Source organism: Zingiber officinale, chromosome 5B (genome assembly GCF_018446385.1).
Source record: "Zingiber officinale cultivar Zhangliang chromosome 5B, Zo_v1.1, whole genome shotgun sequence".
In the NCBI taxonomy this organism is placed as follows: domain Eukaryota; kingdom Viridiplantae; phylum Streptophyta; class Magnoliopsida; order Zingiberales; family Zingiberaceae; genus Zingiber; species Zingiber officinale.
Window position 1 is genome coordinate 4249280 of NC_055995.1, and position 121896 is coordinate 4371175.

Sequence of the window (121896 nt, forward strand, 5' to 3'; positions counted from 1 at the left end):
CCTCTATACTTGAATTCCTAGATCCACCACTGGATACAGATGAAAATGATAAATTGGGAAAATCCGATCCAAATAAAGACTCATTGTCATCTCTAAGTAGACCAAGAAATCACACAGAGTTTACTATTGGATTTGAATTTTGAAGGACAAGGTTGGCCCATGAACGAGCTTGGAGATTGGGTCACGTTATGAAAAGCTTCTTTCCTGAAACTGAAAACTTGGAGAAGGCTTTTTGATAAAGGCAGACATCGTGTTCGTGGTGCTGCTATTGAAGCTCAGGGACCTGTTAATGAAAAGGATCGTAGAAATGGCAATAATAGAGTTGCATGGCTGGAAGAAAGCAATGCAGGTGGCAAATCAGTTGACATCGATGACGATTGTTCAAGTTGAGTCGGTATCGATATATTTTTTTCTTTTTTGAAGAGATTATATAGCATGCATCTCAAGGAGAAATTTAGAAGAAACGTAGAGATCGAAAAGTATGAGATAGATATCAATTAGATTATATGAGAATTAGATATCATTTATTCACATTGAAATTTATTGTAGTTGAGAATGAAAACAGAAAGTCGAGTTAAAATGGGATATTACTTTAAGAAACTTGATTCATTTAGTTCTGTGTGTTCCTTTTATTTTATTTTGAATAATATAATTTTCGATGAATGATAACATGGGGTGGTGGCGCAGTTGGCTAGCGCGTAGGTCTCATAGCTCTGAGTAATCCTGAGGTCGAGAGTTCGAGCCTCTCTCACCCCAATAAATTTTTTTGTTTGTCAACCCTATTTTGCCTAAAAGACCATTTTCACATAATTAAAATAAGTTTCCTTAATTCCCATCAAAAACTCCATCCCCTCAACTCTTTTAGCTAGCGTAAACACAACCTAAATCTCAATCCTTTCCTAGAAAGAACCTCGTGAAGTTTGATGGCGATGAAAAAAAGAATAATTAATTAGATTGGGTAACGTCGAGTCTGGAGTGACCGGTTCGAGTTCACGAAAATTTTTCATCAGTCAGAAGAGTAAATCAGAAAGCGTTCACAGCGGGCAGCCCAAGAGCCCATCATCCTTTAGTTGCGTACCCCATTTAGAGAAAAAATTTCTACAAATTCATCATAGCTGAGACTCGAATTACAGGTACATAGATGATAACTTGAATACTCTATCATTACATCATAGCTCCCGGGGCTCTGATGGCGATGAAGAAACAAAGGAAGAGGCATCTGATCAGCCAATTATCAGTCACACACTCCCACAATATGTCAACCCTATTGTCTGTCCGTCTGTCTGCTCAAATCTGTTCCTGCTCTCATCCCTCTTCATCTCATTTCCACATAGTGGAGCTGCATCGTACGTGCGTGCGTGCATGCATGCATGGTGGCAGTCGTGTGGTCACGTCGCTTTCCCTTTAGTGGAGCTCCTCGATCGTCAACCTTCGTTACGGCAGGAAGCCAGGAAGACGATCGAGCAAAGTAGTGCTACTGCTGTCCCTCGCACCCACTGATTTCAGATCAGATCCTTGGAGCCATCCTGAGTAAAACAAAGTGTGTCATCTTAAATTATTTGAGTATCTTTCATCCAAAGTTTGTTGTCGGTGGTAAGCTTGTCGTCTCATGGTGGTGGCTCAGAATAACCCAGTCCGGACGGGTTTCATGCATTGTTCTCGCTCAGCCAGTCATTAAGTTTATACTACTTTATTCTGAGCTAGCATCAATCACACACGTATCTCATCTTCCTCCCCAAGTGCATGCGAAACTCCTTATAATTAAATACCTCACTAAGATCATTCCTTTCAGACTAATTAATTTGTAACCAGAGTGCAGTATACTGCCAGAGAAGAAGACATTTAGATGTGCAAGAAACTCACTCTCTGCTCTCACATCCATCCATTCATGATTCATCCATTAATTTGTTGACACTTTTGTCATCTTCACCTCTGAATCTAAAGGCAGAAATTAGAGTTTAGACTATAGCTAGGCACTGTTAGAAATTTGGTGCCATATATGACCAGACAAATTATATGCACAGAACCATATAGACTTTTTTCTGAAATACAGCTGCATATGCCAAAGGTGTTCAATGGTCTTGATTCACATGGATAATCATTCATTCTTACTTCTAGCAATTCTCATCCTATTTAATTTCTCTGCATTTCAACTCCAATTTTGACATAATTATGTGCCTAAATAGTTGCATAGGATATTATTTCACTATGTACAAAAATCATCAATTATTGGATCAATCAAAATAGTTGTATTATATTTCTCATTGCTTCCCAAACTATTCTATGCTAGCTATAAATATTGTTGGGTCAATCTTGATATATAGGTGTATGCTCTCAGTGAAAAAAATATAATCATTTTTTGCTATAATATTATTTATAGCAATATTAAGTTCTCTAATTAACAATATTGTTATTTAAATTTAAACCCCTATATATATTGACAAAAAAAAAAACTTTTGAATTTAGCTCATTTATTAATAGATCAAGCCATCCTCAATACCTAATAGCTGTGACACTGATATATATTTGTTAAGTTCAAGTGATTGTACCTTCTAAAAATGGATATTATACAAGCTTGCAAGTTGAGGGAACAAATTATATACATTTTTTAAAAGAATGACAGAAATACTAAAATAGCATAATAATTGTTTCCTCGATCATTAGATAGATATAACTTTGTATTGGATTACTAGAAAAGAAAATTAAAAGTTAACGATCAGGAGAATTAGAATGAGTTGCATAAACAATTTAGGCAAACATTAAAAGGACAATCCAAATTTATCAAATAGTGTTCCTTTTTTCCAAAAAAAAAAAAAAACTAAAAGGGTGCCTTATCATATATTTTATCTCAAAAATACTCCTAATTCAAGCGTTGTTATAGTGATTACCGAATAGCTGGTACAACAATGTGTCTAGGGTTTAGAGTTTAATTTGATTAAAATGAAATAGATATATAATTTTTCACATTGTAGCAACTATTTATAGTTGTTGGATTTGGTAGTGGTGGTGCAATCTGAACACGAGGAGAATGACGGTATAACACCGCTTAGGTGAAGTCGAGGCTAGAATTAGACTATATTTTTAAGATGAATTTGCCCCTTATATGGTGCTCATGGAACACGATAATTGTCTCTCAAAATATAACGACTTTATCTTGCGATAGCAACACTGCAAATCACAAAACTTTCGAACAAAAAATTCTTCACAAACTCTCCAAATATAAGTATGGAATGCAATGCTTTCTTTGTTTTGAATTGGAATGAATGAAATGACAAAGCGAGGGGCTTATTTATACTTTCTGAAGGGTTAGATGAACCCCTTGGTTCAATCAAATCTCATCCATCACGTTGAATTGGATGATCCAGATCATATCTCTTCCTATAGAATATAATGTCTCTTCATTTGGATGTCTTCTATTTTGAATTCAATGGCTGAAGTTACGTCATGCAAATGACACTTATGCATTCTCATTTGGATGAACCCGATTTGTCCATCTTAATATGACGATCTAGGTTAAGTCATGTCACATATTAAGTGATGAACTTTAACTTCTTATTTATACCCTTATTAGTTCAAAGTCAATTTTTCAATAATCTCTCACATGAATGAAAATTAATACATGTATGTATTTTGACATCAAGGGAGAGTTCAATTAAAAGATCATTATTTCAGGAGAGGTAGCTTATGACTTTAAACCTTCCTTAGTAGAATACCATCAAATTTACTAAGATGCTTAGCGAACACGATGTCTTAAACTACTCAATCGTTTGTGTAAATCAAGACAATGGTACCTACACAATAACATTTCTCACTTCTTTATAGTTCTTACTATTTTTTCATTTTGGTCATAGATAACATCTTAGATTCATAAGTGATTCATTGAAGTGACTAATCTTCACACTTTTATAGATGACCTCCTATAAAAAGTATTTTAACATACTCTACTGTTTAAGTATAGAAGGCATTAGAAGTTTATAACTTAGCCTCACCACATATGGTAGGCAACACTTTTTCTATCCTAGGAATGAGAGAGGAAAGTCCAAGTGCTCATACTAACTTTCATAATTTCATTGTTCCATTGAATCAAGATCTTAGGATTACCACTATATATGAATGTTCTTGTTTATAGATTTTCAATCTCATTCCTCTTAATGTGTAATATATTTGATCTCTATTCAAACTTTTTGTAAATGGATTCACCAAGTTATCTTTTGATTTGACAAAATAGACAGAGATAACTCCATTGAAGATCAATTGCCTAATAGTATAGTGTTGTCAATGAATATGTTGTGTCTTACCATTATACATGCTATTTTATGCACTTGTAATTGCTTATTGATTATCACAATATATCATCATGACAGACACTACTTGGCCCAACATAAGCTATCCTCTAAGAGGTTACAAAGTCATTCAACTTCTTCTGTGGCTTTATTTAAGACTATAAACTCAGATTCCATAGTTGATCAAGCTATGCACGCTTATTTCATGAATTTCCATGACACTGTTTCACCACCAATGGTAAATACATATCCACTAGTGGATTTGGAATTTTTTATATCAGATATCCAATTTACATCGCAATAGTTTTCTAGTACTGCTGGATATATCGTATAAGGTAATTTATATTCTAATGTGTATCTTGAATATTTAAGAACCTTTATTAATGTCTTCCAATGGTCATCATTTGGATTACTTATAAATGCACTTAATTTATTGACCATATAGATAATATCTAGATGTGTACAATTAGTGACATACATTAGACTGTCAATTATCCTTAAAATTTTAAATTAGGATACAAGTTCACCATGATTTTTAGTCAAATGCAAGCTTAAGTCCACCTATATTTGTAAGGGAAAAGATCATATGAATTAAATATTTTTAGCAATGTCTTAATATAATGAGATTGCGAAAGGACAATTCTTTCATATCAAAGTTTTTGATTAACATCTTATTAGTAGTCATAATTATATCATAATTACTCCCCATGATAAAAATATCATCTACATATAGACATATGATAACAAATGAGTTAGGTATGCCTTTGATATATATGCTTTTGTCGCATTCATTTATTTTAAATCCATTTGACATTATAGTTTTTTCAAATTTTGTGTGCCACTATTTTGGTGCTTCTTTTACCCCATATAGTGACTTCATGAGTCTGCACACCTTATTTTTTTATTTAGAGCCACAAACCCTTTAATTTTCTTTATATATATTTCTTCATTTAATTCACCATTTAAAAATGCTATTTTCACATCCATTTTCTCAATGTTATGTATTGCAGTCAGAGCCGGTCCTGGTTGTTTAAAGGCCCTGGGCAAAACTATTAGTTATGCCCCAATTTTATCTTTCCACCAAAACTTAAACAATGTATTCAGCAGAGTGGTTAAGAATTAAAATCTTTCTAAATACTAGTCCCTATAAAGTAGTACTAAGGAGTTCAGAATAGCAAAACACAAGAAAAAGATATCTGAACAGTAGAATTATTTGCTTCTGATAGATTCTACAAGGAGGTCCAAGTTCAGTCCAGATATTCTACAAAAAATCATAAGAATTTGTAAGGCGTGGAAACACATTTGGGTGAAACTACGAAAAAACTTTATAATTTATTGAGGAAAATAGAGATATGTAGGGGGGCATGTTAGAAAGAAGTGACTGCTAGATATATAGCAGCAATATTTCCAATAGAGATGATGGGAGATAATTTAAGGAAGCATACCATAACTAGAGAAAGGAAAAATAAACTTACCTGTGGTGATGCACCAAAAGGAATATGCTGACCTCCAACAGTGAAGCATAATTCCTCTCCAAACTACATACAAGGAATAAAAAAGGAAGTTCATTTATGGAGAATTTATAAAAATAGATCAATATTTAGAATTTCTGTATCTTTTCAATCCACATATTCAACGAAGAAATGAATGCCACGGGTGGTGGTGGAATGTTTTAGAATCACACAAATAAAGCTAAAACAAGAAACTTAAGTAACATGTTATTGATGTTCTGGAAGTCATTTAGAAGCAATATCAAATAGGAGAGGGTCCAACTAAGACCGCATACTAACCTTAACGTGCACTTCTTCCATGTATAGACTGTCAACAGGCAATGGAGGGAACGGTCATCAGCGATAGCAGTTGTGAAAACCTAAACATAGGAGAAGCATTAATATCATCTATACAAAAGTTTACAAATTCTAACCCAACATAATCACCATGAAAGCAAACATAATTTAAGGTACTGCTTGAGAATGTGGGAAAAATTATAGAAAAACAATAAGATAATTCAAGCATACCATGAAAACACTTTTCCACCCAAACTTCACATGATTAACACAACTCAAAACCATCTGAGAAACACATCAAACAATAAGCTCACAAATTTCAGAAGAATTACTTTTCTGCATGATGACCACAAAAGGTTTCAAGAATTCATTCTGGAAGTTATAATTAGCAAGTTCTTCTCGCTCCAAAAATTTCATAGCTAATTGCCTTAGTGAATCCATTACAAAGATTGCGACTGAAAGATTTTCTGACAACCCAACTGAAACAAAAAATTCAAAAAGAACATTCCAGATGCAGGACCAAACCAATCGTATACGATTCATATTGTAATGCCTGCATGGACAAAAGGTGAGGTCAAATTAACTAGTTTCACTTGTTAAGCAAACAACTTAATAACAGAAAAGTAGCAAGTGTAGAAGGATCACAAAAAGAAAAAAAAAAGTAAAAAAAACACAGAGGCAACTCATTTAAAGTGTCTTCGTGATGCACTTTTAAAGGCAAAATCATCAATAATATCATCATATTCAATATTTTCCAAAATATTTTTTTCAATACATAAAATTGCTAATCCATTTAGCCAATCTTGAGTCATTGTGGTCCGTAAATAAGATTTTATTAATTTTAATTTTAAAAAACTTCTTTCGGCAGATGCCACTGTCACGGGTATTGTTAATAATATCCTATAAGCAATTATCACATTTGGAAACATATCCATTGTTTTTAAAAACTCTAATATTTGAATGGAAGACCATTTTTTATTTGTTTCATAAGATTCACTTGGTAACATTACTTGCAAAACTTGTAATTCTGAAAACATATATTTTGCATCAATATCAGAAGCGTCACCAATTTTTCAAAGTATTTTCAAGATTCACACAAGAACTCATTAATTCATCATCATCCATTGAAACTAATTTTGCAACATCATACAAGACCCAAATATAGATTCAAAATATTGTAACTGTTCAAATCTACTTTTCAATTGTCCAAGAGCAATATCGATTACTAAGATAAAATAATCTATTCGAAAAGACTCTTCCGGTGATTGATTTTCCCTTTCAGTATTAGCAATCTCATCAAAATGTCTCTTTCTACTAATTTTACGTTTTGTAGGAAATACAGGCTCAATTTCCATATCAAATGCTATCTTTTTTGCATCAACCATAGCTAAAGCAAAACCATTTTCTCTATATTTTTCAAAAAAAAGAAACAAGACCAGCCAATTGTTTTACAGCAACATCAAGACGCATATCCTCTGACTGTAATTTTTTACTAACTAAGTTAATTTTATGCAAAATATCATGCCAAATAACAAGGCTTAATATAAATTCAAAACTTGAAAGTTCACCAGATGCTAGCGTTTCAACATCTCTACTTAATTTGCTATCTTCACTTATTTCTGCTAATTTGAACAAAGCTTCTCTAATTTGGGAAGCTTGAGATAGTATTGCTTTGACTGTTTCAATATGGCTTTCCCATCTTGTAGTTGACAATGATTTTAAAGTTAATCCATCAATATATTCAAGCAAAACATTCCATCTTTTTGTTGAATTAGATAACACGGTGTACATACATTGACATGCTCCAAAAAATGATTTTGCTTTAGCACAAGAATTTGCCATGTCACAAACAACTAAATTAAGAGAATGAGAACCACATGGCATGTAAAATGCTCTAGGATTAATGTCAAGCAATCTTCTTTGCACGCCTTGATTTTTCCCTTTCATATTAGATCCATTATCATAACCTTTCCCTCTCACATTATCAATATCAAGTTCTAAAGATTGTAAAACAAATTTCAATTCATTAAAAAGGCCTAAACCAGTTGTATCTTCTACATTTATAAATTCTAAGAAATACTCTTCTATTTTAATTGGAGTCTCTGAAACATCTACACATCTTAATATGAGTGTCATTTGTTCTTTGTGACTTGCATCCGGTGTACAATCAAGAATTACTGAAAAATATTTTGCCTCTTTTACTTTTTTAATTATTGCATTCCTGACTTTGGAGGCTAAAATAGATATTAACTCGTTTTGAATTTTATGACTAAGATAATGATAATGAATCTTTTTATCTTGAATGAGTCGAAAATGTTCTTGCATTATTGGATCAAAATATGCAATCATTTCAAGTAGACCCAAAAAATTACCATTACTATCTTCATAAATTTTGTCATGTGTACCACGAAATGCCAAATTATGTATAACAAGACATTTGACAACAGCAACTATTCTTAGCATAATGTGTTTCCAATGTTTTGTGTCCTTTTTAATTTGTTCTTGTATTTCCTTATCAATTGTCAATGCTTTCTTTAATCTCATTTGTAGTTCAACAAAAGCTCTTAGATTAGTGAGGTGTTCAACACTATTTTCATGTTGTTTAAGTTTGTCACATAAATGTTTCCAGTCATTAACTCCTTCTCTTGCTAAATTACTTTTGGTGTGTATTACTTTAAACAACTTACAACAAATACAAAATACTCTGTCTAACTCCTTCGAGTACACTAACCATTTTTTATCACGAGTCTCACCATTTGGTAACATTTGAACATAATAAGTATGAGAAAAGTGTCGAGATTCTTTATCTAAAGGAAACTTAAGAATATCTTCTCTTTTAGGACCTCTTTCCACAAGTAAATCCCTCATTTTTGTATCAAGAGTATCCCAAACTCGTGGATCAAATATGTTCAAATCATATTTAGGTGTCGAACATTGATATTTGTTTGTATGCTCATCATCACAAAACTTATCAATATCTTTAGTTTTGTCAATTTCAATTTCATCCAAATTATTAACATCTACATTATCTTCGTTCTCATTTTCCACAAATTTCTCATTCTCATCACTTTCATTTCTCACAAATTCTTTATTTTCATCATTCTTGTTTTCAACAAAATCTTCATTAACATTTGATTCATTAGTTAAAATATGAACTAAATTTTCTGTTGTGTTATGTGATTCTTTACCAAAATATTTATTTAATGAACCTCTTAAGCTTTTGGTTATCTGATAACCATGATTTTGGCTATATTATTTTGAATCATAATGCATGTTTTTATTGGTTTATTCATAGTTTAATCTCACATTAGCATCATATCTCAATATTGCATTTGATTTTGGACCTAATTGTAAATTAGCTAATTTTCATGATATTTGGTGCTAATATTTGATTCTTATTTTGTAGGCATCAAAAGGGTCATGGATCAGATCAGATCAGGCTGCATTTGGGCTCAAATCAAGGGCTAATCAAGTCGATCAAGCCTCGGAGCATTATAGGCCGTTCATCCAAGATTGAGCAGATCTGAGCCATCCGTTGAAGAACCGGCTCATCCAACCTAATCAGGGATAGATCTGAGCCATAGATGAGGATCCAGAGGTTTTGATCCAGATCTGAAGACATCACAGCCGTTGATCAAGCCAGAAACGACTTGGACCGTCCGATCAGATCTGAGGAGTTTAAAAGTCTTCGCGTGAGAAGCTACAGTCGAGCTCGGCGATCTCGCGATTCTGGCCACTGTTCATCTTTCTTCTCCGCGACGCCGCAGCCTCCCATTCCATACTTCCAGATCCAGGATTCAATCTCTTCGTCGCCGGCGAGCTTTCTATGATCCGGCAACCAGCAAACGAAGCGCAGAGCAGCGATTTAGGGGCGTTCTCCGATCGTTGACTTGTGTCCGTGAGCTTCATCCAGGCGAAGATTTAGGGGCGTTCTCCGATCTGAGCTTCTGCCATTATCTCTGTGGGATTTAGGGGCATTCTCCGGTTCTCCAGAGATCAATCCATCTTCACTTCCACCTCGTGCTCCGGTTGCGGCAAGAGTGCTCTGTTTTCTTCGTCGGCTGGTGATTTCAGGTGAATCCGAGCTAACTAGGGCATTCTCTATAGTTCTGGACTTCTCCTGAATGTGCTGGTTATTTAGTGGATTGCTGGTGATTGCCACAAGGGCGTTCCCTGAGGCAGATCTGTGCCATGGCAGAGATGAAGGATGTGGAGCTTGGGTTTGGTTGTGGAATGTTTAGGATTTTGTTTTCATTGATTTTGTCTTTGAATTATGCTTGATCTTGCTTAGATCTGATGATCTGATTACTTAGTTTTGCAATTCAGATTTTGTTTCAGTTTTGATACTTGTTTTCTTTGATTGTTTGCAATTCAAACCATGTTTAGCTACTAACCTAGTTCACAATTACAGTTATGTTTTCTGCAATTTCTTTAGATTTAAGTCTTTAATTCATATCTTTGTTCTATGCATCAGATTTGTTGTGACTGTGATGAAGTTTAAATGAGAATGTTTCATTAGAGATTTTCCTTGTATACTTCTATTAAACATTGTTGAATGAGGTTGAGACTAAAGATTTGTTGGTTTAGATTGATTGTCCAAGTTGATTACAATTATAAGTTGGATGCTTCATCTGTTCAATATTATTGTGTTTAAGCTTTTGAGATTGATTGTTGATTGTAATTAAGAATGGAGGATGTGGTGATTGAGTTAGGTTGGAACTTGATTGTGATGGTGATAAAATGTTAGACTCGGTTATTGAAATTGTGATGAGATTTTGAATGTAATGGTTACTGTATTGTGAATTGTAGAAATAGAAAATGAGTCATTTGGATCAATGATGTATTAGAGGTATAATTCAATGTAAGAATTTAATTTGCATCGAATCTAGAGTATTCACACACTCGCTAGTTATCCTTGGAGAAAAATACGACTTGGGACTCCTTACTACGACACGTGTCTTAATTTTAGTGAGTTTCCAATCTTTATTAATTTGATGCGTCTCGTGACATGCAAAATGGCAGACACCATTATCTCTTCTTTTTTTTTTTTTTTTTTTTTTTGTCTTTTTTGATATCCAGAGAGTTGTTTCATGATAATAGATAATTATGAACAAAAAGCAATAAACAAAGAACAATAAAACCTGATATGGAGAATTTTCTTTTGATTCGAAATCCACTTATATAAGACCTTATATAGATATCTTGCAAGTTTATAAAAAAAACACAATTCAATTGTTTAGGAGTTAAGACCTTATTCGTATAATTAAAACAGTAGTAAAATAAGGTTTCAAAAAAAGATAACACTAAAGTCAACTAAATTTCCATGGTTAGGTTGCTATATTATATTGTTTGCTATTTGATTTTAATCAATAATCAATTAATTATGAAAGAAGTATTCTAACTACTCAGTGAAGTTAACTAGGCTATTTATTAAAACAATATCTATCATTTCAGAAATTATAAATACAATAAGATTTTCAAGCAATGCTAATTTCTTTATATTAAGCTTGAATAGTTAAATACAATAAAAAAAATTAGAGAGCTATTGTGTGAAATTATGAAACATGCATCTACTTTAATATTAAATTGTCTTTATGTTCAAATGCCTAAACAAGGATTATAACTCCTAATGATTGAGAGTATATACTCTCACCAAAAATTATCAATTTGTACCTAAGGATTATAACTCCTAATGAAACATTCCACCAAAAATCATCTTGTAATTGAGAGTATATACTTGATTCATTTAATACATATTATAACTGAGAGTTATAAGACTCTGATTGCAACATATGTTTCAATTCGTTCCTATCAGCTTGCTAGGAAATAGGAATAACTCCTTATTTAAGCCATTTGCCCTAACATTCTATATCATTGTTCTCATTGTTATGTTTAATTGTTAAAATTGGCCCTATGGGAGTATAACTGCACAAGCTCTATCTTTAATTCAAAGTTGTACAGTTTGATTGAAACAGGATATCAAAATAGGATTTTTTTTTTTGATAGATTAGGTGAAATGGCTCGCACAAATTTGGAATTGACATGGTGCTTTGATATCCCACATTTATCCGCATAAAATGTTTTACATATAAAGTATAAACATGATAAAAGTGGATCGCAGACTGTGAAGGGGAAAAGATCACCAGAAGAAAGGGAAGTGAGACATGGCAGGAAGAATACCAAATAGATGGGTTTCGCAACAACTGCAGTCCACAGCAGTAACTTAGGGCTTTAAGTCCTTCTGTCCTTGGCACTATTTGCCTGATTTGTGTGTTGGACGTGAGCTCACAGCCACCCCCAATTCACGGTCGTACCATGCGCTCTCCCGCAGTCATCGCAGCGAGAGAGGGAAGGTGCGGCGAGGAGGGCTTCAGTGGGGATTGGGGAGAGGGAGAATTGCAAGGCGCGGTGAGGAGAATCGCTGAATCGGCGCTTCGGCGAGGACAATCGTTGGTGACTGGTGCTCGGCGAAAGCGGCGAGGGTTTTGACGAAGGATGAAGAAATTAGAAAAACGTTTATAAAAAATAAGAGAAAAAAAATGTTAATAGATATATATATCTATAACATTTATAAAAAATAAATTAAGAGAAAAAACGTATATATGTATAACGTTTATATATATATATTATATATATATATAAAATGGGCCCCTAAGAGTGTTTGGGCCTTGGGCAGGTGCCCTGGTAGCCCTGGCCCAGGGCCGGCTCTGATTGCAGTAATAGTAATGAGTATTTGAATGAATGTGATCCTTATTACTGGTGAATAGATATCAAAGAAGTCAAAACTGTTGGTGAAATCAACCTTTAGGGTTTAGATGTTTGACAATATACCTAAATTTGGTTAGTTTGACCAAGAGTTGATCCAAATAGGACATAATATTTGGAAGAGAGAAGTATCGTCAAGACTATATGACTAGTAAGGGTAAGTCCTAACCGAAGGTTAGGAAAGTAAAAAGTCTACTAAGTGACTAGTCCTAATTGGAGGTTAGGAAAGGAGAAGTCCTAGTGAGTGAAGTCAAACCATAGTGAGTGAAGCTTGGTAGTTGTGTAGGATCAAAAAGAACGCTAGAGGAGGGGGAAGGGGTGAATAGCGATCGTCGAAAATTCAATTTAAAACAGATACACAGCGGAAGAATAAGAAGCAATGCTAACATGACCAAGTTTTTACTTGGTTCGGAACCTTCGACGACTCCTACTCCAAGGCTCGCACTCGTCGAGTGCATTCATTGGGCAATCCACTAATAGTTTGAAATGGTTACAAATTGCAAGTACAAGAACTATATATAAAAATTACCGATAATAAAAAACTAATTAAATCCGAAGTCCGATTGTCAGTGGAGTGTAACAACGTCATGGGAGCCTTTTTCAGAGCACCGAGTAGAAGAGAAAGTCATTATAGTTGTTGTCCTGAAGCTCCGGGTCAAAGGCCTTTAAATAGGTCCATTCCAGGAGCTTGGAACCCCTCTAGGCGCCTAGACCGAGTTCGGGCACCCGGACCGCCTAGGCACTCACAACCCTGCCCAGCTGAGCCTGATCCGGGCACCCGGACCAACTCCGGGATCCCGAACTCCTTTTCTTCAACCTTTCCACCTGCAAGAAAAGGTTAGTCCAAGCAATCAAAAAAATATATTTTACTCTACAAAACAGAGTTAGCACAACATAATAGATTATGAGTAGTAATTAGATCATGTCTCCCCGAGACCAAGATCTAGTCAAGGTCTCAGCTTAGGTTTCCCAAATGGACCTAAGCTGGATCGACGCCTACAGTTCCTTCAACGGGGAATGCGTCCTCATTGGATCTCTTGCTTACCTTTACTTACCACTTGCAGTCACTCGACTTGCCTCTGACCCACCGGGTCTTCCCTCCAGTTGTCAGATCCGTAAACCCAACTGGACTTCGGTTGGTTGTCAGGTCCTGTGGACCTAACCGAACTTCCCACCAAATATCGGGCCCCACAGACCTATCTGGACTTCGCACCAGCTATCAAGCCCAGCAGACCTAGCTGGATTTCCCACCAGCTATCGGACCCCAGACCTAGCTGGGTTTCAGTCTGGTGTCAGGTCCTTCAAACCAAACAACTCCTGCACACTTGGTAGAAGCGTTAGACAAACAACTCATCTAACTTTAACCTATTTGACATACATCAAAACCAAACTGTTAGTGCAACCTGCACCAACAGGTTGAAGTCTTGGTGAGTGAAATTAGGTCATAGTGAGTGAAGCTAGGTGGTTGAAGTGCTGGTGAGTGAAGTCAGACCCTAGTGAAGGAAACTAGGTGGCGAAAGTCTTAGTGAGTGAAACTAGACCCTAATAGTGAAGTTAGGTGGTGGAAGTCTTAGTGAGTGAAGTTAGACAATGGAAGTCCTAATGAGTGAATCTAGGCAACCCCAGGGGGAGGTAATCATAGGTAATGAAAAGTCTTGGAAGAGTAAACTCCAAGCATATATGATCGACTGATTTTTGGTCGACCACTGCATCTTGTGTTAGTACCCTAAGGTAGTTTTGATGTGATCAACCAAGTCAGGTTATGTTCTATTAGTATTTAACCCTTGTGTCTAAGTGTGCAGGAACTTAGGAGCACAGGAAGTTGAACAAAAGACGCAGTTAGCGAGAAGGACGGTATGGAAGAGAACCGACAGGCTCGGTGCGTCTAAGGGACGAGGTGTTGTGGAAGAGTACACAGGCAGACGAGAAAGAGGCGTGCGCGGTGTTTCTGAGGGACCAGAAGCCGAAGCGAAAGATTACTCGAAGGCCAGAAGTTGAGTTCGGGTGAACCCTATTCTAGATGGCCGAGATCACCCAAGAGAGTGAAGTCGGAGCGAAATACTCAGACCAAGGCAAGCGAAACCGAAGCGGAAGTCCTGGACCGAAAGTCAACAGGATGTCTTTCACGTGCTCTTCTTCATTACAGTGGTATCATCTTACCTTTCTTTTTCTTCTTTTACCCTGCACTTGATTAAACTTATTAGTTAAAAAAAAAAACTTTTGAACTTCCTTACCATGAATGTCATTTCATCATCATCATCGAGAGAGGTTTCAGATTCTAGTTCATCCACTTTTTCCTTTAGGGCAAAGTTCTTCTTCATCCTCATTTTTAGATCTACATTTCTAGATTTGTGAATTTCAAATGTTGAAAATAACTCCTCTAAATCACTTACCACTAAGTCCCTAGAGATGAAATATGCATCCCCGGGACTATGGTGTCACAGTAGGACATCCAGATTGTCACCCAGACACCCGTGGTTCGAACCTCAGCTATGGCGTATTTGCAAAAAAATTTCCTCCAAATGGGGGCGCAACCAAAGGATGTTGGGCTTCTAGGCTAGCCACTACGTGCGCTTCCCAATTTACCCTGGTTACAGGTGAAAAACTTCTGTGGGGTCGGGTCGGTCACTCCCAGGGATAGTCAATGAGGCTAATTGGGATTATCATTTTTTAGAGATGAAATATGCATCTACTATGGTTGACCATTCAGGGGTCCTGGGAAATGCATTAAGCGTGTACCTTAGTGAATCTCGGTTGATTACCTTTTTTCGAAAATTCGTAAGTTCGGTGATGAGCTCCTTAATCCTCAAGTGGAGGTGTGCGACAATTTTGCCTTCTTCCAATCGGAGGTTACAGATATGGTTTCGGAGCAGATCCAGTCTCGCGAGTTTGGCTTCGAATGTACCTTCGTGTAGCTCTAGGAACTTCTCCCAAAGTTTCTTTGTTGATTCGTAGGCACCGATTCTGTTGACTTCTTGTGGAGGTAGCACGTGTTGGATTGAGACGCACGTGAGAGAGGGGGGGGGTGAATCACGTGATTTTAAAAAATCATTTTGTTTTTTTTTTTTAAAATCAAAGTATACGAACGCAGCAGAAAAAGAGAATGAAAATAAAGAACGCAAGAAAAACACGGGCAGTTTAACTTGGTTCGGAGCTTTCGACGACTCTTACTCCAAGACCCAAGTCCCGCAGACCTATCGATGGGTAAATCACTATAAACCTCTTCCGGTACCTCCGGAAGAGAGAATCGAGTATAGAGAAAGAAGGAACAAGTGCAACACCCGGCACTTGTCCTATTGCAAATAATTAAAACTTAATTATAGCTCATTACCCAACACCTTCGGTAGTAGTCGGGCGCAATAACATCGTAGCAGGGTCACAGCAGTAGACCGGAGCAGTCAGTGTTGGGGCAATTTCCCTAGGTCAAGTTTGACCAGTTTGACTAAGCTTGAGTTGAGTCAAGCTTGAGTCGGGATTTGAGTTTTGATGTTTGCCAATATAAGGAGATTGCTGGAGCAATCGTCCGGTTATGGAGATGGTCAAAGGGTTGACCAGGTTGATGAGAATACAAGTCAAGTAGGTCAAGGTTGACAGGAGACTTGACTGGAAAAGTTCTAACTGGATGTTAGACATTTGGAAAGTCCTAGTGAGGAGCTAGGCAGGAGAGAGTCCTGGTGAGGAGCCAGGTAATTGGAAAGTCCTGGTGATGAGCCAGGCAAGTGGAAAGTCCTGGTGAGGAGCTAGGCAGTTGGAAAGTCCAAGTGTGATCTTGGCAAAGGAGAAAGTTCTGGTGAGGAGCCAGACAATTGGAAAGTCCAAGTGTGATCTTGGCAAAGGGTGTAAGTCCAAGCATGTGGTCTTGGCAAGATAAGTCTTGGTATGACTTGGCAAGGAAGACCCGACAACTAGGATGAGGCCGAAGGAAGCTCCTGAAGGCAAGGCGTGAAGGATGGGAGATATCCGAGGGATGCAAGGCAGATGGAGGTGTTAGAGTGTATACTGAAAGCCTAAGTTTTTGTAAATATTTATTTTGAATAAAGAATCACATTTGGTCAAATCATCTACATTTGTTGTAGTTGTTCAATTAATTTATATTGTAGATAACATAGTATGTGGTGTCACATACAGAAGATGATGTTATCAGTACCTTATAAATTATAAACAGTAGCTCACGACCAAAATGGAAAGGAACAAGCCATTGGAAGGTCATAGTGTAATTAGGAATTAGTTTATCTTAACTATATAATTACACTAGTACACTTAGAGTGTATTGAGTAGGACCATCAGAGGTCGTTTTCTTTTATACTGACTTTATAAAAGAACAAAGACCTCAGTTATTATGGAAGTGTGTGCTCTTAATCCTAATATAATAACAAGCACATATATTTGATATTTATTTCTTTAATTTATCAAAGGGTGAGATTTAGTTCGATGAATCAATAAGCCCGATAAGTTGGGAAATGATATCACTTATAGTGTGTGTTGTTGATTATAAAAGGAAACCGTGTCCTAGTAATTTAGGTTGATAATGTCCCCAAGATGAGCTCATAAAGATTGTCATGTTAAACCCTGCAGGTGGACTTAGTCCGACATGACGATAAGGTTGAGTGGTACTATTCTTGGATTAAGATATTAATTAAATGAGTTGTCAGTAACTCACTTAATTAGTGGACATTCGACATCTTAAACATAGGGAGACTAACACACTCATAATAAGACGGAGCCCAAAAATGTAATTTGGGATTGGTGCGGTAGTTCAATAATAGTTCTCTAGTGGAATGAATTATTATTGATAAAATTAAGTTGTGTGTTCGGGGCGAACACGGGATGCTTAATTTTATCGGGAGACCAAAACCAATTCCTCCTCTCTGTCCCTATCGTAGCCTCTTATTTATAGAGTACTATACCCATCTATACCCACTTTCTATACCCACCTAAAGGGGGTCGGCCAAGCTAGCTTGAGAATCAAGCTAGGGTTGGCCTAAGCTTGGTTTATGGGTGGCCGGCCCTAGCTTGAACCCAAGCTAGAGGGGTCGGCCATAATAAATTAAAAAGAATTTTAATTTTAATTTTTTATTATGTGGAAGATATAATTTATTAAAGAGAATTAAAATAAAAATATCTCTCTTAAAAGGATCTACAAAAGATTAAAGAAAGAGATTAGATATCTTTCCTTATTTGTAGATTGGAAAGATATTTTATTTTCTCTTTAAAAATTATTCACATGTTGAAAATTAAAATTATAGAAATTTCTTTTTATAAACCATGAAGGGATTTTTGAAGAGAAATTTTATTTTTAAAATTTCCGGAAACAAATTAGGAAGTTTTAATTTGTTGATTGAAACTTGTCTAATTTTTTCTCTCTATGATGTGGCCGGCCATTATAAGTTTAATTGGGAAATTTTATTTTATTTTTCTCAATTAATTCATGTCAAGGAAAATTAAGGAAATTTTATTGTAATTAAATTTCCTAATTTGCCAAAGACAAGGAATATAAAAGAAGGGGTGGGGTGCCTTCAAAGGGTACAACCTCTATTATTTTTCTTCCTCTCTTATTCATTGGTGTGGCCGGCCAACCTCTCTTCCCCTCTTCTTCTTTGTGGTGGTCGAACCTTTCTCTTGGCTTGGAGCTCTTGTGGTGGCCGGATACTACTTGGAGAAGAAGAAGAAGAAGGAGAGAAAGTTTGCATCCCTTGGAGCTTGGTTGGTATTTTTTTTCTTCTTCCTTGGTGAAGCTTTCTTGTTTTGGCCGAACCTAGCTAGGAGGAGAAGAAGGTGTTTGGTGGTTTCTCATCTTGGAAGATCGTTGCCCACACAACGTCCGAGGTTAGAAGAGGAATACGGTAGAAGATCAAGAGGTCTTTCTAAAAGGTATAACTAGTAATTTTTCTTTCCACATCATACTAGTTATTTTTGGAAATAATACCAAATACAAGAGACTTACGATTCTAGTATTTCGAATATGTTTTTCGATGTTGTGTTCTTTTATTTTTTTTCTTTTCCTTGTGATTTGATTGTTCCTTTCGGTTAACCTAAAGTTATTTTAGGAAATTAAATATTAGCTTTCCATAAAAGGTTTTGTCTAGTCGGTGGTGGTTGCTCCCATATCCAAGAAGGCCATGTGCCTCGCCACGTCAGTACTGGGAACCAATTATGGAAATTAATATTTAATGAAATTAATAACTTAAGGTGATTTGGATCGAACGTGTTAAGTTCCGCAGGAGATCCAAGTCTAAACCTAAAAGAACAAATAGATTAAGTTTTGGATCAAACGTGTTAAGTTCCGCAGGCGATCCAAAATTTAATTTAAAAGAACACATGATAGCTAGGAAAAGGTTCAGACCTTTGTACAAAATTTTTGTACAGTGGAACCTCTAGGTTTTCCGAGTAGCAACCAACAGGAGGAGGCTAGAAGGCTAGTTCGAGGTTGGTCGGGTGTGGCCAAATGCTAGGCATGGAGACCCAACAGGTCACGGTTGACCAGGAGTTGGGTTGGAGACTTTGGACTTGATTTTGAGTCAAGTCCAGGCTAGTCAATCGATCGGGCGATCGATTGAACCAGGGTCCAATCTATCCACTGATCGATTGGAGTGTGCTGCGATTGTGGGAAGGCCCAATAGATCGGTCGATAGATTGGGATGTGGAATCGCGAGCACAGATGCTTTCCCAATCGATCGGGCGATCGATTGAGAGCTGTTAATCGATCGATCGATCGATCGGGAAGCAGAAGCTCTCACGCGGATGCGAGAGCACAAAAAGGTTCTGAATCGATCGGACGATCGATTCAGGAAGTCCCAATCGATCGGTCGATCGATTGGGAAGTGACTGTTGCGCAGGATGCAGGTGATGGACGACTGCGATGGAGCGGTGCTAACGTGGCAATCGATTGGAGATGAATTCGATCGATTGTGAGCACTGTTTAAATCCTGGGCGGAGCATTTTCTTCGCCAGATCTTTGCGATCTTTTCTAGCGAGCTTACAACGATTTCTCTCCGACTTTCACAGCGATTTCTCTAGATCTTCTCAGCCAATTCTTGAAGGCTCTTGGGTTGCATCTCCAAGGTTCAAGAGGCTACTACAAGCAACAAGTAAGCTAGATGAAGAGTGTATTCATTAGTATTTGTCTTTCTTCTTCTTGTGGAAGTGTTGTGTTGTAGTATGAGTTTGTACGAGGCTTCTCCACCTCCGGCTGAGACCGTGAAGGAGTTGTTCTTAGTGGAGATAGCGTGTCGTGTGTGGATCCTTGGATTAGTCACCTTTTCTTGAGGTGGATACCAAGTAAACCCTAGTTGTTAGCATTGTGAGTGTTTGTCTTCGAGTTTTCTGCTGCACAACAACAAGACTAAGCAAACCGACGCAAGCGCGACGAAACGCTATTCACCCAACCTTTAGCGGGCACATCGGTCCCAACAGTCAGAACCTCAATCAGATGCATAGAAGCTTGTATTTCAGTTGTTGAAGAAGCTTTGGGCGAGCAGCCTTAAATAGAGCATGGAAGGCACCTCCAATGAGACAAATTTGATCCCGAATAGCCCGACACTTATCCGCTGCGACGCCAAAATTTTATCCTGTGGAAGGCACCTTCCGTAGCCATGGAAAGCGCCTTTTATGAATAATATGAAGGAGCCTTCACTGCTTCAAGGTGCCTTCAGACATTGTTCATCCGAAGAAAATTTTCTTCTTTTTACCTTGCAAAACAAGTATTAGGATAATGTAATAATAATACAGAGTAGTAATCGTTGGTTAGTCCTAGGAAAACGTACCGGTTCCACTGTACCAAAATTTTTTGTACAAGTGTCGAACCTTTCCTTAAATAACCTATTGTGTTCTTTAGAAGTTAAATTAGGAATCACAGACGAAACTTAACATCATTGATTCCAAATTTAACTTATCTGTTCTTAAGGGTTTAGATTTGAATCGCAAGCGGAACTTAACACTATTGATTCAAATCCACCTATGTTATTAATTCCATTAAATATTAATTTCCAAAATTGACTTCCAGGACTGCATGACAAGGCACATGGCCTTCTTGGATATGGGAGCAACCACCACCGCCTAGACAAAGCCTTTTAAGGAAAGCTAATATTTAATTTCCTTAAATAACTCTAGGTTAACCAAAAAGAACAATCGAATCACAAATTCGAAAAAAAAAAAACACAAACTCGAAAAATGAATTCGATAAACTAGATTTAATTGTCTCTTGTATTTAGAATTCTTACAAAGAAAATTACTAGTATGATGCGGAAAAAAATTACTAGTTATACCTTCTCTTTGTAAGCTAATGACCTCAAGATCTTCTGTCGTATTCCTCGCCTCGCCTTGAACGTCGTGTGGGCGACGACCCTCCAAGATGAACACCACCCAAAAGCTTCTTCCTCTTCTTCTAAAATCTGGCCACCACCACCACCAAGGAGAAGAGAGCAAAAGGGAAAAGAGAAGGGAGAGAGAGGCCGACCACTTGAGATCTCCAAGCAAAAGAATAAGACTTGTGTCTCATGAAGCCCCCTCACCCCTTCTTTTATATTTGTTGCCCAAGACAAATAAGGGAAGATTTTTTACAAAAATTAAAATCTTCCTCTAGCTTTTCCTTTTCCCTTTTAATTTTCCTTTTCTTTCCTCTTGATTGAATCAATCACCAAAAATAAATTTGATGATTGTATTATTTTTAATATGGCCGGCCCTTGCATGGGCACCAAGTAGGGTGGCCGACCATTTCATCAAGAGAAAAGGAAATATATTTTTTTTAAAATTTTACAAGGAGAAATCCTCTTATAAAATTTACAAGCTCTCTTTCCTAAAGTAGGAGTTAAAAAGGAAAGTTCTAAAAATTAAAACTATGTTTTAAAGTTTAAAACTTCTCTTATAAAATTTCCTTTTTTAACATGATGAGAGAAAATTTTAATTTTAAAACTTATCTTCCTTTTTTTTCTTAAACCATGAGGATGGTTAAAAAAAGAAAGTTTCAAAACTTTTAAAACTCTTTATTAAAACATGTGGCCAAATTCAAATAAGGAAAATTTTTAAAATTAAAATCTCTCTTTTAAAACTTATAGTTTTATACAAAGAGAAGATTTTAAAAATTCAAAACGCCCCTCCTATTTGAATTAATCTTGGCCGACCCCTACAAGCTTGGTCACCAAGCAATCGGGCCGGCCCCTATAAAGAGGATGTCGTCGGCCCTTGCTTGGTCACTAAGCATTGGACCGAACCACTTATTGGACACCAAGAAGAGCCTTACATTTGGATGGACTTGAGGCTATAATGAGGCTACGACAGGGACCTAGAGGAGAAATTGGTTTTGGCCTTCCGATGAGCTTGGGTATCCCGTGTTCGCCCCGAACACACAACTCAAGTTCATCGATAATAACTCATTCCACTAGAGAGTTATTATTGCACTACCGCACCAATCCCAAATTACATTATGGGCTCCTTCTTATCATGAGTGTGTTAGTCTTCCTGTGTTTAAAATAACAAATGTCCACTAATTAAGTAAGTTACTGACAACTCACTTAATTAATATCTAGCTCCAAAAGTAGTACCACTCAACTTCATTGTCATGTCGGCATAAGTCCACCTGCAGGGTTTAACATGACAATCCTTATGAGCTCCTCTTGGGAACATTCTCAACCTAGATAACTAGGACACAAATTCCTTCTACAATCAACAATACACACTATAAGTAATATCATTTCCCAACTTATCGGGCATATTGATTTATCGAGCTAAACCTCACCCTTTGATAAGTCAAAGAAATAAACATTAAATATGTGTTCTTATTATTATATTAGGATTAAGAGCACACACTTCCATAATAACTAAGGTCTAGTTCTTTTATTAAGTTACTACAAAAAGAACTTTCCTAAAATGGTCCTACTCAATACACTTAGAGTGTACCAGTATAATTTATTAATTAAGATAAATTAATACTTAATTACACTATGACTATTCTGATGGTTTGTTCCTTTCCATCTTAGTCGTGAGCAACTGTTTATAATTTATAAAGAACCGACAACATGATCTTCTGAGTGTGGCACCACACTCCATGTTATCTACTATATAAATTAATTGAACAATTACATTTAACAAATAAATGCAGATATTGACCAATGTGATTCTTTTATTTCAAAAATAAATGTTTACAAAAGCTAGGCTTTTAGTATACACTCCAACAATCTCCCACTTATACTAAAAGACTAAGCTGCCATATCTGTTGTCATACATCTGATTCCCATCCCCTCCACATGCCGATCAAAAGCTTTCGCCGGAAGGGCCTTAGTGAAAGGATCTGCCAGGTTATCTGCTGATGCAATCTTGGTGACGACAACTTCTCCTCGCTTGACGATGTCTCGTATCAGGTGGTAGTTGCGCTCTATATGTTTACTTGCTTTATGGGCTCGTGGTTCCTTCGAGTTTGCAACTGCACCGCTATTATCACAATAAATTGTGATGATTTTGGGCAAACTAGGAATCACATATAAGTCCATTAGAAAGTTCCTGAGTCATACAGCTTCTTTGGCTGCCTCAGAGGCTGCCACATACTCAGCTTCCATGGTTGAGTCCGATATGTATTTTTGCTTAACACTCCTCCATGCAATGGCTCCACCTCCTAGAGTAAACACATAGCCTGATGTAGACTTACTGTTGTCCCTATCTGATTGGAAGTCCGAATCTGTGTAACCCACAGGGAGCAAATCATCTGCCTGGTAAATTAGCATATAGTCTCTAGTCCTTCTTAGGTACTTTAATATATGCTTTACCGCAGTCCAATGTCCTTGTCCAGGGTTACTCTGATATCTGCTAACCATGCCCACGGCAAAACAGATATCAGGTCTCGTACACAACATCGCATATATAAGGCTTCCTACTGCCGAGACATAAGGAACTGCCTTTATGTCCTCTATCTCCTTTGATGTCTTCGGAGACATCTCTTTAGATAAAGCTACTCCATGCCTAAAAGGTAAGAAATCTTTCTTGGAGTTTTACATGCTAAAACGAGCAAGGATTGTATCTATATATAAAGCTTGGGATGGACACAACATTCTTTTCTTGCAATCCCTTATAACTTTGATCCTAAGAATGTGTGCACATTTTCCTAAGTCCTTCATATCAAATTATTTGGACAACCATACCCTTACGTCCGATAATACCTTGACATTGTTGCCAATTAACAAAATATCATCTACGTATAGTACAAGAAATACCACCACGTTTCCGTTACACTTCTTGTATAAACAAGACTCATCCGGACACTGAATAAATCCATATGACTGGATTACTTCATTAAACCGGATGTTCCAAGATCTTGAAGCTTGTTTCAGTCCATAAATGGACCGATTGAGCTTACACACTAGATGCTCTTTGCCCTTTTCAATGAACCCTTCTGGTTGCTTCATATGGATGTTTTCTTCAAGACTTCCGTTAAGGAAAGCTATCTTGACATCCATATGCCAAATCTCATAATCCATATGAGCGACAATGGATAAGAGTATCCGGATAGACTTAAGCATAGCTACCCGTGAAAAAGTCTCCTCATAATTGATTCCCTCTTTCTGAGTGTACCCTTTTGCAACAAGCCTTGCTTTGAAGGTTTCTACCTTCCCATGTGTCCCTTTTTTCCTTTTATAGATCCACTTGCATCCAATAGCTTTTACACCATCAAGTGGTTCTACAAGCTCCCAGACCTTATTAGAATACATTGATTCTATTTCGGAATTCATTGCCTTTTGCCAAGATACTGCACCTATATCTTGGAGTGCTTCATCATATGTCTGGGGATCAGGTTCATATTTACCCAGGATCAAGTCCAAAGACTCTCCCAAAAACATGAATCTCTCAGGCTGCCTTACAACCCTCCCACTACGACGAGGCACCGTCTGTGGTTGTGTATCATGTGTGACACGTATTGCAGTCTCTTGTGGTACTTCATCTTGTACTGTTGGTACTGAAGTAGACGTGTCCTCTCTAAGTTCTTCTAGAATAATTTTGATACTGGACTTGTGATCCATTATATAGTCTTCTTCTAAAAATTGGGCATTGGTGCTACCAATGACCTTCTGGTCTTTAGGATTATAAAATAAACCACCTTTCGTTCCTCTGGGATAACCCACAAACACACGAACTTCTGTACGTGATTCTAACTTATCAGCATCTGGTTTTAGCACATGTGCTGGACTACCCCAAATCCGAATATGTCTTAGACTGGGCTTCCGCCCATTCCACAATTCTATGGGAGTAGATGATACTGATTTAGAAGGTACTAAGTTCAGAATGTGTGCTGTCGTTTCCAGAGCGTATCCCCAAAACAAATTTGGTAATTCTGAATAACTCATCATCGATCTAACCATCTCTATAAGAGTCATATTCCTTCGTTTTGCCACACCATTCTGTTGGGGTGTACCAGGTGCGGACAATTGGGATTGAATTTCGACCTCTGATAAGTAATTCCTAAACTCTCCTAAGAGGTATTCGCCACCACGATCAGACCGTAGTGTCTTGATACTTTTACCTAGACGTTTCTCCACATTAGCCTTGTACTCTTTGAACTTATCAAAGCACTCAGACTTGCGGTGTATTAGGTAAATGTATCCATATCTTGAATAATCGTCTATAAAATAGACAAAATATTCAAAACCACCTCTAGCCTAGATAGACATAGGACCACGCAAATCAGAATGAACTAATTCTAACGTTTCTTTGGCTCTATACCCCTTGGCCTCAAAAGGTCTCTTGATCATTTTACCTTCCAAGTAGGATTCACATGTTGGAAAGTTTTCCAACTCTAATAGACCCAAGAGTCCATCGGTTACAAGCCTTTGAATCCTACTTAAGTTAATATGACCAAGCCTTAGATGCCAAAGATGCGTTTGGTTTATTTCCGAAGGTTCTTTTCTCTTATTAGAGTTAGAAGATGTGTTATTAATTTCCATATTTTACTTTGTGGGAAAAATTGGATTTAAAGTATATAAATTGCCAACCAATGCACCAGAACAGATAATCACTTTATTTCTCTTTATAACCACATTGTTATTAAAGGAAACTGAATATCCATTCAAATACAGTTTAGAAACTGAAATTAAATTCTTTCTAAAACTGGGTACATAAAGATAATTTCTTAAAACCAATTTCCTATTCCTATCAAATGATAAGTAGACGTTTCCCACTGCAACAACCGCCACCTTAGTAGCATTGCCCATGTAGACAGTTATCTCTCCATCAAATAGTCGTCGGGTTTCCTGGAACCCCTGCAAAGAATTACAGACATGATCAGTGTCTCCCGTATCTACACACCAGGTGCTGGTAGATAACACCGCTAAACATGTTTCAACTACTAGAGCATGAGATATACCTTTATTGTTCTGATTCCTACGAAGACAGTCTGCTTTCCAATGCCCTGTTTGCTTGCATATGAAGCACTTGCCCTTTGGCTTCTTCATTCCAGCTTTTTGTCCCTGAGGTTTATTCACTCTCTTTGCTGAAAAGACATGTTTCTTCTTCTTCTTGCCTTTCGGCTTAGAAGTAGAACCACTTTTAGCATAGTGAATCTGAGAACTTTGACGAAATATACCTTCTGCTGCTTGCAGTTCTGTCAGAAGTTCCACAAACGTATACTCTCTTTTGTTCATGTTATAGTTCAGGCGGAACTACTCAAAACTTCCGGGTAGCGTTTGGAGAATTATATCGACCTGGGTTTCCCCATTGATTTCTCCTCCAAGGATTTGTATTTCGTTCAGATAGGTCATCATTTTGAGGATATGATCCCTTACGGGTGTTCCCTCAGACATGGTAGCTGTCATTAATTTTCTCATTGCCTCTTGCCTAGCAGTCTGACTCTGGCGCCCAAAGAGTTCTTTGAGATTGTTAATTATATCATAAGCTGTTGGTAAATCTTGATGCTGATGTTGTAATACATTTGACATTGATGACAAAATGTAACACCGCGCTATCTCATCGGCTTTTACCCATTTCTTATGATACTCAATCTCCTCTGGGGTAGAGTTACCGTCAGGTGTATCAGGGCAAGCCTCAGTCAGTACAAACTTATAGCTTTCAGCAGTAAGGACAATGTCCATGTTCCTTTTCCAATCTATGTAGTTGGGTCCAGTAAGTTTGTTCTCTTTCAGTATAATGGTTAGTGGGTTGAAAGTCATCCTAAGAATCACAAAAAATAACTTTGGTCAAGACTCTAAATTTAGAATAATATTGATTCCTCAAACAATACTATTTTAAATTAACCAACACCTCAAAACACCGTGAATTTTGTATGCCACGATAGTGTGGACGTATACAAATTCAACATTTGTAAAAGGAGGGTATAACCCATTAATTTTATTATCTTGTCAACCTAACTTTTTGACAAATAAAATTAATAGTTGGTTTCCTTCTGTCACACAAATAATAGCAGTGACTCCGATAGGGAGGATACTATTAGACGTGCCTAAGTGTATACCATTACTTGACACTAAGTCCATTAATAAGATTGTGCCCCTTCCGATGGGGAAGATCACATGCTCTTAATTAATTTCCTATAGTCATCCAAAATGAAAGTTTGATTTAGTCATCCACAAACAAACTCATCCGATATGGAGGAAGGCACTCAGAGCCAACGCGCAAGTTTGTTTGCATCACTTACAAACCAGTAATGGAGACCGTGAAATTTATTAAAATAAATCTCTCTCCCACTTAGTTATTTAAAGTGAGGAATTTTAAACTATCCTAGCATACATCACATGCATACACACACATCACAGTAAATAAAAATAATAAATATGGAAATTATTTTCCAACTATTATGACCTTTTTCTATTACTGTCCTCCATGTGCACCAACCCTAGCTGCTGCCATTTTTAGCCACCGCCATCGGGTCGAGTCGTTGCATCCATCTTGCTTCTTATTCCGCTGCGCCTCTGGTGCTCCAAAAGTACCACGCCTCGCAAGAATCTGATCCGCGACAAAAATAGAATTTTGCATATATCGATCCTATATTCCACGAGGGAATGTACATGTAATCTAGATCGAAAATAAAATTCTAAAATCATAGGGCTAATACAGCTCCTTCTGTATTAGTTACATACAATCATGCGCACGCACAAAATATTGCCATTGACATGTCCAAGGGTCCAATCACACATAACATCAATAAGCCATAATAGTTGGAGCATGCAACCAAAGAGTTAGCACATCGTACTATTATCCTGCCTAAATTATGTATGATATGTGCATAACCTATTTGAATTCTAAACACACAGAGGCAAACCCTAGCTCTAATACCAATTGTTGGTTAGTCCTAGGAAAACGTACCGGTTCCACTGTACAAAAAAAATTGGTACAAGTGTCGAACCTTTCCTTAAATAACCTATTGTGTTCTTTAGAAGTTAAATTAGGAATCGCAGACGGAACTTAACATCATTGATTTCAAATTTAACTTATCTGTTCTTAAGGGTTTAGATTTCAATCGCAAGCGGAACTTAACACTATTGATTCAAATCCACCTATGTTATTAATTCAATTAAATATTAATTTCCAAAATTAGCTTCCAGAACTGCATGGCGAGACACATGACCTTCTTGGATATGGGAGCAACCACCACCACCTAGACAAAGCCTTTTAAGGAAAGCTAATATTTAATTTCCTTAATAACTCTAGGTTAACCAAAAAGAACAATCGAATCACAAATTCGAAAAAAAAAAACACAAACTCGAAAAATAAATTCGATAAACTAGATCTAATTGTCTCTTGTATTTAGAATTCTTACAAAGAAAATAACTAGTATGATGCGGAAGAAAATTACTAGTTATACCTTCTCTTTGTAAGCTAATGACCTCAAGATCTTCTGTCGTATTCCTCGCCTCGCCTCGCCTTAAACGTCGTGTGGGCGACGACCCTCCAAGATGAACACCACCCAAAAGCTTCTTCCTCTTCTTCTAAAATATGGCCACCACCACCACCAAGAAGAAGAGAGCAAAAGGGAAAAGAGAAGGGAGGGGCCGACCACTTGAGATCTCCAAGCAAAAGAATAAGACTTGTGTCTCATGAAGCCCCCTCACCCCTTCTTTTATATTTGTTGCCCAAGACAAATAAGGGAAGATTTTTTACAAAAATTAAAATCTTCCTCTAGCTTTTCCTTTTCCCTTTTAATTTTCCTTTTCTTTCCTCTTGATTGAATCAATCACCAAAAATAAATTTGATGATTTTATTATTTTTAATATGGCCGGCCCCTTGCATGGGCACCAAGTAGGGTGGCCGACCATTTCATCAAGAGAAAAGGAAATATATTTTTTAAAAAATTTTACAAGAAGAAATCATCTTATAAAATTTACAAGCTCTCTTTCCTAAAGTAGGAGTTAAAAAGGAAAGTTCTAAAAATTAAAACTATGTTTTAAAATTTAAAACTTCTCTTATAAAATTTTCTTTTTTAACATGATGATAGAAAATTTTAATTTTAAAACTTATCTTCCTTCTTTTTCTTATACAATGAGGATGGTTAAAAAATGAAAGTTTCAAAACTTTTAAAACTCTCTATTAAAACATGTGACCAAATTCAAATAAGGAAAGTTTTTAAAATTAAAATCTCTCTTTTAAAACTTATAGTTTTCTACAAAGAGAAGATTTTAAAAATTCAAAACACCCCTCTTATTTGAATTAATCTTGGCCGACCCCTACAAGCTTGGTCACCAAGCAATAGGGTAGGCCCCTATAAAGAGGATGTGGCCGGCCCTTGCTTGGTCACCAAGCATTGGACCGACCCACTTCTTGGACACCAAGAAGAGCCTTACATTTGGATGGACTTGAGGCTATAATGAGGCTACGACAGGGATGGTAAGCTCTCTAATTAGATGTCACAAATAAACTCCCAAATTGCTGTTATGATCGAAAACCCACAACTACACAAAGAAATGTTTTAGTATAAGGCCCGAGTCGAATTTCCGAGGATTATGCTAGAACGTGCTTGTTTTGGATTAAGAACACACTTTTTGGGTTTTCTAGATATAAAAATGGGAGTTTGGAATCAAGGGTAAAATGAGAACAGAATTAAACTTGCTGCCATAATTCTACTGCAGTAATGTCTTAAAACCAACCGAAATTCAAACACTTAACACATACTTGCACTAAATGGAATTCAACCTAATTACTACAATCAAACCTTGTTTATTCTACACGTGCACAAAGCAAACTAAAACTCTAGTTCTTGACTACCAGCACTAAATGTAAAACCAACTCTACTTAGCTAATTTAATTCATCTACATAATGTTTCAGAATTCCAGCTTCATTCACTGCAGATTTAAAACAGAGCACTTGCGTTACACTGAACAGAACCAATCAATATAGAAATTAGCTACTCTATTATACGAACTAAATTATCAGCTAACAAGTGGTTTTAATAGAATTTCAGTCACAACCAAAGAACTGGTTGCAGCAGCACTGCTGCAAACAACAAAACCCAAACAGAACAGCCAAGTTTAGAAATGAAAAGAGCAGATTCGTGCATAAGAATTAAACTAAAAACGACTCTAAGCTATCTTCAAACAATTTCAAAAACAAAATTTGCAAAAACAAGAAATCTAAACTAAGAAACAACTGCAAGAAAAACTAAACATCCCTACACCAAATCTTAAACCAAACTTGTCTTCTCCTTACCGTCACACAAGGAATCTGCAGAGAACACTCCAACAGAAATCGATCTGGTGTTCTTAAGCTTCAAGACGATTCAGATTTCCTTGCATTAGCTCACAAAATTTCAGGAAGTTCAGTTCTGAAATGGTTCTCTGCTGCGTTTTCTGGAAATGGCGTCGTGAGCTGATGAAGAAAGCTGGGAACGTTGAAATGCTGTCGGAAATGGTTCAGAATCACTGGAGGACCACCGCCAATGATTCTGTGAAGGAATGGAAACTCAGACCAGAAGAACGCCGCTGGTCTGAGCTTAAAATCGCAGCTCGCCGCTACAGTACTTCGCCTGCAAAAACGCTCGCTGGAGAGGTGCTGAAGGTCGGAAACCGGTTGCTGGAAGCTGAGGAACTCCTCGCCGATGAGGACAAGGTTGCTCGAAGATTTGGAAGAAGGAAGGGAGCTGCGACCGCGCCGTCAAGAAACTGGCACGATGAATAGTAGCGCGAGCTCACTGTTCACCGTGCCAAAAATTCCCTTTTATACCTAGGTTTTGGTCCAGCTGGGGTTTGACTAGAATCCAAGCTCAATTTCAGATCAGTTAGGGTTTTGGGCTCCATTTGGTTGAATGAACCATGCCTCCACTTGAATCATGAACCCATTAGTACCCTACAAGACCAAATTCACATAATGAGAAATAAATCATGCATAAGATGGAAAAACATCATAAAGCTCATAAAAATCTTGTTTGGGGAAATATGATCAAAATTGGAATTAAACATATGCAAATATATAAAGATCACCAAATATTAACCCAAAAGTAATGTATCAATTCATAACCTATCAAGCTTGGTCACCAAGCAATAGGGTAGGCCCCTATAAAGAGGATGTGGTCGGCCCTTGCTTGGTCACCAAGCATTGGACCGACCCACTTCTTGGACACCAAGAAGAGCCTTACATTTGGATGGACTTGAGGCTATAATGAGGCTACGACAGGGACCTAGAGGAGAAATTGGTTTTGGCCTTCCGATGAGCTTGGGTATCCTATATTCGCCGAGAACACACAACTCAAGTTTATCGATAATAACTCATTCCACTAGAGAGTTATTATCGCACTACCGCACCAATCCCAAATTACATTATGGGCTCCTTCTTATCATGAGTGTGTTAGTCTCCCTGTGTTTAAAATAACAAATGTCCACTAATTAAGTAAGTTACTGACAACTCACTTAATTAATATCTAGCTCCAAGAGTAGTACCACTCAACTTCATTGTCATGTCGGACTAAGTCCACCTGCAGGGTTCAACATGACAATCCTTATGAGCTTCTCTTGGGGACATTCTCAACCTAGATAACTAGGACACAGATTCCTTCTACAATCAACAATACACACTATAAGTAATATCATTTACCAACTTATCGGGCATATTGATTTATCGAGCTAAACCTCACCCTTTGATAAGTCAAAGAAATAAACATTAAATATATGTGCTTGTTATTATATTAGGATTAAGAGCACACACTTCCATAATAACTAAGGTCTAGTTCTTTTATTAAGTTAGTACAAAAAGAATTTACCTAAAATGGTCCTACTCAATACACTTAGAGTGTACCAGTGTAATTTATTAATCAAGATAAACTAATACTTAATTACACTACGACTATTCTGATGGTTTGTTTCTTTCCATCTTAGTCGTGAGCAACTGTTTATAATTTATAGAGAACCGACAACATGATCTTCTGAGTGTGACACCACACTCCATGTTATCTACTATATAAATTAATTGAACAATTACATTTAACAAATAAATGCAGATATTGACCAATGTGATTCTTTTATTTCAAAAATAAATGTTTACAAAAGCTAGACTTTTAGTATACACTCCAACAGTAATTAGTTCCTGTCATTCTAGGACCAGAAACTAGTCAAGATCTCAGCTTACCAAATATACCTCAATTGGATCGACGCCTACTGCCCTTCAACCGAGACGCACCCTCACTTGGTCACTCTCCTCCAGTGACTTACCTTAACTTACCAGTTTGCCACACATCCGGTCAGTCCGTCGACTTGTTTGGACTTCGTGCCAACATTTGATCGATCCGTTGACCTAGCTGGACTTCTTGTCAGATATTCGGTCAGTCTGTTGATCTATCTGGACTTCATACCAGGTATCCGGTCGGTCCATCGACCTGACTGAATTTCGTACCAGCTATCCGGTCAGCCCATCGACCTAGCTGGATTTTCTACGCACTTCATTAAGTGGTTAAATCATGATGGAACCTGACTTAATTTACTTGTCATTCATCAAAACCCGGGTTAGACCATTAGTACGATCCACACCAACAATCTCCCCCTTTTTGATGCAATGACAACTTGGGTTAAGTTAGGAAAAAAAATGCAAGCATGAATAGACACATGATTTGGTTTAAGTTATTCAGATTTTGATTTGTTTCAACTTAACCTTTTAACCTTCCTCCTTTGGCATTCATCAAAAAAACATGAATAGATATTTAAAAAAAATTGCTAGGGAAAGTAGAAAAAATATTTATAATACAACAATTCACAGGATTACTTTGAGGGAGGAAAAAAATGTGATAACCATAATATTTAAAAAAATTGATAACATATGTTCAAAAATAGTTTTGAACCCCCTTTAGTACTTCAAAATGATAAAGAAAACAATTTAGTAATAAAAAATAAGTTTTGAAAAAAATCTTCTCAAAAAACTTTTTCAAGGTGTTTTCAAGACATTTTGTAAAGCAGATTTTTCAAAGTGTTTTCGAAACCTTTAAAGCATTGTATATAAGTATTTTCATAAGTCTAATAAAGTTGAAAATACTTTAAAATCTACTAATTTTAGAAGCTTTAAAGTTTTAAAGAAAATGTTGAAAATGCTAAGTTTTTCAAATAACACTTAAAGGATTTAAAGTTACAGTTCTGTAAAGAAAATAAAATAAAATACTAAGTGTTGTAACATTTAAAATTATTTTATTGAAAAAATTAAATAATTTAATTTTTCAAAACATATGATAATTAAAAATGAATTTTTTGACTTGTTAATCCTCCCCATGAACCTGAGCTTATTTTTAAAATAATCTAGTGAACTACAAATTATCCTTAACTGTCTAACTGTTAATTATTAACTAACTATCAGAAGATAGCAGTGTTTACTTGATTAGTCAGGTTAGGTCTTTGTATCCAGTTGGTGTTTGACTGACCTGGATTACTTAACATGATCGTTATAGATTTGGTATTTAACGTCCAGACTTATGTTGATGCACTGATATAAGCATCTTAAGTCTAAGCAATCTGCCTATGCATCTCACCCCTTTCTAAGTTTAGCAATCACAAACAAAGTAACCCTAATGTGTTAGTGAGATGCTCAAGTCCTTGATCTATATAGAGCATGTTTTCTATGTGTTTGATCTAGACTAAGGCTAAAACTAATTTTTTAAAGTCTAAAAATAAGAGAATTTTGAGAAAATTGTATAAAGAATTTACCCTAGAATTTGAAAATAATTTTTGAAAATAATTTTGAAAATATTGATCCTAGTCTATGAAACACATTCCTAGTTGTCGATGTAAATTACTAAATTGACTTTCAGGGAGAGGCTTGGTAAATATGTCAGCTAAGTTTGACTTGGACTCAATGTAAGTGAGTTCAAAGTTGCCCTTAGCTACATGATCCCTGATAAAGTGATGTCTAATCTCGATATGTTTAGTTCTGGAATGACATACTGGATTTTTTGTTAGATTAATTGAACTAATATTGTCAATCATTACTTTTGTATTTGTTAAATTTAAGTTAAAATCTTGTAGAGTGTGCATCATCCATAAGAGTTGTGCAACATATTCTCCTATTGCTATATATTCTGCCTTAGTAGTAGATAAGCCAACACAGTGTTGCTTTCTACTAAACCAGCTGACAAGTGATAGGTCAAGTAACTGACATTCACCACTTGTACTTTTATTATCTAATTTACAGCTAGCATAGTCTGAGTCAGAGTTGCCTATTAGTTAAAAATTGGGTGTTCTAGGATACCAAATTCTTACATTTGAAGTTCTTTTTAAATATCTGAAAATTCTTTTTACATTAGTTAAATGAGATTCTTTAGAACAGGTTTGGTATCTAACACACATACTAATTGCAAATAAAATATCAGGTTGACTTGCAGTTAACTATAGAAGGATACCTATGACACTTCTATAATATTTTAGGTCAACTGATTTTCTATTTGGGTCATTATCTAAGGTTGTATTAGTGGCCATTGGAGTTTTTATTTCTTTGATATTTTCCATTCCAAAATTTTTAAGTAATTCCTTAATATATTTTTATTGTAGACATAATTTTCTTCATTAGTTTGCTTAATTTGTAGACCTAAAAAGTAAGTTAGTTTACCTACTAAGCTCATTTCAAATTTTGTTCCATTAAGGTTATGAATTATTATAAGAATTCTGAATTAGTTGAACCAAAGATTATGTTGTCTACATATACTTGGGCTATAGATATATCTTGTTTGATTGACTTTACAAATAAGGTTGGCTCAATTTGTCCTTGACTGAACCCTTTGGAAATTAGGTAGGAGGTCAACCGTTCATACTAGGCTCTAGGTGCTTGTTTAAGACCATACAGGGCTTTTTTAAGCTTAAGACATAGTTAGGATGATCTAGACTCTCAAATCCAAGTGGTTGACCTACATACACTTCTTTTATTATCCTATTTAAAAAGGCGGATTTAACATCCATTTGATAAAGTTTAAATCCTTTATGGGTTGTATAACTAAGGAGCATTCTAATAGATTCAAGTCTGGGTACTAGGGCATAGGTTTCATCATAGTCAAGTCCTTCGACTTGACTAAACCCTTTAGCCACTAGTCTAGCCTTATTTCTAATAATTTCTCCACTTTTACTTAGTTTATTTCTGAATCCTCATTTTGTTTCTATTACCTTTTTATTATTAGGTGGTGGTACAAAGTCCCAGACTTTGTTTCTTTCAAATTGGGCTAGTTCTTCCTGCATGGCTATGATTCAGTCTGGGTCAAGTAAGGATTCTTCTATCATTCTGGGTTCAATTTTTTAGATCAAGGATATTTGACTCAAATTTCTAAAGGATGACCTAGTCTGAACTCTTAGGTCAGGTCACCAATTATTTGGTTAATTGGAAGATTTGGGTTTACTCTTATGGTTCTAGTAGGTTCATTCAGTTGAAGTTGATCTTCTTCTTCGTGACTTAGGTTTTCATTGGCTCCCCCTTGACTAGTGGTACCTCGAACAAATTCGATTGTTTGATTCTAGGTTTATTCTAGGTTTTGGTTTGACTCTTTAAATTTTACATTTGAGGTTTCTTCAATTCTTAGTGTAACTTTGTTATATATTCTGTAATCTCTACTGTCTAGTGAGTAGCCTATAAAGATTCTATTTTCTATTTTTGAGGTAAATTTTCCTAAGTATTCTCTTGTATTTATAATATAGACTAGGCATCCAAATACTTTAAAGTATTTAATATTAGGTTATTTATTATAATAGAGTTCAAATGATGTTTTATTATGAGTTTTGTTTCTAGTGGTCTTATTTTGTACATAACAGGTTGTGCTAACAACTTCTGCCCAAAAGTATTTTGATAGGTTATACTCATTTAGCATTGTCCTAGAGGCTTCAAGTAGAGTTCTATTCTTTTTTTTTCTACTATTCACTTTGTTGGGGTGTTTTAGGGCATGAATATTTGTGATGATAATCATTTTAAAGGCAGAATTGATTAAAATTGTAATTTCTAAATTCACCTCTGTTGTCACTTCTGATTCTTTTATTTTTTTTTGGGTCCTTTTAATTTTTAATTTGTTTGCAAAACTTACTAAAGATTTCAAATGTTTCATCCTTATTTTTTAAGAATTTTACCCAGGTAAATCTAGAGTAATCATCTATTATTACTAGGTGATCCTGTCTGAGAAGCTTGACAAAATGGAAAGCTGGGGAGAGAACTTACTGCTGATGAAGAAGAACACCTAAGAACTCCCGATCCGAGAAAACCAAAGCGGATCTAGAAGAATAAAGTCACCAAACACCCTCCTTATATGAAGACTCAAGGACGAAAGGAGGGATCCACTGAAGAACACCAAGATCTGGAGCTTCCTCGACTTCCTGCACACAAGAGACCAACCAACACTATTGTCAGTGACCGAAAACCGGGGTGGGAATCCCTGGCTAGGCCCTCCGACGCTCAAGTCAGTGATCTCTCTTAATGTGGAAGGAAGAAAGAAAGAAGATGAACAGTAACTCTAAATTAGGGTTGGTAGTAGATGACTGTGTGTGTTGTGAGCGTGAGCATACCTGGCCAACGAAGAGGATTCCCCTTTTTATACCACTTCATATAACCTCCGTAGTCATGAAGTGGACCCCGGTTTGTTAGAGTTTGTTATGAGATGATGTAAGCCATGTACTTGAAGAAAATAACTTTTAAGGAATCTTTTTTGTACCCCAGATGTACCTTCTTTGTCGCCTAGTGCTTGTAGAAGAGTCTAGGAACATTCTTCCCGCCAAATTGGCGAACCTGTTATAAAATCACATACTACAGATATATTCATTAAGCTATTTATGAATATTCTTGAAATATTTGTTCTTGCCCTGTCTTATAAGTTATATGAAGATATATTATCCCGTCTGATATTGGTCTATTTTCCTTGAGCATATTATCCCGGCCGATATTGGCCTATTTTTCTTACGCATATTATCCTGGCCGATATTGGCCTATTTTCCTTACGCATATTATCCTGGCCTATATTGGCCTATTTTCCTTGAGCATATTATCCCGATCGATATTGGCCTATTTTTCTTACGCATATTATCCCGGCCGATATTGGCCTATTTTCCTTAAGCATATTATCCTGGCCGATATTGGAAGGGTTTCACGTGCTTGGAAGGGTTCTAGATGCCTGAAGGGGGATAAACTTTTATTCCATCACAACAGCTCACGACACTTGACATTTGGATGAAATTCTTGGTATGGACGCCCGGAAGGGTTCTGGGTGCCCGGATCGTGCAGATAATGCTCCCCCTGGGTGGGGCACCCAGGAGGCACCCGGGCCAGGTCCAGGCACCAGTCAGTCCGGGTGTCGAAAAGTTCGGGTCTTCCGCTCTGGTTTCACTCGCATTGGTCCGGATCTTTCACTCCTGTTCCATTCGCTTGGGTGATTTCAGTCATCCAGAATAGGGCTCGCCCGAACTCAACTTCCAGCCTTCGCGAGCAAACTTCTACTCCAACTTCTCGTCCCTTGGAGAACGTCGTGCACCTCCTTCTCGTCCGCCCGCGTACTCTTTCGCAGCACCTCGTACCTCGAATGCACTCAGCCCGTCGGCTCTCTCCCGTGTTGTCTTTCTCACTAGTTGCGTCTTTCACTCGACTTCCTGTGCTCCTAAGTTCCTGCACACTTAGGCACAGGGGTTAAATATCAACAGGACCTAACTTCACTTGGTTGATTATATCAAAACTACTTTGGGGTACTAACAGCTACTGGATGTCCATACTATCACTTCCATGTGAAGTTACAGAGCGTATTTACAACACATGTAAATCATTCATATAGACAACCAGAGCCCCCCATAGCATGGTTAAAGTTATGTCGCCCTAAACAAAAACATGGTTTTGGCTTGAGAGACTTAAAGACATGGAACCTTGCCCTACTAGATAAGTTCTATGGCGAATATAGGATAAACAAGAAACACTATAGATATGATGGGTGCACGACACATATTTACAATATGTGGGGATATGGACTTGGCAAGCCAGATAAACAGACTCTCCACTCATCGAGAAGTTGTTGCACATCAAAGATAGCATTTTGACAGCTATAGGTAGTCCAAAAGTTGTAAGTCAGGTCCTAGTTGTGTGGTTTTATTAGAGGAAGGGAGGTTTCCAGAGGGCTTATGACCACTTCAGAAATGTGAGGCTCAAGAAGCAATGCGTAAAGATAGTCTGGCAAAAGTACTTTTAGTCGAGTCATGCTTTTACTCTATGGATGCTAACACATGGTTGACTCCCTGCACGAGCTTGACAAGAGTACCTAGAGGATAGGCAGTTCACTTTTTGCAGGCAAGAGGAAGAGATGCAGGACCACATGTTCTTTAGATGTGGTCCTACTGTCAGTTGTGGGGAAGGATCAGAGCATGTCTACAGATGAGGCCTGAGATAACCATATATTAGCGCATGCTAAGGACTTTCATACTCTAGTACCGGGGCACCTCCATAATGACCAGGGAGCGTCATATCTCCAATGACAACACTTATACACCATGTTTGGAGGGCAAGGAACAACAACATGTTTGAGGGGCTCAAATTTGATGCAGAGATGGTATTCAAGAAGGTCCATATTCGTGCTTATAGATTATTCGATGCGTACTCAGATCAGGTAGGGATGACATAGGCGAGAGGTGTGCCGTTTTTTGGGTTACTCCCTCATATTGCATCATCATGTCATCCATACACTCATACACACCTATACATCTGTTACACATATAGGTCATTTAGGATGGAGAGAGCATGCATCATTTTTTTGGATGAAGAGAACATGACATTTTGATAAATACATACAGAGAACATTCATATAGATAGTCATCTGGTAGACCCCTCCACACGCATGAAGTTTTGTAGTATAGGAGCCCATATCAGCCATTTTGGCATACTACATGGGGTCTAGCGGACCTGTATTTACCGATACACATTGCATAGAACTGTGGTCGCTACCTTGAACTGACACCATGTTGGTCCAAAGTATATGGCCATGGTAAAAAAAAACTGATACATGATTTGGAGCCTTGGAGATTGTGAGACATGGAGTCGTATGGAGCTTACCTGATATACAGCCACATGGAGTCTCGGAGATATGGAGACACATGGCGCCTTGAAGATGTTGAGATACATAGAACCATATAGAGCCACACCTTAAGTGCATGGGTGAGGGAGGGAGGTAAGAGCCACTTCCTTAGATGGTATATATGTGAGGGATGAGACTTTGTGACTTAAGATACCTCTTGAGATGATGATTGAGAGTTGAGTTTTTTATGGAGTGAGAGGGTGAGGAGAGAGATTCTATCTCATGAGTGTGAGAACATGTATTTATTGATGATGATTTAGGTGAATAGACCCACTTTGAATGATCTATCTAGTCCGCGGTAAACGACTTACAGTAAAGATGCTTCAAATATGTTTATGATTGAGGCTTTGCCTAAAAACTCATGAGAATGAATAGATTCACTAGAATGATTTATCTAGTCCACAACAAACATCTCACGGTAAAAACATTGTAAATCCGTTGATAGCTGACCACTTGCTAAAAGTGTGCAAGGGGCGTTGATGGTGACTTATGAACAGTTCGAGGCTAAGTGCACATTAATATCACGCGATATCAACCTCGGCCACATAGAAGACCACATGAGTCGGGCCTCAAGGAGGGGATGGGTGGTGAGATAACAATGAAGATATTGGGTTGTATAGGCAGATGGCAGAGACTTGATGTTGACAACAAAAACCAGATCTGATGATGCCTAATCTCCTGTGGCTAGTATGGAAGATAAGTAATTGACTGGCGCATTGCTTGATAGAGTTTGTAGGATTGTTTTAATGCTACGACATATAACAGTCATTGCTTGATCTCTCATGATACGAAAAATAGGTGATTGACTAGAGCACATCGAATGATGTGACACAGGAGAGAGTTGATATGTATGAGAGTGATGATACACATGAGTACATTGTATACCATACCTCAACTGCTTTCACAAATCTGATGTTTCATCAAACATGGCATCTATACCAAGTAGCTACTACAATACTATAATAATATGATCCTGTCCGAACCAGGAGTCAACGGACGCTGGGGATGTGACACTTCCTGCTGGATCCTCGAGTGCTCCGGCGAACCTGCAACAAAACCGAGCCGGGGGGGGGGGGTGTCCCGGCGACGGCCCTCCGACGCTCAAGTTAGGCGAAGGAATAAGAAAGTGGCTTAGAAAATGTAGACTTGTGTGTACCTCCGGTTGAAGAAGTGGAGGCCTTATATAGACCTCTCGAAGGAGCCTGGGCACACCAATCGAAGCAATCACCTGCTTTCGACCATGCCTAGGTGTGGGCCTGTCAGAAGGGCATCCATAAGACCATACTGCTACTGTATCAACCTTTCCGTGACGTGATGGTGGGGCCTTTAATAGTGCCATCTTGCGTACAGTCTAATCATCATGCCTTTGCTGACATACCATATCCCGAGCCGAGCGAATAGGCCGCTCGGCTAACCACTGTTCCCTCGTCACGATTCCGACCGAGCGGACACCTCCGCTCGGCCATTCTGTCCTCGGCCGAGCGGACACCTCCGCTCGGCCACTCGGCTCCGGTTCTCCTGCTTTGGCGTCGGAAACCCAAACCTTTGGCTGGGTAATCTCTGGTTCCGCTCGGACGGGACCCCATCTGTGGGTCCCCCATTCTTACCGCCGGATCACTTGCCTCCCCTTCAAGTCTAGTCGAAGGAGGCAGTGAGTCCGACTGACTGGACTGTGTGTCCGAGCGGGCGGTCGTCGCCTTATCGCTGCTGCTGACATCCCTTGAGTCGTTCGGCCCTCATGCCAAATTTAGCCGCTCGGCTCTCCGCTTTGTATGCCTTGGCGCCCAACGTGGATGTTTGTTTGTCTAAATCCTCTTGAAAATCGCGCAAGTCTTTTTTATTAAGCCGAAGCGTGCGCGGTATGGGCACATTAATTGAGCTTGGTGACAGAGCGCCACGTGGCTAGTCTCTAGTGGCGGTGACGCTCCGTACGATGGGACGCCCTTTGTTTTGAAATGAACGGCTAGATGATGACCTCGTCTCTTGTGCCCTGCATCCGACGGACGAGGCTGAGCGGTCTCGTTTGTATAAAGCCCTCGTTTTGGCCTTCACGCCGCACTCTCTGTTTCATCGCGCGTCCACTGTCGAAGCTGCCTGCTGCTAGCTTACTCCGGCGACTCCCAGTGCTTGCTTTCCGGCGGTTTTCGAGTTTCTGGGCTTCTTTCCTTTGATCTTCCCTCAGTAAGCTTCTTTTCTTCTCTCGTCCCCTTGGTTCCGAGTATTGCTAGGCTTCCTTCCCTTCTTTAGTCATGGCGAGCACTTCTGCCCCCGCTACCGAGGTTCACGGTCCGTGGTATATGAGTATGGAGAGTAGATTAGATGAGGAGCGCGCCCGGCGCATTGTTAGGACCTACGGGATCCCTTACGACCATGAAATAGTTGTGGCCCACCCGACCCATAACCCGCCGATCGGTACTATTTGCTTTTTTCCAGGGAGGCCTTAGATTTCCTACCCATCCATTTATTTTGGAAGTTTGTAATTATTTCCGCATCCCGCTCGGCCAACTTGTGCCGAATTCCTTTAAGGCTCTGAGCGGGGTGGTCGTCCTCTTTAAACTGCAGTATCCCACTTGACCCCAAAATATTCCACTACTTCTTCTACCCCAAACAATCCGGTTGGGTACTTTTATTTTCCAAAGTAGAATAGGCTTCAAATTTTTGAGAACATGCCGACCTCCAACAAGCACTGGAGGGAGTTCTTCTTCTATATCGACTTCCGAGCGGCGCATTCGAACCAAATGGCAGACCGTCGGAGCTTGGCAAATTCAGAAGCAATCCGGCCTACCTTCATGCGACAAATTGCTTGTCCGGTCAGCGGTACAAGATCGACCGATTGCTTCTCAAGGGGTGTTGTACATTTTGGATTATCTCCGTTCGGGCCAATCTCCACCGCATGGGTAAGGACTCTTTACTCCTTTCGCCTTTTTTGTCTAACTGATTTTAATTTCTTCCATTGCAAGTCATGGCGCTCCAAGGCCACCGATCATCTGAAATTGAAGGCCGTGGAAATTGGCGGCTACCAAAAAGAACTCGCCGAGCGGGTCTTATCCTGCCGTCCGTGAGATCAGGAGAGGGGCCGATCGCCACAAGCAGTTACCAACCCGCTTCCATGGAGGTTGAGGCGGATCCTGTTTCCTCTGCTCCCCAGGCCGGGGATTCACCACGGAAGTTCGGCGGAAGCGTCGAAGAGACTTCCCCCGACCCCAGAGGGCGAACCGCGCGCCGATCGAGATCGCTTCTCCGGATCGCCGTCGCAGATCAGGACCCCGTGGCCTCGCCCACCGCCCCCCGGCTCTCCTCCACGGACTCGTCGTCGCTTACGGCGGTTGTGCGAAACTTCAACTATAGGGAGTCCTCGGGCCAGGCGATTGCGGCCGAGGAAGTGCCGACCGACCACCCGACCATCAAGACTACCCTTCGATTTCCGTCGGAGGAATATTTATTGTCTGCCGATCGGCATCAAGCCCGTTCATGAAATAACCTTGACGGGTCGCTCGCCAAACTTTTCGAGGATGCCCAAATTTGGGTGGCCCTCATGACGCCAAGCAATGGCGATAACCACATCGCGAGCCACTCGGTAGGTTCATTTTCTTCTGTGCCATACTCTGTTGGTTCAGTTTTATTATTTCCCTTACAGATTGGGTGAGCAAATCGCCACTAGCCATCGGGGCTGGAGGATCTTATGGAAAACTCCAAGTCTCGGGGGTCCATCGGCCGAGCGAGGCCGAACAGAAGAAGGCCGCCGACCTGGCTACAGAGGTGGCTCGACTTGAAGGCTTGGTGAAGAAGCGCGACGAAGACGTGAAGCGCGCCAATAGCCGGAAGAAGCGGGCGATCGCTGATCTGGACAAGATGAAAGTTGAAGTCCGAGCCCTAGATCAGCGATCTAAGGAGCTGGAAGCCCAACTAACTACCGAACAGGATGGGCGCTCAGCTGAACGCACTAAAGCGGAGGTGGACCAGAAAGTTCTTCAAGATTCACTAATTGCCTCCCGGGCGGCGCTCAGAAAGTACAAGGAAGGGGAGCCGAGTCGTCTAGCTGCTGCACGTCAAGATTACCTCCGCTCGGAGAGGTTCGGCACGAAATTTGGCGGCAGCGTCTCTTCAACCTTTGCCGAGGCCGTTAAGGTCACTATGGCCTACTTGAAGAAGGGTGGCCACCTTCCTGCGGGAATGCACATTCCCGCCTCCGATCTGGCTGCCATGACAGACGACATTCCGGACGATTTCTTCAACTTCGAAGACCCCGAGTGAAGAGTGTTCCTCGTCTCTATTTTGTTTTTGCGTTTCTTACGCCCAGCGCAACTTTTTGTACTTGTCGTCCGACATGCTTTCCCTTTAATGCAATTATGTCTTTGCTTGCGTCTTCCTGATCATTATCCATAATATTCTTCTGTTTGCTTAACGTTTATGCTTAGAGTCAGTCATGCTCTAAGTGTTCTCCGTCACGCGGCCGATCAGCTATACCCATTAAACAAAGTCCGAGCGGGAGGGCCTACTCGCTCTGCACGTATCTAGCCTGTGTGAAGTCAACAAACGCCAAGTATCGAAGGACCAATGCCCGAGCGGGCATAAATGTTTTAATACTTGTGGTTTCCGTGGTTTCTTATTCTCTGATATTCGTTCGTCCACCCGGGGGTATTTATAGTCGCCGGACCGACTCTCGATCTTTAACGACGGAGCTCGTCGGCGCGGATATTTATAGCCGGTCGGCGAGGCTCTCGATCTTTAACGACGGAGCTCGTCGGCGCGGATATTTATAGCCGGTCGGCGTGGCTCTCGATCTTTAACGACGGAGCTCGTCGGCGCGGATATTTATAGCCGGTCGGCGCGGCTCTCGATCTTTAACGACGGAGCTCGTCGGCGCGGATATTTATAGCCGGTCGGCGCGGCTCTCGATCTTTAACGACGGAGCTCGTCGGCGCGGATATTTATAGCCGGTCGGCGCGGCTCTCGATCTTTAAGCGTAGCTCGTCGGCGTGATATTTATAGCGGTCGGTAGCGGCTCTCGATCTTTAACGGACGGAGCTCGTCGGGCTTCCGCTCGGACGTTTATAAACCGGGCTCGTCGGTTTCCGGTAGGAGGGTTTATAGGCAGCCGGACCGTCTCGATCTTTAGCAGCGGGCTCGTCGGCGTGGATATTTATAGCCGGTCGGCGAGGCTCTCGATCTTTAACGACGGAGCTCGTCGGCGCGGATATTTATAGCCGGTCGGCGCGGCTCTCGATCTTTAACGACGGAGCTCGTCGGCGCGGATATTTATAGCCGGTCGGCGCGGCTCTCGATCTTTAACAACGGAGCTCGTCGGCGCGGATATTTATAGCCGGTCGGCGCGGCTCTCGATCTTTAACGACGTAGCTCGTCGGCGCGGATATTTATAGCCGGTCGTCGCGGCTCTCGATCTTTAACGACGGAGCTCGTCGGACTTCCGCTCGGACGTTTATAGACGCCGGCTCGTCTCCCGGTTTCCCGGCCGGAGGGTTTATAGACGCCGGACCGTCTCGATCTTTAACGACGGAGCATGTTTTAATACTTGTGGTTTCCGCTGTTTCTTATTCTCTGATATTCGTTCGTCCGCCCGGGGTATTTATAGTCGCCGGACCGACTCTCGATTTTTAACGATGGTGCTCGTCGATTTTCCGCTCGGTTTTTATAGACACCGGCTCTTCTCTCGATTTTTAACGACGGAGCTCGTCGGCGCAGATATTTATAGCCGGTTGACGCGGCTCTCGATCTTTAACAACGGAGCTCGTCGGCGCGGATATTTATAGCCGGTCGGCGCGGCTCTCGATCTTTAACGACGGAGCTCGTCGGCGCGGATATTTATAGCCGGTCGGCGCGGCTCTCGATCTTTAACGACGGAGCTCGTCGGCCTTCCGCTCGGACGTTTATAGACGCCGGCTCGTCTCTCGATATTTAACGTCGGACCTCTCGATCTTTAACGACGGAGCTCGTCGGCGCGGATATTTATAGCCGGTCGGCGCGGCTCTCGATCTTTAACGACGGAGCTCGCCGGCGCGGATATTTATAGCCGGTCGGCGCGGCTCTCGATCTTTAACGACGGAGCTCGTCGGGCTTCCGCTCGGACGTTTATCTGGCCGAACGGCACAGGGTCTTTGGGATTGAGCCTTTGGCTCGTACAATATACCTCCGGCTGAGCAGCTCGGGGCCTTCGAATAACCAACCGTTCGGCTATGAACACAGAATGCCTTGGGAATAATTTGTTTCCTGCGATAAAAGGAGTACAGCTATTTTGAATTTACACAAAATAGAGCAAAAGCGCACCTCTCACCCAGCTCTATACGGCTGAAGGTGATTTGCACTCCATGGCCGATCCAACCTCCGACCTTCCGCATCCTTGAGGTAATAAGCGCCCGAACGGAGCTTCTCGACCACTTCAAAGGGTCCTGCCCAGGGAGCTTCCAACTTGTCGACCTCTCCGACCGGCTTGACTTTCTTCCAAACTAGGTCGCGTACTTGAAAGGCTCTGGGGATCACGCGCCAGTTGTAGTTCTGTTTCATACGTTGGCGGTACGCCATCAGCCGGACGGACGCTTTAGCTCTTTCCTCTTCGACCAAGTCTAGCTCCATGTTCCTCCGTTCGGCGTTATCTTCATCATAATTTTGTACCCGAACGGACTCCACCCCAACTTCAATCGGGATGACTCGCCTCCATATACCAAGTGAAATGGGGGGCCGTTCCCTCCTTTGGTGTCGTGCGGAGAGCCCATAGGGCGCCAGTCTACCCAGTGCCTCCTTCATGGTCGAGCCGAGCCCGTAAAATTCTGAGAATCTCTCGGTTGGTTACCTCGGCTTGACCGTTACTCTGGGGGTATGCCACCGATGTGAAGTGCTGCTCGATGTCATAACTTTCGCACCACTTCCCGAGCAGCTTTCCAGTGAATTGACGTCCGTTGTCGGAGACGAGTCGTCTTGGGATGCCAAAGCGGCAGATGATATTTTGCCATATGAACTTTTTAACCATCTGCTCGGATATTTTTGCAAGTGGCTCAGCTTCTACCCATTTTGAGAAGTAGTCGACTGCCACCAATAAGAACTTCCGCTGCCCGGTAGCCATGGGGAAGGGTCCCACGATGTCCATCCCCCATTGGTCGAACGGGCAGGCCACAGTTGATGCTTTCATCTCATCTGCCAGTCGGTGGGACATGCTGTGATACTTCTGACAGGATAGACAATTCGCAACGGTCCGGGCAGCATCCTTTTGAAGTGTTGGCCAAAAATACCCGGCTAGCAAAATCTTCCTGGTTAACGACCGTCCGCCTGGATGTCCACCGCACGAACCTTGGTGCACTTCTCGAAGGATGTACTCGGCATCTTCCCAGCTGACGCATTTTAGGAGCGAATGGGAGAAGGCCTTCTTGTAGAGTTGATCTCCTACGAGGGTGAACCGACTAGCCCTTCTCTTCAGTAAATGAGCTCCTTCCCGGTCGGATGGGGCAGCTCCCGAGCGCAAAAACTCCACAATAGTTGTCCTCCAGTCGCTCGGGTATGTGATGCCCTCCATTCGATCGACATGTGCTACTAAAGATACTTGCTCGATCGGCTTCTGAGAGCCGACCGGGCATAACGCGCTTGCCAGCTTGGCCAATTTATCCGCCAGGGAATCTTCTGAATAATCACCTCCCTAAAGTTGAGCTTAAGTTTTTCAATAGCCTCCACGTAGAGCTTGAGCCTTGTACTATTTATCTCGAAAATCCCCGAGATTTGCTGAGCAGCCAACTGGGAATCTGAATAGAGGATGACCCGGACGGCTCCAACGTGCCGAGCGGCCTGCAATCCAGCAATAAGGGCTTCATATTCTGCTTCGTTGTTGGTCGCTCGGTAATCTAGCCGGACGGAGAGCTGCATCCGCTCTCCTTGTGGGGACAGCAAAACTATGCCAATTCCGCTCCCGTGTCTAGTGGATGATCCATCCACGAACACTTTCCACACAGCTTCGGGTTCCGGGTCCTGCACCTCCGTCACAAAATCGGCTAAGGCTTGTGCCTTGATAGCCGAGCGGGGTTGATATTGGATATCAAATTCGCTTAGCTCGGTTGTCCATTTGATGAGCCGTCCGGAAGCTTCTGGATTTAAAAGCACTCGTCCCAACGGGCTATTGGTCTTGACGATAATCGTGTGCGCCAGGAAATAAGGACGAACGGCAAGGATCAGAGCAAAAGGCCAACTTTTCGAGTCCGGTGTAGCGGGTTTCAACATCTTTCAAGATATGACTAAGGAAATATACAGGTTGCTCCTCACCTCCCGACCGGACTAACACTGATCCCACAGCCTGCTTGGTCGAGGATAAATAAATGTGCAACGGTTCGCCGACAGCTGGCTTGGCCAGCACAGGTAGGGAATTTAAGTACGTCTTCAGTTCTTCAAAGGCCCGATCGCAGTCTTCATTCCATTGGAACTTTGTAGCTTTGCGGAGGATTTTGAAGAACGGAAGGCTCCGGTCGGCAGTCTTGGAGATGAAGCGTGATAGCGCTGTAATCCAACCGGTCATGCTTCCCTCATGTTTCTGGGTGGTGGCATGTCCTGAAGAGCCTTCACCTTGCTAGGATTAGCTTCAATACCCCGTTCGGTCACAATATAGCCCAAGAAACGTCCTCCTTTGGCGCCGAACAAACACTTATGAGGATTTAGCTTGACCCCATATTTTCTAAGTGTACGGAAGGTTTCTTCCATATCTTTGCATAAAGTGGCCACTCGGAAGGATTTGATGAGTATGTCATCTACATAGACCTCCAGGTTGTATCCGATTTGCTCGCGGAAGACCCTATTCATCAATCTTTGATATGTTGCTCCGGCATTCTTCAGTCCGAACGACATTACCGTATAGCAATACGTCCCGTCCGGTGTAACGAAGCTAACTTTTTCCTGATCCTCCGGGGCGAGCGGCACTTGATGATAGCCCTGGTAGGCGTCCAGCATACATATAAGCTCGCATCCGACGGTAGAATCTACGAGCTGGTCGATTCGGGGCAGAGGGTAGAAATCCTTCGGGCAAGCTTTGTTCAGATCTCTGAAGTCGATGCACACCCTCCATTTGTTGCCCGGCTTGGAGACGAGCACCACATTTGCTAACCAGCTTGGGAATTGAACCTCCCGTATGTGGCCGGCCTCTAAGAGCCTTTCTACCTCCGCTCGAATGATAATATTCTGCTCGGTGCTGAAATCTCTTCTTCTTTGTTTTACTGGCCGAGCGTCCGGCCGGACGTGAAGCTTATGTTGGGCTATGCTGGGGGAGACACCGGGCAGCTCATGCGTCGACCAGGCGAAGACGTCATGATTCATCTGGAGGCATTTGACCACTTCTTCTTTATGTTCGTCCTCCAGGTCGGCGGCAATAAAGGTTGTAGCCTCCGATCGGCTCGGATGGATCTGAACCTCCTCCTTTTCCTCATAAATTAAAACAGGAGGTTTCTCGGTTATGGCGTGTACCTCGATCCGTGGAGCCTTTCGCGCGGCGCTGGATTCGGCTCGGACCATTTCCACATAGCATTTCCGAGCGGCTAACTGATCTCCTCGTACTTCACCGATTTTGTCCTCGACCGGAAATTTGATCTTCTGATAGAACGTGGACACAACAGCTCGGAATTCGCTTAACGCCAGTCGCCCCAGTATCACGTTGTAGGATGAAGGGGAGTCGACCACCACAAAGTTTGTTGTCCTCGTTCTCCGGAGCGGTTCTTCCCCTAAGGAGATAGCCAGTCTTACCTGTCCGACCGGAAGAACCTCATTGCCCGTAAACCCGTAGAGGGGGGTTGTCATGGGCAGCAGCTCGGCTTGATCGATTTGTAGTTGATCAAAGGCCTTTCTGAAGATGATGTTGACCGAGCTGCCAGTGTCAATGAAGATACGGTGGATGGTGTAGTTGGCTATCACCGCTTTGATGATAAGGGCATCATCATGCGGCACTTCAACTCCCTCAAGATCCTTGGGCCCGAAACTGATCTCGGGTCCGCTCGCCTTTTCTTGGCTGCAACCCACCTCATGAATTCTGAGCTGTCGGGCGCTTGCCTTTCTCGCCCTGTGTGAATCTCCTCCGGTCGGCCCACCCGCAATAATATTGATTTCTCCCCGGGAGGTGTTGTTCCTGTTCTCCTCTTCCCGAGTGGACTGCCTAGGTTGCTCATTGGACCTTCGAGAGCGATCTTCATGCCTTGGAGGGAAACGCTGTTTGGGAGATCTTCTATATGTTCGCCGACCGGACTCTTGATGCCGCTGCCGGCGGTCGGGTGAAGGCGATCTACGAGGGCCACCGTACGGGATGGGTGATTGAAGGCAGGCCCCGACAGTCGCGGGTGTTGTGGGAGTCAGTATTATGGAAAGAGCAAAACATTGGGGTCCATACCCTCTTTTTCTTCATCTTTGGCCGCTCGGCCGCTACCTCTTGGACCACCGGGGACTTCGCATGATGTGCCCGGGATGCCTCAACTCTTGGTCCTCTTGGTGGGTGATGGGCGTGGGTGCTTCCGTTCGGCTTGGGGGACGTCATGAGTTCCCTTTCGTCGGCGCCTCCGCCTCTTCCACATTTATATACTCATTCGCCGGTGTAGCATGTGGTCGTAGTCTCGGGCGGTTTGATGAATGAGCGGAAGAAGTCCCCTCAGCGAGCCTGTGAAGGCGTTTACCATTGTCTCCGAGGTGGCTGTGGGGATGTCCATTGCTACTGATTAAATCGATATGCCTGGAGAGATTCTCTTGGTTCTTGTTTGATGGTGAGCAGTGACGCTTGTCCTTTGATAACGTCGCTGCTCGCAAAGTGATGAAGAAATGCCTTCGGAACTCCCGGAAACTAGTGATAGAGTCGTCCGACAGCCTCCGAAACCACCTCTGTGCAGATTCCGATAGAGTGGTGAGAAATACCCGACACTTTACGCCATCGGAGTACTGATGCAAGGTGGCGATGCTGTCGAACTTCCCCAAATGATCGTCGGGGTCGGTCTCCCATTGTAAGCTCCGATCAGCGGTGGTGTATAGTATTTTGGTAACAGATCCCGATGTATGGCTTCAGAGAACTGTCGGTGAACCTGCTCGGGTGGTGCGTTCGCTCGGGGAGCTTTGCCCTTCCTATGATCCCGAACGGGAGGCTCATCGGATGAAGATCCTTGCTCCCCGTGAGCGGGCGCGATTTCTGGGGGAGTACGGAAGAGTGCCTGAGGGAACCCTCCTGTTGAAACATATTCCGGGCGGTCTGCTTGTGCCGCCCGGCCTGCCGAAGCCGAGGTTGTTTGTTGTTGCGCTCGCTCAGCCTGTGCTTTCTCCTTCTGCTGTGCCACTGTCTTGGCTGCCCTCGCCTCGACTATAGCGTCAAACTCTTCTTGTGAGAGTGCCACGGTATGTAGTCTTCCAGCCTCGTCCATTGCCTCTGCTCGGATGCAGGTGCGTTCCCACAGACGGCGCCAAATTGATCCTGTCCGAACCAGGAGTCAACGGACGCTGGGGATGTGGCACTTCCTGCTGGATCCTCGAGTGCTCTGGCGAACCTGCAACAAAACCGAGCCGGGGGGTGTCCCGGCGACGGCCCTCCGACGCTCAAGTTAGGCGAAGGAATAAGAAAGTGGCTTAGAAAATGTAGACTTGTGTGTACCTCCGGTTGAAGAAGTGGAGGCCTTATATAGACCTCTCGAAGGAGCCTGGGCACACCAATCGAAGCAATCACCTGCTTTCGACCATGCCAAGGTGTGGGTCTGTCAGAAGGGCATCCATAAGACCATACTGCTACTGTATCAACCTTTCCGTGACGTGATGGTGGGGCCTTTAATAGTGTCATCTTGCGTACAGTCTAATCATCATGCCTTTGCTGACATACCATATCCCGAGCCGAGCGAATAGGCCGCTCGGCTAACCACTGTTCCCTCGTCACGATTCCGGCCGAGCGGACACCTCCGCTCGGCCATTCTGTCCTCGGCCGAGCGGACACCTCCGCTCGGCCACTCGGCTCCGGTTCTCCTGCTTTGGCGTCGGAAACTCAAACCTTTGGCTGGGTAATCTCTAGTTCCGCTCAGACGGGACCCCATCTGTGGGTCCCCCATTCTTACCGCCGGATCATAATATTATATTAATCGTTACACGTTATAGCAGTTGCATAATAGATTCTACACGTTAACTGTTATAATACCACTAAAAATAAAAAATAACATTACAATAACTACTCGATAACTTCTACTATTAATTGTTATAACAACAATGAAATAAGGAATATTCTATAAATAAAAATAATACCGTCTATTTTATTTTTTCTACCATGAGCATCAATTTTTTATGACGTTTTTTTTATTTCTATCCAATAATTTTAAAATGTTAATATTAAGTTATATTTTAAATATTATTAAATTAAACAATGTTTCCTATTTCTATTATTTGTATTATTAAATAATACTATCTATAATTTTATTTTTATATTTATGTAAGCAAAATATATACCTGATCATGGGGCCACCATTCCTGTCCTGTCACAATTCGCCTACCTGTGTGTCGCCTAGCCTGATCACGGTATCGTGAATCGCGGTGTACATGTCGAATAATCACCGCCCAGCTTCTATATATGGGACCCCAACCGACGAAGGTATCGTTCCTCTGCTACCAAACAGACTTCTACTAATCTGTCGAAAGCAAAGCGGCAGACGAAAGAGTGATGACAGGTGACTGGAGGTTCTCGGTCGATGCCGTGGAGGCGGTTCTATGGCGGCAGGAAGATGACGACGACGGTGGCGTTATGGCGGCGAATGGGGAAGAGGTCGGGTGGAAGTGCTGGCAGCACCCGTCGCAGCCTCGCTACGGCGTCTGCCCCGCTTGCCTCCGTGACCGCCTCCTCCGTCTCTGCCCGGATTGCGCCCGCATCCGCCCCTGCATTTGCGGCAGCTTCGCCTCCTCCTCCTCCTCCTCCTCGTCTTTTTCTTCCCTTTCCTCCGCCGAGCCCATCAGATCCGGCTCCCGGAGGGGCGACGGCGCGGATATCGGAGCGGTGGGACCCGTTTCGCGGCTCATCGAGAGCGAACCGGCCTTCATGCGGTCGCGATCTGTCGGGTTCCGGCTTCTCAGATCGAACTCCACCTTCGGCGACGTCGAGCCACCGCCTTCGAGATCGCGGGGATTCAAGATTTGGGCGCCGTTCTGGAGGCGAAACGAGCCGCTGGACGACACCAAACAGCCTAATCTGCACAGATCGAGGTCGGTGGCGCCTGGGCGCTTGCCGGAGCCAAACTCCGGAAGGGAGGCGGAGGGAAGAGCGAAGGGGTCGCGATGGCACTTCCCGATCCCAATCAAGGCGTTGCGAGGCAGGAACGCGGCGGCGGCGATGAAGGAGCTGGCGCGATAGCCTTCACCGCGTGCCGCGGTTGATTTGACCATAACAAACCCTCGATATTTTCTTCTTCTTCGTCTCTTTTTCCCCTTCTTCGAAATTTCCGCACGCTGTCAAACCAACTTGGTCTTACGGACTCACGACTACTCCATCTCGGATTAAAAAGAAAAATTGTTTGTGAATAATATTCAATGATTCGGTTTTTTACTACCCCAAATATTAGCAATATATTCATTTAAGAAAAATGAGCATATTTTCATGGTAAAAAACAAACAGTTGGAAAATGGATAAGGGAGGTACGTCACGACCGTCCTCCTCCTGAGCAGCTCTCCATCGCCACAACTTTCCGTCTCACAAAAGCATCAATTGCGAGAGCGAATTGAAGTCTACTACTGTCGTGTGGTCCTACTCCTTCCTTCTTAGCGGCCACATTCTGTACTTAAACATGCCTCTCATCGATCGTTACGTTGCGTCTTTTTTTTCCTGGAATCTCGTGCGACTGTTTGTTCTTTGTAGGGATAGACATGGTTCATTGATGGCTGGGCGCACAGCTGAAGACTGAATAGAAAGTAGGTTGGCGTTGCCATCACCAGGGACGCATCGTCTCATATAATAAATTATCCCTTTTTCTCACGAACAAATGAATTTTATTCATAGAAAAAAAAATAAAACTTTACAAGTCGGGCATATAATTGAATTAAAAATTTTAAAATTAAGATTGAATTTAATTATTTAAAATAACTGATTAGCTTTCTTTTAAAAGTATACCAACAGTAGGAAGAATAATAGTTATTCATTTGAATTTATAGTGTGCTTTTTTTCATCACTGTATCTTCGAATAAAAATCATCAAACAATCATGTTGCGAGGTTGCTGTAGGGTTGCTGGTGATTTGGGTGACTCTCGAGTCCCATCAAATTAATTCCATCATCATTATAGTTGACCAAATTGTCTAATTCGATTCCCCTCAATAATGCAGCCAAGTCAAGTTAAGTTAAGAGGATGCTCGGCTTCCTAATAATTAATACTTCATTTTAGAGAGGTTGTATTACGATGTTTTGGTATCACGAGAAAATTGAAAGCGGATTCTTTTAAGCTGAATCTTAAATTTCAGTATTATAGATTTCGTACTCAATTTTTGTAATTATAAAAGTATATATTACATTACTATTATAATTTTTTTTTCTTTTACGATAAATTACGAACCACAAAGGAAAATATTTGTTATACTCAAATCAAGTAAGAGCATCCATAATGACATCAAATATTTTCCCTAAATATTTATGGGACCTACTTCTATATCATCAATCAAATATCTCACTTATCAAATATCTCAAATCTTATAATAAAATATCCCCTCAACTAAATATTTATCGGTCTCATCTACCAAATATTTTTATCTCTCAATTACAACTTGTGGGGCCCACTGTCATGCCACCCACAATGAAATCACCGGGCACAAACTTTATGCACGGTGATTTCTATTCTCCTTTCAAATATCCCCCACAATGGGGGATATTTGAGAGAGGGGGATATTTGGAGAAATATTTTCTCCAAATATCCCCATAAGAGATGCCCTAATGTATAGAATTATATTTTTGTCCAATCTGAATTGAATCAATTAATAGAGTATCCATAATAACATCAAATATTTTTCCAAATATTTATGATCTTACATTTAAATTATCAATCAAATATCTCATGTTTAAATATCTTAAATTTCACAATTAAATATATCCTCAATCAAATATTTATGAGTCACATATTAAATATTATACTCTTAATTATCTCAAATTCTATAATGAAATATCTCATCAACTAAATATTTATGGTGATAATATTATTTTATTAATTTATATATAATTTTATATTTAAATAAAATTAATTATACTTATTAAATTTTAATTTAATATATTTCAATATTTATTTATATTTTGATAATTATTAAATGTAATTAATATTCAACTTTTAAAAAAAAACAATAACAACAGCTACACAGGAGTATTAGGCGAGTGGGAGGGCCCACCTCCTCCTCCTTTAGCAGTAGCTTAATTTGTTTGTTTTTTAATATGCCACGTAGGATAGATGAGCAGTGATTTCTAAATATTCATATCTTTAGTTATCACAGTGACAGATATTTGAGATGGGATATTAGAAAAATATTCCTTCTAAATATTTTGTATTATGATTTTCTTATAATATAATAATATAATCGTAATGTTTATGTGACCATGAATACTTATTTTAATTGATTATTATATTATAGTAATCGATTCAAAATCCGATTCGTATTCAAAAAATTATTATTCTAGTGTATCAAATTGATGTATAAAAGCATAAGTATAATCAAAAGAATGAGATGAACATATAAAATCTAATTATATATTATTTTAAACTATCTAGATCATTTGATTGAAATTAATTGATGAATATAAAAAATTCGAAATGACATGAAACAAAGTTTCATATATTCATCCATTTTTTTAAATTATACCTACATCATCAAATATTAATTTGATATATCAATGAATTTTTGCTCATTTAAGACTTTTCAATCAACTTTTTTTTTAAAAAAAAAGTTTTAATATTGATTGCTATAACAATCGATTAAAATTACTGACCATATACATATTCTGACGCACTTGCTATTATAACAATTGATTGAAAATGATAAAAATAGGATTGTGCAGGTGATTTGATAATTTAAAATTAGAATACATTGATTTACATATTTTAAAAATTTTCTTACATGGCTAAGTAATTTTCCTTTTTCTGACATTTAACTCTACCTATCTAAAAATCCACCCCTCTTAATTTTTTATATTGAATTCAGCTATGAGTGTTTGTAGATTAGAAACGTTGCATATTCGAAATGTTGTAGAAGATTTACAACATTAAAGGTTGAGGAGATGATTGATTCATCTCCCTCAATATTTATTGTAATTTAAGGTCATCAAAGCATCGGTTATAAATTGATGTTTTCTTCCTATATAACTATGCATCCAAGAGCAATTAAGTAGAGGGTGTGAAAACGATGGTGATCAAGGAGAAGAACGTCCGATGAGTGGATTTTGATTTGTGGAAAGAGGTGAAGGTTACTACGTGATGATCTTCTCTCGGACAGTAGTTTCTTCTTTGTGGTGATCGTCATCAGGACACAGCGGTCATATTCTCCAGTCAGTAAATTCCTCTTCTCCGAGCACTGTAAATTCATTTCGTTTTGTACGAAATAATTTATTATAAACAACAATGGTATCAGAGCCCTTGCTTTGGAGAGGAGAAATTCCTCCAACGATTGGCAATCGTAACGCGGCATTTACTGCATAGTTGTGCAGAAAAAAAAAGTGACTGAGTCATTTTCTCTTCGTCATCAGAATTGAAGTAAGCGTTGGTGAGAGGATGACAACCAATGTCCATGACCGGTGAGCTCCGCTATCGCGTTGAAAGGCCGACGATCGACGACCAATGCTTTCGTCCTGGCAGAGAAGAAGATGCTATAATGTTTTCGACGGTACAGTAATTTTGTTATGTTTTTAATCGATTAAATCAATCGTTTAAAAAATTGAAATAAAAAATGAAGCGTGAAAGTTTTGCACGAACAGAAAAAAAAAAACTTTCTTTGCTTTATTTTTTCCTCCAAGCACGCAAAAATAAAAAATTTAAATAGTTTTTTCTAATAAAATTAATTGTAGAATTTTCAATTAATTATACTTTGATTTGAATGACTACCTAATGATCCAACCGGTCTAGTTCATTTGAAATAGATCATATATATCATATTAGGTTGGTCCAAGCAGATCTCAATTTGATTCAAATTATTGGTTGATTTAACCAGATCAATTAGGATGATTTAATTAATTGAGTTTAGATTAAACAAAAATAGTTGAACATCCCAATTGGATTAATTTTAACAAGGACAAAGGATTTAGGATCCAGTTTCCCAATCCACTGATCCGTATTAATCAACTGGAACTCCTTAAATATAGAAAGTATGTTTTTTTTATTTGCTTATGGATTTTGTATGTTGTTCCATAAATATGAGAGAATTGAATTTAACCGATTTTATTACTGATTTGTGGATTTGTACTGACATTATTCTTAATTTCAAATACCACGGACAATATACATAATGACTAGTCTATGAAAGACAACATGAGTTTTGGGAGGAGATCAAGGAACTTGATTATGACCCGATTCACAAAGTTGGATGACTTATTGGTCGGTTCGATTGGATATTCTAGAAACTCGAACGAGAAGAGTTTCCAATCCTGGACAAAGACAAAAGATGGGCTCTAGTTCAGTCACTATCGGAGCATCTTAGTAATATAGTACACCAACTATGAGATCATTCTGAAAAGCGCTTCTCATACCTAGAGATGTGCAGGGATCTACTTCATTTGGCATAGGATCCTAAAGAATAAGAAGAGGATCCAGATCTTGAAGAAATGGATCACATATAATCTTAAGAGAATCTAGAGATGGATCCCGCATAATCTAAGAAGAATCAAGAAATGGATCATGTAGAATCTAGAGATGGATCCCGAAGAATCTGAGGAGAAAGATCATGAAAAATCAGAGGAGGATTCGGAAGAGTGTGTGAATGATCCAGAAATGAATCTAAATATAAATCTAATGGATGATTCTGAGGCTAATCCTGCTATCATCGAATTTGGGATGAACGGGATAGCATTGCCCACTACACTAGTGTTTTTCCTAGTGAGAGTGGTGCTAGCTTATCTTGCAGAGTAGAGTTCAGTTGTTATCACTGTCACTATGTGTAGACAGTTTTAAGCTTATATTAATAAAATAATGTAATAAAAACTATTATTATGTATAAACAGTGTTATTTTAATGGAAAGTTATATTATGCATTAACAAACTTGAAAAAGAATGTTATGTGTTAACAATCTTAACAGAATGATTAGTTTATTTAATAATGCGTTCACTACACGATTAGTTCATTTGATGAGATGTGTGTAATATAATTGATCAATGTTTATTAGATTGACACATACAAATGATCAGTGGAAATGTAGTTATCACTTAATTTTGTAAACTAATTCTAATTTACACTGATTCGATAATTAATTACATACATATGAATTATACTGAAATAACAAATAATATATTTATTTATGTAAATTATGACAACTAAAAATATCATAACTGAACTCGATAAGGGAGAAAAATTATATGGGGATAACTACAAAATCTGACACATCAAGATACAATATATTCTTCAGGAACAAGAAGTTTTAGAAGTTGTAAATCAGTTCATGGAATAACCAGTTGAAGGTTCTATAGCACAGAACAGACGTGACCTTGATACTTATAAGGTATGGAAAAAGAAGGACTCCAGTACTAAGGGAATATTGATTAGTTCAATGGTGGATGACTTGGTATTTGAGTATGAGTCATTACCACCGGCTCATGCTATCTGGGTAGCCCTTAGAGAGAAGTACAGTAAAGTAAGTTTAAGTAAACTTTGTCAGCTACCAATTAAATTTAATAGCTATAAAAAAAATATGCGAATGTTACCATGACTCAACATCTGAAGGAAATGAGTAATATAATTCGAGAGCTTAAGACTGCTGGTTATGCATTGACTGATAAACAACAGGTTCAAGCAATAATCCGTTCCCTTCCTGATTCTTGGAAAACGATGAAACAAAACCTTACTTACAGTAAGAGTATCAAGACTTTCACTGATGTCTCATGCTATGTAGAACTTGAGGCAAAGAGGAATAAATCCGCAAGGATTTCTAGTCAAGCTTTTGTAACTGAAGGTTTTAGTTCCAAGAATAAGAAAAGATGGTTTAAGAAAGAAAAGGGAAAAGGAAAGGATGCTAGTATTGTTGTTGGGCAAAATCAATCAAGAATAAAGGAAAGAAATATGGACAAAAACCTAAGAGCAAGCTGACTTGCTATAACTGTGGCAAGAATGGTCATTTTACTTGGAAGTGTACTGAGCCTAAAAAGGTAAACTCATCTCCATCTTCTTTCCATGAGCATTATGTTGCAAGTACAGTATTGTTAACTAATTCTTAGTCTTTGTGGATTATAGATTTTGGAGCAACAAACCATGTAGCTCGTGATCGAGTTATATATGTAGAGTACCGTCAGGTGCCAGCTGGCAACAAATGGATATATGTGGGAAATAATACAAGAATTAAAGTCAAAGGAATTGACACTTGTAAACTCAATCTACGTGGTGGGCATACCTTGTTTCTACATGATATCCTATATATATGCTCCTAAGATTCGATGGAATTTGGTTTCCATTACTAATCTTCTTAATTTAGGTTATTGTATAAACTTTTATAATCATTGTGTGAAACTTCACATTAACTCTGTGTTAATTGGGCATAGTTATATAATAAATAGTTTTATAGTTCTTGATGTAGAACCAAATAATAATATGGTTATTTTTTCAAATATTGCTCTTAATAATAATACTGATGTTAATGATGAAATTTGACATGCTAGACTAGGACATATAGGACAAGAACAAATGAATAGATTAGATAAAGAGAGTCTTTTATGCGCTCATGCTAAGATTAACTTGTTTATATGTGAGCATTGTCTTACTGGAAAGACAACTAGGAAACAATTTGTAAAGCTATTAGGGTTAAATCATCATTACAATTAATTCATTCAGATATTTATGGTCAAATGTGTTGAAATGTATATTAAAAGACTAGCTTTTTGTATAAACATTTATTTAGAAATAAGAATCACATTGGTCAAATGTCTACATTTATGCTAAGTGTAGTTGTTCAATGAATTTGTATTGTAGATAACATGGTGTGTGGTGTCACACACAGAAGTTCATGTTATCAGTTCCTTATAAATTATAAACAGTTGCTCACGACCAAGATGGAATGGGACAAACCATCAGAGTGGTTATAGTGTAATTAGGTATTAGTTTATCTTGACTAAAAAATTACACTAGTACACTATGAGTGTATTGAGCAAGACCATTTGAGGTAGTTTCTTTTCATACTGACTATATAAAAGAACAATACCTCTGTTATTATGAAAGTGTGTGTTCTTAATTATGATATAATAACAAGCATATATACTTAATATTTAGTTCTTTAATTTATCAAAGGGTGCGATTTAGCTCGTTAAATCAATAGGCCCGATAAGTTGGGAAATGATATTATTTATATGGTGTGTTGTTGATTATAGAATGAAACTGTGTCCTAGTAATCTAGGTTGATGATGCCCCTTGAGGAGCTCATAAGTGTTAGGATCTCTTCGTACGGCTAGAGAGGGGGGTGTGAATAGTCGACCCCAATTGCTCGCGTTTCTTTCTACAAACTAGGGTTAGCGCAGCGGAAACTAAATGCAGAAAGAAAACAGGAGAAGAAATCAAACCTCTACGCAAGGATGTAACGAGGTTCGGAGATGAAACTCCTACTCCTCGGCGTGTCCGTAAGGTGGACGAAGCCTATCAATCCGTCGGTGGATGAGTCCCAGGAAAATCGGCTAAATCAAACTCCTTGTGGGTGGAGAAACCTCGCCACAATCACTTGCAACAGCAAGCTAAGAGTACAAGAGAATAGCAAGAACAAAATACAACAGGAATGTAAACACAGTAGCTTGCCTTCTCGTCGACTGGGGTCCCGGATGAAGTAGCAACTTCACGGACAGATGCAACAAGCAACTCAGCAGCAGCTGATCCAGTCGTGGAATGAAGCTCGCGCGAAGCTTCGACAAGGAGGAGCTCAACAAAGCTCAAGCACACCAGCACTTCGCAACAGGAAGGAAGAAGAAGAAGTTGTAGAAGTATGTTCACCGAAGTCCTGTAGCCCTCTTTTATACCTGCGAAGAAGAAGAGCATAGAACTAGCCGTTGCGTCGCAACGGCTAGATTCCTGATCGGTCCATGGACCGATCAGGAAACCTCCTGATCGGTCCACAGACCGATCAGGGCTTCGATCGCGAGATAGGTGGGAACGGTCTGTGGACCGATCAGCTGTGGCCTGATCGGTCCATAGATCGATCAGTGTCTGATTTCACTCGAGCGGTGCAGACAGTGTGGTGGATCGGTCAGACCGATCCACGGCTTTCTTCTCGCGAGGTTGCGTTGCCTCCGATCGGTCTCCCGATCGATCAGAGCCATGGCGATCAGATTGCACCCAGTGTGCTACTGAGTGTTTCCGGATCGGTCACCAGACCGATCCAAACTTCTCAGCCCTAAACCTAAGGCTTCCACACCAACATCCGGTCAACCTTGACCTGTTGGTACATCATCCCTAGCATCTGGTCACTCCCTTGACCTGCTAGCACTCCCCGCTAAGTGTCCGGTCAATCCCTTTGACCCACTTAGACTTTTCCACACCAGATGTCCGATCATCTCTGATCCATCTGGATTTTCCTCTTCGTGCCAAGTATCCGATCACTCCCATGATCTACTTGGACTTTCCAACACCAGATGTCCGATCACCCTTGATCCATCTGGATTTTCCCTTGCCTGGCTTCACTCACCAGGACTTTCACCTAGCTTCACTCACTAGGGTTTTCACACTGCCTAACATCCCAGTTAGGACTTTCTCACTGCCTGGCTTCACTCACCAGGACTTTCCAACTGCCTAACATCCCAGTTAGGACTTTCCCACTGCCTGACTTCACTCACCAGGACTTTCCACACTGCCTAACATCCCAGTTAGGACTTTCCCACGTGCCAAGCTCCCTGCTTGGACTTTTCCCGTGCCAAGCTCCCTGCTTGGACTTCTCCAGTGCCAAGTCTCCATACTTGGACTTTTCGCGTGCCAAGTCTCCATACTTGGACTTTTCGCGTGCCAAGCTCCCTGCTTGGACTTTTCCAGTGCCAAGTCTCCATACTTGGACTTTTCAGGTCAACCAGGTCAACCTTGACCTAGGGTTGCACCAATAATCTCTCAACCATCTATTCTTGTCTCACATCAAGAATATAACTCTCTCACGAGTGTCAAACATCAACATGCAACTCAACTAGGTCAACCTTGACCTAAGGTTGCACCGACAATCTTCCCAAGTCAAACATCAAAATACAACTCGAGTCAAGTCACCTCGAGTCGGGTCAACCAGGTCAACCTTGACCTAAGGTTGCACCAACAATAAGGATTGTCATGTAAACCCTGCAGGTGGAATTAGTCCGACATGATGATAAGGTTGAGTGGTACTACTCTTGGAGCTAGATATTAATTAAAGTGAGTTGTCAGTAACTCATTTAATTAGTGGGCATTCAATATCTTAAACACAGGGAGACTAACACACTCATGATAAGAAGGAGCTCATATAGTAATATGAGATTGGTGCGGTAGTGCAATAATAACTCTTTAGTGGTATGAGTTATTATTGATGAACTTGAGTTGGGTGTTCGGGGCGAACACGGGAAGATCAAGCTCATCGAGAGACCAAAACCAATTCCTCCTCTCGGTCCCTATTGTAGTCTCTTATTTATAAAGTCTTATACCCACCTAAATCCAACTTCTTATCCACCTTAAGGTGGTCAGCCAAGCCTAGTGGGCATTCAATATCTTAAACACAGGGAGACTAACACACTCATGATAAGAAGGAGCTCATATAGTAATATGGGATTTGTGCGGTAGTGCAATAATAACTCTTTAGTGGTATGAGTTATTATTGATGAACTTGAGTTGGGTGTTCGGGGCGAACACGGGAAGCTCAAGCTCATCGGGAGACCAAAATCAATTCCTCCTCTCGGTCCCTATTGTAGCCTCTTATTTATAAAGTCTTATATCCACCTAAACCCAACTTCTTATCCACCTTAAAGTGGTCGGCCAAGCCTAGCTTGGAGCCCAAGCTAGGGACGGCCAAACCAAGGCTAGATGGGTTCAAGTGGTGGCCGACCCTAGCTTGGAGCCCAAGTAGGGTGGTCGGCCATATTAGATTAAAAGGAATTTTATTTTTAAAATATTTTCTTATGTGGAAGCTATGGTTTTAAAAGAAAGTTTAAAATTCAAGTCTTTCCTCTTATAGCTTTCTACAAAAGAAAGATTTGATATCTTTCCTTATTTGTAGTTAAAAGGAAGGTTTTAATTTTTGATAAAAATTTTCTTTTTGTAACCATCCTCATGGTTTTAAAAGAGAGTTTTAAAAATTATGAATCTTTCCTTTTATAGCTTTCTACAAAAGATTAAAAGAAAGATTTGATATCTTTCCTTATTTGTAGTTGAAAAGGAAGATTTTAATTTTGGAGAAAACTTTCCTTGTAACCATCCACATGTTTTAAAAGAGAGATTTTAATTTGTAAAAGTTTCCTTTTATAACCAACCATGAAGGGAATTTAAAAGAAAATTTTTTATTTTAAAAATTTCCGGAAACAAATAAAGAAGTTTTAATTTTGTGTTTAAAACTTTCCTTGTTTGAAGCTTAATGAGGTTGCAGACCATAGAAAGTTTATAAGGAAATTTTTAATAAAACTTTCCTTCTTAGACATTGGCAAGGAATATAAGGAAGTTTTAATTATAAAACTTTCCTTATTTGCCAAGACCAAGGAATATAAAAGAGAGGGTAGAGGTGCCTCACCTCATAACAAATACATCTATTATTCCTCTTCTCTTTTCCTTGGTGGTGGCCGACCCTCTTCTCTTGCTCATCCTCTTCTTTTCTTCCTTGGAGGTCGGCGACATCACATCTCTTGGAGCTTTTGGTGGTCGGATCTTGTTAGAGGAAGAAGGAGGCATTGTTTCTTAGCATCCCTTGGAGCTTGGTTGATGGCCGAAGTTCTTCATCTCTAGAAGATTATTGGTGGTCAAAACTTGGAAGGAAGAAGAAGGCTTGGGTGGATTCTCGTCTTGGTAGATCATCGCCCACACGACGTCCAAGATAAGAAGAGGAATACAATAGAAGATCGTGAGGTCTATAAGCTACAAAAAAATGTATAACTAGTTGTCTTATTCTGCATCATACTAGTTTTCTTTGTATAGATTTTGAAATACCAAACACAAGAGGCTAACGATTCTAGGTTTCGGATTTATGATTCGAATTTGTATTTCTTTTGTTTTTCGATCTTGTGATTCGATTGTTCTTATTGGTTAAACCTAGGGTTACTATAAGGAGATTAAATATTGAATTTCGTTAAAAGGCTTTGTCTAGGAAGTGGTGGATGCTCTCATACCCAAGAAGGTCAAGTGTCTCACCATGTTTAACCTGGAAGTCGATCTCTGAAATAAATATTTAATTGAATTTGTAACATGGGTGGATTTGGATCAATAATGTTAAGCATCGTTTGCGATTCAAGTCTAAACCACTAAGAACAGATAAGTTGAATTTAGAATCAATAATGTTAAGTTCTGTTTGCGATTCCAAATTTAATTTCTAAATAACACAATAGCTTGTTAGGAATGGTTCGGGAATTGCACAAAAATTTTTATACAGGGGAACCAGTACGATATTCCGAGTAGCAACCAACAAAATGAATGTGAAGGCTAGAAATGAGAGTTCATTACATTTATTTATGACTTCACACATTTTGATCATGTGTATTTGATTTCTCACAAATCTAAAACATTAGATTACTTCAATCATTACATGAATGAAATTGAGAATCAATTGAAATGTAAGGTTAAAACATTGTACATTGATCGTGGAGGTGAATATTTATCTGATCAGTTCAAGATAATTTGTAATGATAAAGGGATTATTAGACAACTAACTATCCCTAGAATATCACTGTAAAATGAGATTGTTGAAAGAAGAAATAAGATTCTTCTTGAAATTGTTAGGTTTATGATGGTGCTGGCTAATTTGCTAATCTCCTATTGGGGAGATGCATTATTAGTTGCGGCCTATATACTTAACAAAGTACCTTCAAAATCGATTTTATCTCCCCTATATGAATGTTGGACAAGCAGAAAGTCATATTTAAGTAATCTAAGATCTTGGGGATCAGCTGCCTACGTTCATGATAAGATTCATAAATATAAAAAATTAGGACTCGGAGGTAAGAAGTGTATCTTTATAAGATATTCTGAGACTTCTAATAGTTATGTCTTTATTGGTGAACAACAAGATGAAACTCTCTCTGAAATAGAGTCAAGAGATGTTACTTTTCTTGAAATTAAGTTCCCAACACGAGGTGAAGTTAATAAAATAATTCCTTTATTTGTGATAAAGGAGGAGGATAATGCTCATTTATCAACAAATCTAGTATCATGAGAGATGCATAAATCTAGTCAACTTAGTGGGAGTGATTTACTACTAAATGATTTAGTTTCTCAACAGTCTAACCTACAAAGAAGTAGTCGTCAGATTATTCCTCAGAGATGGTTTGACATTGAGAATGAAACATTGATGATTTTCCCAGTTGACCATGAGGAACCTTGAATAGTTGAGAAAGGTTTGAGAATCTCAGTAAGAGAAAAATAAAAAATTACAATGGATGAGGAGATGGAGTCTATGAGAAAGAATCAAGTTTGAGATTTAGTCTATCTTCCTCCGAGCCGAAGGGCTATTAGGATTAAGTGGATTCTCAAAATAAAGAGGAAAGCAGATGAATTGATTAATTAATACAAAGTTCGTTTAGTTGTAAAAAAATATACCCAAATGGAGAGTATTGATTTTGAAGAAACATTCTCTTCAGTCGTGAGTTTGTGTCAATACGTATCATCCTAGCTATAGTAGCACAATTTGATATGGAATTACATCAGATGAATGTAAAGATGGCTTTCCTTGATGGTAATCTTAACGAAGAAATCTATATGGCACAGTCAGAAGGTTACATTGCTGAAGACCAAAAGAATAAAGTATGTAGACTTGAAAAGTCTATGTATGGGCTGAAGCAAGTGTCAAGACAATGAAACATAAGATTTAATGAAGTCATTTTGTCTTATGATTTCAAAATGATCAATGAGGGTCATTGTGTTTATCTAAGAAAGAAAAAAAAAAGTTTGTCATCTTATCATTATATATTGATAATATGCTAATAGCTGGAAGTAACATAAAGTATATGCTAGAAGTCAAGTCGTGGCTTTATCACTATTTGACATAATAGATATGGAAGAAACTAAGTACATCTTAAGAGTGAAGATAATTAGAGATCAATCAAAAAAAAATTTGGGTTTATCTCAAGAGACTTATATCACTAAGATGCTACAACACTTTAATATGTCGGATTGTAATATTGTATCCCAAGACTCCTGAAAAAATAACCTAAATGAAGAAAAAAATATATGCAGTGTTATTGGTAGTTTGATCAACACTATATTATGTACTGATCTTGATATAAACTATGTTGTTGGCTTGATTAGGTGTTTCCAGTTAAACCTAGGATCGAGACACTAAAAGCAGTGAAAAGGATATTCAGATATCTCAAAAGGAAAGAGGATTATTATCTCTATTTTCAAGGATCATATATGAGCCTGAGTGGCTACACAAATACAGATTAAGCAGAGGACCTTGATGATAGAAAATCCACATCTAGCTATACCTTCTTGCTGAATAGTAGCTCCATCTCATGGAACAACAAGAAGTATGCTTGTGTAGCCATGTCGACAATAGAAGCTGAGTATGTGGCTTATTCAACCGTTGTGCAAGAGATTGTCTGGTTAAGCAGGTTCCTAAAGTATCTGAAGATTGCTGAGGACAGTGAAAGTCATGTTACAATGTACTATGGCAGTCAAACTACTATAACTTTTTCTAAAGATCCTAAATATCATAGCAAAGGCAAGCATATAGAAATTAAGTATAATTTTATAAGGGATATTATTGACAAGAAAAAGACAGTTCTTGAATTCATCCCTACACGTAATATACTTACGAATCCTTTTACTAAGTCATTGACTAAAGAGTCATTTCAAGGACATGTGAAGTCTTTGGGACTTCGAAGAATGTAACTTATTGTAAAGATATTGAGATAAATGAAAATGTCATGATCTATGCAATGTATATGTTTTTGTTATATTTGAAAAAAATCTCGATAAGCATGTTGGCAGATTGAGATTGATCCACTCACATGGACAATCATCTCTAAGTATAAATAGAGATAAGACCGTTACTTATGGGACAACTTATGTAGTTATAAATAGAGACATACTCATAAGTTAAAGTCGTATTGATAATTGTGTCAAGATGAGATCATTTGTGTAATGATTAAAGTAAATGAATCCACTATTTACTAAAACTGCTTAAGCCATATTGGAATTCATATGTTGACTTCATGATTATATATTAGGTATGTGTAGATCAAAATCTGTACAATGTTAGATTTTTATGAAAAATATACTCTCTTTTTAGTAAAGAGAATAACATCGTAGTATATGATTCATATCATATGTGCTGTGGTGATAAAAAAGGTAGTAGGAGAATGGATCTCTGCTTCTCTACCATGTGTGACCCTTGAAATTTTAAGTTAATCTCAATCTTATCCTAAGTGACTATTTAGATGTCTATTTGAAGTTCTGATCAGTGTCTACTACTTTAGCATGTGTTCAATTAGTTGTGGGTGATTTGGTCTATGGAGCATAACTAAGAAAAAGACTGATTATAATAAATAGATTTTAACTAAAAAGGAATATTAAGATTGATTTACATCTTTGACAATTATTCACTTGTATCAGTTAAATTTTTGTTCAGTACATAAAATATAATTATGAATAATTATATGATTGAAGATATATAACATACTTTTGATATAATAGTCATTATGAGGGACTAGAGATGTTTATATTGATGTAAATAAACTAATCTAGGGTAAATGCAAGTTATTGATATCTCTGATTCATTCTATAGAGCATATATGTAAGATGTAACAATCTTTTTAGTAATTATTGCTCATTGTGCTTGCTGTCGCACGAACCATTTTTCCCTAATATATGGAATGAATGTTCTTATTTGGTCTTTGTGACATGATCATCTTGTAGTCTATGTGACTGACATGATCTATGTGGTCATATAACCATTATGGATTGACTTGGGTGAGTGGAAGATGTTGGCAGATTAAAAACGTTACAGATTCGAAACGTTGTAGAAGATTTATAACGTTAAACATTGAGGAGATGATAGGTTCATCTCTCTTAACGTTTACAAATCGATACTTTCTTCCTATATAACTATGCGTCCAAGAGCAATCAAAGTAGAGGGACGTAAATTCGAAGGTAATCAAAGAGAAGAACGGTCGACGAGTGGATGTTGGTTTGTGGAAAGATGTGAAGGTTCCTATTTGGTGATCTTCTCCAGGACAGTAGCTTTTTCCTTCATGGTGATCGTTGTCGGGACACAACGATGATATTCTCGATCAGCGAATTTCTCTTCTCCAAGCACTTTAAATTTATTTTGTTTCGTGCGAATAATTTATTATAAGCAACAATGAGAGTATAGATACATTAAAAAAAATTACAGAGCATATTAATTTTGATCTGAAATAATTTAGAGTTCTTTAACTCTATTTGAATTCAAAAGAATGGTGAATTCAGATTTATAATTCAACAATAATATAAATTGGGAGTTATACATTTTTAAATTGATAAAGTTAAAATTTGAGTGTCAAGAGAAAGGAAAAATATAGAAGGAATGTGATACATACTTTTATTTTTACAAAAATGAAATTCGTCATCCGACATCTCCATATGATTACCTTCATACTATTATGAAAGAATAAATTAAAAAATAAACTAGGAGATAGGCACTTAATTATAAAAAGTTAGACAATAATACTGAAATTTTCTTAATATTGCTGTTTAAAGCCGATTATGACCTTATTTATGAAGCCCATTACTAGCCCATCGAAACCCTAAATGCTACATATAGCTTCGAGGAACATTAAGCCCATTAGTTCACTCTCCCTTGACGCATCTGCGACGCCGCCGCCGCCTCCATCGAACCTCCGCCGCCGCCTCCATCGAACCTCGTATGGGGAAGAAGAATAAGAAGGATTCAGGTAATGGATCCGACGTGATCAAGTCTCTTTTCTCCGCCGATAACCCATTCCGCCGCACGCTCCAGGAGGAGTTACCCGTCGCCTCACCGGCGCCGGAGCTATTGCTCGCCGAACAGTCCTTGGACCGAGAAGATCGCGCTGGAGTTGATGTCGCAGACGCGAGGAAGAGAAAGCGTGATAAGGTGAAAGTAACTCCTGTCCTCGACTCGACCTTCGCTTCGGTTCCCGAGAAAAGGGAGCGAGTTGGCGACGAGAAAGAAGAGAAGAGAAAGAAGAGAAAGAAGGCTGAGATTGAGGAGGCGTACGAGAAGAGAAAGTACGGTGTAGAAGAGAATGCTCCCGAGGGCGGTGAAAGGGCCGCTGTGGTTGAGAAAAAGAGGAAAGCGGAGGATTCGGACTCATCGCAACAGATTGTCCCCGAGAAATCGTTTGATGATGAGAGCAAGATTGCGAGGACGATTTTCGTGGGCAATTTGCCATTGAAGACCACCAGAAAGGCTTTGTCCCATGAATTTATAAAGTTTGGGCAGATTGACTCTGTCAGAATTAGATCCGTGCCGATTGTTGATGTGAGTGTTCGAAACTTTGGAATCGTGGATATTCACTTCTACTGAACCTCATTGTTGTTCTGTTTTTCTGATTTAGACTAAGGTTCCCAGAAAGGTGGCGATACTGAAGGGAAAAGTTAATGATGCTGTTGATCGGTCAGTGAATGATTCGTACATTTAACTACTGATAGGAAATCCTGCAATAACTTTATGTTTCTTCATCGCAAAAACTTTTATTTCCTTGAATTAGCAACTAGATGACTAGTTTAGTGTTGTTATGCCACTTGCTCATGCAGTATGGTTAATATTGGAAGGTTCAGTAAATCTAAAATACATATCTTTGGAAATAATGAACGGGTATAGGATTTTTATCAAACGTTTAATGTGTTCACTACACCATAGTTCTAATGGAAAATAATCTACTACGTTAGTTTACATTTACTGTGTTCATTACACCATAGTCTAATGAACAATAAATAGTTATTGTTTGATTCCATTTCTCATGTAACAAGAATCTTTAATAGGAACTTATTAGTGCTAAGCTTGTTGTACCATTTCTCTTTCAAGAATTCTCTACTGGGATTCAAACAACCAATACAATTTGAATTGTGAGATTGCAGTATGCTTGGCATTAGTGCTGCCATTACTTTTTCCAATAGTTCCTGCTACGAGTGCTCTTCTGCAGCTTTATTTATGCATTTACCAGCATACTCATATAATTTTCTGTTTTTGACTTTTGATCTATCATTGTGTCCTTTTACATGGCAGTGTAAATGCATACATTGTGTTTAAAAATGAGCAATCTGCTAAGGCTGCATTATCTCTGAATATGACATTGGTGAGTGTTTGTTGACAAAGATGCTCATAAGCTTTAGTTAGTTATTTCCTTTCCCATTTGATGTTTGGTATAATTACTTGGATTATATTCTTCCTTTTAATTTAAGATACTTGTGCTTAACTTTAGTTTGGAGGAAATCATATTCGTGTTGATATAGCGTCTCCACCAAGTAAGCAGCAGATAGGAGAGGCTCCCCTCTATGAGAGAAAGAAGACTGTTTTTGTAGGAAATGTTCCCTTTGATGTGAAGGTACCACCCTATACATTTGATGGTTTGTCATATATAATCTTTATGTCTTTTATCAAGGATGGGAGTTATTTCCTTTAACTTGTTTGGGATTTCTATAATTACTTGTTGTGCTTTGCTTGCAGGATGAAGAACTTTACCAATTGTTTTGTGGAACAGATGTATCAGCATCTAATGTGGAAGCTATACGGGTTGTTAGGGATCCTCATACAAGCTTGGGAAAGGGAATTGCATATATCCTGTTTAAAACACTGGTATGATTGACTAGACTATATCTTAATAGTATATTTGTCTCCCTGATCTTATGTTTATATTATTGTATCTACTCTCTGCACAAACTTGTTATGTTGGGGAGAAATACAGTAATTAAACCTTCATGAATCAACTTTTCTCCTTGAAGTATCAACTAATAAAGGGAAAGTTATATAGTCCACTTTTCTTCTATATAAAAATAGGAAGTTAGAGATAAAATTAGGATATACTGGATATATATAACAAAAGTTTGCTCCAATTTTTTCTCGTTGAGCTTCTCAATTTGCCATACCTCGAGAAGTGGAAGGGATTATGGTTCCTATTCCACCTAAAATCTTAGGAATTTGTTGGTAGTTGGAATAAATTTGTAAGCCAGGTTGGCTGGTACATTTTAGAATAATTCTATGTATTATTTTCCTTTTAATTTTATGCCACAGAGTTAAAACCAAGAAAGTTTTGTTACCTTCAGTTGCCTTATATGTCAGATTGCTGACCTCTAGTTGTGCCTTGGAACACTTATCTTGTAGTTTATTTGGCCTTGAGGTTTCATGTAGCACGATAAATATTTCCATCATTCTCTCTCTTTTGTGAATTTCAATGTACTATATTTCATCTTGCTTCTGAACTTTTGCACTAGAACTCAACTAAACATAATACCAGTTTTTGCCTGAAGAAGGGGGAGCAATGTTTTCTAGTTTGAAAAGATAGAGAGTTTAAATCTTGCATCCCTATAATGATTCATTCCAGTCATTTAGGAATTTATAAGCTAAAGGCATACATGAAAACTATTTCATAGATGAATGAAGTTTGTTCAAGAATATTATGAAGGCCAAGTTTTGTTAGCCGGATTATTTAACTGCCTCATGACACTGTTTCTGCAGACTCCAGTTAATGTTGTTTAACCTTGTTATTTTACATGATTATTTTGGACAGCTATGAAATTGTGTAATATTAAAGTTTCTTTTGGGAGCTTCATGTTGATATCCAAAACACGTTTGATCTGCCTGTTGGGCTGTTTAGATTGTTTAGTTGGTCACTCTATTTGCTTTAGGCCCCTCTTCCCCATTACCATGATATCATGAGAGATCTCATTGATACCCTGACCATTAGTTGCTAGCAAAAATGGGTTTAATTGGAATTCATATTGTACATGCAGGCTGCTGCCAATTCAGCTGTTTGGAAAAAGGATTGGAAGATCAGGAATCGTGTTCTTAGAGTTTGCCATGCAAAGGCCATGGATGCTAAAACACAAACTGTTGTTGCAGCATCAAGAACGAAAAATAATATTCCACAATTCAAGAATCGTCTGAATAACAGTGGAACATCAGGTGAAAATACTAAACCTAAGGCGAAGGCAACTAATGTTTCGTACCAGGGCATGAGATCTAGCAAGTTTGGTGTGCCCAAGAAGTCAAAATTTCAGATCAGACCTAGCAGTCAAGGTGGTCGGAAGATTAAAAGGGATGGAGAGCCAGACAAGATGACTCATGAAGCTAAGCGGCCTGCGGTTGCTGCTAGAAAGGCAAAGCAACTCCAAAAGAAACAAGGGCAAATGGCCAGTGGGATGTCGGCAAATAATCGCATGAAAACGAAAGGAAGAAAACATTAATATTCATGCTATAGTTTTAACTGTCTCAAAACTGAGGAAGAGAATTAACCACTCGGGTGGGAGTTGTAGGTTATTACATTGTGAACCTTTGCTTATATTCAAAAGAACAGCCTACCAAATTCCATCATAGTGCGAAGTAGTTATCTGGGAATTTGTTGGGTATAATTATTGTTGTTATAATTTTTTATATTCTTTTCATTTGTTGGAATTTTTGGTGATGGTCAAATAGTGTGAATTAGTTCTTTGTATTCAATTTCAGCTACTTGTTTTGCCTGATCAATTTTAACTTAAATTTAGAGTGTGTTTGGAAATCTGCAGTTCTGTTTTCTCCAGAAGTTGAGATTCCAATCCGAGAATGGGCAGTGAGTAATTGATATGTCAGATGAATTTTGCTAAAAGTTTAATAGTTTGAATCGAGTCCATTCCACTCATGTTTTGGCACTGATAACTCTTCTTTACCAACAAATGACTTGAAACAATTTCATTTGATTTCGATCTTAAAAAAAAAATTTTGAATTTAGTATGGGAATAATAAACCTACAATATTGATCTATTAAGTGTTTTTTTATAATCCTGCTCTTGGAATACATTATTCTTGAAGGTGAGTGATTTGATTTTATAGAAATTTTTCATTGACCATTAAAATAAATCGGGGAGTACTCATGGTTGTCCATTTAGAGTGGCCAACATTTTTAAATTTATCATCTCACGAGAGAAAAATATCCTATAGTATGTCAACCTTAGATAAGAAAATGTCTTGAGTACGCCAAACTTAGAGACTTAATTAACCATTTGAGTGTTTTTTTTATATATAATCTAGATTTTCTAATCAATAAATTTTTTTTTTATGAAGATGATCGGTCCATCCTATGAAATTTTTATTGACCATCAAAGTAAATCAAAAAATACTCACGATTATATCCATCCGGAGCGGTCAGCATTCTTAAATTTATCATCACTTAGGGAAATATGTTATAGTATGTGTCATATAACTGAGATTCAAACTGATTAACCGCTGAAATATCTGACCGTTGCACGTTCTGAGCGAACCCATTAAGTGTCTACCCACACACGGTGTTTATTTGATGAATCTACAGATCCACGAAGCTTCTTGATCTTGATTTCAATTTACGATTCCCACACTTATCTCTCAGTTTTATTTCAAAATTTTCTTACGAGCCAGTAAATTGAATTTTGTGAGCTACATTGGTTAGTAAGAAATGGCAAATGACAATTACTGTTTAAAAGTATAGGTAGCTTTGGAACACAACAAATGCCAGATAGATGCATAGGAAAATTATAAAGATCTCAGTCAATCAAAGTAAATTGACCTTGAAATAAATTGCCATACATCGCTTTAACAAATGATAATCAATCAGCTTGGCTAACTGACTGAACTTTGGAAACATGGATTCGAAAAGGACGTACTTTTATCATATTGACCATTCTTAATGAACTACGGAAAGAGTACAAAGTTTCCATGTGTCATTCACAGAAGTTGTAGCACTTGACATCAATTAATTACTGAATTGTAACAAGTACAAAGATATACATATCTGACTGCATACAAACTGAAATTTATGGTTCAGATGTGAGGAAGATAGTCTCGTACCAACTTCACATGAGTTCTTCAGTTGGGCTAATAGAAATGTTCGTCCTTGGTTGCTATTCGTACACTAGTTTGAGAACTACACTATAAATAACCGGCTTGCAATAAGTGTAAACTTCTACAGATGTGGCTCTGTTGCATTGCTTGCTATAAGATTTACGAGATGCGCGTATACTGAATTGTTAGTATTTTATGAAGTCAACTAACCAAAAGATGCAAATTAACATCTCAAATGACAGTTTTGCCTTTTGCCGACCAAGTCCAGTTTGGGCGCAGCAAAAGCTCAGCTTCTTAGCTCCCTGAGAAGGAATAATATCGCAACTAAGCTTCATCTGCCCTGAGTGTCTGATCATGTCGCCAGATTAGCTGCAAAGGCCTCTCACTCACCACTGATGGGATTGTGAAACTCCAAACCATTCCATCTGGCATGAAGTTTATAGGTCAACCTACGAAGCAGTGAAGCAAATGGGTGGACTATATTGCAACCGTCACTAATTGTTACCTACGACGTATCTCTTGTCGCTGCATCTGACAATCGAACATGGGCTGTAATTGATGATGACCTTCCAACTGCTTCTAGAATCCTGCTAAACACTACCTTCGCAGGGACACATGTGATCAAAGGCATTTGCCCTTCTGATTTCATGAGACCACCCAATAAATTACAACCCCTAGCAAACCTGACTTCACCATTTGCACGACCAAGTTTCTTTTCAGATGCAAAAGATGAAAGTGTTCTAGTTTTTTGGCTCGACAAGTTTGCTTTTTTATGTGACTTCTTATGGAAGTTCCCCGAGAGCGGTTGGTGTGGATAACATACTTTCTTCTTTGTTGAGCTCAATTGATTCTTGGAATAACCAAAATGCATATTGGGCAGGCATCTATTTCCTCCCTTTGAACATTGAGATCGTCCATCTTCATCATTCTCCCAAGATGATGTCACTGGATTTGACCGTGGAACTCGTTGCATGGCTGTTCTTCTGGCAGTCCTCCAGACTGGTTGGTGTGTTGTATTTCCATCAGGAAAAGTATGATTGATAGGAAAATATTGATTGGTGGACCCATCTTCTACGATTTCAATCTGCACAGGGTGCCCTATAATTGCCTTTCCATTCAATCTACTCATCAAAGAAACAAGAGGAACATGTTCACCTTGATAACTTGCTTTAACTTTTAGATCAACACTAAATAAATTTGAGCCCATTCCTCTGCTGAAATAAGCATAAAGAGGATCAAAGCATTCATCAGATTCTTCCAAATATTTCATTTGAGTTTGATCAGATAGCTCATCAGGTTCCCAGCTAAATACAGAGGTTAAATGGGTATCATTTTCCAATTTTTTGAAGCTAATCTGACTTCTACCAAGATCCCTAGCTGCTTTTGCGACTAAAGGATAACTTTGATCATTATATCCATTCATCTGTTCCTGCAGAACATCGTCACCAACAAGTTCCTCCGATGCATCAATGTTCTCACTTTTAATATGGCATAAATCTTGCTCTACAATCACATGGCTAGGTGATTCCATTGTTATCATCCTCAAAGTGGAACCTTTGGTTCTATAAGCAGTTTCCCTTGCAGAACCATCAAATTTATCTAAATTAGAGGCACAAATTTTATCATCCCTAACATCAACTGGCCTCTTAACTAGACTTCGAATGTTACGTTTGCCCTTAATGTGCCATTTAGAAACTCCCACCTCAGCAGAAGAATGTTCATAAGGATGTGAATGGGAAACATAACCAGGAAAGGGCATTTCATCATTTTCGATATCTGGAGATTTTTCTGAAAGATGAGATGCAGAAGGGAAGTGATCTGTTGGTCCAGATGATGTCAGCAATTGATCAGTATCTGTAAACAAACAATAGATGATGTGATTCTTGAGAAATAGATGGAAAAGGAAACAGATCAAATGTCTTAAGCAGTTAACATTGCAAGAAATATAACTATAAACAAACACAATAATAGTTGATTACACTTCATATACAATAACAAGCTAAGATCGATCTAGATCAAATGTGAGATACTAAACAAGTAAAATTCAAGATCAATTTAAAATAAATTTCAAATTGACCCATAAATGCTGAAGTCATAATCTTTATTGCCTTTCAGACTTAGAAAATCTCAATTCAGTCTTTTGAAGTGTGTATTTGATTTGATGGTCATTCCATAAACTTTTGAAAGATAAGATACACAAGCTAACTAATTGATTCTTTAGACTAATTGAGATTTCCTTTTAAAGTTTTCGGGGGAAGGGGCGCAAATTGTAGCAAGTAGAATTTCAAGATCCTTTTGAAATTACCCATTTGAATTGTAGTGACAAACTATGTGGCAAAAAAAACAATATGTGCAAGGCATAAATCTTAACTGCTCACCAAGGAATAGAAATTAATACATGACTCATTCAAGTGAAATACCTCCTAGGATATCTCCATCCTCTATCTCTGTTTCCAAGTAATCCATAAGTGAAGAATCAGAGTCATTTATCTTGATCATCTCTGATGACGTGCAGTCTTCTACAAAAGAAGAATGGTCAGGGCAACCTTCCATTTCAAACTGGTTGCATGGTCTTTGGACATCATCAGAAGAATAGCCCCCATTATCATGCAAATTAACAGAATCCAATGGAAGATAGACACATCTGCTCCGTTTTGCCCGATGTACATCACCCAAATGATCTTGTCCCCCTTCCAGAGTTACAAGTTCAGGAAAATGATCAATCTGAGAAGAGCCCTGCAACTTAGCACTACTTTGTAATACTTGAACAAGTGGTCGACGTCGATCACGTTTTTTGACAAGAGATTCTTCAACCAGACCATCCTGTAACTGTGTTCTTTTTCTTTTAATTGACATGAAACCATTGACACTACTGACATTACCTTTTCCTCTCACTAGATGCACAGAACTAGGAAGACAATCCATACTGTTTTCAACAGGACCCTTGGTAGTTGGTGAAGCAACAGACTGAAGAGGTTTTTTCTTTGGAGCTGTCCGTAGGCCAGAATCCTGCAGTCCCGTCATCCGATGAATGGTTGCAGAAATTCCTTCCTCCTGTACTATTTGCTTGCTATCCTTTCCTACATTTATATTTGAAGAATTGTTCATTTTTTCTTCCTCATCCAAAAGATCCACATTCCTGGGAAGTGTTGGAGACTTCTGAATAGAACATTTACCTTGCATGAAGGACTCTTGATCTCTTATGACAGTCTCTGAAGGAGTCAAGTCCTTGAACTCTCCTTTTGGATCACCTAAAATATTGGCATCAACTCCATTGGATCTGATGACTTCTTGTTGCTGTTTCATTTCATTTTGCTTTCTTTCGAGTTCAAGAGCATGAAGAATAGCATCCTCTCGTCTTGCATATTTCTCCCTTTTCTTTATAGGAACTCCTAGAGAAGCTTCAGCCTTTTCAATGCAAGCATCAAACTCCCCACAGCGAAATGCCTTCACGCGTTTGGATTTCTCCAAGTTGTACCAATCCCTGACAATAGGTTTGCACAATGCAACACTAAATAAAATGTACATAAAGAAAGAACAGATCTATTTATCATTTACCAATAATTTGGTGGGGTACAGAGATGACCAGGAAGACAAACTACAAATACACCAAACTAATGGGTACAGTAGAAAATCTCTCCAAGATGCAGAATATAATTGAATGAGATTAAGGGAACCCCCAACCATAAAAGACAAACAATTAAAGTGAAACAATGATATATGCTACAGCAGCCATCAACGTAGTAATGGAAATTATGTTGCTTTGACTTCTGAAAAGTATTACTTTTACAGTTTTACAGGGAGCTAAATATCTGCCTAAGCTAGGCAAATGATAACATTTTGAATTTGTCTACCAAAAAAATTTTGATATGTTAACTCATGTTCACAGTGAAGCTAACAAGTTACTTTGGCATTAAATGAAACCAAGAAGCAACCAAAGAAAACCATCAAATTGATCAAGATATTAAAAGCATGAAGGGTCAAAGGCAGAGAACTCCCACATAGTTTCATCAACATAGAGAAAATAAATTAGCTAATGAGAAGCTGTGTCTCGTTAATTATCCAGGTTTAACTGGATAAAAATATTGCAGTTGAAGTCATGCAAAATCTGTTAACGATGAAGAGTTAGATAGATAGTTGCCAAGGAGCTTAGTCTTCATCCAAGATTGGGCAACTTCTGATAGTGTTGCTGTCAATAATATTCCTAACAGTGTAACAGTGCTATTGTACAAAAGAATCATTCTCATGGATGAGATGAGACTAAGGCGCATATCAGGTAAATTTCAAAGGACTCATGCTGCTTCTGATCAAGTCCAAGAGTTATTCATTACAGTAATTTAATGGATTGAAAATAAATGGAAGATTTTATTAAAGGTATTTAATCTATTGATTCTCATGGTACCCCCTAAAGCTTTAAGTCATTGCAGGCATATGCTGTTTAAATAACAAGTAGATATGTATTTAAAGATTGTTTAAATTATGAAGGGTTGCATTCAATATTTAAATATATTATTAACAATTTTAATTTTAAAAAATGTATCATATAAACAATTTATACACTTGAGATTTAGAAAATCAAATAGTCAACTTGTATATATTCAGTGGAAAGTTGTTAAAATTAGGACAGGGGTGGGAGTTGTAGAATCAAAGAATTCAAATATTAGTTGCATTGGGTCAATAAGAGTGATGAAATTAAAATGAAAGTTTTTAAATAATAATGTAACATACAAATATTGTCATATTTATTAATATAATATTTTAAAATGATAAAAAATTTATAACTAATAAAATATATATTTTTAATATAGATTACTCAATAACACTCGATGGTAAATATATATTTTTAATAGAAATGTTATAGGGTTCAGTTGGGTTCTAAGTATATTCAAATTGGTTTTTAATTGAAGATAGTTTTAGCATCATTGTTGATTCAGAGAGCTTATTATATTCTATCTCAATCCACAATAGCCTCTCTATATCAAAAATAACCTTGCTTGATCACAATTAAGAGAAAGATAGAGTCCAACAAGTTATGGCAAGGTTGAATGAGTGATCCTATATCATTTGCAATTCTTCAGCTAGTTCCTCGCGAAATCCCAAGGTTGTAGAAAGGGATATGAAGGTGAAAAATGGTGCGTTTTATGGCATAGTGGATTTAATAATATAAAAAATAATGGATTGCACCTGTAGTTAATAATATATTGAAAAAAACTTAAAGTACATATCACTTATCAATTAGGAAATCATGATTAGGAAGCATAATCAAGATTACATTTTCATGATCATCACTCCCCTCACCCTCTTCAACCATACGAAATTGTGATTCATTGCCTTCTACCAGAAGAAGTTTCTTTCAAATAAGACTAAACTTCATTTTAATTGAGATTTCATAGTATCTTTCAAAAAATTTGAAACTAAAATTCACACCAACAAGGTCCAAACATGACCTAGTTTAGTCTTAAACCATAAGTAATTTTCTTTTAAGCTTCTTGTATATCTTTAACTGAAGGGCTGTTATCATTTGTTGTTGTTTTTTTTTTAAAGTTCTCATAAAATTAAACAACTAGAAAATAAATTTATATCCAGTCCATTCTTAAAGAGATTAAGTTGGTTAACACCAATAAATAGCTCAGTCTACACAAGTCAGTTGAATTTGACCACTACACAATTGAAATAACCTGCAGACCTTAGGGTGACAAATTCATTTGTGAATTGTTTATGATGTTAATACAATTATATTTACTCAATCTGGGAAATTTAGTCGTTGTGTCAACCAAACAGGTTATGTCAATTTCAATGTTCTATAAGGTGCTACCTACAATTTTCTATCTCCTTAAATGTTGCAAGTCAATAGGCGAACTAGTTTTAACTCACAAACAACAAACATTGCTAATTTGTAATGGAGGGAAGCCAAATCACAGTGTCCTTATCTTAGGTCGCCCATAGGTTAATAGGCCCTATACAAGCTCGTGTTTGCAGTTCACAGGTTTTTGACAAGAAGCATTTTGACTGGTATAATAATAGGGATCACAAACCATCATATCCAAATTTTTGCTCGTCCAAAAGGTCAACAGTTCATATGAAAGTAACAAGGTGATATTTGTAAGATACTTGATGGTAGTGTGTCATGCAGCTAAAAGACTCAACACTAACTATACTATAAATGTCATTCCAATCCATGTTTTTATCATTTCTTGTAATTTTCTTTGTTAAGGCCCTCAAAGCTTTTCTTGTAGGTAACCCTTTTCAAGCTTTGCCTGAACTGCCAATTCTACAATGTTCTGGGAAAAGGTTTCATTAGTTTCATCACTCCTTGATTATGATACAGTTGGTTTGCATAAAAATTTACCTCTTCCTACCCTGATGACAAAAATTGTCCCATACAATGTATCTCTAGATACATTGCTGCATTAACTTGATGTCAACATTAACATGAATATGAAGATAAAATCTGAAATTAGACAGCTAAAACTAACCTACAAGTACAAAAGTTACCACTACATTAACTCATACTAGGGGGAAAAAATGCCGTGTGAAAAAAAGGCAATAGGACAATCATAACTGAACTATTAGGTACTCCATTTATCAAGAAGATACATCCATTACAAGGCTACTTGGCATATAGTATTCTAGAGAACTCAAAAATATGCCATGAAGTAAAGTGAAGGATACAAAGGAAACATTGAAAAATTGATCAAATTAAAAATCAAAGATGCCAAAATATTTCAAGAATAGAACCACAAGAATCATCAGACGAGAAATGAGATGAATCTCATAATGCGAGGTAGTGAAAGAAAGAAAAAAAACCACATTGCCAGGCCTAGACAAACAACAGATTAAAATTCAACAGATAGCAGCATATGTAAGAAAGGCCAACAGTGAGCTAAACAGGTCAACAACAAAAAAGCAAACTAAAATGTCATTAAAGGAAGGCACAAAAGGAGGGTTTCTAAGAGATAGCAGCATATGCAAGAAAGGCCAACAGATAGGAAAATACCTTGAAGGAATTCCAAGATGCTGATGATTTTAGTACCACAACTTGAGCAAATAAAGAGAGGCAAAAAATTCCAGAATTGTTCAAATTTACATGGCAGGATCATGCAGAAATCGGAGCAGATGATTTCAGTGAATTTATACTAATAAAATAAAACATTCAGGAAATTTAACAGAGAATTGGAGTGACAAATTATGATCATGAAAAACCGTGTCACTACGAGTAACTCGGTGAAAGGATGATAATGTAGGTCTAGCAGTAGGAATTACTGGGATGCCAAGATAAATGAGCCATTGCATAATTTGACTTGATTTTTGTGTCATATCTCAGCAAACCAAGTAATAAAGAGGGTCAATGCAAATAGCACCACCCATCTGGTAATTAGGATTCAGCTGTGGACGACTTGAAGGATGTAGAATAAGAAAGATGCATGGTAAGAATTACAAACACTGCATTTGTAAGAAGTTAAGAGAACTAAGATGCCATTGATATATACAAATAAAAGTATGACTTCAAAAAAACTGAAGAATCAGTAAAATAATGTTGATGATAGATTAGAAAAAGAAATGCTTAAAAATTGCACTAGTGATTGCGGTTATTCTTCATATGCACGAAGAAAGATAGCCAAAATGATTAGGGTGAGAATAACTAATAGCGAATAGAAGTTCAGAAGAGTATAAGCAAGAATGGTCAAAGTATCTGGGAAATCAAAATCATGCAACTATGTAGAACCTACTGTTCATCAAGCAAAAAATTTCAGTAAAAAAGCATATTTTGACAAAGAAGTATCAGCAAGGAAAAGGAAAAGTAAGTTCTCACACGCTAGCGTCCTCCCGTCCGAGTAGTTTAACTGGCGTCCCTGACCTAGGGGACATTAGATGAGACACCGACAGCTCTTCCGGGCCAAGAATCCTTCCTGGCCACCAGGATCCGTTCCTCCGCCGCACCCAGACGATCGTCCCGACGCAGCAATCAACGCCGATCCCACCTCCGTCACCGTCGTCGGAAACCCCCATCTTCTCTCCCTCCGTACCGCCCCCCAGAACTTAAACAAACCTAGAAACAAACACCGCACTGACGACGATCGACGAGCCGCCGACAGTCAATGCCGCTGGAGCACCGTAGTGGGTTCGCCCAGATCCAACCAAACAGAGCGAGTTCCTGGCAAGGGTTTCCATTCAAATAAAAGGCCTCATAGCAGGACCCTGAAATATTACGTTTTCCACAAGCTCATCAACTCATCATCATCACCGCCGCCGCCGCCGCCTCCTCCGCTAAAGCCGCCGCCGCCGCCGCCGCCACCGCCGCTCTCAGACTACGATCGGGACCAAAGAGCCCCTCCGATCTTCCTCGCCAAAAAGTCCACGAAGATACTTCCTCCGTCCTATTTTCCTCCCTTTTTCCTTAATTTGTTTGCTATTTTTCTCCTGCGTTCGCTCAGATCACAGGAACAGATGGACGGCGAAGAGGCCAACCGGTGCCGATCTCCTTTTCAACGTAATGCCAACAAACGAAGAAGATCAGGAGATGCACCGCAAGGGTTCGCAAGCTCCGGACAGTTGGACTCGGCCTCGTGTACGCTGTCTCGCGTGAGAGCATAATCTAACGTATCCTGCGACGGTTTGTCCGGGCGATGTGCATCCAACGGCGGAGAGGATCCATGTGATCCACGCGACTGCGGACGTTGCGTGCTGGCGTAATCCGTGCGGAGAGTGGAGTTGAATCTGGCCCAGTTGGTAATACTAGGTGAACCGGTCCGGTTTAAGCTGGTTCTGACGTACACGTAGGTAGGGTTGCTCAATTTTTATCTTTTAATATATATATATATATATATATATATATATATATATATAGTATAAATTAGATTTCTTCCAATATAAGTAATTTTATACCGTCCAATTTGATTTAGAATTAAATTTTCTTGATTTAGAAACAAGCATCTGGCCCACAAAGAACAAAGGAGCGTTATCAATCAATGCAATGCAAGACTTAATTGGCTCAACTAGATCAAAGCAAGAATTCCAACTGTACTAAAATTGAATTTTATGTCGATTCAGTGAAAAAATGTACTGCAGTTTATTGCCATTTATCCAGCTCAAGCTCTAAAGCAAGCAGAACATACAATTACAAGCTCGAGGATGCGTCTCTCAATAATTACAGTTTCTGCACTCTAAAAACAAAGGTTGTATTTGTGTTGCAACAAAAAAAACCTCCTTTGAACTTGAAACCTCCATAAAAATGGCGCCAGAACCCTACAATGCGCAAGCCAGGAAGTTATTTTGTAGCCAAATTGAAATGATGGCCGGAAAATGAAAATGTCATGATCATTTATATCTCCCTGAGGTAATAAAGTTTTGCCCTCTTCACTCTCTTCTTCTCCAGCACTTTGATCTCCTTAATGTCGGGTGAGTATCTGCGCCAACGTAGTAAACATGAGGATGTAGATTGGCGAAGAAAGCAATAAGGTCTTGATGGGCAATTAACATCTAACACACCTAAAAACAAAATAAGCAAGCAAGAAATTTGTGCTTCCATTTCTCTACTGCAACTAAAAAATATAATGAATTTATAATGATGCAGAAGAGTGAACCGAAAAGTAGTATTATCTTTTCTACCATCCACACATGATAAAGAATATGAATCATTTGCAAAGAAAAGAAAAGGTAAACCAAAAAGAAATGTGCTAAAAATCATTCTGTAAGGGCTTTTGCTAAATAGTAGGGATTCTCTCTCTCTTTTTTTCTTTTTCTTTAAATCATCTTGTATTTGTTCCTTGCCAAATGATGGAATAGAGAAACCAATTATTTTACAAGTTTTTTCCTTGTTTAAATCAGATCAAATAGACAGATGCTTAGACTAGACCCCATCATAGATTGTTCATTTACAGCCGAAGTAATTCAGGTTAACTCGAGAAACAGCCTCCATCTTACAGAGATAAGGATGTTAATTAACTTCCTTGACACCACATTGGAGGGAGCCCATGAATTATATCTACCTGAAGAAAAACTGCACTGGATGAACCATCAAGCACTGACATTTTGCATTTCACAGACACCACTGATCATTTTATCTAAATTTTACTGACCTCAAAGAAACCTGCATCTCCATGCTTACATTCATAACAAAATGAACACAAATATCTGCAAATTTTATGCTTAAGTTGTCTAATGCTATTCCAACTTCTCATCATTGTCTCCTTTTTAACTTCGAATATTTATACTTCCGTTGTTCTTCATATTTTTTGCATTATTTACTGGTATTGTGGAGCAACTATAGGCTAATAGTTATTGTCCCTTAGAACCTGACTGGACATTTATACCTCAATCGTGCATTTAGTTCTGAAGATCTTAAGAATTGGGTGGAAGAAATTTGCAACAAACAACTGATTAGCCCCAAAAAGTTAATCTACAGTGAGTGAGTCAACTTCAACAAGAAATTAACAAAAAAACAAGTTGTATGTCTTGAGGCCAGCTAGTGTTATCAGTATTAATACTAAAACTCCACTATAATGTGTTAGATCTAAGAGCCTTGTATAGTTAGCAAAAGCAACAAAAAAAATAAAAGTCCACACGATAATTTGTGAACCTAATGATGGTTAATGTTAAGGGCAATTTAACAAATATATCATTGAGTTCACCAGAATAATTTTCAAAGCAAACTTGAGTAATTTACAAAACAAATATACCATTAAAAGCCTGTGTGAAACATGAGGTCGCCTATAATGCCAACTCAAACATAGAAAATATGGATCTTAGTTGAAGCATTGACTTACAAAGGATAAACAGATTCAACCCCGACACCAAGCTACTATTCTTCACAATCTGAATGTTGTATTAAGACCTGCATTTCGCCTTGCGATCGCAATGCCTTTCATTCTTGAAGTGTTCGTTTTCAGGTGCCTCCTATTGATATGAAGGATCACAACCAAAAAAAAAAGGAGAAATAAACAAATAAATTTGCCATACCACTTTTAGCTTGATAAAATATCCAGGTCTTATGTCAGGGATCTCTCTCTCAGCTTGCACTTTGTCCAATTCTTCCTTGTCTAAAATCTGCATGCATCAGAAACCATAAGCAATAAGCACAAAATGATTTACTAATATCTCAAACAAAAATAACAAGACAACTTTGAATCAGACTACTGAAACCCACCGTAGAAACAATTTATCTTATTATTTATTAGAGATATCAGAATATGAACAAATAACAATGCTTGTTCGTATCATGCTAGATATAATTGTTAAAAAAAAGACACCAATTCATGAACTCCCTGATGTTTACATTCATAAGGTGCCTAGCAGTTTTGTCAGGCCTTTTGAATTTATTCTGCTGAGGCTGCTGCACTTCAAGGGAGGCAAAAGAGATCTCTTCTTGCTTGGAGGATACCTCAGGATGATCCATGGTACTCATGAACCTTAGGAAATATTTGCCACCAGAATTGCCCCATTATGAGATGTCAGCAGCTCACTGTACAACTTCATCCTTTTTCCATAGGAAAACAAAGTAAAAGTTAGACATCTAGTCATCTACACTTGACTCTTCAATCTCATGATATACTAGAACAACTTGAATACCTTTTTGGACTAGGAGTTGCTACCATTAATCAACTCTGTGAGTGTGTGTATACATATTAGAAATCTTTACCCAATAAAAATGTTAAACTCAGCACATTTTCAAAAGGGATCATTCATAGATTTAGAAACTCAAAAGACTAATGAGTAACTTGTGGGCATTTTTTATTATCTCAAATTACAAATGTAACTGAAGCTATTTTATGTTCCCTTTCCATATGCCTCATGAGATCCAGTATTTGTCTCAGTGTTTTTTTTCCCGTTGTGTTTAAGCTTTATCCAATGCCTTCTTACTTTGTATCTCTCAAATGATCTTAGACAATTTCAAATTCTAATTCTCCCATCCAGCTACTAGTTGCAGTATATTCCACTTGTATCTCAATTAAAGGGTGTATTGTTATTCGAGAAGAAATTTATTGACTTTTTCTACTTATTGATCCTGTTCCTTATGCTCACCAAGTAAACTACGTGTTAAAAGGATCCAATTCATGGTTCAGATAAGACTTAAAAGGTAGATTGAAATTTCTACGAACAACATCACAGATCTCCATCTTTTTCCCAAATCACAGTCGCTTCTATCAACTAGCTCGCAGGCCAGTGCTGCCCGATTGAAAGGCGGTCTGCCTAACTACCGCAAGCATCCTACCATGTCATGCACAGAGGTTTGCACAAAGAAAGACCAATTCTCACCGGTGGATGGACGACCAAGTTTGGTGCGGCTATGGCGGAGGAGGTCGAAGCGCTGGGCGACGCGATGCCCGCCTGGCGGCGAAGAGCGCCGGCCGATCGCACTGCGATAGAGAGCCATCTCCTCCTCCGGCTGCTGTACGGGGCGGGTTTGTAGTAGGTTTTCGTCGGAGGATCCAGGCACGAATCTTGAAGTACCAACCGAGGGCCCTTTACCTCCGTAACATCCTAATTATACCGCGTATAACGGTTTGTGTCACGGGCCGAAGCATGCAGTTACAGAATATATCGCCGAAGACTCTCAGTCCCAACTCCGTTATGATAAATATTTCCTCAAAACCCTCAAACCAAACCCTCCGTTTGCTTCCTCTCCAGTCTCCAGCGCCAATCCGCTCTAATGGCCTTCGCCGCTGTGACCCGCGCAATCGTTTCCTCTCCCATCGCCTCTTCCCGATATCCCATGGCTTCTTTGCTTTCCAAGCGCTTGCTCCACTTAGGCTCCGCTGCGGCCGTTGCCGCACGCCCACTTGTGGGCCTCCGCCTTGCGCGTGTCTCGCCAGTGATTCCACGTCTCTCCGATATGGGAGCTGCTTCCCGCATCGGTGCGGTTAGGTGCATGGCCCGACGGCCTGGCGACTCCGGTCACTCGCCTCTGAATTCTGGCTCCCGCGGTGGTTCTGGGTTCAGCGACCGTCCGCCAACGGAAATGGCGCCTCTCTTCCCGGGATGTGACTACGAGCATTGGCTCATCGTTATGGACAAACCTGGAGGCGAGGGGGCTTCCAAGCAGCAAATGATCGATTGTTACATCCAAACCCTAGCCAAGGTTCTCGGAAGGTATTGGCTGTGTGTTTTTTATGCGGTGGCTACCTCTGTTAATTTCTGTATACTTTACCGATCAGAATTAGCAATTTTTTTGGGGGGGGACATGCCCGAGAGAGAGTTTGATTTTTTTTTTTTTATCACCTGTTCCTTATTTATTACAGTCGACAATTTAATGATATACTCTGCATTCGCTTTTATTTTTCTTCTGACTTAGTGAGGAGGAAGCGAAGAAGAAGGTTTACAACGTCTCATGTGAGCGATACTTTGGATTTGGATGTGAAATTGATGAGGAGACATCCAACAAGCTGGAAGGTCTGTGTCAATTCTATGAGGAACTAACATTTTCTTAAAAAAATCCTCATTTTTTTTATTTAAAGAGAAAAAAGTGTTGTTCTGTTTCTCTGATGTTTATGTTTTTTTTAAACTATAATTTGTTTTGCTTTCTGAACTGAGTAACCTAGTAGGTCATTTTCCATGGAAAGTTTTTGGTTGCCACATGATGCCTTAGTCAATTTGAAATTTGGAAAATTTTATAGCATTGTTAATTTTTATCATTGCTAGGATTCTTATACATAACATTTAATTCATTTATACCGAGTTTTAATTTTTCTTATTGAGTGAAGTTTATAAGTAGTATCACTTTTTTTTAATAAACAATCTAAATTCTTAACCACTCTGTTGAATATATTGTTTTAGTTGCTCAAAATTAAAGTAAATATATTTGTGACAGGTCTTCCTGGTGTTCTCTTCGTTCTTCCAGATTCCTATGTTGATGTTGAAAATAAAGATTATGGAGGTAAGTTTATTAGGTTTTATTTCTTTATTATTTCCCTATTTGGTGTCAGGATTTTGTGTTTGATTACTCTGCTTATCTCTTGCATTCGTGAGTTAGATTTTTCTTCATAGTTAGTGTTCTTTTGCTAAGAATTCAAAACCTATCTCTTTGCATTCTCAAGTTAGATTTTTCTTCATAGTTAGTGTTCTTTTGCTAAGAATTCAAGCCATTGTTCTTCATTAACACCTCTTGCATACTGAATGAAATTTATTGCAAATAGAATTGTTATTATTGGAGAATTTAATAGTGTAGGAATGGAAAAAGAATTTGTATCCATAGTTTAGGAATTGATGCTTCATTTTTATTTCTATGTTGGAATTGCAGAAATTTATGTGTAAATAGAAAAGGAACTTCCATCATAAGATAAAAAATCTTCTTCGACTAAAAAGTTTACTCATCCCATTTCTGAATAAAAAATCTGATAAATTAAAATAATTATTACTTAGGTTGATGGAAAGAATAACTAAGCTGAAGTAAAAGGGAGCAGCTATTTTGTCAGAATTTATATTCTAGCCAATTATTTGAAGTGAAGTTAATAATACTATTCTTAAAATTCATCAGGAATCCAATTATACCTGCAAGCCAAATATGTATTTAATTTTTACATGTACTTTGTTTTAATTATTGATAAAGAATAATACTAAATCTATCACAAAGCAGTGAATGCAAACTCAACTTCACTTACTATAATTTTATTTTCTTTGATATGATGTTGCTATCAATTACGGTTAGCCTGAAATGTGTACTGGATCTTGGGTAAATTCTTTTTGTCCTATATAAATATTGTTTGCTCATTTAGTTCTTCATTCTTTACCCATCATGGAGCTGAGTACTTCATGTTCGATATATTGATCCAGAATGCTGACTTGTGTATTAGAATTGTCCAAATAACATGCCAACATCATTTTTCAGCATGCCGTTTGATTTATTTCTCTCAAACTCATAATGAAAATAATTTCCTTTTCAACATATAAACACTGTGACAGTAGTATAAGATCATATGTAAATAGTCACTAAATAAGGGGTATCCAATTAAAAAGTTGCTCTTTGTTTTTCTCTATGTGGTTGAAGTTGCCCATGTTTTTATTGATTAATAATATTTCCTGCTTTCAGTTGAGCATAAGTAGATACAACATGATGTACTGCTCCATATTGCCCACCAATTGAGTGTTATGTGCATTTGATGATCCAGGAAAATTGTCTTTTGAAACAATAAAATGAATCGTTCAAATATCGCAACTGATACAGTATTGAACTATTTTGATTCTGCAGCTGAATTGTTAGTGAATGGAGAAATTGTTCAAAGGCCTCCCGAGAGGCAGCGGAAAATCGAGCAAGCAACCACGCATAGAAATGACAGAGATAGACCCAGATACAACGACAGAACCCGTTATGTGAGGCGAAGGGAGAGTCAGCGATGAACTGATCATTCTTGTCATGTTAATGATTTGTGCTACTTTTATGCTATGAGAAGCTCCCTAATGTCGTATCTTCAATCTCTCAGCATTCTTCCTAATGTATGCTGTCTGGTCGTGGTTTCTTGTTCCTGTGAGGGTGAGTTACCACAGTTATGTTTCCTGATGGTGACTTTAAATAATGGTTGTTGATTGTTTGATTTAGCTGGACTTTAGGCTCAAGTTTTATGTTGTCATGACCTCATAATGAATAGGATTTTGGTCTATTGCTCCTGCCATTAGAGATGAAAATTTTATTGAGAGAAAACTTTTCGTGGATTCTTTGAAGTGGTGGACTAAGTTGTCACCATACAAGTCATAATGAATAGGATGTTGGTCTATTGCACCTGCCGTTAGAGATGAAAATTTTATTGATAGTGAAAACTTTTCGTGGATTCTTTGCAAGTGGTGAACTAGGTTGTGTCCATACAAGTGTTATTGCACTCTGACAAGATCCAAAATGGTTAGGTGTTCATGAACAAAGATAGTCTCCTTCACGATGAAGTATAAAGTATATCTTTCTTCTTTGGGGTAATGATACAGCAAGAGAGTGCCTTCAGTTTCTAAGCAATCTAAAGATTAATATTTTGATGAATTAATAAATGAATTTTTTTTAATGGAGGTTAATTTAAGAACGTTAGATTATTCATTGTGAGTGTTTGGATTATTCATTGTGAGTGCAGGCGCTGAAAATTTTTTCTAAGACTGAACTAATCATTCTCAGAATCCGATACTAACTAAAGTAAATCTTTCTCTAGTGTTTTTATGCTTCTTGTTTCAACATTTGCTTCAACATTTCAACCAGAAATTCAATATAAAATTACCACAAATTCTAAACCAACATGATGAAAATGAGGAGAAAAAAAAAACAGAGTTGTTTCTGATAGTTTTGTTATATCCCATAAAATCTTTTTTTATTCAGGTTTTTTTTATTAAGGAAGGAGCTGTCACATTTTTTTTATTTACCTAAAAGCACATGTTAATTTCAAAACTACTAAAACGAGTATAAAAAAAATAGTGTTATTCTTTTTCTATCCCTCCCATCACCTCTTAAGAGGGCGTTTGATTTGTCTCATTTTCATTTTCATTTTCATTTTTTGAAAAACGTATGTTTTTTGTTTTTCAGAAAATGACTTTTCCGCGTTTTTCGTTTTCTTATAAAACACTCTCACATTTTTTAAAAAATGAACGTGGAAAATGCAAATCAAACACGTTTTCCATTTTTTCAAAAAATGAAAACAGAAAACAATGTAAAAAACGTAAACCAAACGCCTCCTAAATCTCTCCTCTTTTGTCATTTTTCAATGCATTCATTCTCTTCAAGATTAAAAAGGATTTGATATGTTTCCATATCAGATCCACCGTTAGGCCTGATACAATCCAATATCAAACCTATTTTGGGCCTGATATGGTCCAATATCAAGCCCAGTATGGACTTGATATTTTCCATATCGTGCATGTTGGGCCTGATATGGTCCAATATCAGGCTCAACGTAGGTTTAATATTTTCTCATATTAAATTCATGCATTGAAAAATAACATGGGATTTAGGAGATTGGCGGGAATGATAGAAAGAGAATAATACTATTTTTGATATATTTTTTTATAATTTTAAAAATAAGATATTTTTTTGGTAAATAAAAAAACATGACAACTCCTTTCCATAAAAAACAGTATTCTTTTTAATACTCATAGTAACTATTTTATTTTCAATACATTTAATTTATAACTAATTTCACTAACATGTCTATTATCTATCTATTTATTTATCCATCTATAAAAAAAAATATATATATATATATATATATATATATATATATATATATATATATAAATGGAATGTACCTTATGATTGCCAGGCGACATAGAATCCAATATAGATTCTTTGAATCCTGATGTGGGTCCCTAAATTTTGTCATCACAGCTTCAATCGCCTCTAGTATTTAGCACAGGACACAGGATGTCCAATCGCAACGAGAAATTTCAATCAATCTTTCCCGTGCCGAATAGTAGTGCATATCATACACTTTGGAACTAATCCATGTTGTCTGCAGCACTGTCCCAGTAAGAGATTGAGGAAGGTGAATGGTGATGAGAGCATTAGGACGGTTTGCTCATGGCAGAAACCTTCCCTCCACGATCCCAACATCGCCATTACTACTTCAGAGTTCCAGAATTTTAAAGCCAAGTCCCATCTCCAATGTTTCAAATGCAATTTTGTTCCACAGCCACCACCTGTTCGATGCAATGACTGAACCGACAATTTTATCCTTCCGCACTCTTAGTCTCCTAAAAAACAACTCTTTCGAGCCTGATCATGTCAATACTGTTCACTGCTTATCACTTAAAACCAACACCTTATCTGACCTTTCGGCCCGTACGTCCCTTCTAACTGCATATGCTGGGGCTCAGGATTTGGACTCTGCAGTAGCCCTTTTTTATGAGACTGTCACCAGAGATGTAATCTTGTGGAATGCAATTATCAGTGCGTTTGTTCTTAATTGCCATTTCAGAAGTTCTATTCTTCTGTTTCAGGAAATGGTTGAGAAGTTTGGAGAGTTTGATTCTACAACATTATTGATCGTGTTGTCTGCCTTTTCTCGCACTCGCAATCTGAAGTATGCAACAACTTTGCATGGCACCATAATAAAGAAAAGTTTTTGCGTGGATGTTAATCTCTGCAATGCTTTGATTGATATGTATGCTAAGTGTGATGACATTAGTTCTTCTGAACTAGTTTTCAAGGAGATGGAAGTCAAGGATGTGGCTTCTTGGAACTGCATGATCAATGGATGCACACATAATGAGCTACCTGAAAGATCATTGTACTATTTCAGAAAAATGAGATTCTTGAATGTTGAAGAAGATTCAGTGAGCCTATTAAGTGTGATAGCCGCTTGTTCTTTGCTTGAAGAATTATCAATTGTTGGTGAATCAGTGCATGGCCTTGCAATCAAAATGGGATATCAAACTGTGGTCACTATATCAAACTGCCTTATTTCACTCTACTTTGCACATGGGCATATTGAAGCAGCAGCAATGGTGTTTAAAGGTATCATAAACAAGAATGTAGTTTCATGGAACTCCATGGTGAGTGGATTATTGGATAATGGCCAATTGAATGAAGCATTCATCCATTTTCTGGAAATGCAGTCAAAATTCATGATTCAACCTGATGATACTTCATTAGTAGCAATCATTCCATCTTGTGGCAATTCAAACCTACTTTATGAAGGGAAATCTATTCATGCATTTGCTTTGCGAAGGGGAATAGAGCCACTGAGTTCTTCAGTAGAAAATTCATTGCTTGGCATGTACATGGAGTGTGGTGATGTTAAATCTGCAAATAATCTCTTCAAGTGGATGCCTTCAAAGGACATAATTTCATGGAACACAATGATATCTCAGTTATGTCAAAATAGTTCATTAAAGGAGGAGGCACAAATCTTATTCCGTGAATTGCTTCGAAGTGAGCTGAGATGCAACACAATTAGTTTGATGGCAATTATTCCTTCATGCAATTGTCCTGAAGATCTTTACTTCGGGAAGGCGCTTCATACTTGCCTCATCAGATATGGGTTCTCACATAGTGTTTCAGCCGTCAATGCCCTTATGCTAATGTATATCAACTCCGGTTATCTGCATGCTTCTGCCATTTTGTTAGACGGCATTTTAGGAATATCGGATGTTGTATCATGGAATACATTGATAGTGGGTTATGTGCAGAATGGTTCTTACAAGGATGCGCTACGATATTTTGCATTCATGCACTCCTTTTTGCCTGTGAAACCTGACTCCATCACATTCGTTAGCGCTTTATCAGCATGTGGGCACTTAGCATTGTTGTTTTATGGCCAATCTCTGCACGGGTTAGCTCTGAAGAGCCTTGTAGATTCTGATGTTAGCGTAAAGAACGCATTACTGACCATGTACTTTCGTTGCAATGATTCTAAGAGTGCAGAGGCATTGTTCAAAGTGGAAGGTGACAGGAATGTATGTACTTGGAATTGTATGATTTCTGGTTTTGTGCAGAACATTGAAGGCGGCAAGTCTTTAAAGTTGTTTCGAAGTATGGAAGGCGTACCAAATGAATTTACCATTGTTAGCATCCTGTGTGCATGCACTCAGCTAGGTGATCTCAGACATGGAAAGGAGGCTCATGGCTATGTGTTCAGGTTTTTCCTAGAAGAGAATACATTTATATTGTCAGCACTCGTCGATATGTACAGCAAGTGTGGAAGACTAGACATTGCTAGTCTTGTTTTCGAAAGCTCCAAGGAAAGATCAGTCGCCTCTTGGAACTCAATGATTTCAGCATACGGAATGCATGGGGAAGGAAGAAAATCCATTGAGCTTTTCACAAGCATGTGCAAATCCGCTGTCAAAACCACCAAAAGCACATTTGTTGCTCTTTTATCAGCTTGCAGACACTGTGGACTTGTCAATGAAGGATTGAAGTACTTCAACGATATGTCGCAGAAACACGGAATTGAACCAAATGTTGAGCACTGTGTTCATGTGATTGATATGCTGGGTCGTACCGGAAGACTTACAGATGCGCAAGAGCTTATAGAGAAATTGCCTTTCAAAGAAGAGCCAGGGGTGTGGGGAGCTTTGCTAAGCGCTTGTCGCGATCATGGCAATCTCAGTATAGGCAAAACAGCAGCACAAAAGCTATTTTGCTCAGAACCTGAGAACACAGGCTATTATGTCACACTTTCAAACTTGTTTGCGAACCGCGAAATGTGGAATGAAGCTGTGAAGACAAGAGGGTTGATTCTTGAAAGAGGATTGCTAAAGCCACCAGGATGCAGTGTTGTTGAGGTACTTAGCGGCTGACCTTTGTTCTTTAGGTGTGCATACAATACAAACTTATGGCAGAGCAGATTCTCCTGCAGCATCAGGGAGTTCATCTTATTCATTCTCAATTTGCCAAGTTGAGCAAACTTAAGATTTCTGGAGTGTCGAAAGTGGGATTAAATTACAATGTATTCCTTTCTATTGCATGTAAATTTTGTTGTATTAGAAACTAAAAAAATATCATTTTTATAACAAATAAATAACTTACATTAAAAGATTGTGTCGAGTATATATATAATATTACTTTATATAGTTTCGGCAATTTATCAAACAACGCACCTAAAGTTTTAAATTTACTAAAAGATATATGTGTTGGATCGTGAAGTTAACCGCACCAACAATATGTTACTTTACTATTTACCAAAGGGCGCACTTTTTCAAGTGCAATTCCCATTTTACCCTCCTGACAATCTAATTTTTTTTATCATTATTCTTTTCTCTACTATTTTTCTCTCTCTTCTCTTTTTTACAGGATGCAGAACATATGAATAACATTACATAGATTTAATTAATTTTTTAATAACATTTTAATACATTTGAAGAAGTCAAAATAAACAATGGATAACATATTTGAACTCCTTGCAATCTCAGAAATCCACTAGAACTGAAATTGGTGTAATCGGAGCTCTCTAGGTCTATTAGTAATTTTGATCGAAATCCACAGATGGACCTAGAGAGCTCCGATTACACCCATTTCAGTTCTAGTGGATTTCTGAGATTGCAAGGAGTTCAAATATGGTATTCATTATTTATTTTGACTTTTCATATATGTTAATATGTAAAATGGAAGAACCACCAAAAAGGCCCACATTGGGCCTAAAATGGAATCATATCAAGCCCAACATGTGTTTGATATCGAATTGAGTTTGATATGATTCCATATGAGGTCCAATGTGAGTCTTTTTGACGATTCTCCCATTTTACATATTAACATTTATGAAAAGTCGAAATAAATAATGGATACCATATTTGAAATCTTTGAAACCTCAGAAATCCATAGGAACTAAAATGAGTGCAATTAGAGCTCTCTAGGTCTATCAGTGGATTTTGACCGAAACCACTAATGGACCTAGAGAGTTCCAATTATACTCATTTCAGTTCCAGTAGATTTCTAAAATTGCAAGGAGTTCAAATATATTATTCATTGTTTATTTTAAATTATTTAAATATATTAAAATGTTATTAAAAAATTGATTAAATCTATGTAATGTTATTCATATTTTCTGCATGTTTGTAAAAAAGAAAATAGAGAGAAGAGAGAAAAATAGGATAGAAAAAATAAAAATGATAAAAAAAAATTAGATTATTAGGAGGATAAAATATGAATTGTACTTAAAAACAATGTATCTTCTGATAAATAATAAAGTAATGTACATTTATTAAATTTAAATTGTGAAGGGCGTTGTTTGATAAATTGCCGATAGTTTTATATCTTGCCCAAGCAAGTTTCCTCATTTAGATATCAGTTCAAATGGTCACCGCACTATAAGATCATTTTCCTAACGTATGTCGGCGCGACGTCGTTTACGTGTGAAATACCCAATATAATACCCGCTCAATTATTAGATATGCTCACTGGTAGGACGTGGGTAAATGATAATCCAGTGGGATGTTTGATATACGTTCCGTTTTGTGCTTCGCTTGAGCTAGGAAAACACTTGTTTAATAGGGAAAGCCGTGACGCGAAAGAAACTACATCTAGGGTTTTGTCAGCCGTGCGATTGAGTGATCTCAACGGCTGAGGAGAGAGAGCCACCGCCTTGGATTGTTTATATATTCTCGTCCCGATGCAACGCTATCGTTCTCCACGATTGACGCCTCGCCGAGGAGAAGGATCCCTCGCCGGCTCGTTGGAGTTGTTCGAGGGAAGTCTTTGAGGTCGATCTCCTTCTCTCTTTCCTGCTGACATTTTCTGTTTTGTTGGCCTTTTACGATCTGAAATCTGTCCTGGTTCATCAATTTTTTTTTCTTATGAATTTAAAGTGTGTGTTTTTTTTGGGTGAGAGATGCGGTAAGTGGGCTACTCGAACGTTAACTGATGTATGCTTTATGGTTTTCTTCGCATGGATGTGACATAGCGTTGCAAGCGTTGGTGGTAAAATAGGAAGAAAATCTCTTGTTTGCGTAATCAACGTTGTCAATATTTCCTCTTGATCAACTTGTATTGAGATTGTAGAACCAAAATATAGATAGATTGTAGTGTTGGCTTGTTCATCAAAATTTAAAATTGGCCCCCTTTTATTTTCTGTTTGAGATTTATTACCATGTTCTGTTGTGAAACAAGCAAGGTTCATCAACTTTTTCTGAATGTTTGGTTTACAAAGCCTCCTCTGATTTAGGAAGATGACTATTCTTTCTGGTGAGACAATTTTACTGATGATCTGGTTAGGTTTTCTAGCTTGATCTATTTAAGCTTCCAGTAAAAACCAGGGTTAGATGTATTTTTTGCTATCCGATTGCTATCCGGTCTTTTTTTATTATTATTAGTTTCAGATTGTAATGTGTTCTTGCTTCTTCTGTTGGGAAAAGATGGATGCATGCTTTGAAAAAAAAAACAAAATGATAAACCCAGCTAGCCCTGGGGGTTTAGCTGGGTGCATGCTTTGAGGTCCATGCTTAATTGACCTTTGAAAATTTGAATGGAATCTGTTCTTGGTTATTACAACTATTTGTCAGAACCAAAGGTGGCTCTTTCAACCGGATGTATGTGGAAGTCTCAGTTGTTTCAATGCTTGAATTGTATGCAAAGTCAACTACTTTAATTAAATTATCCACGTCTCTTTTGAGGGCCACGATATACAGAGATTTTTTGCACACCTTGATTTTAAAAATATGATAGTAATGCACCTTGTTCTTAAAATATATCTAAAAGAACTGCACTCTTTCAGATATTTCAAAATATGGCATTGCTATAGAAAGCTTCTGGTGTTAGTTGTAGAATTTCTGTTATTGTAGAATTTCTGTTCGATTTTCTTTTTCATATATTACTTGAAATCCTTTGCAGGTCACCTGCAATTCTGCAAGCGGATATTGGCAATGGAGGAAACAGATAAGAACGTACAGGTCTGGAAGGTCAAGAAGTTAATCAAAGCTCTAGAATCAGCCAGAGGTAATGGCACTAGCATGATTTCTCTAATTATGCCACCTCGTGATCAAGTGTCTCGAGTCACTAAGATGTTGGGTGATGAATATGGAACTGCTTCGAATATCAAAAGCAGAGTCAATCGACAATCTGTATTAGCTGCTATTACTTCTGCTCAGCAAAGACTCAAGCTTTACAACAAGGTTCCTTCAAATGGACTAGTTTTGTACACGGGAACCATAGTTACTGAGGATGGGAAAGAAAAGAAAGTCACAATTGATTTCGAGCCATTTAAACCTATCAATGCATCTCTTTATCTCTGTGATAACAAGTTTCATACTGAGGCATTGAGTGAACTTTTACAATCTGATGAGAAGTTCGGTTTCATTGTTATGGATGGAAATGGTACACTGTTTGGCACTTTAAGTGGAAACACGCGCGAGGTGCTTCATAAGTTCACTGTTGACCTTCCAAAAAAGCATGGACGAGGAGGGCAATCAGCACTGCGGTTTGCTCGACTTAGGATGGAGAAGCGCCATAATTATGTCCGCAAGACTGCAGAGCTGTCAACACAGTTCTTTATCAATCCTGCCACTAGTCAGCTAAATGTTGCTGGATTAATTTTGGCTGGATCTGCTGATTTTAAGACAGAGTTGAGCCAATCTGACATGTTTGATCAACGATTGCAGGCTAAAATTCTCAATGTGGCGGATGTGTCATATGGAGGTGAGAATGGTTTTAACCAAGCCATCGAGCTATCTGCTGAGATTCTATCGAATGTGAAGTTCATACAGGAAAAGAAATTGATAGGTAAATATTTTGAGGAAATAAGTCAAAACACAGAAAAGTATTGCTTTGGTGCGGACGACACCTTGAAAGCCCTGGAAATGGGTGCTGTTGAGACACTAATTGTGTGGGAAAATTTGGAAATAAATAGATATGTTCTCAAGCACAGTTCTAGTGGAGAGATCATGGTCAAACATCTTAGAAAGGACGAAGAGACAGATCAAAATAACTTTCTAGATTCCAACACATCTGCTGAGTTGGAAGTGCAGGAGAAAATTTCACTTCTGGAGTGGTTTGCCAATGAGTACAAGCGTTTTGGATGCACGCTTGAATTCGTCACTGACAGGTCTCAAGAGGGATCCCAGTTTTGCCGAGGCTTTGGTGGTATTGGCGGAATTCTTCGCTATCAGCTCGACTTGAGTGTTTTTGATGAGATATCTGATGGAGAATATGAAGAAGATTTTGAATAGCAATCAGCCAACCATTCACTGGATTCGGTCCAGGAGGTGCCTGTGCTGGCCCAACCTGAGTCCGAACCGGCCCTCCCCCAGATCAATGCTCACACTCCTAAAGCAATATAAATGGTTTGTAACTCAGCTCTTGTAGTTTCGATTTTATTTCACTTTTTATTTTTCAATATTATACTGATTTATGATGCTATAGTCTACTGCCTTATTGATCTCTGAGAAGCTGCCCATCAAATGCAGGTCACGGGTGACTAGAATAAAGCCAGAAGATGGAAAACTTTGATGCAGGAAAAAGTGCGGTTAATGTTGGAACGAGGAGTCAAGCAGTGATTGATAATACCAATTTTCTGTCATCACTTATTTTCTCAACTGAAGCCTTGTTCCCGATATGAAAGAGTTATCCTTGCTCCTTTTAGTTTAAAGCTTGATGCTGTTGCCGATGATAGAACCATTTAAATAATCTTAAGTCATAATAAGCATAGCTGTTTGTTCTACTGGTGCTTAAAATAGTAGTTATTATCATGGTTTAAATCCGTGCTTTGTTGTAATTGCATGGGATGATTTGTTGTTTTTTTTACCCTTTTTCGATTTTACAGCTTGGGACTTGTTCAATAAAAGCATCTGGTTGAATGTTGCACTGGCGTCTGGTTCGTAGACTACAATAAACCCTTGGGTTGGAAGTGAACACTTGGTTGATGTTTCTGAATGGTTTAATGCTGCAGATTTCGTCTCTATCAATAAGCTAAGATCCAATGTTCAACATTTATTAATTTTTTCAGTCACTATGCTAAGCCCTTCACTAAAAAGGAATCTTAGCGTAATGATAAATTTGTTGTCATATGATCCAAAGATCACGAATTTGAATTTTAGAAATAACTTTTTGTAAAAATAAGATAAGGTTATGTACAATGGATCCTTTTCTGAGATCTCGTATGACAAAATTTCGTGCTATCAGATTTTTTTTTTTTTTTTGCTAAGCGCTTCACTGAAAATGTAGGGTTTCACTCTTGTTTCTGTTGTGGCTATCTATCAAGCATCAAACGCTACAATTCTGAAACTTAAGATTCAACAGTTACAATCCCACTTTTTTTTTTTTTTTTTTTTTTTTTGAGTTTCTTGGTGATGCAGTAGCAAACATCAAAAATGGAACAAGCCAACCAAAGGTCTGCAACAACAGCAAAATCCATCACAGCATATGTACAATAAGAAGCACCCTGATAACAGGCTCCGCGTAAAGAGCAAGTCTCAGCGAGGCTGGTGAATGATGCGGCGAGGGGTACCCTTTGGCCTTACGCATTGGACAGGCTTTTCACGATATTTACCCGGCCTCACGCCTTTTTTCGGAGATTTGGTGCTCAGGTTCATGACTAAAGCCTCCACATAGGCAGTCTCAAACAAGTCTTTGCGAGCCATCTCTTGTTGCCAACACTGATGGAAGTGTTCCAAAAATGTCTCCACTGACTCCAGCAACTGCTGCAGAACAGAGTGTGGGGCATTTGGGTTCAGAGACGACCCTTCTACCGTTCCACTCATTGACATCCAAACCACCAATCGCTTACTGAAAGAAAGGTAAACAAGCAGAATTAGAATGCATCTCGGCTAAGTTGACTACAATCTATATCAAAATTTGTATTCTGAAGTCTGCAATGTTCACATTTTTGTTCAATACTTGAGAAATAACTCTGCATTTCTACACAAACATTACTCCTTAGTTACTACACAAGTACTGAACGAAGATGATCTAACTGATGTGAATATTTCGACAAGATGCAAGTGAGAAAGACATCGAAGAACACATGAACCCTTGCATGAGTTTCATTCATGGAAAAGACATACAACAGCAAGCATTTCTCCATTAAAAATCCATCTAATATCAACATCAGATTTAAGTATCAAATAATCATCAGAGTCGAACTCACCAATTTTGATAAAAACATTTCAGAAATTCTGCCAGGTAAAAAATTTTGGAGATACAAAATTACGTTACTACATGAGCAAAATCCAGTTGATTCAGAGACCTAGGGATTCTTCAAATGAAACACTAACATGAAGCAAATCTCAAGATCTCATATGAGTCTACAAATCAGAACAAAATAGTAGGATAAAAGAGAGGGAAATCAGAGAACAGATTTGTGTTGTTAAATCTTAGATATCAAAGCTTGGCCTGGAGCATCATGTGTGTCGATGTGAATGAATTGAGACAAATACCAAATTGATCCACCAAACTAAAGAAATAGTTGAAACAAAATGCTCAGCAACATGAGATTTCTCTTATAGTATGTAGGCTACCAATTGATTTCAAATAAGAAACGAGATTGCCAAAGTTCCAGATCTCAAATCTTATGGAAGCAAGACAAAAAAAAAAAAATTGGACAGATCAGGTTACCATACCAGATAAAAGCCAAAGATAAATTCAAGTACTGATCTAGTTGTAAAAGCTAAACGAACTCTAGGGGAAAAAAATAATCTTTTTCCTTCTTTTAAATACATAAAAACTCCCAAGCGAAAGTTTGCAGAGACGGAAAGCAAGATCCTTCAGCATCCAGCAACAAATCGCAGATCACAAAGAACCTTGATAAAGAACACAATCTTTCATGCCAGAATAAGATACTAGAATCGAGATCTATCATGCTAAAGTAGAAGAAGAGGTTGGGACCGAACCCTAGTGCCGGAAAGAGATCGGTTTCCCAATTCGTTTGTCCTGGATCATCCCAAATGCACAAACAAGTAATCTATGGTGAAAAAAAAATATTTTTGGTATGAAATCCAGAGCGAGCGATGACTCAGTTGTGGAAAATTTCCATGGCGCAGTTGAGAAAGCTGGGACAATTAATTACCTCTGAGAATATCTTTGACAAACTGATGAAGGGACCTGCTACTGGGTTAGCGTTTGTTCACACCAGGCATTTATTTATTAAAATTGTTCAGCCAATCTATATTTCTAATTTTAACATAAGTAAGTATATGAATCTTTTGTTTTTAATAATTGAGGTGCTTAGTAATGAGACCAGATCTTCTAATCCATAAAAAATAATAAATTAACAAATGGATCATTCATAATTACAGTCGGATCATAACTATAATTTAGTCGCAATTGATTGTGATCCCTTTTTAGATTCACAGTCTCTCAAGTCATAGTTTGGGTCACGACGGACGTCCAAAGACCACCAATGGTGGGCATGTGGTCAGGCTGCTAGGTGCCGAGCTGGGGGTGGTCTCTGGGCAGCCTCCAGTCACCCGCTCCAACCTAAACTATAATATGGGAGGGACGGTATACCTAGAAAAAGATCACAACTAATTCCGATCGAATCACGGTCATGATTCTATCATAATTATGAGTGGTTGATCCTCTGATTCATTTTTTTTACCGAGAGATATGCTCCCCTTAATAATATTTAATAATTAAAATTGGCTCATTTTAAAATTGTGACGCTTAGCTAAAATTATTTGATGAAATAATGTCACAAAATATTATAATTTATGCCGGGCTACGGTGTAGCAGAAGAATATCAGTTGCCACTTAGCTATCTACAGTTCAATCCTCAACTATAGTACATTTATAAGGATTTTTCGGGCAGAGATCTTCTGGTCCGCAAATTGCGGACCAGGAGATGGTCCATTGATCTGGACCTTTGGTTTAGATGGACCCCATCTTTAAATAGATGGGGTTTATTCAAATCAAAGGTCCACATATAGTGGATCATCCCATGATCCGCAATTTACGGACCAGAAGATCTGCTCTCGGATTTTTCCTTCAAATTGGGACACACAATCACAGGATGTTAGACTTTTAAACCATCCACCGTGAATACTTCTCGATATATCTTAACGGCCGGTGAAAAATTTCTATGGAGTCAAGAAGGTCGCTCAGGTTTGGTATTACCTGGTTCAACTTTTTTGCCCCCGGAACTATGGTGCAACGGAAGGACATCAAGTTATTATCCAGACACCTACAATTCGATCTCACAATGTATTTATAGGAAATTTTTTCTTCAAATAAGACGTGCAACTATAAAATATTGAGTTTCTATATTATCTATTGTGAACATTTTTCGATTTATCTGGGCCCTCCATGAAAATCTTCTTTAAGTTGATTGACATTTTTTTTATATAATTTAAAATGATTTGTACGGGGATTTTGAAAAACAGATATGTTTTTATGTTTTTTTTTCCGACCGCTATAAAATGAAATAAAATCACGGGGGTAGGGTTTAGGTTTCATCGACTAGACAGGAATGGGTAGAGACAGCTGCTTGGTTCGCGTCACGGCCGGAGCGGCGATAGGCGGATCGATCGGCGGCGCAGTTGGTATGCCTTTGCCAACCCATATCTCTGCTCTTCATCTTCCCTTCTTTTTCGTCCGATGATCGAAAGCTCCATCTAAAATTTTCCTGTTTGCGCAACGCATCGTCTCTGCGTCGAAGATTCATTTTTCGTGGTAGAGTAGGTGATTTAGCTTTTAGTCCGTGGGATGCCAATATATGCGGTTTATTGTCAAAAGTTTTTTTTTTTTTTTTTTTTTTTGACTGTGGTAGAAACACGAGTGCTCTTTTCTTGTAAGTTGATTGATTCGCGTTTTTGTCTATAGACGTGAGGGGAGATGGTTTCTCTTACCAAATGGCTCTTCCTTTTTGTAGGATGTTGAAACTTTTGTCCCTATGCCTCAATGAATAGCTAATGCCAGATTGGATAAGAAAAGCTGTCGGAAAATTTCTCTTGACTTGCAAATTTCTCTCATAGCTCCACTTTTTATTTTTGACTTGTTACCTTCAAACTTCCTTCCAAGTAAATGCTAATGCCTTTCTTTACATGTCCTTAACTTGCAATCACTTTTCCCCCTGTATTTCCTTTCCTGCAAGTTAACAAAACATTAATATCCTGATATCAAACTTCTATTATTTTGGTATCTGATACTTGATACTAATATGGGACAGGGATATTGTGTTTTAATTTACCAACATTGTGCACTGACTCAAGTGTTGTCTTGATCTATAAGATGAGAAAATTGACACAGATTTCTTGATGTGATGTTGATATTCTTTGATAATATAGTTATTCTTATCCTAAAATAGTATTTTATTCAATTTATAATTCTAATGTATTTGTTTCATGTTCCTATCATGCATGATATATCTGTATTTTATTTATAAATAGTTGAAAGGATTATTCTAAGTTCTAACTAAATCCTTGCAGGTGCCGTCTATGGGACATATGAGGCTATTAGATACAAGGTATTTATCCCAGATTTCTATCTTCCTACAAGAATTTCCTGTTCTTTAGTTTGCAATTACTATTTAATACTTGCCTTTTGTCGGTAAATTATTATATTTTCTGTATTGGCTAATTGACCTAGTATTCTGGCAATCTACATATTAGAAGCAATAAATTTTGTTATGCTATATTTACTCGACAGATGTAAGAGGGGGGAAAATGATATAGGATATTTGATGCCTCTTGTTTACTGATTGCTTCACTCAGAATGAGAACTTGAGGAAGTGGTTAACTCCTCAGGAACTAGACGAACACCTAAGTTTTCTATGATTTAAGTTGAGGCCTCAAAACTTCATTGTATTTGAGTTACTTGTATAAACCATACATGCTCTTAGGTATACTATATACATACCAAATAGAATTTTAATTTGATTCTAGATTATTTATTGTACTGAAAAATGGTTGGTGTCTAAATTGATTGCTGGTTTTTTTTCTTCTAAAATTGGATAAAAATTGTAAATGCAAAGGCTGATTTAAATGAAACTTGAGCAATTGTTATGTTTCATATTCATGTTGATGATGATTGTTCATTTTAACAAGTTAATCTCCGCATCCAGGACTTTCCTTAGGTGATCTCATTACAAAAATATCCGAGGTAAAAGATGAGGGATGTTTGTTGGATCTCTTCTCTTCTGCAGTGCTTGTTTTTTTAATATCTTGGCACCGTCGATACTGATTTTATGAATTTTGATCACGGGTGTAGTAGATCTCGGAACCAATGTACTGTCTTTCTCTGGCATCTCGTGCTTAATAGAAGTGTGACATGTTTCTAGCCAATCTTTTAGCCCCTTTTTTCCCCATGTTGTCTGGTCTCATAAGTCATTTGTTGATTCTTCTACATTCGAGGTTGCCAAAGTGTCTTTAGATTTTCTATCCGTTCTCAGACTCAACAATTTCTATGTTTATATCGCGAAATATGTGATGAGCAGGTGCCTGGATTGTTGAAGATAAGGCACATTGGGCAAACCACTCTTGGAAGTGCAGCAGTTTTTGGACTCTTCATGGCAGCTGGGAGCTTGATACATTGTGGAAAATAGTACTGACTTCCATTGTAGCTTAGCATTCATAGTTTTGATGCGTTAAGAGCACTTTGTATCGTGAATGTATTGCTTCTTTCGGTCAAATTAAAACATCCAATAATTTTGAGGGGAGGTCAATTTTTTGTATCACGTATTTTGATTCTTATGTTCTTCAATATGATTTCCTCAACAAGCAGCTCTGTCCTTGTGGAGGATTGCTTATCCATAAGAACAGTAAAGCAAGAGACCAATGGGGCGATGCCAATTCCACACTAAATTTTCTCTTGATTTGGGAGGCTAATTAATAGATGGATTCGGATAGTTTTTACGTAGGTTCTTTATATCATGTTGAAGTGAATGAAATTTCAAGTTTAGTCTCAGTTTGAGATCGTTTAGTCTGTTTAGAACTTATTTAACTTCTGGATTTTATCTTTTCAATATTTGCATTTTTGAATTTTAATATATAATAAAATGATTTTCCTTGAATTTTGAAAATTTTGGAATTTTTTATAGATTTTTTACGATGTTTACAATTTACAAAGACAATATTTCAAAATTATTTTGAATTGTAAAAATAGCTTATATTTTTTTTAGAAAAATAGGCTTTAAATCTTGCACTGTTGCACACCAGCGACTAGATTGATTTGAACCAATCAAATTGTTGAGGGGATTTGGCGCTATTGGCACTCACAAGTTTAATGAGTGTAGCAGTAGATCCGATCCTGATTCTGAATTGACTGTTTGATGATTCAGAATTATGGGTTCGGAAGTTTCTTGATAAGCTGATTTTAATTTTATTCGTATGATTCAATATTATTATTATTTAAAAAATATTTTAAAATTATAAATTTATTTAAAAAATATTTTAAAATTATAAATTTATTAAAAATATATATATAAAGAATAGTTTGTATTTTATAAGAGTATTTTGAATTGTGATCAGTAAGAATCATTTAAGAAAAAAACCCTCCTCTGGCTAGAATCGGAATTATTTTAGTTCTTCCTTTAGATTTTAAATTACACTAGTATAAATAATTTATTACAAATTTGAGATGATTTTTTTTTTACTTTTTTACTTTTTCTTTTAACTATTAACACTAATATATAATAAAATAAAATTATTGATCAGTTATTGTCTCATCTAAATGTCAATATGTTATAGTCTAGTTGTAAGGGTATTGAGTTCTCTATCAATAAACCAAGGTCCAAGTCTCAGTAATATTATACTTTTTTAACAAATTTTCATTTATATAAATATTAAAAAAATAATCAAATTGTTGGTTCGCCCTACGACTCGATGATTCCTTCCCCGACCCCATAGTCAGAAGTTAGCCTTAGGACAAGCTCGGTAATTTCTTTCTCAACTCTATAGTCAGAAGTAACTTAGCCTTACGACAAGCTCGATAATTCTTTCACCAATTCCATATAATACAACAATTCAGTCAGTCGGATTTACTCCTTCTTTGACTAAATTTGAAAGAAATGTTTATGATACAGGTTAGATGGGAGAGTTATGTGGAGAGGAGGGTTTTTTTTTTTTTTTTTTTTTGGAGTTTTTACCATAGCTTTCCCATGGTTGTCCCTTTTAGGGCTTTCCTTCATTGAAAAAGGAGGGGGCCCTTGCCTTAGCCGAGCAACTCCCTCACCTCCTCTCTGACCGCTTCTATCGTCAGCCATGCCTCCTCCACCTCTTTCTCTCTCTGTGCAGGCGACCATCAATGTCATTCCACAATCCACACGAGTAGACAATAGATCTTGCCTTCTCCACCTTCTCCCTCTACGCAGCCAACAACCAGCATCGCTCCGCAATCCACATAGGCAAGCGATAGATTCGACCTTCTCTACCTCTCACACAATCTCCTCTCTCGCCACCTCTTCGACCTCTCCTCTCTTGTCGTCGACCTCACCACCGATCTTGCTACCTTCATCGTCGACCTCACCACCTCCGCTGATTGAGGCCTCTCTCTCTTCGTTTGCGATTGTTAAGAATGGCGATGACGGCGATACCACCTTCCACGACGCCAACCTCATTTTCTCTCGGATCCCCTCCCTCGACACCTTCATCATGGATGCCCTCCTTCGAGGCTATGTTGCCCACATAGATCCCCTCTTCCCAAGCGACCGCCCTCCACTGAATATAATAAATTTAGAAGTATTATTTTTATTATTTGATTCATGTCAATCTTTATTTTGATTGTGATGCTAAATATTTTTGGTGCAATATTCCCTAGGTTAAGGTTGATCTGGTTGACTGAACTTGAATTGGTTCAAGATCGAGTCTTGATATTTGGGTTTCGATGTTTGACAATACATGTAGACAATACATGGAGATTGCAGATGCGATTGTTCATGTGGGGAGATTGTGAAGGAGAGTCAAGTAGGTCAAGGTTGACTGGATACTTGACTGAAAAATCCTGGTGAGTGAAGCCAGGTGAAAGTCCTAACTGGGAGGTTAGGTAGACTGGAAAGTCCTGGTGAGTGAAGTCAGGTGAAAGACCTAGTGAGTGAAGCTATGCAGTTGGGAGTGAAGCTATGCAGTTGGGAAATCCTGGTGAGTGAAGTCAGGTGAAAGACCTAGTGAGTGAAGCTAGGCAGTTGGGAAACCCTAGTGAGTGAAGCTAGGTGAAAGTCCTGGTGAGTAAAGCCAGGCAGATGAGGAAGTCCCAGTGAGTGAAGCTAGGCAGAAGAGAAGTCCTGGTGAGTGAAGCCAGACACAGGAAATCCAGATGGATCAAGGTTGATCGGACATCAGGTGTTGGAAAGACCAAGTAGGACAAAGGGATTGATCGGATATTTGGTACGAGGAATCCTGATGGGTCAAGGTTTGACCAGACATCTGGTGAAAGTCCAAGTGGGTCATGGAGGACCGGACACTTGGCATGAGGAGAAAAGTCCAAGTGGGTCAAAGAGATTGACCAGACACTTGGTGAGGGAGTCCTGGCAGGTCAAGGGTGACCGGATGCTAGGCATGATGTACCAACAGGTCATGGTTGACCGGATGTTGGTTTAGGGGACTTTGGACTTGGTTTTGGGCAAAAACCTTGAGTTGGATCGATCAGCCGATCGATTTGCTCATGCCCAATCGATCGGCTGATCGATTGGGTGAGTCCCCGCGATAAGCCTCCTCCCAATCGATCAGTGGATCGATTAGGAGAAGCTCGCGATAGCACAGAATGACTTTGGATTAATCGACTGATCGATTCAGAGCCTCCAATCGATCGGTCGATCAATTGGGAGTCGCAATTCTATGCGATAAGCCCTGGATCGATCGGCCGATCGATCCAGGCAATTCCCGAGAGCACAGAGGCGCTCTAGATCGATCGGCCGATCGATCCAAAGCCTCCCCAATCGATTGGGAGCAATACAACCGATTGGAATTCGACCGTTGGCGTCGTATTTAATTGTTGGCGAGCATTTCTCTCGGTAGAGAACTCTCGGCTTTCATCTCCGATCTTCACAGCGACTTCACAGCCACTTCTCCACAGCTTTCACCGCAGTTCTTGAAGACTCTTGGAGGCTTGTGCTGGTGCACGTCTAAGTCAAGAGGCGAGGAAGAAGTTAGGGTTAGGGTTTCTTGTGCAAACTTGTAAGATCTCATTGTGGAGATATCTAAAGTTTTTACAAGTTTTCAAGTTTTTGTCAATCTTAGAAAATAGAAAGTATTTTCATAGAAAACTATTTTTTCTTGATAGTATATACCCTAAGGATTGTCTACATGAATTTTCATGAATTTTCGATTTTTATAGAATTTTAGGGGAGTTTCTGAAATTCACTGAAATAAATTTTCAGTTTTTCAGAGCTCTAATCGATCACCCGATCGATTTGATTACCTCAATCGATCGGGCGATTGATTAAGAGGAGTTTTCCTGCGAGCAGAAGCTCACTGGATCGATCAGCCGATCGATCCACGCAGTCTGAATCGATCAGTGGATCGATTCAGCAAGGTTCAATCGATTGTGACCCAACTCCAATCGATTGGGGATGCTGATTTTGGCTGGGAAAGCTTGATTTCAGCATTTTGAAGCACCTTTAGTCTAGGTAACCATTCTTTACCCCTCAAAACACATTTGTATACATTTAGGGGAGTTTTCATGATGAAAATAAGGACAGATTGGTTAAGGGAGACTAAATAGATATTTAGGTTGAGGTTTTGGTTTAAATATTGAATTTTTGAACCTCAAAACTTCTAAATTTGTGTTTCCTAAAGTTTTAGGGATTCCAAGTTATTGTTGGTGCAATGACAGAGATTACGTGCATGTCTTCAGGGGGAGTTACTCTTTAAGGACATGAAAATCTATTTTTCATACACCTTGGAAGGTGGTTAACCTTCTTTAGAGAAAATACTCAAGGTTGGATATTTGAATGTAATGAAGAGTGGATATCTTTATTATTCATGTGATGTATACTCACGGATGAGCATTTGATGACAATGAAGGGTATGAGACCTTCATTTGAATCGTGTGTGAATATACCAAGTGATATATGCTCAAGGATGAGCATTAAAAATAATGAAGGGTATGAGACCTTCATTATTGTGTTGTGAACAACGAGAGAAGTTGTAAACAACGTTGGGTAACTCTTCAGGGGGAGAGTTTTTTATGTGTGTCAATAAGGGGAGAATGTGTGGTTAAGTTAGACCTTCATTACCTGAAGAGGGAGTTTGCTCTTTAGAAAAGGAGGAGAATGAAGGAAACCATCATTCTTACATTGGCATGAAAGAGAGTTGAGGCTATGAGATTAACTTAACTTAAAGGTATTGTCAAACATCGAAAAGCGGGAGATTGTTGGTGCAATATTCCCTAGGTCAAGGTTGACCTGGTTGACTGAGCTTGAATTGGTTCAAGCTCGAGTCTTGATGTTTGACAATACATGTAGACAACACATGGAGATTGTAGGTGCAATTGTTCATGTGGAGAGATTGTGAAGGAGAGAGTCAAGTAGGTCAAGATTGATTGGATACTTGACTGGAAAATCCTGGTGAGTGAAGTCAGGTGAAAGTCCTAACTGGGAGGTTAGGCAGACTGGAAAGTCCTGGTGAGTGAAGCCATGTGAAAGACCTAGTGAGTGAAGTTATGCAGTTGGGAAATCCTGGTGAGTGAAGCCAGGTGAAAAACCTAGTGAGTGAAGCTAGGCAGTTGGGAAATCCTAGTGAGTGAAGTTATATGAAAGTCCTGGTAAGTGAAGCCAGGCAGATGAGGAAGTCCTAGTGAGTGAAGCTAGGCAGAAGGGAAGTCCTGGTGAGTGAAGCCAGACACAGGAAATCCAGATGGATCAAGGTTGATCGGACATCGGGTGTTGGAAAGACCAAGTAGGTCAAAGGGATTGACCGGATACTTGACACGAGGAAATCCAGATGGGTCAAGGTTTGACCAGACATCTGGTGAAAGTCCAAGTGGGTCATGGAGGACCGGACATTTGGCGCGAGGAGAAAAGTCCAAGTGGGTCAAAAGGATTGACAAGACACTTGGTGAGGGAGTCCTGGTAGGTCAAGGGTGACCGGATGCTAGGCATGATGTACCAATAGGTCATGGTTGACCGGATGTTAGTTTAGGGGACTTTGGACTTGCTTTTGGGCAAAAACCTTGAGCTAGATCAGTCGATCGATTGGCTCATGCCCAATCGATCGGCTAATCGATTGGGTGAGTCCCCGCGACAAGCCTCCTCCCAATCGATCAGTGAATCGATTGGGAGAAGCTTGCGATCGCACAGAATGGCTCTGGATCGATCGACCGATCGATTCAGAGCCTCCAATCGATCGGTCGATCGATTGGGAGTCGCGATTTTGTGCGATAAGCCCTGGATCGATAGATCCAGGCAATTCCCGAGAGCACAGAGGCGCTCTGGATCGATCGGCCGATCAATCCAAAGTCTCCCAAATCGATTGGGAGCAATCCAATCGATTGGGATTCGACCGTTGGCGTCGTATTTAGCTGTTGGTGAGCATTTCTCTCGGTAGAGAACTCTCGGCTTTCATCTCCGATCTTCACAGCCACTTCTCCACAGCTTTCACCGTTAGTTCTTGAAAACTCTTGGAGGCTTGTGCTGGTGCACGTCCAAGTCAAGAGGTAAGAAAGAAGTTAGGGCTAGGGTTTCTGTGCAAACTTGTAAGATCTCATTGTGGAGATATCTAAAATTCTTTTCGATCCTACAAATATAATAAATATCAGTTGATTAAAATTAATTCGAGATTATTTTCTATTATTGTCATTACCATCTGCTACAAGTCCTACTCATTGAAGTGACACTCAGCTCCCCATTACCACCTGCTACAAGTCCTACTCATTGAAGTGGCACTCAGCTCCTCCAGATCCCGATCCAGCTCTCCATTCAGACCCCCATCGATCCCGATCAACCCTATAATTTGGACGCTCCAACTCACCTCCACTCCAATCCAAAACCCCTTCACCTTCAACCCAATTACCATGATTGATCAAGAGCACATGGATTATCAGAGCAATACGTGATTTAGGGCACGTGGAGCAGCACGACAACATGTGGATTATCGAAGTAGCATGACAAGACTCCATGCAATCTTTTACGGTACAAGACATGGATGATGAGACCTTTCAATACGATCTTTACTATATATGTGGCATTTCACTTCTTGGTGTTATAAAAGGCATCCGTTCTAGCGGATCACAATAGACATATATATTTGCGCACATCCATTTCCATTAGTCTACTACTATTCTTCTTTATTTCTCTCCTGTCGGAGACTAACTTGAGCATTAATGTAGATGAGCCAGGCACTCTCAACCTCCCTTATAACCCTCGCCCTTGCTCTTTTACTCTCACATTTCCTCCTAGTCATGAGGACTTTGTCAACAAACAAGCCAGTTCACCGATGGCTCAATAAATAGAATTATAACCTCTTACCAGCCATTAATTCTTAAACAGTCAGCAGATGATGATATTGCCATCCTTGGGGAAATTGTAAGGTAGGATAGACGCAAAGACCATCCTTGGTCCTACCACACCATTATTCTCGGTCCTCGCAGAAGACGAAACTTTTCATCATCCATCCCAAGTTGTGTCCTGATTCTTCTTTCATATCGTTTTATCTTAATAGTTGAATTGCGTTACTGATCAGTGGCGGATCGATTACAAAATGGGAAAGAAACATAGAGGGAAAAACAAAAGGCATTCTTGTTCCAAATATTTTGTGGATTTCGCAGGGCCAAAAAGATTATCTACATGCAAAAAAAAACACAAATGAAAACGGAAAAAGAAGATGACAAATTTGAGTCAATCGCACCGCTAGCATCGCCATGCCGACACCGAGAAGAGCGGCCGGTCCTGCCAGCACATCATGAGGCGGCCGCCGCCCTCCTCCCGTACCTTGTAGCCGTCGCACCCGAAGCCCTGCAGCAGGCGGCGGGCCTGCAGGAGCGCGTAGTAACCGAGCGGCACCGCGACGAAGCCCGCGGCGTTGAGGCGCCGCGCCCACTGCTCCAGCTTCTCGTGCCGCTCCTTCCTCTCCCACCCCTCGCACGCGATGATGTTCTTGATCTCCTCCCCCAGCAGCATCTTCTCCAGCCGCAGCCGCTCCACGGACTGCCGGGGGACAGTCGAGTCGAGGCAGTCGAACAGCGCCGCGTAGTAGAATAGCGCCTCCACGAACCGTTCCGTCAGCGCCGCGCTGTTGTGGTTCGACTCCTGCTCCATCACCACCATCAGCTTCGGCGACAGCCCCCACAGCGCCGCCAGGAAGCTATCTATACGCGCCGGCGACGTCGAGGCGAATGGCGAGGATAGTACCGAGTCCGCGCTTGGGCTGTGCCCGTTCGCCCCGTGGTCCTTGTCGAGGTAATCGCCTAGGGATAGCTGTTGGGTGATTCCGGCCGGTGGGGCTCGTTGGGCCGCCTTCCGGACGTCGGCCGAGTCGTTGGTGGCGAGGAGGGTGTGGAGCTGGAGGACGGCGGTGATGGCCAGCGCCTCCCCTGTTTTAATGCGGAGGCTCTCGACGTCGAGGTTGTCCAATTTGCTCACCACGGGGTTGAATTGGAAAGGAATATCGAGCCGCTCGGCCTCCTCGGAGAGGCGGATGGCGGTGTGGTTGAGAAGCTCCCGATGCTCGTGGACCGCGGTGAGCTTGAGGTGAGGTGGCCCCTCTGGCCTCGCCCTCAGCCCCTGGAGGAGCGCCAGCCACGGGGTCGGGTCGGAGGCATTGAGGTCGACGATGTGGACAACCTTCTCGCCCTCCATCGCCTCCATGATCGCCTGGTTGGCGACGACGAAGGAGAGGCGGAGGAAGGGACAGAGGTCGAGGAAGTGGCGTCGGGCGACGGCGGCTTCCGCGAGGGGCAGGACCACCGCGCGGGCGGAGTCGAGGGCGTGGTAGAGCCCCGGCCACATGCGGATGGCGCGGCGCGCCAGCGCCTCCGTGAAGTGGGAGGCGATGCGCTGCATGGCGTCGCCATCAGGGACGGCGAGCAGCGCGATCTGCTCCAGGAAGGCGTTGGCGCGGTCGAGGCTGCCCGCGGCGACGTGGTTGGCGCAGTTGAGGAGAAGGTGGATGAGGCAGAGTCCGCGCTCGTCGGACTTGAGCTCCCGCAGCGCCGGCGGCCACGGCAACAGCGCCGGCGGCGAAAGAGACATCAGCGAGAAGCTCTTGAGCGGCGATGAAGTCACCGACGACGACCCATCGTCCTGGGCCACGTTGCCCATCAAAGGCACCATCTTGATCGCCGACACAACAAATAGAGCAAATTTTACAGAAATCACAACAAGAAAAAAACCCTAAACCAAACGAGATCGGAAAGACGAACCAACCAGCGTAATAAAACACAAAGCGACTCAAATCCTCTCAAAGGAGTCGTCTTTTCCCTACATCTCTCTCTCTCTCTCTCTCTCTCTCTCTCTCTCGGCTCTAACAAAGCAAAAAGAAGCGGAGGAAAAAGAACAGCAATCTCACAAGTTTACAAAGGAGTCTCCTTTCCTTTCGCCATCAAACCTCCCGCGGGGGATCCAGACAGCAAGAGGCCTTGGATGCTAGAAACACGTTTATCTCCACAGCCGATCCGATAAGAAGCGCAACGAGTCTCCCTCCCGCCTCCGGAGCCACACAAATTCCCACTTCCCACCTCAGAAGGCAAAGCAGGTACACAGTTAAAAGGAAAGTAGGGGAAGGAAGGAAGGACGGGCCTTGGACGCAAGAGCCAGCGCCATAGCGACAAAAGCGAAGCCTTTTTGTCCGCTTCTCGCTTCTTTTTCCTCGCACAGCGCTAATTATGACGCGAGGTGGGAGGTTCGCTTGTCGCGGAGCGCAGGGAATAAGAGCGGCCTCTTTATTCCGTAGCCGAGAAGGAAGAGGCCGACAGCGGCCAGAAGCAAACAAAAGAGAGCACTCCTTGTGAAGTTTGTCTCACGCGCGGGTGAGCGAGTGAATGGCGAAGGTGCGTCCAAGCGTTGGCTCTTGGCGCGTCGCGAGCGGCATGGCCCCTCGCCCTGGCTTTATCCACCGGCGGATAAGGACAGGGGGACAAAGACGCTTGGGCAGGCGACAGCTGATGGTGCCCTTTTGGTGCGGCTCACGCCCTTTGGTGGCAACACTGAGGTAGGCCTTTTGTACCTCCACTTCATTGACCATTTTATCTCTTAACTTTACTCTCTCTCTCTCTCTCTCTCTGTTTTATCTTAATAATAATAACAAAAAAATCAATGTAAAACACAAATTTACCATTTTTTTCCTTGCACACAATGAATTATCAATGTAAAACAAATTCAAATTTAGATAGACCTTATCTATTCAGATTTCTTACTACTCTTAAGTTAAGTGAGAAGAAATGCTGTTTTTTTTTTCCTGTCTTTCTTTCATTGTTCTGAATCAACCAAAGCCAGTTCAGATTCTTACACAGTAGTTGGGATTGGGAGAATCAGACAAAGGTTGGAGTACAGCCCCCAGTCCTCATGCAGATGCAATGGCAATGCTACATGCTCACGTTGTGTTCTTCAGTGGCAGGCAAACGAATCAAAGCTTACAAGGACAAGTCACAAGGCCAAACAAACTTTCTATCGACCCTCTTCCCTCTACTTTGTTCTCGCCCTCTTGGCCTCTCCTGCTCACAGGCACAAGACCATGCATGTGGAGATTCAATTGCTTCTGTCCAAAACAACACTCCCCAGCTTTAATTTTTCACACAAGGCCTTCTCTAACCAAATTTTCAGATTTTTTTTTTAAAAAAAAACACAAATGCTTTATGATGATGCCCTTTTCGTTTGCTCGGGCTTCTCCTCTCCCGAATGCCTTCTCAGTCGAGTCGAGGTTATAATGATCTCTTGGATGGCCAAGATCCGATGGCCTACGAAGTAAAGTACATTATAATTGGTCGGTGTTACTAGCATAGTCATCCGATGCTCAAATTAGAATCATATCAAAGAGAGAGAGAATCCAAAGTACTAGATACAGAGAGTTTTACGTAGAAGAGTTGTCTTTGCGCATTAGAATGAAATCATAACTTAATTTACCTTCATCGGATGTTATATATCTGACCGAAGTCAAGTTCGCATCATCTAGTCGCTTGAGGAGCAGTTAGGGCAGTTAGAACGCCAAGGGGCGACATCTATTGAGGGAATTTCCACGTAGGCTACCATGTACCCATTAACTATCTGCTTGAGGGGTAGTTAAAAAAAATGATTAATTAGGTTGGGTAACGTCGAGCCTGGGTGATCGATTCGGTCCCACGGAAGTTTCCCACCGGTCACCAGGATAAATCGGGAAGCACTCGTAGCGGGCAGCCCAGGAGCCCAGCATCCTTTAGTTGCGTGCCCCATTTGGAGGAAAAATTCCTGCAAATTCGCCATAGTTGGTGCTCGAACCGCGGATACTTAGGTGACAACCTGGATGTCCTGCTGTTGCACCATAGCCCCGGGGGCGCTTGAGGGGCAGTTAAGGTACTAGGGGACGACAACTATTAAAGGAATCTCCGCATGGACTATCATGTACCCATTAGTTATTCGTTCGAGGAGCGGTTAGGGGATCAATGGACGACAGCAGTTGAGAGCATCTCCACGTAAGATGGCCCATTCTGCCAATTGTCCGTCTAAGGGCGGTTAGGGAACTAGCGGGCGACAACCATTGAGTCGCATCTCCAAGAATCTCCTTGTAGTATGATTGAGGTCGAATGCCAGATTGGTTGATTTCGAGTGAGTCTCCTTAGCCCGAATGGGTTGTCATTGGATGAACGTCGAGTGCTCAGGGACATCAAGTGCTCGGGGATGCCGAGTTCTCAAGGATGTCAAGTGCTCGGGGATTGGGTTTGGCCGGTCGAGAATCAAGACCGGCCACTCGGGAAATAACCCGAATACCATCACATTACATATATCTAGCCTAACATTTAACTTGTATGAAATATGAGCTGCATTTTGCAAAAGCAGAGAAAGCTTAGGGTTGAAGGTGCAAAATGCACTGTCCTTTGTTATTTATCTTGTTACCGACCCTAACCATGGAAGTAAATGGCGAGGGGCATGCGACAAGGAATCATGGACTTTGGTAACTTCCAAGCAGCAACTACAAGAAGTTAAGATCGGAACAGGCCATGGCTCCTTGGATTCACTGTGCCATCCTTGGACTGTCTCTCTTGTTTTTGGCTTGAATTTGATTCAGTTTTTAGATGATGCTGAAGTTGCAGGTAAAAATGGCAATCACTACAGATGGAACTTGGCTGTCCTTTTGTCTTCAATTGGTTTGTGGGGTGTGGAAGGATGGATGCATGGTGGGCTCCCACATGAGGTTTGTTCTCAAGAGTGCAGATTTTTAGGTGAGAATTTGCCATTTCCTTCCTAGAATTCAACACTGAGTTTGAAATAAGGGTCGTGTGGTGTCTTATTGGTTTGGACTTTGTTTCTAGTTAGTATCTACTTAGGTTTGTATTTTTCACTATAGACACTTATAACGAACGAAAACATATGTATGCAATGCTACTGATGATAAAATTCCATGTGAAAATACTTATACCACTTTGAATTTGGATTTGTAAGCATAAATATCTGCACTAGGAAAAGAGATCATAAGATTTATCAGCCATTGAGAGCAAACATTCTTTAACTCAAATTCTATCACCATTTCATTATATTATTGAAGAAGCCTATTACACACCTGTTTTATGAAACTAAATCTAAGCTACTTTGTTGGCTTTCAAAGATCTTGTTTCCACTCCAATCCTAGGTACCCGTCTCCTTCGCCTTCGCCTTCGCCCTCTGTTGTTTGGTATTTGTCTCGGTCTCCTGTTGTGAGCGCACCAGTCGACTAGACTTTTTCCATGTTCACAATGTGGAACTGTGGAATCAGATTTACCATTTGTTTGGTCCAAATAATACAGAACTTTATGGCCTTGAGATGTGCACATTCGTTATTAAATACTCGAATTAAGTAGGGATTGATTGCTCCATGTTTCTCCCATTATCTGGATTGTGTTTGAAAGCTTTCTCTAACATATGATATTAGATAACCAGCAAAAAAGGTATCCTTGACCCAGTTATTCATCTATTGAGGAAGTAGTTGTAGGATCCTCATCCTCGTTGAAACCAGGTTCGATGGTCACGAAGAGAGATCTAAAAATGAATCCGATTCGATGATCCGATCTGAATCGACATAAAAAAAATTAGATTCGGATTAAAAATTTTCAGATTCGGGTTGGCTTCAGGTTGGGGGATTTTAGGTTGATAATTTTCGGGTATGGTTGGTTTGGGTTGGATTCGGGTTGATCCAAATTTAGAGTTTAATGGATTGTTTAAGGTTAAATTAAATTTTATTTTTTAAAATTAAGATGTTTTATGTATATTAATATTAGTATGATAATGATGGAGTATTGAGATAAAAATAAAGAATTATAGAGAAAATAGCTAAAAAAAAATCGTTTTGAGTCGGCTTAGGAGTGGTCGGGGTTCAAATTTAAGAATTTCAGATTTAATTCGAGTTCGGGTCGAGTACGGATTGAGATCCACCCGAATGACAACCCTATCTCAAAACATAGAGCTTGAAATTTATGCAAAACTTTCAAGATACAGATGAGATACATATGATGTTCTAATAGGAGTGGCAATTTGGGTGGGTCGGGTTAGGTTAATTTTTTTTAAAAAAAAATCTCAATTCGAACACGACCTGAACCTGAATTCAACCTGAAACTCCTAAACCGGAACTCAAACCGAACCAACCCGATCAACTCGAACCTGACCCGAATAATCCAAAAAATTCGATTTAAAACGACTTTTTGTTTTACTATTTTCCCTATAATTATTTATTTTATCTCAATATTCCATTATGATAATATTATTATGGATAAAGATATTTTAAATTTTAAAATAAAATTTGATTTAATCCCAAAAACCTAGTAAACCCTAAATTTGGGTCAACCTGAATCCAACCCGAACTCTATTTGAAAATTTTTAATCTGAAACCCTCTAACTTGAATCCAAAATTCTCAAACCGAATTTGATTTTTTTCGAATTGACTCAAATGGAATCATTAGATGAGTTTATTTTTGACACCTCTACTCTTCCAAATTGTTGAATTTGACCGTGGTTTATGAATTGGATTTCGCAGTGCAATTATTGAAAAATACCAAAGACAAACGAACACAGTAGCTTGAATGCAACAAATTAAAAGTTGTCCCGCCAAACAAAAAATTATAGTAGAAGAACATTAATACATTTATATTTTACAATACAGGACTACATGTTTTATTCTGTTTTACGGGAATCGAGAAGAAATGGAATGCACAATTGGATTATTTTTAATGATAAGTCACCTACTCAAACGAGAACTCTCATAGCAACTCAGAATTTTTCATACCAATTATACATCATAAATAAAGGGTGAGAAGCTTCCTTCTAAGGAGGTTGAATGTAAAACCATTTTGGGGCTTAAAGTCACTAAAAGAGTTATGTGGTTCCTTTGGTAGTTAACTGGAGCAAACACTCCTTTCTCTTGAGTTATTCTCTAAATTTTAACACTCCTTTTGGTTGCTGTGTTGTATTCAAGTCTGGCTCTGCCAAAGCTGATCACTTTCTCATCAGTTGTATTCTTGCTTATGAGATATGATGCACCACCCTTTCAGGGAGATGTGCCATTAGTAAACCTTATTTCTCCATTGTTGGCAAGCTTTAGCCATCAAGGCAGTCTTACCTTGGGGGTTGGGTCAAGAGACTCCCACATTATTGTATTCTTGGATTGCCTGATTGCTATCAATTACATCAGTCTCATCAATATCCCTCCACAGACAATCAAGGTCCTAGTAAAGGTCCACAAACTGGACTAGCAACATGCCAAATATGCAATTTTCCAAGTTTTATCTGTCTTTTACTCTGATCAGATCAACTGTAACCTGTTTTTGAGCAACAATCTAATGAAATAGTTGTGGTTGTTCTTCACAGACCAAATGATACAATAAGTATGCTTGTTGGGTCCCCAAGTAACTTTGGTCAACAAATTTGGGATCTTATATGAAAAGACTTCTTGTAGGAGGAACAGAAGGTTACATTATTTATTATTATTATTATTATTAGCTTTTACCTTCTAGTTGGTATTCTCTCTTCCATTAGTTTTTAAGTTTCTTTATCTCCCACACTAACATATCCAATCAACGTGATACTCTAAAGATTCTACATCACCTCTTCATGGTTTACTAAAATGAACAAAGAAAATGATAGAAAGATTATGAGAACATGAACACAGATACTAATCCCCGAAATGTTCCCTATTTTGATCTTGTCACAGTCGGATTTAAAGGGTGAGGATGGAGAGTGATTGCTGGGACAGAAAGCTGAAACAAGGTGCGACTCCTGGCAGACTTCTAAGGCATAGAGGGGAGGAAGGGTGTAAATGAACCAAACCGCTCGCGAGCTATTCGAAATTCGATTCGATAAAAGTTTGTTTGAGCTCGTTTAACGAGGCTCGTTAAGATAAACAAACCAAGCTCAAGTTTCATAATATTCGGCTCGTTAACTCGTGAACACGTTCGTTAAGCTCATTAAGCAACTTTTAAATAAAAAAATTAATAGTTTTGATATTGAATTTATAAATTTTACACTCTACTTATGAAAAATATAGACAAATATATTAAATTTATTTATTAGAATAAAATTATAAATTTTAATAATAATATTATAATTTTCTCTAAATATATAATTTAGTTTTTAATGAATATTTAAATTATGATTTATATTTATTAAGCTCGTTTATGCTCGATAAAAGCTCGAATAAGCTCGTGAGCCATGAATATATTCGTTAAATAAAGCTTGAGCTCGGCTCGATTATAAATGAGTCAAGCTCAAACATTCAAGAGCTCGGCTCGGCTCGGCTCGGCTCGATTACACCTCTGGAACGTATTTAAACACACGCCAAAGTAGAAAAATATGACTGGGTCATGAGCATAAGATGCTTTAAATGGATTAAGTTCATGTGATGTCTTTGAGTGGAACTGGCTGAGTTCTCTGTACGAACTCTCTAATTAGGCTGAAGCCTCCTTACCTTGAACAGAAATTTCATCACGGGACAAAACTGTGAGACAATACTATGGAATGTCAGCTAAAGTGGGCAATAGCTCAATGTTGGTGAGTGTACAACATGCTAAATCTGATGAGAGCAGAGAGTTTAACCATTAGAGCAAAGAGTTCAGAAACACTTTGCTCTTACCTGTCAGACTTCAAAACCCAGAGGTAAGAATGTACAGAAACGCTTATAGAAGAAACCACTCTTTGCACTGTCCAAAGAAATCATCACTAGTATATTAGATAATAGTTATCATACATTTGTAAGATTTAAAAATTGTATGTGTGCTTGATGAATAAATCCAGGGGTATATATATGCTGAAATTTCCAATTTCAATCGACTGAAAATGGTCAATTTCAATCACAATTGTGGAAATGCACCTCATCTCCGCTCGTCACCTTTCTTTGGTTACAAGTAGCCTTCTGTAGGAACCTCAAGGTTGTTTTTGGTGTAATCAACCAAGTTAGATTAGGTTCTGTTATTTTCTGATCACCGTGTCTAAGTGTGCAGGAGTTTAGGAATACGGAAGTTGAGTGGAAGACGTGGCTAGCGAGAAGGACGGCATGGGAGAGAGCCGACAGGCTCGGTGCGTCCAAGAGATGAGACGCTGCGGAAGAGTACCCCGGTGAACGAGAATGACGTGCACAACGGTCGAGGGACGAGATGCCGGAGTGGAAGCCTACTCGAAGAGAAGACCAAAATTAGGTTTGGGTGAACCTTATTTCGGTTGGTCGAAATCACCCAAGTCGAAGAGTGAGAGGAAGAAGAAAGGGAGCCAAAGTCTCCTGCTGGAAGGCACCTTCCAAGGCTATGGAAGGCGCCTTCGACCAGGCAATCTGGCGTGGAAAGGATAAAGTTTTATCCTGTGTCACACTGGAGGCGCCTTCCAGTCCTATGGAAGGCGTCTTCAGCCTAAGGATAAATTTTTCTAGGGGCTATAAAAGGACCCCTGGACCTAGGAAATAAACAACAACTTTTGTATTGATTTCTTAGCAATAGTTTGAGTTATTAATGAGTGTAAAAGGCTTCTTTGCCTTCAGTGAAGGAGATTTTTAAGAGCTTCCATTTGACTTGGATTAACAACCAGTTAGGTTGTAATTACCAAGTAAATTCTGATGCATTTTACTGATTTTATTTAAGTTGTTATTTCTATATTATTTTATTTGTTATTGCTGCTAACCTAAGTTGGAAGATCGAGAAAGGTATTTTTATTGTTTCAGGCAACTCAACCCTCTCCAACAGATCCACCGGACCAACACCTTCTGTGTAGAGTCTCTAATATGGCACGACTCTGGGAAGAAAATGTAAAAAATAAAGAGAGTTAAGTAGGAACATGAATCAAATGTATTACAAAGGACCCAAGTTTACGAATCAAAAAGAGAGAGAAAGGAATGTCAAGCTAAAAATTCAAAAGCACGGACTATACCAATGTTTAGTATTGTCCTAAAAATTAAATTGTTTACAATATAAAAGGTTCTTGAGTTATTGCATATTCATTGATCCAATGATTGTAGTCCTGAAGTCAGATTAGTTCCCAATCATCTCACAAACATTGTTTTTTTCTTCAGCAACAAAGTGAGCCACAATACATTGTTTTTTTATCCTCTACTTTCTATGTTCCAAAGTAGTCTCCGATTTATACAGTGTTTTGAAGTAGACTTCATGACAGTGCAACCAAATATACTGTACATTAACACCTCAAGATTATTTTTAGGCTTCTGTATGAATCTTATCATACCATCAGCAAAGCAGATATCTAATCTAGAAACTATAATGTAAATTAACTCCCACAGGCCTTCCATTATGGAAGAATTTTAAAGTCATCATATTCTTCTTCTGAGGATAGATTATCATTTAGGGAATACGAACTTCCTTCGAGATGGAGATGTACTTTTTAGAACTATAAGCAAGCCTACACTGTGCAAATAAAATGTTTAAATCTTC

General features: G+C 39.0%; 8 protein-coding genes, 3 long non-coding RNA genes, 1 other non-coding gene and 1 pseudogene across 15 annotated transcripts; 7 read left to right on the plus strand and 6 right to left on the minus strand.

Annotated features, from left to right (window-relative positions):
* Nucleotides 1–672: 672 nt before the first annotated feature.
* TRNAM-CAU lies at nucleotides 673–756 on the plus strand. The gene is given in 2 exon segments: nucleotides 673–710; nucleotides 721–756. It is a non-coding gene; the product is annotated as a tRNA-Met (tRNA).
* Nucleotides 757–5479: 4723 nt separating this feature from the next.
* On the minus strand, nucleotides 5480–6144 carry LOC121987213. Its single transcript, XR_006113439.1, has 3 exons — nucleotides 6074–6144; nucleotides 5759–5821; nucleotides 5480–5544 (listed from the first exon to the last, which is right to left on the minus strand). It is a non-coding gene; the product is annotated as an uncharacterized LOC121987213 (long non-coding RNA).
* Nucleotides 6145–30268: 24124 nt separating this feature from the next.
* Nucleotides 30269–31263, minus strand: LOC121987214. Its single transcript, XR_006113440.1, has 2 exons — nucleotides 30730–31263; nucleotides 30269–30659 (listed from the first exon to the last, which is right to left on the minus strand). It is a non-coding gene; the product is annotated as an uncharacterized LOC121987214 (long non-coding RNA).
* Nucleotides 31264–51955: 20692 nt separating this feature from the next.
* On the plus strand, nucleotides 51956–52639 carry LOC121987984. Its single transcript, XM_042541685.1, has one exon. It carries the CDS (start codon nucleotides 51956–51958, stop codon nucleotides 52637–52639), a length of 684 nt encoding a protein of 227 aa, XP_042397619.1.
* Nucleotides 52640–68380: 15741 nt separating this feature from the next.
* Nucleotides 68381–72257, plus strand: LOC121983948 (nucleolar protein 12-like). The gene is made up of 6 exons (XM_042536662.1): nucleotides 68381–69080; nucleotides 69157–69215; nucleotides 69828–69897; nucleotides 70024–70146; nucleotides 70269–70397; nucleotides 71552–72257. The coding sequence occupies exons 1-6, from the start codon at nucleotides 68484–68486 to the stop codon at nucleotides 72002–72004; spliced, it is 1431 nt and encodes a 476-aa protein (XP_042392596.1). The 5' UTR covers nucleotides 68381–68483; the 3' UTR covers nucleotides 72005–72257.
* A 1055-nt stretch (nucleotides 72258–73312) lies between these two features.
* Nucleotides 73313–82212, minus strand: LOC121983949 (uncharacterized protein At1g51745-like). 2 transcript variants are annotated; one of them, XM_042536664.1, is made up of 5 exons: nucleotides 81424–82212; nucleotides 76787–77094; nucleotides 76031–76690; nucleotides 74116–75464; nucleotides 73313–74035 (listed from the first exon to the last, which is right to left on the minus strand). In XM_042536664.1, exons 1-4 carry the CDS (start codon nucleotides 81618–81620, stop codon nucleotides 74116–74118), a joined length of 2514 nt encoding a protein of 837 aa, XP_042392598.1. In that variant the 5' UTR covers nucleotides 81621–82212; the 3' UTR covers nucleotides 73313–74035. The 2 variants fall into 2 exon arrangements, with proteins under 2 accessions (XP_042392598.1, XP_042392597.1); XM_042536663.1 differs by having other exon boundaries at nucleotides 73313–75464.
* Nucleotides 82213–82630: 418 nt separating this feature from the next.
* On the minus strand, nucleotides 82631–86080 carry LOC121983951 (annotated as a pseudogene).
* Nucleotides 86081–86197: 117 nt separating this feature from the next.
* On the plus strand, nucleotides 86198–89203 carry LOC121983950 (multiple organellar RNA editing factor 2, chloroplastic-like). The gene is made up of 4 exons (XM_042536665.1): nucleotides 86198–86699; nucleotides 86902–86999; nucleotides 87418–87483; nucleotides 88795–89203. The coding sequence occupies exons 1-4, from the start codon at nucleotides 86260–86262 to the stop codon at nucleotides 88941–88943; spliced, it is 753 nt and encodes a 250-aa protein (XP_042392599.1). The 5' UTR covers nucleotides 86198–86259; the 3' UTR covers nucleotides 88944–89203.
* A 1633-nt stretch (nucleotides 89204–90836) lies between these two features.
* Nucleotides 90837–94007, plus strand: LOC121983952 (pentatricopeptide repeat-containing protein At4g19220, mitochondrial-like). Its single transcript, XM_042536666.1, has one exon. It carries the CDS (start codon nucleotides 91062–91064, stop codon nucleotides 93813–93815), a length of 2754 nt encoding a protein of 917 aa, XP_042392600.1. The 5' UTR covers nucleotides 90837–91061; the 3' UTR covers nucleotides 93816–94007.
* Nucleotides 94008–95588: 1581 nt separating this feature from the next.
* LOC121983953 (eukaryotic peptide chain release factor subunit 1-2-like) lies at nucleotides 95589–98804 on the plus strand. Its single transcript, XM_042536667.1, has 3 exons — nucleotides 95589–95714; nucleotides 96841–98288; nucleotides 98412–98804. The coding sequence occupies exon 2, from the start codon at nucleotides 96873–96875 to the stop codon at nucleotides 98172–98174; it is 1302 nt and encodes a 433-aa protein (XP_042392601.1). The 5' UTR covers nucleotides 95589–95714; nucleotides 96841–96872; the 3' UTR covers nucleotides 98175–98288; nucleotides 98412–98804.
* A 511-nt stretch (nucleotides 98805–99315) lies between these two features.
* On the minus strand, nucleotides 99316–101128 carry LOC121983955. Of its 2 annotated transcripts, none has more exons than XR_006112738.1 (2): nucleotides 101009–101128; nucleotides 99316–99729 (listed from the first exon to the last, which is right to left on the minus strand). It is a non-coding gene; the product is annotated as an uncharacterized LOC121983955 (long non-coding RNA). The 2 variants fall into 2 exon arrangements; XR_006112737.1 differs by lacking the exon at nucleotides 101009–101128 and adding an exon at nucleotides 100833–101002.
* A 1223-nt stretch (nucleotides 101129–102351) lies between these two features.
* LOC121987215 (reactive oxygen species modulator 1-like) lies at nucleotides 102352–104611 on the plus strand. The gene is made up of 3 exons (XM_042541108.1): nucleotides 102352–102479; nucleotides 103365–103402; nucleotides 104372–104611. Exons 1-3 carry the CDS (start codon nucleotides 102407–102409, stop codon nucleotides 104477–104479), a joined length of 219 nt encoding a protein of 72 aa, XP_042397042.1. The 5' UTR covers nucleotides 102352–102406; the 3' UTR covers nucleotides 104480–104611.
* Nucleotides 104612–111590: 6979 nt separating this feature from the next.
* LOC121983956 (scarecrow-like protein 3) lies at nucleotides 111591–113870 on the minus strand. 2 transcript variants are annotated; one of them, XM_042536669.1, is made up of 2 exons: nucleotides 113376–113870; nucleotides 111591–113140 (listed from the first exon to the last, which is right to left on the minus strand). In XM_042536669.1, the coding sequence occupies exon 2, from the start codon at nucleotides 113138–113140 to the stop codon at nucleotides 111719–111721; it is 1422 nt and encodes a 473-aa protein (XP_042392603.1). In that variant the 5' UTR covers nucleotides 113376–113870; the 3' UTR covers nucleotides 111591–111718. The 2 variants fall into 2 exon arrangements, with proteins under 2 accessions (XP_042392603.1, XP_042392602.1); XM_042536668.1 differs by having other exon boundaries at nucleotides 113234–113870.
* Nucleotides 113871–121896: the final 8026 nt, after the last annotated feature.

Excerpts from the sequence above, each read along its gene's own strand:
- LOC121983950 (XM_042536665.1), top strand. The coding sequence starts at position 86,260 with ATGGCCTTCGCCGCTGTGACCCGCGCAATCGTTTCCTCTCCCATCGCC. Across the intron at positions 86,700-86,901 it reads CTAGCCAAGGTTCTCGGAAG|TGAGGAGGAAGCGAAGAAGA; the intron begins GTATTGGCTGTG and ends CTTCTGACTTAG. Across the intron at positions 87,484-88,794 it reads TGAAAATAAAGATTATGGAG|CTGAATTGTTAGTGAATGGA; the intron begins GTAAGTTTATTA and ends TTGATTCTGCAG.
- LOC121987215 (XM_042541108.1), top strand. The coding sequence starts at position 102,407 with ATGGGTAGAGACAGCTGCTTGGTTCGCGTCACGGCCGGAGCGGCGATA. Across the intron at positions 102,480-103,364 it reads ATCGATCGGCGGCGCAGTTG|GTGCCGTCTATGGGACATAT; the intron begins GTATGCCTTTGC and ends AAATCCTTGCAG. Across the intron at positions 103,403-104,371 it reads ATGAGGCTATTAGATACAAG|GTGCCTGGATTGTTGAAGAT; the intron begins GTATTTATCCCA and ends TGTGATGAGCAG.
- LOC121983948 (XM_042536662.1), top strand. The coding sequence starts at position 68,484 with ATGGGGAAGAAGAATAAGAAGGATTCAGGTAATGGATCCGACGTGATC. Across the intron at positions 69,216-69,827 it reads GTTAATGATGCTGTTGATCG|TGTAAATGCATACATTGTGT; the intron begins GTCAGTGAATGA and ends TTTACATGGCAG. Across the intron at positions 69,898-70,023 it reads TATCTCTGAATATGACATTG|TTTGGAGGAAATCATATTCG; the intron begins GTGAGTGTTTGT and ends GCTTAACTTTAG.
- LOC121983953 (XM_042536667.1), top strand. The coding sequence starts at position 96,873 with ATGGAGGAAACAGATAAGAACGTACAGGTCTGGAAGGTCAAGAAGTTA.
- LOC121983956 (XM_042536669.1), bottom strand. The coding sequence starts at position 113,140 with ATGGTGCCTTTGATGGGCAACGTGGCCCAGGACGATGGGTCGTCGTCG.
- LOC121983949 (XM_042536664.1), bottom strand. The coding sequence starts at position 81,620 with ATGGGGGTTTCCGACGACGGTGACGGAGGTGGGATCGGCGTTGATTGC. Across the intron at positions 76,691-76,786 it reads TCAAGAGTCCTTCATGCAAG|GAAAGGATAGCAAGCAAATA; the intron begins GTAAATGTTCTA and ends ATATAAATGTAG. Across the intron at positions 75,465-76,030 it reads GGATGGAGATATCCTAGGAG|ATACTGATCAATTGCTGACA; the intron begins GTATTTCACTTG and ends GTTTGTTTACAG.
- LOC121987984 (XM_042541685.1), top strand. The coding sequence starts at position 51,956 with ATGACAGGTGACTGGAGGTTCTCGGTCGATGCCGTGGAGGCGGTTCTA.
- LOC121983952 (XM_042536666.1), top strand. The coding sequence starts at position 91,062 with ATGGTGATGAGAGCATTAGGACGGTTTGCTCATGGCAGAAACCTTCCC.